The following is a 144,179-nucleotide window of genomic DNA, read 5'->3' on the forward strand; positions in this document are numbered from 1 at the left end:
GGTGCTAATAATCGATCGAGCTAGATAATTGAGAAAGGTGAGAGCAAGTTGTAATAGCATAAGATAATCGTAGGTTTATTGCTCGGAAATCATGTATGTAAAATAGACAAGACTAAGCCATTTTATAGGCATTTACAACAAGAATGTAACGTTTATGGAATAATTGCTCATAATTAGATAATAAATACGTAATGAAGGTCGGCTTCATCAAAGGTTTGTAACGTCCGTTTTGAGCCCAGCAGTTGGGAATACCGTTCGAATAATGCCACCTTGCGCCCTGCTGGCAGCCACGTAAGCAATGCTTGCCAGGTATGCCCACGTCACCAAGAGGGTATTTTTCCCCCTAACAATACCCCTAAGAGAAATCTTCAGCCTCCATAAGGACGATAAAAAGTGGAAGCTACCAGACAAGCTCAGAACCAACCCCCTTCGTAGAAACAAGAACAAGTGGACGTGAGTTCCACGATGACTTCGGCCATACCACCGAGGAGTGCAACTCGGTGAAGGACAACATCGAGGACCTCATCCGCCGAGGCTACCTAAAGAAATACTTGCTCGACCGAAGAACGGAGAGGGAAGAAAAAGAAAAAGCAACTTCTGGAAAACTACAAGAGCAGGCCCAGAGAAGAGTCCATGAGACCGAAGGGCAAAAGAAAAAATCAATTCTCGTGGTGTTCGGAGGACAAAGATCCGGCCACGCCAGCAAGCAGCACTTGAGGGCTCTCTCCCACCGAGTCAATTTCAGCACTGTAGGGGAGAACCAGCCTACACCCCCGAACATGACTTTTACTGCTGATGATTGCCTCGGAACCCAGTACAAACACGACGACCCGTTGGTAATTGAAATGGATCTCAACAACCACAACGTTCACAGAGTACTGGTCGATGGAGGAAGCGCCGTCAACATCATCTTCAGAAACTGCTTCGAGCAACTCATCCTCAAGGAAGGAGAGGAGTCACTGACTAAGGTCAGTTACCCGCTGATCGGCTTCAACGGATCCGCAGCAATTCCACGAGGAAAAATCACCCTCCCCGTTACCATTGGCCAAGGCCTAGCGGCGAGAAACGTCCGAGAAGAGTTCTTAGTGATGGATTGCGATTCGGTATATAACGTCATCATGGGACGAACCATGATTCACAAGATACAGGCAATCCCATCCACGTACCACCAGATGATGATGTACGTCTCGGACGCAGGTTTCGCCGAACGAATAAAGGGTGACCAGGAGGTGGCAAGATCAACCTGTCACACTGCCATCCGAAAGCCGAAGCTAGGAGACAGTCCCAAAGATGATGATGAGAAAAGTTACCTCCCGAAAGAGGAAAATGATGCAAAGAAGAGAAAGGCAGGACCGAGCAGTCTGATAAAGCCCGCAGAGGTTGATGCTCGGCCTGAGACCCTTTCCCCCGAGCCAGACCAAGAAATGGAAGACATCCCCCTGGAGGATGATTCAGACAGAAGTGTCAGAATAGGCAGAGGCCTAAGCTCGGGACTCCGAATCGATCTAATCCAGTTGCTGAGAGATCACAAAGATATTTTTGCATGGTCGGCAGCCGATATGCCAGGGATAGATCCGGAGATGATCTGTCACAAGCTGGATGTGAATGCCGAGGCCCGACCAATCAAACAGAAAAAAGGAATTACTCCTCGGAGAAGAACAAAGCTATCGCCGAAGAGGTGAAGAAACTGCAAGAAGCAGGTTTCATTGAACCATGCATGTACCCCAAGTGGCTAGCCAACGTGGTCATGGTCAAGAAAGCAAACGGCTCATGGCGCATGTGCGTTGACTTCACGGATCTGAATCGAGCTTGCCCGAAAGAATGCTATCCCCTCCCGAGGATAGATCAGCTAGTAGACTCCACCAGTGGCCATGCATTGCTTAGCTTCATGGACGCCTTTTCAGGGTACCATCAAATATTCATGCACCCCGACGATAGAGCAAAAACCGCATTCATCACAAGCGCGGGAGTGTTAAATTATAGAATGATGCCCTTCGGATTGAAAAATGCCGGGGCCACCTACCAAAGGTTAGTTAATCACGTCTTCGCCGATCAAAAAGGAAGGAACGTCGAGGTTTATGTGGACGATTCCATAGTAAAAAGTTTGAAGGAGGAGGATCACATTAAAGATTTGGCCAAAACCTTTGCCAACCTGAGGAAGTACAAAATGAAGCTGAACCCGAAGAAGTGTGTCTTCGGGGTAAGAGCGGGAAAGTTCATCGGATTCATGGTGAGCGAAAGGGGAATTGATGCCAACCCGGACAAGGTCCAGGCTGCACTAGACCTACCCGAGCCAAAGACAAAAAGAGACGTGCAAAGGCTAACATGCAGGTTAGCCGCACTTTCGAGATTCATATCGAAAGCTTCGGACAAGGGGGCACCCTTCTTCAAAGCTCTCAAACCAAAAACCCTCCCAGGAGGAGAAGCAGAGCCTGTCAAAAAGAAAGGCGTCCCGAGGAAAGTGGACCTCGAGCTAACGTGGGAACAAGAGCAGAAGGATGCATTCCAACAGCTCAGGGCTCACCTGGACCAACTGCCGACACTAGCCAGGCCAAAGGAAGGCGAAACCCTATACTTATACGTCGCAGTCAGTCCCGGGACAGTAAGCGCAGTACTCCTTCAGGAAGAAGAGAAAAAGCAACAGCCAATCTACTTCACCAGCCGAACCCTAACAGATGCCGAGACTCGGTACCCACTCATCGAGAAAGTAGCATACGCAGTGGTGGTGGCAGCCCGAAAGCTTAGACCCTATTTCGATTCCCATCAAGTAGTGGTGCTAACTGACCAACCACTGGAGAAAGTGCTAGACAAGATAGAGAGGTCGGGAAGATTGGCTGCATGGGCTTTCGAGCTATCTGAGTTCGGAATCAAGTATTAGCCGAGGACAACCATTAAAGCACAAGCACTCGCTGACTTCTTGGCCGAATGTTCATATCAGGAAATGTTGGATGACACCAAAAGAACATGGGAAGTCTACACTGACGGATCTTCCACAGTGAACGGCTCGGGAGTCGGAGTAGTGCTGATACCTCCAGTAGGAAAAAGCATTGAATATGCCCTGAAGTTCGGTTTTAAAGCAACCAACAATGAGGCCGAATATGAGGCCGCGATCGCAGGGATAGAGCTATGCTTATCTATGGAGGCCGAACATGTTTGTCTCAAGACTGATTTTCAGCTCGTAGCCAACCAAATCCGAGGGGAGTATGAGGCCAAATGGCCAAGTATGACAGCTTACCTAGCAAAAATTAAATCTTTAACGTCAAAGTTAAGATCCTTTGAAGTCATCCTCATTCCCCGAGGTCAGAACACACAAGCGGATGCATTGTCCAAACTTGCAAGCTCAACGCTCATCGACCTAAACAGGTCGGTCCATGTGGAAGTACACCAAGAGAGAAGCATTGACATGCCACCCCCACAGTCTGCAATCTACGTCCCGAACCAAGCTGGATGAACGCGGTCATTGCATACAAGGAAAGGGGAGAACTTCCCGAAGACAAGCTGCAAGCAAGAAAGTTAAAAAGATTCAACCAAAGGTTCGTCATGGACGCCCACGGAGAACTCATGAGGAGGTCATTCTCAGCCCCACTGCTGAAATGTGTCGGCCCAACTGATGCCGATTACATCCTAAGGGAAATCCACCTCGGCAAATGTGGAAATTGAAGGAAATAATGCCCTTGGTCCAAGTATGCATTCAATGTTAAGTCTAATAAATGCGGTTCAGTATTAATTAACAAGTTAATAATTCAGTGAGATCAAGTGAGCTGAATGCCTAGCTAGAGGCCGCTTCAGTTCAAGTGGAATTAATGATATTAATCCACAGCTTACTCTTGACTGAACCCGTAGGGTCACACAAATAGTACGTAAACGGATCAAGTATTTAATGGCATTAAATACTCCATCTATGGATATTCGGAATCGACGGATCTTGGTTTCAGTGGGAGCTAAGATCGTCACAGGCAAGAAATGAATACTCCGGAAACGATGATATTGCCGGAAACGGAAATATGGATCGTATCGGAAATATAAATATTATCCAAGTCGTAGATGTTGTCGGAAACGGAAACATGGTACGTATCGGAAAATATTATCGGAAATGGAAATATTACCGGAATCGGAAATATTGCCGAAAACGGAAATATTTTTTTTTTTTGGCAAATAATATATTATTATTACCAAAGAGGAAGCTAGCAAACTAGCTTACAAACAGTACAAGCTCCAAAACCAACTGAGCCACTGAGAGCAACAGAAAGCACAATGGCCAAAACAACAACACCCACAGCAAGCCAAAAGGCCTAAACTGAAACTAAGCTACAAGTTTACATCAAGAGCAAGTTTCTTTGCTGATCAGTGGCTCTACAGGCCACTCGATATTTGATATCTCTAAGCAGATCAAGGGGACTTCTGCAGGAATGAGTGTAGACTTTTTCATTTCTTTGCAGCCATATTCCATAAAGACATTCAGCAAAGAACATCAGAAGCAACTTGAATCTGTCACCAGTTCTTTTGGCAGCTCTTGTCATCAACACCACTTCATTATCAAGCTGAGAAACAGGTCTGTGAAACTGTAAACAAGCAAGAACTGAAGACCAGATAGCAGCAGAGTAGCTACACTCAAAAAACAGATGTTGAGTAGACTCTGGCATACAAGAACATAAAGGACACACATTAGAGTCCACAATTTTCCACTTGAGAAGTCTATCCAGTGTAGGCAATCTTCCCAAAACAGCAAGCCAAGAGACAAAAATACTTTTTGGGGAAGCTTTATTATGGAAAATGATTCTCCTCCAGCTGACTTTATCACATGGCCCCATCAGCAGATGATACATGATTTGAATGGAAAAGACACCTCCCTTACTCACTGCACTCCACCCTCCAATGCTATCTATTAAACTTTGAGAGTTCAGAATTTTCCTCAAAGGCCAAGACATGTTAACAGGCCATTGAGTGCTCCCAACATCCCTCCCCTTTATGTAGTAAGCATGAACCCATTTACACCAAAGTCTATCCTTCTTGTAAGTTATAGCCCAGAGGAGTTTAGCAACAGCTGCTTTGTTCCACCAGCACATATCTTTCAGATTCAAACCACCAGCAACTTTGGGCAAGCAAAGCTTGTGCCAAGCAACCAGAGCTTTTTTTGAAGGGTCAGTGTTGCCTGTCTACAGGAACACCCTGCAATACCCTTGAATTTCTTTGATCGCTTTCTTTGGCAAGATGAAAATCTGACACCAAAAGGATTGTAAACTCAGCAATATTGTTTGAACCAACTGGAGCCTACCTGCATAAGATAGATGCTTGACAGTCCACACTTTAGCTCTAGCTAACACCTTCTCAATTAAGGGTCTACATTGAGTATACTTCAGCTTCTTAGTTGAGAGGGGAACTCCCAAATATCTGAAGGGAAAGGAACCTTCAGGAGTAGAAACTGCATTGAGAATATCAGCTTTATCTTGACCATAAACACCCCCAACATAAATGTTACTTTTATCCATATTAGCCTCCAAACCAGAAGCTAGAGAAAACTTTTTAAAAGAAGCCAACATCATGTCAATAGAGATTAGATCTGCCCTACAGAATAGAAGCAAATCATCAGCAAACATTAGATGAGTAAGAGCCAGTTTAGCACATCTTGGGTGAAAGTTAAAATCAGGCTTGGTCTGCAACTGATGGAGATGTCTAGACAAGTATTCCATGCCAATAGCAAATAAAAAAGGAGACAAGGGATCTCCCTGTCTTAGCCCTTTTTTAGCTTTGAAAGGTGTACAAGGTTTCCCATTAATGAGCACACTGTAAGAGACAGTGGAAATGCATGTGTACACCCATTGCACAAATCTATGAGAGAAGCCAAGAGCATCCATAACACTGATTAAGAAAGGCCATTCAATTGAATCATAGGCTTTCTTTAAGTCAATCTTGAGCATACATCTGGGTGAAAGATGGGCTCTAGTGTAGCCCTTAATGAGCTCAGTAGCAAGCAGAATGTTGTCAGAAATTTGCCTCTCAGGAATAAACCCAGATTGACATTCACTAACAACCTGTCCAATCACCCCTTGCATTCTTGTAGTTAGAATTTTTGAAACAATTTTGTACACCACATTACAGCATGCAATTGGTCTGTACTCTTTAACTCTTGTAGGATTAGGAACTTTTGGAATGAGAGTAATAGATGTACAGTTGTACTGGGGAAGCATGGAATTGGTAACAAACACATCCTTCACTGCTCTATAAATATCCTGTTTGATGACAGGCCAAGCCTTTTTGAAAAAGACTGCATTTAAACCATCTAGACCAGGAGCCTTATCATTGCCAATCCCATGTAGTGCCAAATCAATCTCATCATCAGTGACATCCCTGCACAGATCCTGTCTAGCATCATTATTTAGCCTAGAGCCATGTCTCACTGTTGGAATGTGAATAGAGGGAAGAGTGTTTGCAGAAGTGCCAAGCAGCTTTTTGTAGAAACTCAGAATTTCTGCTTGAATTAGATCAGGATCAACCAATTTAGTGCCATTATCATCATATAGGATGGCAATGCTATTGAATCTAACTCTTTCTTTCACAGTGGAAAAGAAAAAGTGGTTGTTAGAATCACCTAGTTTTAGCCATTGGATCCTAGATTTTTGTCTCAATGCTATCTCATCAATTCTCAACCAATGCCTAAGCTGTTTAATGCACACCACCTCTTGGTTGAGAAGAGCAGGAGATCTACCAGTTTGCAAACTCTGTTGAACCTTATCAAGCTCACTTCTAGCAATGGTAATCTTCTCAGTAATACCAGAGAAGTCTTCTCTATGTAACTTCTTGAGTTCAGCCTTGACTTTTTTCATCTTACACCAAAGCTTAAACATAGGAGTGCCATGGCATACTTCAGTAAAAGCTGCCTGAATAATAGCAGAAAAACTACTATGATCACCCAAATAATTGAGAAATCTGAAAGGTCTACCCCCTCCACCTTGTCTGGCAGACAGTTTATCAGTAAAGGGGAGTGGTCAGAGATGGAAGGGTTTAGGTATTCAACCTGAACATTACTGAATTTATGAATCCATTCATCATTTCCCAAACACCAATCAATCCTGCTAGCAATTTTACCTTCACCAGTGCCTTTGTGCCAAGAGAAATAATGTCCTACACTCTTTACAGGACACAGCCCATTACTTGTAATAAACTCATCAAAATCCTTGGTTTCTGTTGCTGAAACAGGAGTACCATTGATTCTATCATCTGCATACAGGGGAGAATTAAAATCACCAGTAATGACCCAAGGACAGCTACCTACACTTGAGGCAAGAGTAGTAAGAGAGTTCCACAAATTCTTCCTAGTGTCAATGGAGTGAAGACCATACACCAGAGTAACATACAATTCCACCACTCCATACCTATCCCTAATTTCACAGTGAATAAATTGTTCATGCACCTGTAATACATGGATATCAACTTCTTGATAAAGCCAGCCTACCCAAATTCTACCTCTGGGGTTTGCAATGTAATTATTTTCCCATTTCCAATTTCTCCCAAACTTATTGACTACTCTAGAGAAATTGCTTTCCTTAACTCTAGTTTCTAGCAAAGCAACAACATGAATATTATGGGTATGAATAAGGTGTTTTACCTCTGGGACCTTAATAGGATCATTAAGTCCCCTCACATTCCAGCTGCAAAGATTAACCTTCTTCATCAGGGGGTTCAGTAGTATTTTGCATCTCCATATCACCTCCTGTTAATTCTTTGAAACCCAATTCTGCAGGCAACACAGTAAATGGGTTGCTAGGGCTCAAAGTCCTCATTCTAGACAATCCCTTAGTCCTTCTTGTCACAATTTTCCATGGAGTAGGATCAGATACATTGTTAACAGGCATCTCAGGAGTGTGCACAGCATTAGGTTGCTCCTGTTGTTCTGACACTGGATGTGCTTGTTGGACAGCTTTAGGAACCCACACCTTTTTGGCTACAGGTTTTGGTACTGGTGGTTTAGTCTTTTTAGTACAATCATGGCCTGCAGTATAGCAAACTTTACAATATTGTGGCAACCAGTCGTAAGTAACAGCTTGCTTGAACATCCCTTCCTTTGAATCCTCTATCCAGACACAATCAGGCAATGGGCTAGTGATATCCATTTCTATCAACACTCGAGCAAAAGATACTCTATCTTGCCTAGTAGTGCATTCATCAGCAAAGAGTGGCACCCCTAACAGACTACCAATCCTGCTTAGTGAATCACACCCCCAACAATTGAGTGGCAGATTAGGAAATCTCACCCACAAAGGGATAACCCTAAGTACTTCTTCATAGAAATTAAAGTTTGCTGTCCAGGGTTTAATGATAACTGGTTTCCCATAAAATGTATAAGGTCCTCCTGCAATAATCTGGTTTCTGTCCTTCATGTTCACAAACTTGATGATGAAGTAACCATCATCCGGGTAAAACACCTGAGGCTGAGCAACAGAATTCCACATCCCTTCCATATATCTTTTCACAGAAGCTATAGTAGGGGAATCCCCTACCACATACATCACCATAGATGATTTCCATTTCTCAGTGAGTTCATTCATTTCATCCTCCTGCAATTGAGCAATTTTCTTCCCATCCTGCAGCACAGGTGTAACAAATGATAGGGACGCCCCTTTTGAAGCCATTTTAGATCCAGTGAACAGATTTTTCCATGGTTCTTTAACAATCGGAGGTTCAACTACCCCAGGTTCAGTGTTATTTCCCCCAATATCCCCAATATCAACAGATTCTCCATTCCCCTGAGGGTTAGTTCCACCCACAGTATTATTACAACCAACCCCCAAATTCTGATCCAATAACAAAATAGTATCATGAAGTTTGCGTGGAATCATACCAGCCGAAGGGTGGACTAGAGGAGAATGCATCAGCTCCTCGCCATCTGAGTCAAAAACCAGAGCATCTGGGTTTGCATTTTGGGCATCATTTTGAGTAGTACTGGTGCCTGACGTGTGAGAACTTACTGAGGGAGACTTCGCTGCAACTTTCGTCGTAGAAATATTCAGTATTGCTTTCTTCTTCCTCGCCATCAATGGAGTTGGTGTACGTTAGTAGTATCCCTTAACGTGCGCCCAGCTCGAGAGAGAGGAGAGAGAAATATTGATTCCGGCGGATTACAATATTTTATTTTGAAAACGGAAATATTCTCAGAATCGGAAATATTATCGGAATCGGAAAATAATTCCGGAAACGGAAATATTAAATATTTGTTCGAAACGGAAATTAATTCCGGAATCGGAAATATTAAATATTGTTCGTATCGGAAATGAATTCCGGAATCGAGAATTTAATCGGAAGCGTATCGTACGAATTAGCATCGGACGAGGCCTGCCAGACGAAGGCCCAGCACGAAGCCGGGCCATCGCCCAGCAAGCCAAGCGCAACAACCACACGCCAAGCATACGACCAGGCCCAGCGCAAAAGCCAGGCCCAGCCGAAGCTTGGGCGCGCGCGCGGACAAGGCTGCGACAGTGGGCCTTGCGCTGTGCGCTCGGCGTGGGCCGCAAGGCCTGCGTGCGGGCGTGCGGTGCTTGTGCGCCACTCGTGTGTGTTACTCGGAATCCTAAGGCTACCGGGATTCGTAATATGATTAAATCTAATCCTAATAGATAAACTTTGTTTAATTAGAATCCTAGTAGGGTTATAATTAAATAGATTTGTATTCTAATAGGATTATAATTCCTTTCCATAAACTCTATAAATAAGTGCCTAGGGTCACATATTTACAGCGAGTTTTCAAGTATTCAAAGTGAGTTTTTGAGAGAAAAATTCAGTCACACATTTGCCTAAAAGTGCCGAAAATAATAGTACCTTAAGGGCGATTCTAGTTGGTCAATCTTAAGGCGGATCCGGACGTGCTGTGGACTATCTACGGAGGGACGACACTTGGAGTCCTAAAGACTTGTTCTTGTTCGGTTCAGGCGCAGCTAGGGAAGGCACGCAACAAAGAGTATGCATCTAAACTATGCTAAATGATTATGTGTAAATAATATGTATTCCTAGCTTAATGGTTTTTTCCGCATGATTTATGAATTGTCATATGTATCATAACCTAACAGAAATCACATCGGAGGCAGGGCATTGGCACACAAGGCACTAAGGGCCGGGTTCTGGTGGCCCACCATGGTTTTCGAGGCAAAAGCGCTGACAAGAAAGTGCGATAAATGCCAGAAGTTCGCACCAGCAATCCATCAACCAGCTCAGACCCTACAATCAACACTCTACCCCTTGCCATTTGCACAATGGGGCTTAGACATCATCGGTCCATTCCCCTCAGCTGTGAACCAGAAGAAATGGTTGATTGTAGGAGTCGATTATTTCAGCAAATGGATTGAAGCCGAAGCAGTTTCATCCATCACTGAGCCACAAGTCCGCAAATTCATTTGGCAAAACATCATCACAAGGTTTGGTATACCGAGGCTAATGGTCTTCGACCATGGAAAGCAATTTGACAACACACCACTACAGAAGTGGTGCAAACAGTTCGGTATCCACCTCGCCTACTCGGCGGTATGCCATCCTCAGAGAAACGGCCAAGCCGAAGCCGCGAACAAGCTCATACTCAACGCACTCAAGAAAAGAGTCGAGGACGAAAAGAGTAAGTGGCTAGAAGAGCTCCCTGGAACACTCTGGTCCCTTCGGACCACCGAGAAAGAAGCCACGGGACAGACGCCTTTCCACTTGGTATACAGTTCCGAAGCTGTCATCCCTGTAGAGATCGGAATAGAAAGTTTGAGGGTCCAAGCATACAACAAGTATGATGCAACCCACGGACAAAGCAATGATCAACTCCTGTCCGAAGCCCTAGATCTACTAGATGAAGCTCGGAACGAAGCCAGAACTCTCAACACAGCTTACCAGCAGAGGGTTAGCAAACACTACAACTGAAGAGTCAATGCCAGGCCTCTAAAGGTCGGCGACCTAGTGCTAAGAAACGCTGCCGCAGTTCAGAAAGGAAAGATCCATGGAAAGCTCTCGGCAACGTGGGAAGGGCCATACATCCTCCACTCTGAAAAGAGAACTGGCACCTTTATGCTTAAACAGTTAGACGGAACAATCTTGAAGAACCATTGGAATGCCGATGTTCTCAATAAATACTTTGTATGACCTCACCCCCTTTGTAATCCAAGTAAGTTGTTTAATGAGAAGAGGAAAGCCACTGGCACCATGTGTTTCATTTAACATATCTCTATGTCTTTTGTTCTATCGCTATTTTTATATATACATGCATGCAACTTCGGATCTGATCAATCTGAAGCTAAAATCAACCCGAGACAGCTATTCCTTGGAGCTAAAACCCAAGAAATCAACCCGCAAGGTATCGTCCAGAATCTCCGGATTCGCGATACCCAGGGAAAATCCGTTCGCAACAAAGTCTTTCGAATAGTTATGGAGAGTTCGGCTCAGATCCACGGATCCCTAAAACTCATAACTAAGAGAGACTCGTGCCTTCTTGCCTAGGTTTCCGAACCACAAGAAGTCGGAAGAACGGAAACAAACGTTAAAGAGCTCAAAAGCAGACTCTTAACAGATCCACAGATCTGAAGAGCTCAAAAGCAGACTCTAAACACGTCTACAAACTTTAAAGAGCTCAAAAGAAGACTCAACAGATCCACGGATCTGAAGAGCTCAGAAGCAGACTCTAAACAGATCTACAGATCTAGCAAAGCTCAGAAGGGCTCAAAAGCGAAACGAGTCTCTTAGCAAATCCACGGATTTGAAGAGCTCGCAAACAAAGAAAGGCCTTAGCAAAATCTACGGATTTAAAGGCAAAAGAACTAGATACTTCGGAGGTACAGAAAATTAGAATGAAGCAGCCAAAACGAAAAAGCAAAGCCATTTCTTCATTCAATATTTGGAGGAATAAGTACAATCATACCAACTACAGCTCGACACAGCGAGAAATCCTCAAAGATTGAAAGAAAAATGACCTAAAAGTTAAATCGGCAACCATCAACAGACAAATATCGGCCTACCGAAGTACTAAGAAAAGCAAAAAGAAATTATTAAAGTACGACGCAGCACCGAGGCAAAAGGGGAGAAAGTCAAGCACAAGTTTGGAGGCCCTCAACTAGAACCAACCGACTCTGAAGAAGACGACTGCCCGAGTTCCTAAGGGACATCACCAGCAGGTTCCTGAGGAGTTGCTCTCGGAGAAGCATCTTTATTCCTGAGGAGTTTCCCTCGGAGAAGCGCCCGCAGTGGTGTCACCTTCCGAGGCAACCTTTCGAGCTTGTTGCTCCTTGTCAGCTTCTTCACGCGCCTTGGCAGCGTCATCCCTATCAGCTTGACACTCCACCAAGTTGTCCCAGCCTCGAGCCACTTGGGCACATGCTCAGCCCACTTGAAGTCAGGCATATGCTTGGCGAACATCCTGCGAGCGCCGAGGATCCCCTCCCAGTACATATCCTGGCACTGATTGGCAGTGTACATCTGAGCCTTCTGCTCCTCAAGCTCCCAAACCTGCTCCTTAAGACGATTGACTTCATCTTCGAGAACGGGGACTCGGTCAACAGAGGTCTGGAGAAGAGTATTACTCTCCCAAAGACCCACGATGGTCTTCTCCTTAGCCAGAAGCTTGGCCTCAAAGTCAGTTTTCTCTTCGGCACTCTTCTTCTCCAAAGCCTTGTGCTTAAGGGCATCCTCTTCCATTTGGAAGGTCAGAATGCCAACCTCCCTACCGATCTCCACCAGAGCAGCACCCCCTTCCTTGGTGAATTCGGTGACCTCTTTCCTCGCCTTCGCAAGCTCGGCCACAAGGAAGCTGAACTTCTGGTCAAGGTTGGGGATGTCCCGAGCATAGAGCTCCTCGAACCTCCGAAGCCTTCTCTCGTCGTGGAGTTGGCATACGGCAGCAAAGGAACTCCAATAGGCAGCCTAAGGAAGGGAAGCAAAATTAGTTGAAAACAAAAGAGCAACGAACAAAACAAACAAAAACTCCCAATACATTACCTCATTCAGATGGTACTGGGCCATCTTAGTTGGATGGTTCGCCACCTCCCCAGGAACACGGAACTGCGGGACCCCGCGTAGCAAGTTCTCATGGACAGCCTCGGGACCGATCATGGAGCCCACGTGAGCTGATGGATCCTCGCCCAGTACAGTAGGGCGAGCGTAACGAGCCATGGTTTCCCGAACCTCCAACGGGATCCCCTTCAAAGGAACATCAGCTCAAGGGTCACCATGGACCAGCCCCTCCAACACCGAGGTTGAGGTTGAACCCAGGGTCTCACGAGACCTCTTCGTACCACGCCCTTCAGGAGCTCCACCTTCAGAAAGCAGTAGAGTCGAAGGCTGTTCAGCGCCTCCTGCAGCCGAAGGTTGACCATCCGCAGCCTCCGAGTCAGAAAGATCCACCACTACTTTGGGAGGAGTTTTGGGATCCTCCCCCAAACCATCTGCAGCAGCTTCCTCAAAGACAGGAACCTCGGCGGAAATCATTGGAACGTCCACCTCCGCCTGCTCCACTTCGAGAGTAATGTCTTGCACAGTCACTCCCACCGGAGTCAGCGGCTTCAGCGGCGAAGGAATGGCAACCTCCTCGGCCAAAGGTTGATCCACATGATCATTGGGCACCAACACGGCCACACTCTTCAGCTTCTGGCCAGGGATAGGAATAAAGCGACGCAAGTTCTTAGGAGGACCCATCTCCTTTTGTTGCCGAGCAAGGTATCGCTCCCCGGCCTCAGCAAGACTCGGATCTGCAGCAACAACCTGTTGAACCCTCTCCTCTGTCAAATAAGGCCGACGGCTCAAAAACTCGAGATCCTCGGGACGAGGGGTTACCTTGGAAAAGAACGAAGACTTCTTCTTCATCTTCGGAGACCTCTCCCCCAAAACCGACTTTCCCTTCCGAGAAGCTTCTTCTTCCGAAGATTTTCGCTTCTTTAACCTCCGCGACTCCTAGAGAGGATAAGAGTGAGAAAGCGAGTGGAAAAGAACGAAGAAAAAGAAAAATAGAAGAATGCTTACCTCAGGAATAGCAAAAGAGGGAGGAGACGAAGCAGATGAAATGACCGGGGCAGTAACTGTCACCTCGGGACCCTGCATTAAAGGAAAAGAATAAATCTCCACACCGGGAAAGGCGAAGTACTTCATATCCGAACAGACGGAACGAGAAGGTTACCGGATCAGAAGTAGTTACCAGTTCAGGCAGAACAGTCTGTCTCGGAACCGCTTCTCCAGGACGATCAGCAGACCAAGGGTCAGCTCGGACGTCGTCAAGATGAGCCAAGGCGTGATCCGAAAACTTATAACTCTCTAGCCTCGGCTGCCGAGGATTACTCGCCTTGAAATCGTAAGGAGGGCAGCTAACGAGAATCTCCCCACCTTCCAACTTGTACCCCAACTTCTCGGGGTCGATAGCGGCCTCACCAAACGCTGCACAAAAAAGAAAAAGAAAAGTCAGATACAAACAAAACCAAGGAGAGGCGAACACCTCAGCCGAAGCACGATCTCAGCACGAGAAATCTCACCCCTATCGTAGATCCTACTGAGACCGGCAGCAGCGAGGAGAGCCTCCTGAGTGATATAATGGAAGTTAGGAAGCCAGTGCAAAGGCTCCCTAGTCGTCTTCGCTCGGAACCACTCCAGCAGAGCAACATGATCCGGATTCCCCGGATCAACTGGACCAACCCTAGACATCTCCGGATCACCTTTACGAACCACTTCGGTGGTGCGTAGTAATAGGGATGCTTCGGATGCACGGGCACCCGCACAAGAAGCCACTGCTTCTTCCAATTATGAACCGAAGAAACGTAAGGAAACGCAGTCAGGTACTGCGATTCACCCTTCCGAAGCCGCTTGTTGGTAATGGTCCACCAACCATGTTGCGCATTCTGATTCCTCCCAAGCTCGTGTATCTCCTTGAAATCCTCGAGAGATGGGGGGTAACCTAGGAAATCGCACGTCCAGCGGTAGGCGATTATATGACGCATTGACTTCGGCGTCAACTGGGCCAAGAAAATGTTATACTCCTCCAACACGCGGGAGACAAACGGATCCAAAGGAATCCGAAGCCCGTAGTCGAAATGATGGAGGTACAATGCAATGAAACCTGGGGCCGGCTTCGTCACCCGAGCATGCTTCTGAAGTGGAAGCTCACACCAATAACCCAAGGCATACTGAATGCCATAAAGATCCTCGGCAAGCCGATGATAACGCTCCCGACGGGCTTCAACCAACCACTCCCCATCAACGGCCGTGCCGTCAGGACCGGCAATCTCGCTCGGATCGTTGAACAAGGCAGCAAGCCTGCCCTCGGGATCCGCTTCCTCCCACCGCCTCGGAAAGAAAGGACGAACGACAAAGCGACCAGTAGCGCCAGTTTTATGTCTCGGCCCAGCATGAGCCCCACTCCCCGAGCGCTCCTCAGCCTCGGAAGAGACTTTCGTCGATCTTTCCTCGGAACCACTGGATGACGACACCACGCCGGACTTCTTTTTCCACCTTCCCCCAACCATGGCAAAACTCCAAAAAATAGAGTGCCGAAGTGCAAAGAACTGAAGGATAAAGAGAAGAATAGGAAACAAATTACCTTCCTCGGAGCGGAAACTGCCGATGAATCGAATAGAACAAACCCCCGAAGCTGATTCCTGACGAATTCACGAAGATCTAAAGAAGACTCAAAAGAGAAACCACCGGAATTCTGGGAAAGCTTAAGAAAGATTTTGGTGAATAAAGTTTCAAATGATGATTGGGGTCAAGTATTTATAGGCTTCAACTCAGTGAACTGCCTAACTTCCACTTTATCTTGGGACGTTCGATCGACGCCACATCTGGAGAATCCTTTGGACACCTGTCCCACTAGTGCATGGTTCCAATGTCCCTTTTTGAAAAAAGAGAGGGAAAACTTTCCAACTTCTGATATATGGAAACCCGCCCATTTATTTCTAAATGGACCGGGTCTGGGGGCATGTTGTTTGGGCTCCCAGTTGGCTACCAATTGGGCCCTTAAAGTCCAAAGCCCAATGGCTCAATGCAACAACATCAAACCCACAAACACTCCAAAATAAGGTTGTCCAGCCAACAAGGCCCAAGGCTCACCAAACAATAAATGACCTATGTGGACATTTATTATACAAACACTATAAATAGGCCGCCAAGGCTCACACCTCAAGGTACGTCCAATTTATTGCCTTAAGACTACTCTCTAGAGAACCTCTCTCTCTCTAGAATCCAAGCATTGTTCTTACTTAGGCATCGGAGGGGCTTTCCTCGAAAACACCCCCGAAGCTAGTAACATTGTCTTTGTGCAGATGAATTCGGACACTACTCACTCAAGCTAGCAATATCTTCAACACACTCAAAAAGGGCCTTCATTCGAAGCCCATTGTTCTATCCGCTTCAACACCGGAACAGTATATATGCAAGTTAACTAGTATTTAGAAAAAACGTGTGGTTCCTCGAAGGAGTGGCTACTTGTTGGAGCTTCAGCCTTCAACCAAACACTACCAGTCAATTCTTCTATGGGGCCATCCTTTATTCTTCCTGTACGACACTTTTATTTTTGCAATTAATTAATTAATCCTAATCCTAACACTTATAAAGCTTCACACTTTAATTACAATTCACACCACTAGTGGAAAAAGGGTCATTTGCATCGCACTTTTAAGCATATTTGCGTCGCACATCGTGCGTGGAAAAAGCTCTCGACGCAAATGACCCTTATTTGCGTCGCACAATTAGCAAATGTGCGTGGCAAATAACTTTTCAGGCACCATGTTGAAAAGTCATTTGCCACGCACATTAGCTAAATGTGCGACGCAAATAAGAGTCATTTGCGTCGCACATTAAGCTAATGTGCGTGGCAAATGACTTTTCAGGCACCATGTTGAAAAGTCATTTGCCACGCACATTAGCTAAATGTGCGACGCAAATGACTTTTAGGCGCCAAAAAAAAAGTCATTTGCCACGCACATTAGCTTAATGTGCGACGCAAATGACAATTGTAGCGCCAAAAAATTAAGTCATTTGCCTCGCACATTGAGCTAACGTGCGTTGCAAATGACTTATTTTTTTAAAAAAAAAAATTCGTTTTTTAATATTTTAGTTGGAAATTCCGACATGATCGTCTTTGAAATTAGACGCTTCATTCCCAATACCGGGAATACATTTATAAATAATACCTGTCACAAAAGTTTACAACGTAATTAACGTTCCCAATAAAAGGCAATTAAATTCGTCATAGATCAACCAACATGTTACAACAAACATAAAATTATTACAACAAAGGTACGTAGCTAGCTAGAGATCAAGTTCATATTACAAATTAAGCTAAAAATTCGACATTGTTCATGAAGTAATCTGCCCAAAAATCTTTCACCTCATTAATCTCCTCCGGTGAATAAGGCAATGTTCTTGAAAAATCCTAAAAAAGTGTAAATAATTCAATTTATCAACGATTGATCAATATAATAGTTTTGTGTACTTCAATTTATTATATAAAGTACGTAGTTTATGAGAACATACCTTAGTAAGATCTTGACTATTACCATGATTCATTATTATGTCGTACATAAAACGCATGACGTAGTCGCCACAATCTAGTGATCCCGGTTGTTGAGCACACTAAATGCATTAAAATAAATAACACAAGTAAAATTTCTATCACATTGTATGTTATAATTTTGAAAAACTTGCTTCTTAGGTAAATAATAAACTAATTATACCTGTGCTGGAATCCATGTTAATTTAGTTCCCTTAGATTGTCCACCTAGTCTCTTGTAACTCCGAAAAGCACTACACATTCGATAAAATATGCAATTATATTCGATAAGAACCTAAGGAATGTTTTCAAACTTATTACACGTCTCATATGCATAGTCATAACTTTCTAAGGCTCTTTACAATCTATTATTTCACATTTAAGGCTAATTGGGTCGTTCTAGGTCATTTTTAGGCAAAAATGATGTTTTCGAACCCAACTTTGAACCAAAGAACCTAAGGAATGTTTTCAAACTTATTCTACGTTTAATATGCTTATTTACAACTTTCTAAGGCTCTTTACAATCTATTATTTCACATTTAAGGCTAATTGGGTCGTTCTAGGTCATTTTTAGGCAAAAATAGAATGATGTTTTCGAACCCAACTTTGAACCAAATAACCTAAGGAATGTTTTCAAACTTATTCTACGTTTAATATGCTTATTTACAACTTTCTAAGGCTCTTTACAATCTATTATTTCACATTTAAGGCTAATTGGGTCGTTCTAGGTCATTTTTAGGCAAAAATGATGTTTTCGAACCCAACTTAGAACTAAAGAACCTAAGGAATGTTTTCAAACTTATTACACGTCTCATATGCATAGTTATAACTTTCTAAGCCTCTTACTAATCTATTATTCCACATTTAAGGGTAATTGAGTCGTTCTAAGTCATTTTTAGGCAAAAATGATATTTTCGAACCCAACTTTGAACTAAAGAACCTAAGGAATGTTTTCAAATTTATTACACGTCTCATATGCATAGTTATAACTTTCTAAGGCTCTTTACAATCTATTATTTCACATTTAAGGCTAATTGGGTCGTTCTAGGTCATTTTTAGGCAAAAATAATGTTTTCGAACCCAACTTTGAACCAAAGAACCTAAGGAATGTTTTCAAACTTATTCTACGTTTAATATGCTTATTTACAACTTTGTAAGGCTCTTTACAATCTATTATTTCACATTTAAGGCTAATTGGGTCGTTCTAGGTCATTTTTAGGCAAAAATGATGTTTTCGAACCCAACTTTGAACCAAAGAACCTAAGGAATGTTTTCAAACTTATTCTACGTTTAATATGCTTATTTACAACTTTCTAAGGCTCTTTACAATCTATTATTTCACATTTAAGGCTAATTGGGTCGTTCTAGGTCATTTTTAGGCAAAAATGATGTTTTCGAACCCAACTTTGAACTAAAGAACCTAAGGAATGTTTTCAAACTTATTACACGTTTATTATGCATATTTACAACTTTCTAAGGCTCTTTACAATCTATTATTTCACATTTAAGGCTAATTGGGTCGTTCTAGGACATTTTTAGGCAAAAATGACGTTTTCGAACCCAACTTTGAATTAAAGAACCAAAGGAATGTTTTCAAACTTATTACATGTTTAATATGCATATTTACAACTTTCTAAGGCTCTTTACAATCTATTATTTCACATTTAAGGCTAATTTGGTCGTTCTAAGTCATTTTTAGGCAAAAATGAATTTTTCGAACCCAACTTTGAACTAAAGAACCTAAGGAATGTTTTCAAACTTATTACACATTTAATATGCATATTTACAACTTTCTAAGGCTCTTTACAATCTATTATTTCACATTTAAGGGTAATTGGGTCGTTCTAGGACATTTTTAGGCAAAAATGACGTTTTCGAACCCAACTTTGAACTAAAGAAACTAAGTAATGTTTTCAAACTTATTACACGTTTAATATGCATATTTACAACTTTCTAAGGCTCTTTACAATCTATTATTTCACATTTAAGGGTAATTGGGTCGTTCTAGGACATTTTTAGGCAAAAATGACGTTTTCGAACCCAACTTTGAACTAAAGAACCTAAGGAATGTTTTCAAACTTATTACACGTTTAATATGCATATTTACAAATTTCTAAGGCTCTTTACAATCTATTATTTCACATTTAAGGCTAATTGGGTCGTTCTAGGACATTTTTAGGCAAAAATGACGTTTTCGAACCCAACTTTGAACTAAAGAACCTAAGGAATGTTTTCAAACTTATTACACCTTTAATATGCATATTTACAACTTTCTAAAGCTCTTTACAATCTATTATTTCACATTTAAGGCTAATTTGGTCGTTCTAAGTCATTTTTAGGCAAAAATGAAGTTTTCGAACCCAACTTTGAACTAAAGAACCTAAGGAATGTTTTCAAACTTATTACACGTTTAATATGCATATTTACAACTTTCTAAGGCTCTTTACAATCTATTATTTCACATTTAAGGCTAATTGGGTCGTTCTAGGACATTTTTAGGCAAAAATGACGTTTTCGAACCCAACTTTGAACTAAAGAACCTAAGGAATGTTTTCAAACTTATTACACGTTTAATACGCATATTTACAACTTTCTAAGGCTCTTTACAATCTATTATTTCACATTTAAGGGTAATTGGGTCGTTCTAGGACATTTTTAGGCAAAAATGACGTTTTCGAACCCAACTTTGAACTAAAGAAACTAAGTAATGGTTTCAAACTTATTACACGTTTAATATGCATATTTACAACTTTCTAAGGCTCTTTACAATCTATTATTTCACATTAAAGGCTAATTGGGTCGTTCTAGGACATTTTTAGGCAAAAATGACGTTTTCGAACCCAACTTTGAACTAAAGAACCTAAGGAATGTTTTCAAACTTATTACACCTTTAATATGCATATTTACAACTTTCTAAGGCTCTTTACAATCTATTATTTCACATTTAAGGCTAATTTGGTCGTTCTAAGTCATTTTTAGGCAAAAATGAAGTTTTCGAACCCAACTTTGAACTAAAGAACCTAAGGAATGTTTTCAAACTTATTACACGTTTAATATGCATATTTACAACTTTCTAAGGCTCTTTACAATCTATTATTTCACATTTAAGGCTAATTGGGTCGTTCTAGGACATTTTTAGGCAAAAATGACGTTTTCGAACCCAACTTTGAACTAAAGAACCTAAGAAATGTTTTCAAACTTATTACACGTTTAATACGCATATTTACAACTTTCTAAGGCTCTTTACAATCTATTATTTCACATTTAAGGCTAATTTGGTCGTTCTAAGTCATTTTTAGGCAAAAATGAAGTTTTCGAACCCAACTTTGAACTAAAGAACCTAAGGAATGTTTTCAAACTTATTACACGTTTAATATGCATATTTACAACTTTCTAAGGCTCTTTACAATCTATTATTTCACATTTAAGGGTAATTGGGTCGTTCTAGGACATTTTTAGGCAAAAATGACGTTTTCGAACCCAACTTTGAACTAAAGAACCAAAGGAATGTTTTCAAACTTATTACACGTTTAATATGCATATTTACAACTTTCTAAGGCTCTTTACAATCTATTATTTCACATTTAAGGCTAATTTTGGTTGTTCTAAGTCATTTTTAGGCAAAAATGAAGTTTTCGAACCCAACTTTGAACTAAAGAACCTAAGGAATGTTTTCAAACTTATTACACGTTTAATATGCATATTTACAAGTTTCTAAGGCTCTTTACAATCTATTATTTCACATTTAAGGCTAATTTGGTCGTTCTAAGTCATTTTTTGGCAAAAATTTAGGGATATCTTACAGGTTTACAGCTATAATAGATGCATAATAATCGAATTAACAGAAAAGAACAAAAGGATGAGACGATGAGTTCTTACCGGCTGTGGAAAACTGGAGCCCAGAACCAACAGTTCATTGCTAGGACACCATAGATATGCCAAAGGCCATAATACTCATAGTACGTCTTTCGATTATCCGTCAAAGGCAGCTTGTAGTTGACAAGAATGAAGAAAGATATCCAACCATGAAATTGTATAGCAAGATTGAGTGCAGAAAAAGAAACAGAAACAGGTTCCTTGAGAAACAAGTCGAAAATATTTGAACTTGCTAATTGAAGGACAAATAAAGTTAATACTACTGCAAAATAATCTAACATATTGCAACAAACAGGAACACATAAGAACCTGAATTCCATAAACACGACGAAAAGGCCATCTTCCGTGATACTTGACAGGCTTCTCGCCGAGCTTTGTTCTTTCCTCCTCCCTTGCAAGCATACAATAGTAGCGGCAATCACTGTGGCAATCCCATTGTTTCCATTTCAGATAGAGAGGTTCTTGGAGGTACCACCGACCATAAGAAATGTTACCATCAGCGGTGAATATGCAATGCTGAAAGCATTGTTGACTTCCAACACAACCCGTCTCCTGACAATTCTCCACACAACCCCTGGAGACATGAAGATATAAACAGTTGAAGATTTCTACCCAGTCAAGCATTATTGGAGATAATGACAAGCAACAGAATGGTTGAAAAGTGCAAATAAAGTTCATCAAAGCAATGGAGTACACAACATCAAACACGGCTAATAATAAAGCCAAAACATTCACTGGAATCATTTCTAACACCAGCACTTTACTCCACTGAATTTGCTGATAAGTTACACTTTTAAGATATATGCTAAGCCTAGGAGAACAGCCCCTCAAGAACATATGGCAGAAAAAAAAGTCCATCAACGCAAAGAGACATAAATATATAAGCACAGGAAAATTCCACATTGCTACAAGTCCAGTAATCCACTCCTATTACCAATTAATTTGCTCTTTCAAATGGGATGTCACTTGGATCGTAACTCGTAAGTGTTAATACTGACCATCATTGTCTATTAAGTCAATTTTCTCAATCTCATTCTGAAATCTTTCTTCTTCCATTACTTTTTCAATATCTCTTCTGCTAAATGGAGACTGATTCTTAATCTAACAGCAATTATCTTTCAAAAACGCTTAGTTCTTTTTTCATTGCTTATCATCCTGGCATGGTTTCACCCACAAATTGAGGAATTCCAATTATCTACGCATATTGCTCTCTTCACTTAAAACAAATCAGCTACATTGTCACACACACACACCTCATTGACCACAAATACCTGAGATCTAGTGAGTCAAGCATGAGTATGGAGGTCGAACAACCAATCACCGAAAAACTCAGGGTACGATGACAGAACACCATCTGAAATCTATAAGAACTAGAATAGAATCAATCAATCAGTGAACTTGATGTAACCATCAAACCTTTAATTTCTATAATCCCGTCATTTTCCGAATTTCAATTATAATGTCCACAATTAAAATTAAAATACACAATTAAAATTCAATAAATATCAAAACTATTCAATACCTAAGAGAGGAGAGACGACAATGAACGAGGGCGGCTGAGTGGGTGGCGGCGTGGGCGACGGCGTGGGAGGCGACCCTAAAAACGGAGCAGTGAGGGGAAGCAGTGAAGCGCGCAGCAGTGAGGGGAAGCTGAATTGTTCGCGCGCAGCAGTGAGGGGAAGCAGTGAACGCCGGCGCGGCAACGATGGAAGGCGGCGAAGCAACGACGGCAGTGCCGCCGGTGAGAACAAAGCAGCTAGTGTTGGTGTTGGTGGTGGTTTCGTTGGGGAGGGCGCTAGTGTTGGTGTTAATTTGTCGAGAAATAACCTAAGTCAGATGAATATTCGTTTTGCAATTAAGGGTGAGCGCGAATTCGAAAAAAAAAATTTAGTCATTTGCATCGCAGATTTATAATTCTGCGTGGCAAATGACTCTAGGAGCATCCTAGAGTCATTTGCCACGCAGAATTATAAATCTGCGATGCACTTAATTGAGTAATTTGCGTCGCAGATTTATAATTCTGCGTGGCAAATGACTCTAGGGTGCTCCTAGAGTCATTTGCCACGCAGAATTATAAATCTGCGATGCAAATGACTAAATTTTATGCTAAAATTTGTTATTTGCTTCGCATGTTCAGAATGGCGTGGCAAATGCGGGGATGTAAATAAGCCTTTTTCCACTAGTGCACAATAGTGAATTACCTGTATTGCCCTCAATTTCCTTCATATTAATTTTTTTGTCTTTTCCTTAAGAATAGTGTACTTACGTTTATAACCTTTGGCTTAATGTTGACACGTTTTTTTCTTTCTTTGGGATGACTAGATGAGATCTTCACCTACGCAACCCCTTTCATTTTCGAACCAAGCTCTCGTCTATTGCATTTCACAAATTATAATTTTCTTTTTTCTAAAAAAATTCTAGGGGTAACAACATAAACTGTGTTTATCATATTTGACTTTTCTAAAATGTTTTAAGACTTTAAGAAAACATGATTATAGAGTGTGGCTACGATTTGTAGGCTTGGTTCTTTGTTTGGCTCAGGTCTCAGGATATGTTTATGGCATGGACTCATTATCAAATTTCAGAAAACATTTTTTTTAGAATTTACCATAATTTTGTAAATATCGATCTTTTACGCAATGTTTGGGGGATCGTGCGCGCTAGCGCACGGTCCAACAACTACTGAGTAAAAAAGACTCTTTGGTACACCTAAAGGGGGTTCGGATCCTCTGGAGTTATTAGATAACTCTATATTATAGATTTGGTAAAATCTCAACCATCCAATATAGTGAATGGCTAGATTACATTCCACATCATTAAAGTTTGGGAAAAACACACAAAACATCAAACTACTCCGTATGTTTTAGCTAAATACTATTTTTTTTTTAAAGCACCACCATGGCAACATCCTGCATTCATGCGTCAAATTACCATTGTAGATTTGTCGGCTGATCGACACATTCCCACCCCCAACAACTACAGACTACAAAAATACTCTCCATTACGCGTTAGGATCCTCTAGAGTTGGAGAGAACTCTAACTTGTAGAGTTGAACGAATCTTGGCCTTCTACCAGAATTAATGGCTAAGATTGTCCCACTAACTCAATTTAATTAAAAAAAACAGCATTCTCCTTCCCCGGCCTGATTCACATAATTAATTAATCATTCATTCTTCATCATCATAGATCACCTTGCTGGAAACTCATTTCATTACTCAAATACAAATTCCATGTTTCTTCCTCTCTCAGACCTCCACCATTTCCCATTACCAGGCGATGTAATCGCCGGCCACCTCTCCTCCCTCACCACCCAATTGACTTTTCCTCAGTAACTCAATAATTAATCACACCCTCCTCTCTCGGAACACATCGCCACCAGTATTCAAATTGGATGAATCTTTAAAAATATTCCCCCAAACCCCCCTTTATTTTCCATTAATTCAACAGGACAGTCACCATTAATAAAGTCGTCGTCTGTCATATCACTCATATATGGATGAACTGTGGTGGTGCTAGAGGAGGGAAAGAGAGTAATTGGAAATTAGAAGGGGACGGTAATGGAGGGGTTCGGATCCTCTGGAGTTATGAGATAACTCTATATTATAGATTTGGTAAAATCTCAACCATCCAATATAGTGAATGGCTAGATTACATTCCACATCATTAAAGTTTGGGAAAAACACACAAAACATCAAACTACTCCGTATGTTTTAGCTAAATACTATTTTTTTTTAAAAGCACCACCATGGCAACATCCTGCATTCATGCGTCAAATTACCATTGTAGATTTGTCGGCTGATCGACACATTCCCACCCCCAACAACTACAGACTACAAAAATACTCTCCATTACCGTCCCCTTCTAATTTCCAATTACTCTCTTTCCCTCCTCTAGCACCACCACAGTTCATCCATATATGAGTGATATGACAGACGACGACTTTATTAATGGTGACTGTCCTGTTGAATTAATGGAAAATAAAGGGGGGTTTGGGGGAATATTTTTAAAGATTCATCCAATTTGAATACTGGTGGCGATGTGTTCCGAGAGAGGAGGGTGTGATTAATTATTGAGTTACTGAGGAAAAGTCAATTGGGTGGTGAGGGAGGAGAGGTGGCCGGCGATTACATCGCCTGGTAATGGAAAATGGTGGAGGTCTGAGAGAGGAAGAAACATGGAATTTGTATTTGAGTAATGAAATGAGTTTCCAGCAAGGTGATCTATGATGATGAAGAATGAATGATTAATTAATTATGTGAATCGGGCCGGGGAAGGAGAATGCTGTTTTTTTTTAATTAAATTGAGTTAGTGGCACTAGTGGAAAAAGGGTCATTTGCATCGCACTTTTAAGCACATTTGCGTCGCACATCGTGCGTGGCAAAAGCTCTCGACGCAAATGACTAAAAGTCATTTGCGTCGCACATTTGTGCGACGCAAATGAACCTTATTTGCGTCGCACATTTAGCAAATGTGCGTTGCAAATGACTTTTCAGCACCATGCCTGAAAAGTCATTTGCAACGCACATTAGCTAAATGTGCGACGCAAATGACTTTTCAGCACCATGCCTAAAAAGTCATTTGCAACGCACATTAGCTAAATGTGCGACGCAAATGACTTTTAGGCGAAAAAAAAAAAGTCATTTGCCACGCACATTAGCTAAATGTGCGTTGCAAATGACTTTTTTTTTTAAAAAAAAAATCGTTTTTTAATATTTTAGTTACAACCCAATAAAAGGCAAATTCACCATAGATCACCCAACATGTTGATAACCTAACTACACTTTTAACATAAAAGTTTAAGTGAACCATAAACGAATGAGGCCCAAGATATCATTCAAGCAGATGAAAAAAACTCCATTGTCAGACCAAAATCAAACAAATTACAGCGTTCGTGCGACACTAAGACAAACAGGGAGGACTTCTCCTGGACGCTTCAAAATTTCAATTACCAAATCAATTTGAGAGTTGAGATCATGCTTGGATAAGCAACTTCCCATGACACACGTAGCACGCAGCGTCAGCGTCAGCGTATTCAAAGACAAATGAGGGAACCATTCAAGAGTCCCAAGAGCAAGATCAAAGGCGACAATTCTCACAAGTTTAGCGGATTGAAGAGCAATTGTTACCGAGTTTGTTTCCCTTTCTCAAGTTTTAACTTTTCAGTTCTCCTACAATAAAAATTTAGAAATTCATTAATTATCTGAACAGCTTGTTTTCAGTCTCAAGAAATGATTCAAACCTACCCAGATCAACAAAAAAACTAACATTAGGTTCATATTTCTCACTAACTGCGCCACCTTTTTGTTTCTGGAATTGGATGTACCGCAATGTGCTTGCAAAGAAAGCTTCAGCAGCAGAATCTGTTGCCGCATTATCACTTTGCATCTCTGTAGTAATTAATTCCATTAGATCCTGGATTGTATTGACGGTGATTTGGTTGTTTCCCTTCTCAAAAACAGTTAACATCTGCAAAGAGCACATATTCACAGCATAAAAAGCCTTCCATTAGTATTGTATATTCTTCTTCCATTCTTTATTACAGCAACATAATCTCCAAGAGACGTAAGTTCAAAATTACAACTTACGCTTTAGTCCAACTCTGAATCTACATAGATTCAGATTTTAGGATTGGTTATCCAAGTCACATAAAAAGACAAGTCCCATACCAATTTAGTATGTAGTCTCCCGACTCTAAGAAATAGATCGATTCAGTGGCAGCTAACATCTAAGAAGAAGTACCACAAACTCTTACAAGCAACATACCAAAGTGAATGCCATAAATTTTGAATCAAATCCCATACTTGCATCAGATTTCCAAGAACATCAATATATGAAAGAGCTACTGCAAACTACAACAAAGCCTCATAGGAACGCTGAACAAACAAACTCAGACCCTAACTTTCCAAAGAAAAACCCATCCAAATTCTACTAGTAAACCAATTAAAAAGAATAGTTGAAAGCTAACCATCAAAAGAACTTATATTACTAAGAATTGGACATGGAAAACAATTGAAAAAGTCTTACTTATTTCAAAAAGTAACAAAGAATGTTACAGAGTTCACTACTGGACACTGGGACAGTCCGCAATTATGCATATTTGTACTAGTGTTTGTTAGCCTTGAAATTTTGGATTATATGACGAGGATAGAAGACAAATTCAGTACATATTAGCAAAGGTGTACCTGAATATCATAGGCAGGTTCAGGGCGGAAGGTTCAGGGCAATGAACCGGCAAAAACCAATAAGACTTGAGTATGTGTTAGGGTCCCTGATGAGTTTTCTCCAAACCATGATCAGTATCAGCCTTGTCATGACGCTAGCAGGAGGCATGTTTCAGCTTCTTATCATGTGCACGAGGTCCCATAAACTGTCACGAAACAGAGAAGCATTATGTTACCATTAGTTTTTGAGTAACAAACATACAAAGACATGTTCAGGATTCAGAAAAATAGCAACATTAGTGGATATTATATAGAGCAACAGACGATGAACTAACTTGCTGCACTAAACACAAAACTTCAGCACAATTTTGAGAATATATAGAGCAGCGTCAGGTGACCTGAATCCATGGCAGCAGTACTATTGGTACTCAGAAACAGCAGCTAAGAACAACAGACAACCAAATACAATAAAGGATCACCCCAACTCTGAACAAGTATCTTAAAATACTACCCGTTTCCTCTCCACAAAAGAGTTACAAAGAACGAGCTAACTCGGGTTCTTTGATTATCAACACATGTATACACTTGAATTATAGGCCAATGTTACAGTAGAACACATAGAAGTACACTCAAGTAAACGATTAGGCAAATTAAGTCCAATGACTCCGTAGATATAATTGGCGGGGGGGGGGGGGTGGCTTACTTGCTCTCTGTGAACCTAGGGCTAGGGCGTAAGCACTTCAGGTAGCCATCCCAAGGAACCTTTTTCAGGCCTGCTCTATGAGAGATCATGTCTCTGACCCTGCAAAAAGAAATAGATACAATAGGCAACAAATTGATCCGGTATCCAACATAACATGTCTATAAAAATGTACCAGAGAGAGAAATATTCATTCACCTCTCGGCAAATTCGATGGGAGTCTCTCCAGGTTTTATTGTTTGGGGCTCTAGATACCAAACATCACAAACAACGGCCCAAGATGTCATTAGCTGAAGCAGGTGTGTATTAAATGACTCCCTGCATATACATAGTTCAGAATTTCCCCAAGATAACCAGACATTCAAAAGAGCAAAGCTATCAAAGATTACCAAACAAATTTTCAGCATGAATTTTTATGTTATCCAATCCACACAACGAGAAACTATTTTATTATATGCTCTGGATAATCAAATAAACAAATTAAACAGAAGACTAGTGAATACATGTATTCCATGATAAATCTGTAGAGTAGAAAATTAGAATATGTAATTAATCTCTTTTAATTAAATGTAAAATTAACAAATCTAGCAATTCAACAGCAATATAAAAAAAAAGGTCACAGTACATCAAATTCAATTCAACACTTAATTTATCATCAAATTCAAATCAATCACTTAATTTATCATCAAATGCACAGGCGCACAACGAAACTCATATAAAAAATTGAAAAAAAATACTTGAATTCACAAACTAACCAACATAACTAAACCACAAATTCATATTAAAAAAATTCAGAGCAAATTAATTAAACATGGAAATCAAGATAGGACATAGAATATACCTGAGCATCAAGGTAGCCAAGGACGGGCGACGAGTTAAACTAGAGCTCCAACACCAACAATTCGTGATCCAGTAGTGTGGTGTGTTTCACAACCTTAAAAAACTAAGCCTTTCTGCTTCAGGATGTAACCTTTCTCCCCGCGCCGAAACCTAGGGTTTCGCCCCTCTTCCCATTTTCGCAGAGCTCGAATTTTCAGAATAAATAGAAAGGGGCGGCTTGGTGAGAGAAGACTTCGAATGGATAAGGTTGATTCTGAATTTTTGAAGGTGAGATGGGAGGTGTTGGAGTTCTGGCAATGGAGATTTGGAAAGGAGGAGGAGAGAGAAGGAGAGGAGGCGAAAAATTTGTTCGACCTGGATCTATGCGAGAAAATAAATGAAAAAATATAAAAGGGTCACTTGCGTTGTTCAATTATACGCGTGTGTCATTTGCATCGCAGATTTGTAAATCTGCGTGGCAAATGACTCTAGGATGCTCCTAGAGTCATTTGCCACGCAGATTTGTAAATCTGCGACGCACTTGATTGAGTCATTTGCCTCGCAGCTTTGTTAATCTGCGATGCAAATGACTCTGGGGGGCATCCTAGAGTCATTTGCCTCGCAGTTTAACAAAGCTGCGACGCAAATGAGTAAATTTTATGCTAAAATTTGTTATTTGCATCACATGTTCAGAATGGCGTGGCAAATGCGGGGATGCAAATAAGCCTTTTTCCACTAGTGTGGGACAATCTTAGCCATTAATTCTGGTAGAAGGCCAAGATTCGTTCAACTCTACAAGTTAGAGTTCTCTCCAACTCTAGAGGATCCTAACGCAACTAAAGGTAGGTGTGCTCACTCGATCAGCTAATATTTCGTCTATTTTAAAAGGTACATTTGTAACAAATTAACTTTTACGCTTGTAATGTATGAGTTTTTTCATTAATATCAAATTTTGATATTTACAAAATTTATATTTTGTATAGAACTATTTGAATTTAATTTTGAATTTAATAGTCTAAAAATCACTATAAACTTTTGTATCTTTAACGACAACCTAATAACGACGGTTCAAAAATTCCGTCACAAAAGCCTTTTGCGACGGGACTGATAACCAAACGAATACGGGAACAACCGTCGCAAATGTCTTTTACGACGTGTTAACGACGAATTTTTTTTTATTAATGACGACTCCTGTTTATGACGGGTTTGCGACAGGAAATCTCGTCGTTAATCAACAATTATTGACTTTTAATGACGGGATTTTCCGTCGTTAATCAACTACTTAGTTTGTACTATGCTTTGACTTTATATTTTGGATAAATCCTCCCACTAACCAAACACGGACTCGGTCTACATGGTTGATTTTCCTTTTAATATCTATATAGTCCTATAGATACCGAAGATAGTTATCGGAGAGATGAAGCTATATGTTGATTTAAAGGGAACGGAAATGATAAAGGTCGCAACATGCGACCTTTAAGCCGTGTCACAATGATGACATGGCATGCTTATGTGTCATCATTTAAATAAGAAACTAAAATATTTAACTTATATATTCTATTATACATGTTTTAAAATAAGGTAGGAAAATCTTAATATTCCAATATGTTTTCTTCTTATGTGATTTAAAGGGAATTGTTAGGAAATAAACACAACTTAGTTAAGTTGACAAAAATCCGAAACGGACTTGTTTGATTTAATATCTTGTTTCCTAGTTTAATTAGAATTGTAATTAGGAAAGTAGATATATTTTAGTATGTAACAATCTCTAGAATTATTTGGACTTGGGGAGCCAGCATAATTCTAGTAGACGTGGGTTTCTAGTTTAGCCTATAAAAGGGGGTTTAGGCCTAGCTAGAAAATAAGAGAGGAAAAATACATTGGTGAGAGAAATCATCAATGGAGGGGTTATTGTGTTATTTTGCAGGAACTTAATAATACGATAATATTTGAGGGGAGGAAATCTAAAGTTCCTCATAAACATTGCAGGGTTTGTTCCTAATCGTTCTTGGCAGACGTTTGGTTATAACAGAAACGAAAATGATAAAGGTCGCAACATGCGACCTTTAACCCGTGTCACAATGATGACATGGCATGTTTATGTGTCATCATTTAAATAAGAAACTAAAATATTTAACTTATATAACCTATTATACATGTTTCAGAAAAAAGGAAGGAAAATCTTAATATTCTAATTTGTTTCCTTCTTTATATTGATTACCTTATTTACATATTTTCATAGTAAAAATATTGCATTGATAGTAAAAATATTCTGATGACGCATAATTTATGTGGCGCCTATATATACCAATTAAACTGCGACACGTAAGATTGCGACAACTAAATATTGTCGCAACTTGCGACCTCTATCATCACCCTAATCTATATAGTCCTATAGATACCGAAGATAGTTATCGGAGATATGAAGCTATATGTGATTTAAAGGGAATGTTCGGTTTATTGCACTATGTTCGCAACCAAATGCACATTCACGCACTTGCTCTAACACTATAATTAAGCAATTCCTTATGATAATGGTAATATATTAAGGCCCTGTTCTGTTCACCTTATTTCCATTTGTTTCAGGAAAAATAAGTTCAGATAAGTTCAGATAAGATAAGTTCAAGAAAAATAAAGGTTGGCCAAATATAATTTATAACTAAAATAAGTTTTGATAAGTTCTAATAAGTTCAGATAAGATAAGTTCAGTTAAGTTCAGTTAAGTTCAGATAAAATAAGTTTAGAAAAAATAAGTGGAAATCAGGTAAATAGAACGCAACCTTAAAATGCAAACACCTTGTGATTAATTTACGTATTGGCTTGACACATCAAGCTTTCAAATGAATGACTTTTTATTTTGGGCCTGGCCGTGCAAAACAAGAGAAGTTATACACTTTGAACCTAAAAGTAGAATATATTGCAAAACTAATTAGTGATGGAAGAAGTAGCTCCCAAGCTTATAAGTTGGTTATTATCTTCATTCTCCTTTGATATGAGATAACTCAACGTTTGAATATTTTCGTATCTGGTCTCAACACAAACTGCTTCTAATTAATTTGAAAATCATTAAATAGTTAGCTATAATATTTGGGCTACATGTTTGCTTCTGATTTGAAACTCATTAAATAATTAGCTATAATATTTAGGCTATATAGTTTAACAACATTGATTGAAGCGGGGTCAAACTGATAAATTGACTGAAATTGAAAAGGGAGTAGCGGAAAATGATAAGGTGATGACACTAAAAAAAGTAACCGATGAAATGAGTTGTTTGGTAAATTTTATTATTTGAGGAGCTTTATTTTTTAAAATTAACAATAAAAATTGTTGAATCACGTGCGGTCCACATGTGAGTTGTCCCACGTTAGAGAAAGATGAGAGAAAATTTCATCTTATGAGCTTGTGGAGTCACTCACACTATTACCAATTGGTTTTAGTGTGGAACCGAATCTCCTCTTCCATATTAGGTTGTCCATGCTCATTTCATATTTCTCTAAAATTTAACAAAACATGGTATGGATATATTAAATGGAAAATCTAATGGTCTTTAAATTGAGATATATATTTTGGTGCAAATGAGCCATTTAAATTGCGCATGAATTCTTAGGGTTGAAGTTAGTCTTGACCTAATTCAACTAGCTAATTGTAGACGAGAAGCTGAAATAGATGTGAAACCGTATATATAGATCTCCATCAATATACCAACTTGCATATTGGAGTAGAATACGAAAATGCCTAAAACCTAACATATGGATAAATTTGCCCCTATAAGTACCACTACAAAAATTTGTATCTTTTATGACAACCTAATAACGAGGGGTAAAAATCCCGTCGTAAAAAGGCTTTTGCGGCGGGGATAACAACCCAATAAAGACGGGAACAACCGTCGTAAATGTCTTTTACGATGGGTTAATGACGGGATTTTTCATTAACGACGGCCCCCTTTTATGACGGGTTCGCGACGGAAAATTCCGTCGTTAATCAACAATTATTGGCCTTTAGCAACGGGATTTCCCGTCGTTAATAGTACAATTTCTTGTAGTGTACATAGGTAGACAAACTAATTAGAGAAACTTTTGTGTAAGACCGTCTTACGGTAAGACCGCCTTGTTGGCAGCCATGTTGGCAGCCATGTTGGCGCATGTGTGACATCATGCTGACGTCAGCATATATATTTTTTTTAAAAAAAATTTAAAAAAAAATTCCAAATTTTTTTTTCCAAATTTTTTTTTTTCAAAAACTTTTTTTATTTTTTTTTCAGGCTTAACTAATTGGACTTCAGACTTAACTAATGGGATTTCAAGCTTAACTAATTGGATTTCATGCTTAACTAATTGGATTTCAGGCTTAAATTATTATTTTTCCGAAAACAAAATTTTGAATTTTTTTTATTCGAAAATTAAAATTTTCAATTTTTTGGTACTAACTAAACTAGTGTAAAACATAACTAAAAGTAATAATATCATCACTAATTGAATAACAAAATAGTTAAACTTATGAGTCGAATAGTTATTATTTTAAAACAAACTTATTATTAACTAAAACTCATAAAATCTTAACTAATCGATTATATTGCTTAACTAATTGATTATGTTGCTTAACTAATTGGTTTCAGTGCTTAACTAATTGATTTCGTTGCATAACTAATTGTTTTCATTGCATAACTAATTAAATTTCAGGCTTAACTAATTGATTTCGTTGCTTAACTAATTGGTTACAATGCGTAACTAATTTGTTACATTGCTTAACTAATTAGATTGCTTAATTAATTGAAATTCGTTGTCTGAAACTCAGGATTACGTAAATAAAACTTTAAAAATCTTAACTAGAACTCCTGAAATCATAACTAAAACTCGAAAAATCTTAACTAATACTTATAAAGTGTTAACTAAAACTCATAAAATCTTAACTTAAACTCATAAAGTCTAAAATATAACTCATAACTCGTAACTAAAACCAATAAAATTTTAACTAAAACCCTAAATTAAGACTCAAAAGTACGTAACTAAACCTAAAAAATCTTCACTAAAACCTAAAAAATCTTGACTAAAACGTAAAAAATCGTAACTAAAACATAGAAAATCTTAACTAAAGCTCTGAAATTATTTTCATGAAATTCGTAAATACGTAACTAAAACTCAAAAAATCTTAACTAAAACCACGAAAATCGTAACTAAAACTAGGAAATGTTAACTAAAACTCAAAAAATCACTAAATATAACAAAAATATAATTAAACTAAAAATTGACTTGAATGCAAACAGATATAAATAAAAAAATTTATTTATCAACTAAACCGAAATTATTCATTACTAAAACAAAATTGACCAAAACTATTGCATAGTGATCATTAACTAATTCCTAGAGTGAAGCAACGATCTTGCAATCAACTGCTCCATTATGAACTATCGGAACCCCATCTTCTTCGGATAAATCGTCGATCACTTCAACCATCTCCTACGCAATCAGTTGCTCCATCAACTGAACTATTGGAACCCATTCTTCTCCAGATAAGTCGTCGATCACTTCAGCCACCAGTCGCAGCATTGCGAAGAGCCAACAACAGCCTCGTTTCTTCGCAGACACCAAGCAGACCTGTACAACAGACCTGTACAACAAAAACTAATCGAATTCAATCTAATTGACATAAAAACCTAATTAAATTCAATCTAATTGACATAAAACCTAATTAAATTCAATCTAATTGACATAAAAACCTAATCGAATTCAATCTAATTGACATAAAAACCTAATCAAATTCAAACCGAAAAACCTAATCGAAATCATCACCAGATCAGGCCAAACTAGCATCAACAGATCGGGGTGAATAGATCTCCGACAAGTCAATCGACGAATCAAAAGTAGGTCCAACAACAAAATCGGCAACCGAACCTAGCTTCAACCATCAAAATCGACAACAATAAAAAAACGAATTACATACCTTGAAGATTTAGTTAGAGCGAGAGAGAAGCCGGAAATTTATAGGTTGCCGAAGGAGATTAGATTTCCGACAACCTTCGATGGCGACGGCGGCAACGTCGGATTCTCCTTACTCTCTTTCCTTCGCCACTCTGGTTCTCGCTTCCCCATCCCGCCGGCCACCAGGATCTGCCGCTGCATAACACCGCAATCGACTTCGCTGGTCGCCGTCGCCTCATTCACGTCCCCAACCACCACCTCGAGCCACACAATAAACCACTAGATCTCGTTTCACCACTGCGCGCCTCCTTGCACGGTGCCAGTAGCTCGTAGCCGATCACCGCCATTGCATCCCCTTCGTGGACCACCTCTTGGTGGTGGTGGCCATGGAATTAGTTTTGAGTTTCGAGGAGAGAGAAAGAGGGCAGGTGTTTTGAGGAGAGATAGAGACACAGAGAGTTTTGAGGAGAGAGAGAGAAACCGAGGGTTGTGAGGAGAGAGAAATTAGAATTGGTATTATATATTTTCAGAAAATAAAATTAAAACAAAGTTGATATTATGCTGACATCAGTAATGACATGGCAATAAGGTGACAACAAGGCGGTCTTTCCTGTAAGACCGCCATTCCATCCTATTTTAATTAAAGTTAGAGATCATGGGGACAACGTAGATAATTACCATTGTCTACGTGCACAAATAATATACAAGTACTACGTACTATTCTAATAAGTAAAGATCGTATAAAGTTCTAAGAGTAGTGGAGGTCCATAATACACCAGTTAAATAATTACCATCTAATTAATGTTAATATAATTCCACCCTGGAAAATGATCGTTACATTTATTTCCAATAACATAAATTTTAAAAGACGAATTGAATTTAACCCAACAAACAGGCTATAAGAGACGTTTTTGGTAAGTCTTTGTCACGTTTTAAGGGACTAAAAAATGAGTCAACTTGAAATTGTGTGTCTCATGCTGTCAATCCATGCATGGCCTCCCACTAAGTTTCCCTCTTCTTTTCTTTTTCCCTCCACCATCCAAATTTGGCACCCTATTCTTTACCCCCCTCAAAACCATAATTTCTCCAAAATTTTCTCTCTCTTCCTCAAATCCAATCATCCAAAAAAAAAAACTTTTCTCAAACTTATTGTTTCCCAAATCAAGAATCTATATCAAAAAACACCATAATTTCCTTGGTTGTCTTTGATTTAATGCTTGATGCATTTACAATAGAAATCTAAGGGAGATTCTCCTAGAGGTTTTCGTGTGTAACGTACAAGCTTAATACGTTATTAGCCCTTTTTCAATTTTAAGGTACGTACGCCACTGTGAAAGCCACAATGCCGAGCAAATTGAGAAGGGCAATCGCGGCCATGAAGGACCAAACGAGCATTAGCTTGGCCAAGGTTGGAGGAGCGGAGTCCTCAACGCTCGAAGTAGCAATTCTAAAGGCTACAACTCACGACGAGATACCAGTGGATGAGAGATATATAACGGAAATCCTCCGTATTGTGTGCTCAAATAGATCCTATGCGGGGTCTTGTGCACGAGCTTTAGGACGCCGCATAGGCAGGACCCGAAATTGGGTCGTGGCGTTAAAGTCACTCATGATAGTCCTTCGGGTCTTTCAAGATGGGGACCCACATTTTCCAAAGGAAATCCTCCATGCTATGAAACGAGGGTACAAGATCCTTAATCTTAACTCTTTCCGTGATGACTCCTCTACTTCTTGCCCTTGGGATTTCACGGCCTTTGTCCGCACCTTCGCCCTTTACCTTGATGAGCGTCTCGATTGCTTCCTCACCGGAAAGCTTCAACGGCGTAAATCCTACAGTGAATCTGGCCGTAGCAAGGGTTATTCAAGGAAAAATGAGCCTATTGTCCGTGACATGAAGCCGAGTGTGCTCCTTGACAGGTATATCATTATCTCCAAATTATTTTCCGTTAAAAAAAAAAAAAAAAAAACAGATTTTATATCTTGTTAAATTGTACGTAGTACTCCGTAATATTTTGTGGACGACTCGACGTACGTGTTGTTTGCATGAGTTGACATTATACCTTTATAGGGTGTTTGGAAAATCTAATTTGAAATATTATTTGATCATCCTTAAATTAAACACATTTGCAGAGATAATTGGTTAATGTTGGTAGAATTTGCAATGAAATGCACAATAGGGAAATTAATTATCAGCAATATGTTTTGAAAAATTAGTGCACCATAACTTGTATCTTTTCCGAGTAATTCCTTTTTTTTTTGGCTAATAAGGTAGAGTTGGCTGTTGAGCAAAAAAGTGGTAATGGGTTGGGCCGTGTATCATGCCGAGCCAACGTGTCCTGAGTCTAAACCGATCGATCCGGCTCATACCAAGCCCACTTGTTTCGTGACAGGTCAAATCAGATTGAAATTTTAAAAAGTCGGTTAAGACCCATCCGAAGCCCGCGTGCCCTAGGGTTGTGTCTTCTGCCTAAACCTAATTTCACTAAAATTAACATGATTTGTCATGTCGTGGCATGTCTTTTTATGTTTCTTCCAGAAATATGTGACACCCACCGAACTCATGGCCCACGACTTTGTACTCGTGTCGGGCCATTTTTACCCTTGTCTCGGGCCGGCTCAGTGCCATCTAAGCCTTTGCAAATGTTGCTTTAGGGCGAGTGAAATGGTTAGAAACTCATTGTTTAGTAAAACTAATTTGAGATTGGATATACTTGTACTTGTTCTCACGTTAGGATCATATTAAATTAATTAAAACTATCCCATTATTCTCATAGATTATGCAATGGTGTTTGAAATTCACACAGGATCTTACACTGGCAGAAGCTACTAGACCGTGCAATCGCCACCCAACCCACAGGTGCAGCTCGAACCAACCAAGTAGTCCTAACAAGCCTCTACGCAATAGTCCAGGAAACATTCGACCACTATCGCGACATCTCCGACGGTCTAGCCTTATTACTAGACAGTTTCTTCCATTTACAGTACAACAATTGTGTAAGCGCATTCCAAACTTGTGTTAAAGCCTCTAAGCAATTCGGCGAACTCTCCACCTTCTACGACTTATGTAAGAGCATAGGAGTTGGTAGAACTTCAGAGTACCCTAGTGTTCAAAAAGTGTCCCAAGAATTGCTAGAAACTTTACAGGAGTTTCTTAAGGATCAGTCTTCCTTCCCTGGGACCAATGGTCGTAGGACACCTGGAGGGAGTGGGCATTACCTTCCCTCATCACTTAGCCCGAACTCCGAGTTGCAGTCTGAGTATGGTGAGTCGCAGTGTACGTCGCTTGAGGATCTCATTGGTGGGAATCATGGGTTTAGCCCGGAGAGGTTTTCGGATCCGGGTCGGGAGAAACCACCACAACTAGAAGAATCTTCTAGTACAAATGACAACGACAATGACAATGACAATGACAATGCTTCTGTGAGATCTGAACCAATTGATCATCGAGGGATTGGCACAGTGTTGGATCTTTTGTCGTTAGACACCCTGTCTCCTATAACCGAAAATCAAGTACACGAGTCTAATAATAAAGGACTAAATTCGATATCGGGAAAAGGTTGGGAGTTGGTTTTATTTGAAACAACAACAACAACAACAACAACAACAACAACAACAACAAATCAACCTGAGACACAAGGTACTAATGATAATGGCAATGGGTTCGAGGTGGATTTTTTCGACGATTTTAATGCTCCTAGTACCTCATCTTTGCCCAACGACAACAACTATAACCCGTTTTTACAAGATACAGTTGATTTAAATGATCCGTTTCAAGCTCAAAATAACCAAGTTGCCAACAATCTCTTTGATAGCTTCTCATCACATAACGGCTTACCGACTGATATGGTTGTTTTCGAGGGTGGAAATTCAGGCACTTTTTACTCCGAATTTCACAACGGAAGCACAGATAAGAATCTCGATTTGTACGACGACTTTGGTAGTAGAGGTAGTAATTTCAGTTCCAACACCAACATTTTGGTTACAACTCATCATAATGTAGGTAACAGCGAGCACAATCGAAGTCTTTCAACATCTGTTCTTGACAATTTTGGACAACATAATCAAAATCTTTCTGGTACGCCGCCTACTTTCAACCATGCCAATAATGTAGTACCCACGCCACATCATGCTCGGTTCGCGAGTGCTGATTTTAGCGCCTCGTCAAATGCAACTTACCTTGCTCATGGTTATGTAAGTAAACCAACAGTTCATCATGATAGATTCGGGAGTAATCTAAGTATGGCTTCATCAACTTTTTCAGATAGTTTCGATTGTTTTAACGGATATACAGGGGATGGAAATGGAAATGGAAATGGAAATCCAACAAACGCAATTGTTCCGTTTGGTCAAGTAGCGGGAAATGACGACTTCTTCTCTTCGTCGTCATCAGGTCCCAAGCTTCAAGCTACCCCTACATTTCGTGCCTCAAGTTTTGATATCGATCAAGATCAACAAAGTAGTTTGTGGAATGAGAACGATCCGTTTGAGTCGTTTCCAGCTACCACCGGGAATGCTAATGATCATCAGCAAAATATGAATGGGTCTTTAGATGAACAGGAACTGATACAGCAACAGCAATTGTGGTTACAAAATCAGAATAAGATTATGGCTAGACATTTAACATGATCATTTCAGATTTTCAGCCCATTTTATGTTGATCACATTGTATTTTGTTTTAAGTCTTTGTAACTAATTGTAGCTAGTTTGTTCTCTTTCTTGGTATATTGCCTTGTTGTAACTTGTAAATACTCACCTTAATTAGCCCCTTGTACTCCACCTGTTAATGTTCCTAACTTTGATGCCCCTGCTAAAAGTATGTTGAAGTTTTGCTATCAATTTGTAACCCAGTGCTAAAAGCTACTCGTAGAAGACCATTCTTATTTAAAGTTTGTGTACAATAAATATTCTACATTGAAATAAAAGTTGGAGTAAGTCAAAATGTTTAAAAGTTACCCTAGTGTAATGTAAAAGTTATTTTATTTTATTTTTGTGGTAAAATTTCTCGCTTTAATAAAATTTATGTATTCAAAATTACTAGGGCTGTCAATTCTCAACCCGAACCGTTGAACCCGCTGGGTTAATCCGTATCGTTAAGAACCCGAACCGTTAATAACCCGTTAATTGGAACCCGAAACTAAACCGAACCGATAATATTTAACCCGAACCCGAACCGTCTCGAAAACATTAACCCGATTAAGACCCGATACCCGATAACAAACCGCCACGCGTCAACCCGAACCGTTCCTACCCGAACCGAATGGACCCGAAAACCGTTAATGACCCGATTTATTTCAACCCGAACCGTTTCGACCCGGGAAAAACCCGTTCACAACCCGAACTGTATCAACCCGAACCGTTTACAACCCGAACTGTTTCAACCCGAACCGTTTACAACCCGAACTTTTTCAACCCGAACCGTTTACAACCCGTAACCCGTTTACTACCCGTTTAATTCAAACCGTTTATAACCCGCCTCGAAAATAAGTTTTAACTTGAAATGTTTTCCGCCATACCAAACAGAGCCGAAATGCTAAGATATCAAATGAATTAAACGAATTCATCAGCCAATTACTCCGTATTATGAAGTCCTAATTACGAGTTTTGTCACCAACTTGCAAGCTCTTTATTGTGTTGCTGCACTTGGAATGAATATTTATGTCTTAATTCCTAATGCGAGATAATTATATTAATAAAATCAACTAAATTAAAAATCAAGGAAAAAATAAAATTATGATGATTGGAATTAAAAGATTACAGTTTACAAATTTCTTTTACGTGTTATAATAAAATTATTAGATTTTGTTTCTTTTACGTGTTATAATAAAATTATTAGATTTTGTTTGAACGGTTGTTAATCAAACGAGTAACTGAACATATATTTCCAATGCTCAAGTCAAAAACTAAAGCTACCCACCATATGCTTTTATAATTTGGTTTCACTCTTAGCATTGCTATGTTTTCAATGTGGGACTCCATGTTTTGTTTAAGTCATCCTACATATTTCGTATGTTTTTATAACTTGGTTTCCCTCTTAGCATTGGCTAAAATTTCGATGTGGGACTCCATGTTTGTTTAAGAGAAAAATTCACCCTACATATTCTTATATAACTTGGTTTCAATCTTAATTTCACTGAAGTTACAATGTGGGACTTCATGTTTATTTAAAAAAATTCAAACAATGAAAGGAAATATTATTATAACAACAAGACTCTAAGTGCATTTAAATAATAAATTATTAATTAGTTTAATTCAAGAATAATCAAATATTTTAAAATATACTTCATTCCTTTTGTGAAGAAAATAGAGTACAAGAGTTTTTTCCAACCAATGTGGTACAAAATCAAACTCTATGCTGAGGGGAGGAGTAGTAGCTATTTATAAAGAAAATAAGATTGGTGCTTGTTTTCTTAACCAATGTGGGACTTTAGTGTGTAGTGGAGTATTATTTAAGGCCCAAGTTGGATTACAAACCGAATCAACCCCCTCCGAGCCAAGCTTTGACCAAGCCAAATCCGAATAGTTTGCGAGCCGTACTGGCTCGTTAGCACCCCTAACTGTATAGTTATAGTCTTGTACAATTAAATAGATGTAAACGGATCTATAGTCTCATAAAGTTATTTATATATTCACATAGTTATATAATTACTGTCATACATAGTTATATACTTGTAAACTTATAATCTCATAAATATATAGAATTAATTAGATAGTTCTAAACTAATAATCTCACAAAGTTATATACTTATATAAGTACACTATATCGTTACAGATTTATATCCTTACATAGTTATATCCTTACATAGTTATAGTTCTGTGGACTTTTAGTTCAAAATAATTATAATCATCAATTCATCAGTTATTAGCTTATTAGAGTAATAAAATATAGAATGTTATATTCCTTAATTCTTGACAATGTTATAAAAGTATAAAACTCATGAATTTGTATTGTTTTATTAGTCTTACACTCTTTTATTGACTCGTATTCAACTGACTAATCGTCTAATCGATCATTAAACTATATTGATCTAATTCAATACCAGCTTATAACCCGAGAACTAATCAAAAAGGTATGTTGTTTTAATTGAATCGACTTAATTCATTAACAATTGAACTTGTTTGTCTCGTTCCGTTGTTGAACATGTTAGGCTCGTTGCTGTTTAAACCAATATGCATGAATGTATGACAAACTTGTATTTACAAAATTTACAAATTCATTACGTATTAATTCATCATTGTCCATTATTAATTACTACGTTATTAGTATTTAGTTCATCAATACATGTTTCATAATACTCTTACATGGTAGGGGAGGGCATAGATTATTTTGATTCCATTTGAATAATATGATTGGTAAATACTACAGGACGTAGTAAAAGACATCGACTGACTTTTCTTAATTAAGTTTATGAAATTAATTGGATAGTGAACATTACTACATTAGCTGTTCGTCAAAAAAAAAATAACATTAGTTATAAATCACGTAATCAAATTGTATGGGCTCTTTTACCTTTTCACTTTGCTTCAATAATGTAGATATTATAATATAAGCGCATTGAAAATTGTGATTTTAATAATAACCCGACATTTTTTGTAATTTGTATCCGAATTGATCTGACTAAACACGAACCCAACCCGATATAAACCCGACCCGATATGAACCCGACCCGATTACAATCCAGCTAAACCCGTTAACGAACCGAACCGAACCGAATTGACCCAACCCGACTACAATCCGACCCGATCTGACCCGATCCGATATGAACCCGACCCGATATGAACCCGACCCGATTATAACCTGAACCGATATGAAACCGACTTAACCCGTTTTTTACCCGACCAAATATGACCCGACCCGATATGAAACCGACCCGGCATGAAACCGACCCAATATGAATCCGACCCGGTATGAACCCGACCCGATATGAACCCGCACTACATAACCCGAACCCGAACCGAACCGTTTAATTTTCAACCCGACCCGAACCGAACCGATAGTAAAATGAACCGGTTTCAACCCGAACCGATGAGCCCGAACCGAAACCGAACCGATGACCCGATTTGACACCCCTAAAAATTACTCAAAATGTATCAAATAACCATGTAACTCTTTGAAATGTTATCCATAAATAATAAAATATAAAGTTAATTAAATTACCAGAAACAAAGTAAAAGTTACCCTTATATATAATAAATTTATTTTACACCCAGTGCTTGCAAAACCTTTTGAACCTAGAATATGTGAATGTCATTGTGTCAACTAATTAAGCTGCAAGATCTGGGATATATGGTACCCGAGATCCAGGATCATTGGCTTTGTCTCTCTATCTTTATCTAAAAAGACTAATGCTCTAAAAGATTTTACTTTACGATTGTAAAAACCCACGTCTTTTTTTTAGGGAAAAGTTAGGCCTTGTATTTTATATCATATCAAGGTCCGCCAAAGTCTTAATACTCTGAGGGAAAGAATTCATACAAATTAACTTTGTACTACCATGAGTATCCCACCGTGCTATATGGTGAGCTACTGTATTGCCTACCCTTTTCACATGAGAAATAACAAAAGCTTCAAAAGACTTAGCTAACTTGCTTATAAAGACGTATGTTTGGCGTGAATGTCATTTTGAAATGGAGGTAGTATCATATATACAAAGTATATAGCTAGTTGGTAAAGTGTTGAGGTGTGGTACCTAAAACCTAAAATCGAATTTCGTCTACACCATAAATTACCTGATGTACCCTAAATTTATTGTATATCTAGACATCTAGTGTGTACAACACTTTTTGATATGTATTATATTGTACAGTACTCCCTCCGTCCCGGAATACTCGACTCGGTTTGACCGGCACTGAGTTTAAGGGACTTGAATTGACTTATTTATTTTAATAGGTAGTAGTTGATAGTGGGGTATTATTTTAATGTAGTTAGTGGGAGGTGGGTTAAGAGGTGGGGTTGGGAGAGAGTAGGGTTGAATTTTTAATTATTTTTTGTATGGAGTAGGGGTAGGTGGGTTAATAGGGGTGGAGTGAGAAATAATATAATATTGTTAGAATATTTCCATTTTTAGAAACAGGTCAAGTATTAACGGACGACCCGATAAGGAAAACAGGTCAAGTATTCCGGGACGGAGGGAGTAGTATGCAACAAGTATTACTCGTATCAACCAACTAGAACTACAGAAGACTACCTAGTGGGTTTGGATTGTAAGAAGTATTCTTGCATGCGTGTTTGGGGACTTGGGGTGACCAAACATGTAAGACCAACTCATGGACGCACAATACAACTATGGTGATTGGTGACTAATGAAGTAATGAGTCAATTATATTTGCAGCTCAACAACCGCTTCACAGCAAATGCAAACAGAATTAGTCTGACAAATTAACAGCTAATTATATTAATTAGCACCCAACTTATAAGCTGGCAATTTGACATTCCACAAAGAGTAACACCCACGTCCACCACTACAACATAGAAATTACGAGTACTAATGAATACAGTTCCTTAAAAAGAATTATAACAATAATCCATCTAATTAACAAGATGTTTAATTATCTCAGTTTCTTTCTGATTCCTTTTACTAAAAATTGGTTTATAAGAATAAATCTCTACAATTAACTATGAATCTGAACAGGGTACCTGTCAATACAATCCAACCAAGGACTCTTAGGCGAAGGTTTAACATTCCTCAACGCTTTCCAGACAGCACTGTTACACTTAAACCCAGACCCAAATGCAATCTGCCATACCCTTTGCCCTTTCTTCATCCTCCCTTTAGCCTCAATGTACCCAAGCTCGTACCAAATCGAGCTCGAAGAAGTGTTCCCGAACCTATGAAGCGTCATCCTAGACGCCTCAACATGGACCGGACTTAGCTGCAGATTCTTCTCTAACTCATCGATCACCGCTCTTCCTCCAGCATGAATACAGAAATGCTCGAATGCAAGTTTAAAGTCAGGGATGTACGGCTTGATCTTGACATTGAAAAACTTCCTCGCAACAAGTGTGAAAAAGAACAATAATTGTTCACTTATAGGAAGAACAAGTGGACCAAGGGTTGTGATATTTGTTTTGAGTGCATCCCCGGCTATAGCCATTAAATCCTTAGAAAGTGAAACTCCAGTTTTACCAATGTCGTCTTGTTCTTGATACACACACTTAAACGCCTTATCATCCGCCCCACGATGGGTTCGGACTGTATGAACAAGGCGGTACTTGGCTCGGCTTTTGTCCCTTGGTTTGTTAGACAACAACACAGCGGAACCCCCAACACGAAACAAACAGTTGGGTATAAGCATTGATTTCTTATTCCCAAAGTACCAGTTTTGTGTAATGTTCTCAGTACTAACCACAACTGCACAAGTATTTCTGTGGATTTGTAAGAGATCTTTTGCAAGATCGATTGCGATAACTCCTGCAGAACAACCCATTCCTCCTAAATTAAAGCTCCTAATATTGCCACGCAGCTTAAACTTGTTAATTATCATTGCGGATAATGATGGAGTTGGGTTAAACAAGCTGCAGTTAACAACAAGTATACCAATATCCTTTGCTTTGACACCCGTTAAAGCAAAGAGGTTTTCCAATGCACCAAACATTACTTCCTCTGCCTCCTCACGCGCCGCCTGCATAGACGGGCGTGGGGGGATTGAATGCATTGCTTCTGGCACCACCGTGTCTTCGCCGAGTCCGGAACGTTCGAGAATCTTCCGTTGGAATTCGAGGGAGGAATCGTCGAAATCTCCGGTTAACCGGGAATGCTCGACGAAATCCTTGTATGTAACCCTTAAGCGGCTAGGTGGGTGGTACAGTGAGAAGTCAACTAAGTAAACGGATCTGGGTCGGGTCATGAAGTATAAAGTGGATCCGAATACAATAACAGTAGAGCAAATAATGACACTAATAAGGTTGTACTTGAGGTGGAGCCAGAGGTGGTAAACGTCGTCGTATTGCATTTGTGAAGCTTGGATTAAAATAATTGACATTAATGGGATTAAACAAAGAGTAAGCATATGACTGACAAGGTAGTGGTACCCGAGTTTGACGTACTTGAGATTCACGCTTTGAAGAAAGTCCGGTAACCGCCGTATCTGGTGGATCTGGATTCCGTTTGACGGCGGAGATTGGGTGTTTTCCGGCATGTTTTGGTGGGGTTGTTGGTGGACTTTTGGACAATGAGGTACTTACAAAAACAGAGAAGGGAGAAAATGAGGGATTTATCAAGAGGGGAAGATTTGAGGGGATGGAAATGGGAGAAAGGGGGAGGTGGGAAATGTGATTAAGATGGTTAATTAGAGTGGGTTAGTGTTAATTTTTGGACATTCTCACTAATTTTGCGGAGGTATATAAATTATGGGAAGAACAGAAAAAACAAAGGAGAGAGAAAAAGCGTGAGGGTGAAGATCTGAAGGTACTGGAAATAGCTGACGAAGCGAAGTGGTTAAGGTTTAGAAATGGCAGTTACAACAAATAGCCAAATTATACCACACTGCTTAATAAAAATGGATTGAAAAATTCAGTGTGTTACAAATTGGTATCTTCGGATTTATTTCTGTAACTAATTTATGGGGAAATAGAATATTAATGGTGCAGGGATTTAAAGATTTTGGAAGGTTTACCTTTTTGTTTTGCTGGTAAATTGAAGTTTCAATGAGTCAATGGCAAATGCTGATGCAAACGCCTACTTCCAGTACAATTTCTCTGTTAGTTTTCTGCTTGGTTTCTGAGTTCTGTGGGGGAGGACAGAGAAAAAGGGAGGAATGATTGTATGAATGATTGGGTTTTAATAATAGTGGTCATCAGGGTTTAATTGACTACTCCGTATTTGTTTCGTATTTATTTTGATGAAATTTGTTTCGTATTTTTTGATTACAAACTTTTAGGAAGACCGTCTAACGGTTATACCATTTTGTTGTCATCTAATGAAACCGATTAGTTAATCACTGAACCAATTAGTTAAACAATGAAATTGATTAATTAAGCAATGAAATCAATTAGTTAAAATCTTATGAGTTATAATTAATAATACGTTTGTTCAAAAACAATAACTATTTGACTCATAAATTTAACTATTTGTCTTTATACCTTAACTATTTTGTTATTCCATTAGTTACGATTTTTAGATTTTATTACTTTTAGTTAGGCGATCTTACACAAATGCTTTTGTCTGTATTTTGATTGGCATTGAGTTTTAGGATTTTTGAGTTGAATTTAAAAATTAAGTGGGGTAGTGTCCGTAGTGGACTAGTTGGTTAATTATTTAAGGGGAAATTTAATAGTGGGGAATTTTTTATTTGTTGGAAAAAATATCGTGTGAGTAAGACCTTGTTCTTTTGAGCCGAATTTTACTCAATTGAACTTATAGAGAAATTAATATAGGGAGTTGGGATAATCAGGTAAGTAAGAAATTATAAAAGTAAGAGAAATGAAACAAAAAATAGAAAATGTAAATCGTATTAAAATAGGTCGGATTTTAAAAAGTGTAACTCATATAGGGATGGAAATGGGTGGGATTTGGATCGGGTGGAGCATCACCCGCATCCATCACCCGCTTTCATCCGCTTCACCCGGTCCATCCGTCACCCGCTTTACTCATCACCCGCATTCCGTCCATCCATCACCCGCGGGTGAACCGGGTGGGTCGGGTGATATTTGGGTGAAAACTATTAATCACTACAAATTCACCACCTAAGAATATGCATAATAATTAACCAAAAAAAAATTCGTATATACCTACATTTACTACCGAAACATATAATTGTTTCTCATCATGCATAACTTGTAACCCAAAAAAAATTAAACAAACACTAACTTTAATAAATAATGGATTTACTAACACATTTTTATGTTTAAAACAAAAAGAAAAATAATATATATATAATAAATGGTTGATGGATCGGGTGATAAACGGGTGATGGGTCGGGTGATGGATGAAAAAACATCACCCGCATCCATCACCCGCTTCACCCATCACCCGCTTTTCATCCATTTATTTCGGGTTTTCATCCGTTTAATTAGAGCGGGTGACCGGGTTATTGCACCATCCACTGGATATTTTCATCCCTAAACTCATACCTACATTGACATAAATATTTCTTTCGATGTTATTTAAGATTATCTCTATTATATAAGTCAAGAGCTAAGGTCTTTTTGGTAATCACGCTTTTGGTGTCCCCCATGTAAAATACCAAAATACCCTTCAGCTCTGATATTCTTCAATTCTCCAATTCAATTGTGATTAATATTCAGTAACAATAAACATTATTTCTTATTAAAAAGAAAGCATAAGAAATTAATCTTCTCAAAATAAGTCATCAACCTCTCATCTTCTATGCACTCCTTATAAATAAATCTACTAACAACCATTTTCGTTATATCTTACACAATCAACTCTATAAAAATAATACTTTAGTTCTTACTGAAAGTTATGCTTTAATATGTGATTAGCCAAGTACATTGCGAGAAAAAAATATGTGATTGCGTAAGAAACCGTAAATCAATTGAGCATAAAATATGTGATTAGCCAAGTATATTGCGAGAAAAAAAGAAAAGTGAAACACACTATTTATATATTAATTTTCTTTACTGTAATACTACAATTTAGATTTTTCGTCATATAATAGGTGTATTACATCTATTACATTATACCAAAAGAGACACCAGGAATGACACATGTCATTTCCTGGTGAAAAGTTTTCCCGCCAAAAAGTTGTTTCCTAAAAACAACATATCTTCTTTATTTTTATTTTATTTAATTCCCATTTGTATAAATTGTTTTCATATGGAAAAAAATATAGGATTATAGAATATGACTATATACAATTTTGGTAGTCAGATCGTCGTATCAATAATAGAAAATATTCTTACTCAATGTTTAGGTGAAATTAACATATTAATCATATCAAATATTTTGGTCAAATCATCATACTAAACATATAAATTATATAAAGCGTAGTAGTACGGAAATTGCATATAAGATGAAAAAATGAGTAAGTTCGAAATTTATTAATTATACATTAGATTTAGTGGATAAATATTTAATTAAAATATTTAATGAAAAAGATGGCCAAATCCGTGCATGCACGGGCCATAATCTAGTTGTTTCACTATGTAAATGCTTTTAGCTAGAGATTATATCTAATTTTTCTTCCTATGAACTTTTTAAACAATTTTTCTAGCATACTCCTACTCCCTCCGTCCCATAATTATCTTCCTGTTTGACCAAAAACACGGATTTTAAGAAAAGTGGGATATAGTACATGAAAAAGTGGAATAAAGTACAAATAATGATTGAGTTGTATGGAAAAGTGGAATAAAGTACATGTGAAAGAGAATATAGTACATGGAAAAAGTGGAATATAGTACATGGGTGGGGTTTTCAATTCAATTTTAATTAATATAGTACATGAGAAAGTGGAGATCTTAGTAGCCAAAATTAGAAACAGGAAGATAATTTTGGGACGTTCGTTTAGGAAAGGAGGAAGATAATTTTGGGACGGAGGGAGTATTATTTATTACGATTAGTTGTCATAACGTAATTTTTAGTTTTTATAATCTCGCACAGATAGCGTGTATGTAAGACTAGTTTTATTAAGAACGCAAGAGTTTTAGTACAATCTTTTTTCATTTATTTTTTTAACGTAACTACGGAGATTGCATTATAAAATTATTTATTACTCCGTACAACATTACATAATGAAATACAGCTACCACTTCCGTGTTTAAAAACCTAAAGTGCAGGGTATTTCGCACACCAAAAAACAACCGAGAGTTTTAGCACGATCAACCTTTGAACTTTAAAAGTAAAGTGTCCCAAATCACATTTTTAATTCATTACTATATTTGTCAAACTTTATTATCTACCTTAATTAAATTTTCTTGACTTGTGTAAGTTTTTACCTCCATTTGTTGAAGTCGACTCACAGAGAGCTACTTTTTAAAGTGATCTTTTACCTCTATTGTTTTGCAATATATTTGTACGGATTATTTTGTCCAAGACTTCAAAGGTATTCATGAAATTGTGTCATGTGCTAATAGCGCAAGCAATTGAAGAAAATGAACGTTTGATTGGGAGTTAGGTTTTGGGTTGATGATAAAGGTTGCAAGTTGCGACAACATTTAGTTGTCGCAATCTTACGTGTCAGAGTTTAATTTGTACATATAGGCGCCACGTAGGGTATGCGTCATCGTAATATTTTACTATCAATGCAATATTTTTACTATGAAAATATGTAAATAAAATAGTCGATCTAAAAAAGGAAAGAAATTAGAATATTAAGATTTTCATGTTTTTTTTGTAACATGTATAATAGGTTATATAAGTTAAATATTTAAGTTTCCAATTTAAATCATGACACATAAGCATGCCATGTCATCATTGTGACACGGCTTAAAGGTCGCATGTTGCGACCTTTATCATTTTCAATTCGTAGGTTTTGTTTTAACCTGAATTTGACTGAAATCGAGTTAGGTTTTGTTTTACCTTGAATTTGACTGAAATTAATTTATTTTAACTTATTTTAGCTGGAAAAAAAAACTTACTCGTATTTTATCGGAACGAACATTTTTGTGTACCAAATTGTCTGGGAAAAGTTTATTTTTTCTAAACTTAATTGAACTTATCTGAACTTATATTTGATGAAACAAACAAACACTTAGTCATATTAGCTTTTTTAAGAGATGTTTTACTGTTTTAGTGGTGAAATAATTAGTACTCTGTACTCATTTATCCCATGTGGTATTGTTAGTAAAATGGAAAAATTGCGAACAACTACCTTTAATTTAGCAACTTTCCAAACTACCTTTAATTTGTTTTTTTTTTGTAAACAACCACCTTGAACAATGTTTTTTAGTTGAAAATATTACCACTTTACGACAGGGGCGGATCCAGGAATTTACAAATGGGGGTCCAGATTTTTTTTTTAATTTGCTTAATAATTTCTCTTATTTTCTCATTTTAGGGAGTTAACGTTGAAAGGTAAGTAGTTAAAATATTATAAACGGTATAGTAAAATATGTGGAAGATTTAGGAACTTTTATTTTTGGGTTTCATAACAATAAAAATCAACACCTAATCCAAATTACAAGGTTAGCTTGGTGCGATTTCAAATAAAATGGAAAAAAAAGAGTGTATATGACAAGTTTTCATACTTTAAAGGAGATTTTTTATTACAATTGTCGCCGAACAAATTGCACAAAACGACACTAATAAAAAAATAGGATTATCATTTTCAATTTATGGGGTATTACGATATTATATAATTAGGCCTCTTAAAAGTTCAAAAAAACATGCAACTATAAGTCTATAAAAATAGGGTATATAATAAATTACTTATATATCCTATGTCAATTACAAAATCATTTTGAAGAAAAAAGTAACACTACTAATATTTTGTATTTTTGTAAAAGCAAAATCATGAATCATATAAAATAATAAATGAATAAAGGAGAATGATGAAGAAAAAACGACCAATAAAGGGTGAAAATAACATGAAGAATTTAGAGGATCAATAAAAGGACAAGTAAAAGGCAGAAAATGAAAAAAAAAAAATGTTCAACATTCTTTCTTTGTAAAATTTGAACCTGGGTATCCCTTGCAACATGGTAATCAAGCAACCACTAAGCTACAAATACATTTCATTATTTACACTATAAGTTAATTATTAATATACAGAATTAAATATTCAAGTTCAATTAATTACCTCAATATCAATTTAATAGTTTTTTTTTTTTTCAAATAATGGGGGTCCCTATGGACCCCTCCAGGGCCATATAGGTCCGCTCATGCTTTACGAACTTCTCATTTTAATTAAGTTATATCTTTCGTTTCGTAATCGTTTAAAATAATTTAAAAGACATTTCTTTCCTTCATGTGTACGGATTTCATAGACTTGTTCAATGTTTAATCAAGTCTAATCTTAAACTTTTAACATTTTCTTTTGAAAAAAAATGACAAATGTAAGGTGATCTTATTTTAGTACTCGTGGTTGTAATTGACCAATTGATGTAGGATTGTAGGGTAGGGAGAATCGCAAATGTGATTTGTTGTCTACACTCAACAGTCAACACTTAACACTAACAACAATCTCAATGTAGCGAATGCATATACAACGAAGTTTGTGGTTTTAAGGTCTACTTGGATATGTGAATTGTAAGGAGTAAGGGCCATTTCCTAATAAACAAACAAAGTAAAGAATATTTCGAGTTTTGGACTGTATATCTTAAAATAGGTCAACCACATATAATAAAATTTCTAGTCACTACAACGTTAGAATCATGGGCTAAGTGCCTAAGAGTACGGGGTATTGTGGGTTTAGCTTAAATCTCATTTTGCAATGGTGGGATTTTACATTATTTTTGATGAAACGGAGCAAATAGATTAAACTTGGGAGGCAACAAAGGTACTGGCCTCCCTCAAAAGTACAGTTGTAACATAGGTTGAGGACATAATCTCATTAGTCTAGGCAGCACCTGAATGAACGAAGTAAGCGTCAACAAAATAATCGTTAATATAGACCCAAAAACGGGTGTTAAAATTACATCTACTACACAAGTATTGGTGTTCCAAATAATTTCCAACCAACAACACCAAACTCAATTTTCTTAGAGTTTCTTGCTTTGCTCAACTCTCCTGCTTTGTTACTTTTTGAATCTCATATATTGAGAGTTCATACTTCATGCGTTCCTTAAATGCCGTACCATGATTGACTTTTACTCCTCTAACCCATTACTTTGACTCTTAATATCTTAAATTGTGTGTAAGTAAAAATAGTTAAAAAATTGATATTTAGAAAACTTATATCGATAAGAATTTAAGATGACTGCAGATGACTACAATTTTTTTACGTATGAATCACAAAAAATAGTCAAAGTCGTAGTGTGAATAGTGTAAAAACTAAATAATGTGATATTTACGGAACAGAGAAAGCATATGTTTTAAGAGTTTTGGAGATACATGTTTATCTTATCCATATTTTCTTGGAAAATTTGTAATTATTAATCCAACCTTTGCCCGGTTTTCTTTAATTAAGCCTATCTATGCGATATTTCTAAATAATCCAACCTTTATGACCCAACTACTATTATTAAGCCTAACAAGTTACTAACCTATATATGAGGGGATTACACAAGGCTACAAGACACGTAGATTATTTCCTAACAAAATCCATCAAATTAGATCATTGACACATGTGCATGATGTTCAAATCCGAAAAATAGTGTCCAGTGTGAATTACGGGCTTATTTTTTTGATAAGAAAATAAAACTAGGTAGACTACCTAGCTCACCATTTCGAATGAAATACATAGACTCCTAAATAAGAAATGAAATTGAAGAGAACATGGAAATTACGCTCTAACCTCAGCTTATGATAGGCCTATCAGATAAGATAATACTCCGTATACACGTTGTCCAATACAAGATTGATAGGCCCAACCCATAGTTTAGGTTTAAAAAAAGGTTTCAAATTTAGCCCACAAAATAGCCCATAAGTGACATGACGTAGTGAGTGTTTCATCACTTTCATAGTTTCAGACTTTCAGGTAGAGAAAGAGAGAGAAAGTTTGGGTACTGAAAATCTGAAGCTTTGAGTTTCTAAGCTGTCAACCCATTCTCCTTCTCGACTTCATAAGTATATTGCTTAAGGTAATCCTTAATTTGTTTATACTTTTGATTTTATTGTAATCTAAATTTCTTGCTAATTTGTGGGTTATTGTTTAGTTGAACCTAATTGTGTGATTATATTAGTCAAATCGAGCATTTCTTTAATTATGTGTGCATTTTGTTGGGTAAAGATTGCATCTTTTTGTTTCTGGGTTTCTCAATTGAACATTTTATTGTGGATCATAGTTTTATTAGGAGGGTTTCTTGTTAATTTTGCAGTTTTATTTAGTGGCCAATGATAAATTTAATTGCTTTGCGATCCTCTTGTTTCTGATTATATAATAAGGTGTCGTTTCAGGGGATAAAGTGTTAATGTTCTCCTTTTGATTAATTAAGTTACCTCGAGGTTGAACAACTCAAATTTTTATGAACTTAGCTGTGAGTATCTAATCTCAATTGATCATTAGTATAATTAACCTAACAAGATTAGAATGTGAGCTCAATTCATCCACCTATCCGAATTTAGACTCGAGTGCTAGGAATCGGTATGAGCTCCCTATGTTCAGACCTTTTTTTTTAACTGTTTGTGGTGGTGTAATTTGGACAAAGTGCTATGGTTCTCCTTGTGATTAATTAAGTTACCTCAAATCTGAGGTTGAACAACTCATTTTTTTATGAACTTAGCTGTGAGCCTGTGAGTATCTAATTTCAATTGATCATTAGTATAAATAACCTAAGAAGATTAGAATGTGAGCTCAATTTATCCATCTATCCGAAATTCCGGATCTAGACTCGAGTGCTAGGAATCGTATGAGCTCCCTATGTTCAAACCTCTTTTTAACTGTTGGTGGTGGTGGAATTTGGAGAGTGCAACTTTTCAAAGGTTAAATTTGTGTCCGAGTGAGACATTTTAGGTTCAATGTTTGTTATGCCGGATTGCGATTTAGAGGGCGGAATAGGAGTGAGGAGTTGATCAAAAGCTGAGGGGAGTCGAGAGAAGGGGGAAACATTTACCACTTCTTTGGATACCTCAAGTGAGGGGATGAAAAATGGAGAAGTGTATTTCAAAAGTTTGCGATTTCGTTTTGAGGGGCGGTCCTCCAGGGTAGTTGAAGCGTGTATTTCAAAAGTTTGCGATTTCAAATAGCCAAAACATGGTGAGGCGAGGGATCCCTGCCTCACCCCCCCCCCCCCCCCCCCCCCCATTTTGAAAAAAAAAAAACGTTTGTACCTTATATTTATTAGAAAAAGTAAATTAATACGGACTAACATGTCGACACCCCATTTCAAAAATGTCGACACCCCTATTCAAAAATTCGGGCTCCGCCACTGGTGGGGATATGAAGGAAACTCTTCTCCTTATCTTTGTGAATTAAATAGTCAAAATATGATGAGGCGGGGGATCCCTTCAATTCAAACACTATGAGTGTCTAGGTTCTTATGAATTATCCTTCCAATAACTTGATAGAAGTATCAATCTACTCTTCTTCACTTGGAGTTTGCCTCAATTCTTGTTCGCTCTTCTCCTTAACTCAGAACCTGTAGGACTGTAGCTACCATTTTATGCCATCTGAACAAGATTCGTGTATCCTACATTCCTACTCTGAGCTTTGATTACAGTTTCTTTGATCCAGGTACAAATTCATAGAGTTCAGTTAGAGGAGTCACAAAGAAAGTGTCCAAATGGATCCTCGATGTGTGAAGTGCGGTCGTAGGATTGAAAAGCTCTACGTTCAATATTCGCCAGGAAATATCCGGCTTTTAAAGTGCGGCAACTGCAAGTCAGTTGCCGATGAGTACATAGAATGCGAGCTCTTGATTCTCGTCATTGATTTGGTCCTTCACAAGCCTCAAGCTTACAGGCACTTGCTCTTCAACGTGCTCCATCACAATAATTCAGATTTTGACACCTTATTGTTCAAAGCATCCTTCTTTTACCTCTTTCTTGATGCTTACAAGTTATGGATTTTGAATGAGACCTCAAAAGAGTTGTCGGTTTTGAGATTGGGATTGAAAACTTTGGGATGTTCCCTTATAGGGAATCTGGTGTTCTTTTGTGTTCTTTTTGTGTTTTCAAGGAGAATTTTTACTTTTATAGAGGGTTTTTCCGGGTACAAAGATGTGTTGCTCACCGTGGTTGTTTCAAGTTACTTGAAGATTTATACGCTGTCCATGTTGGTCTGGGAATTCCCTGCTTCAATGGTTTATATCATTGATTTGTTTGTTATGTCATCTAATCTGGTAGCTCTACGGGTGATATCTGAATCCTCTTTTACTAAATGTGTCGGGTTGTGCCTCGGTGCTCATGCCATGAAGTTCTTTGTAAACTGGATGCTAAAATAGTGATGATGTTGCTGTTGAATTTTGGGTCATTAAACACTCATTCATTTACAGGATTCCATACTTTTATACTCGGTTATCGAGATATAGTGAATTGGGTGCTTTAAGATCTATTCGCGGTTATTGAACATGTTTAGAGAGAACACTCGTTTTTTATTTTGACTGAATGAATTATCTGGTTTCCTTGATCTAGAATAAAATGTGTTTATTATGTTGCACTTTGAGCACAATTTTTTTAGTAGCAGGTTGGTAACATCTAACATGGATTCTCAGAAGAATCCAGCTGAAACTAAATCATCTGCTACTGCACCAACTCCAGCAATTGCTTCATGTCGGAGGAAGAAGAAAGATGACGCGACTTTCCTAGAGGATTTAAAGGGCCATATTGATGAGTTTATCGATGCTTCCATGGATGAACATAAGTCATGCTTCACAAAAACCATTCAAAAGGTATGTTTTTTCGATTTCTATTAACCACATTTAGTGATATGATGTTTTAAATATTTTGTACTTAATTAATGCGCAAAACTCTTGTGTGAAGGGCAGATGTTTTCAATATCGAAGATAGTGGCACAACGGAATTCTGAGCAGCGGGAAGTAGAGAGTGTTCTACCACTTCAGACTACAGTCTCAAAGTAGACCATCTGAAAATACCCCTCTTTTTTTACCCCTGTTTATGTTAATAACGTATATTTATGATATTCTATCATCTAGGATAACTACGTCATCTTCAACAATATACTTGTGACTTATATTGTTCTTTCAGTATGTAATCTGGAATCAAATACTGATATTCACTTACAGCAATGTTTACTTCTTTGCAAATATGCTTCCTTTGTATCCTGTGCTTTAAAAATCTGTCTAAATTCTGAGGATATTCTAATTTATTGTTGGTATGCTTTGCATTTATGCTCTAAATTGGAGGAGATATCGGCCAGTTTTTCAATCTACCTATACACACACACTCTCGTTCTTTTTTATGTCACAAGCAACTTCTTACTTCTTTTTTTGGGGTCATTAACTAATTATCTGATCTAATATTCTAATGTTTAACAGTAAGTGTGAGATAGAGATGGCCTTACACTAAGACTTGCTCAAACTAATACTCCCTATGTCCCTTAATACTCGCACCGTTTTGATTTTTTTGCACTATTTCACATAATTCACTTTGACCCTATTGTATTTCTAGTATATATAAAAACAAATGTTAGTATATAATATATTGTTGGCTTCATCTTAATATATATTTTCAAAATATTTTTATAAGTTTTTATAATATGTAGTTAACGATATCGGTGGTCAAAGTTGTGCATTGACAAATGTGTCCAGTCAAAACGTTGCGAGTATTAAGCGACGGAGAGAGTATGATTCTTTATCGCTTATTCACCGGAATATTTTTTTTATTTCTCCGACAATGCTTAAATCATTACGAGTTTTGCTTATGGGTGAAATCTGAAATGTAGCAAACCACTCAAACAAATTCAAAATTTCATGCTTAGAGGACATACTAATAAACGAACTTAATCAAGTGCAAATTCATAAGAATCTAACTGCCTTTTCTTATTCTTATGTGATGAAAGCTAGATGCATAGGGCATAGGGGTGTTTAAAATCCGATCCGGTTCGGTCATCTGAAAAGTAGACCGAAAGCGGACCGAAATCCTTTAAATTTGGTTTCCCGATTTCCGGTCCGAACCGATTGACCTGTTTTCTATTTAAGTTATTTTCTATTATTTTCCTACTCTTTAGTCTTCTATATCCATTCCTACTCCCTTCAAAATGGAGAATGAAGTTTTAAAAGATTTTCTAACTATATTTTTTTTAGAAATAAATAACATCTAAAATTGTATGGAGGCAGTTTCAATAATTTCGGTCCAATTCAGTCTAAATCCAGGCCGGACCGGAATAACCGTTCCAAACCGGAATTTTTTCGGTCCGATCTTCAGTCTACATATTTTCTTGATTCCGGTTTGGGTCCGGTCCAGTCCAGTTTCGGACCTCATCTGAACCCTTTTCAAACATAAAAAGACGATGAAAAACAAAAGTTTCTGCTATTTGATTTAAGGTACACAACAAAGACAGACTGCCGGTGTCAAAAAAAAAAAACAACAAGTAGAGCAGAGTTAGGACGGAATTAGATGACAAGACATGAATCATTAGTTCAGATATTCAACAGAAAACTACAGCCAGATCATCAACTCCGTACTTGTTTTCTTTTTGGTGCGAATGGGTCACACCTCACAAGTCACAAGGGCAATATCTCAACATACAGTAGAGCATCAAAATGTACAATTTACCAAACACATGGACAAAAGATGAAGGTGAAGTTGTACTGTTTTTGGTGCATGAATTGTTTTTGTCAGATTTATCACCTGATTTCCTGCAGGTAACATAACAGCAGATCAACTGATTCAACTCTGTTACAATTGGACTGGGTCTGAATGCAGATTTTTTACAGCTTTGTTTCAGTAATTTAACTGCCTCCCAGTTTATAATCAGCTTTAGCCTCTCAAGTCCCCAAACCATGTTTTTCCCCCCCACCTGCAACAAAAGAAGGGTAAGTTATGGACGAATCCGAAACCAGGAAAAACAACAACAGCAATGAATTATGAACATGAATTTCATCAACTTGATTGTTATGGAAAGACATGGACTACGTAGCCATCACAAATTATATTCCCAAGGAGAATTATTCGTACGATTGCGAAAAGAGAGAAAAAAAAACAAAAGATAATTAGCAAGGGGGGTTTAAAATGTTGAAGATTTTCCCCAGGAAAAATATGAAACAGGACTTTAAAGTTTAAAGGAAAAGATAGTATGCCTAAATTAACACTTTTATTATGAGAGTGACTGCACAAATGAGAGGTGCAACAAGAATCCATGCCCCACAGCAACTCATTTTTGTCTAGCTAAATTTAGCATCAAAAATTAATTGTCTACCCTACTCTTTTGTGGGTATTATTCAGATAATGATGGAATAATCGTGTACTTAATGTCCTGATCTCATCTTAAGCTTTAGAAATGACAAGCAGTAAAGCTAAAATATAGTAAAATTTAAGCAATCGGATAACACTAGCTTTAGTACTGCAGTTGTAATGGAAGAAGCACCATTTGTCACTGATAGCTTAGAAGTTACCAATCAGAGTGCCACCTTCTGAAATTCGGAGAATATTATCACCTAAAACCTCCAAACACAAAAATCTAGTCACTTTTCATGGAATCAATGCGAAAGTATGAGCAAAATCATATACTACATACGCTCCAAATATCGCTTCAACTTTATTGACGGAGTAAAACACTTGCATCAGCAGATATTTGATGTACAGAGTCCTTTATACTTATCAAATGTAGTGTGTTTAAGAAGAGTACGGAGTACTATATAATTATTCAACTCTTTTTATTCAACTCAATCCACTAATCAAGATGTAGCATCCAAAATTCCTTTCTGAGATTCGTGTCAATGATATCAGCATTTCATCCTTGTGCCATTGAAGAGCCACATTGAGTGGAAGTTTTCTGTAAAGTTCAGGTTCCTGGGACCCTTATCTCAAATAGAAAAGGGTGGCCATAATCTGGTAGAATATGCACTAATCTCACTGTTCTGTAATTCATCTAATTAACTAGGGATGTGGGTAGATACTAGCCACATTTGTCTATATGAGACGAAGCATATATAAGTATATATAAACAAAAATGTTAAGGTAAGCCATCTAATTAACTAGGGCTGTAGGCAGATACTAGCCAAGAGCATAGTAAGGAATCCATAATTCCATATACATTAGCTTCTAGATGAAATGGACTGGATGATAAGGATTCCCTCCCACCTTGAAAAGATGCATTTTGGTGCTGCAATAAGAGATACCTAGAAAATTGCAGGAAATGATGGACTTTCAACAATCTCTGATTTCTAGCAACTAGCCAACTCTGATACAATGAGATCCAAAGTTTGCGACTATAACTCATTAGCTTCTAACTAATCATAAATTAAATGAACTGGTAGACATTCCCTTCTTATATATGAGTGTCTAATATCCAAGGAGCAGAGTAGAAGACTTGTTAGATCCATTAGTACTTATTTGGTTGAACGAAATATGATCATACCATGTCATTTGGGCAAGAGAAGTCTCACCCCCAGAAACAACTTCACCCAATTCCCCATTTTTGTTTATTTCAGCAGCGTAGCTGTTACCCCTACATGGCTACATAGCCTACAGACTTTGAAGTTTCGACAACAGCATGACATTTATTTGTTAAACCTTACCCATGAAGAACTGTATTCAAGGGAATTAGGCCATTCATACATCCTAACCCTATGAATCATCATCCATTTCAAATCCTCCAACTTGCAGTTCCCTGAGTACATATCCTCATTCTAAATGTAATGAAAAGGTTTTGGTGAAGTCTAGTTGGCATATTATTCCAACAGTACCACAGGTTTGTGCTCAAGCAACTTGCAAGATGACTTCAAACTCCCTCATTACCAGTCTTCCCTCATCTGGTATCCTTTCCATTCCCACCTCTCATATCAATGTGGATGGTCCCTTTATTCGATTTGAGCTGAAATATTCGATGATCAAAACAATTCACTCTTAAGAACTGACAACCATTGTCCACAATTTATCTAGTTGCTAATGATTCAATTTCTAATCAACTCTGTTTACTAAATCTGCTCAAGTTGAAGCCTAGTGTGTATCTGTGAATAGCATTTTTAGGTCGCCCAAGATCATGAGGAACAAGAATAAGATTGCTTATAAATAATTTGAAAGTACTCCAGTCATCACTACTTCACTAGCACAGTGATTTTTAACATCCTACATATAAAACCAATATTTTAAGCCAGATATTACATTTAAGATGATGCACAATTAGTATTTAGTTAAGTCTCACGTAACTGTCTCCTGCATAGTTTGCCAAGAAAACCTGCAAAAATATTTTGTTATGGAAAGTAATTGCCAGTCATAGATGTCATGGTGGATATTATCACTATCATTATCTACCCTAATCTGAAACGATTTAGCAAAATGTCCACTATTAATAGAGAAATCATAACAAAATCCGTGAAAATAATTCAAGTGGACTAAAAGAACTGCCACATACTTGCATAAGGTCTTATGAGAGATTCCATTAGGTATTCGTATGTACCATCAGGTAGCCCATGGCTATAGCAGTAGCTGTTAGGATATGAATACACATGATTATGGAGTTCAATCAGCACAACCTAGTTAGAGGTAAAAGACATGGTGATGGGCAAAGCCACATTAAACTTTATGCTGAGCTAAAAGAGGTTCTATTCTGAATCATTTTTCATTATAGAAGGGGAATGACTATAAATGGTTAAAAGAAGCTATAAATTAGAACTTACCAGCAACTAACCTGAATACAAGTTGGGAAAGCACAACTGGCTTCAATTATCCACTCTATAGCGACAGCTAACGACAAAGAAAATTGATTTAGCAACAGCTTAAATTATTGCAAAATAAACAATAAAAAGGTAACAGTAATTTGTGCTTTCAGACTGTTTTAACAACAAAGTATTGGATAAAATATCAATTCATGGTCCGTGCACCAAAAGAGTTAGTTAATGATGCGCTTGTGGACAAAAACCAGATTGGTGAACAAAATCCCTGAACAATCATATCCCTACAATGTGTTTCCGGTATGGGGAATTGACTTGCATGATATGAAGGGCAAGGGAAATTTAAGGATGAAGAATAGTCATGGTACGAGTGCCAGACTTCAGAATCCGCTTAGCTTTGGAAGTGCATTTATGTGTTAAGATGTTAAATCTGAAACCTTTGTGGGATAACAACAAAAGGCTTAAGTCTTAACATATTTTGGCTACCACAGTCAGACAATTTGGGGAGAGGGGTGGGGGGGGGGGGGGGGGGGGGGGGGGGGGGGTGGGGGGGGCTGATTAGTGTTGACAGTACACATTGTCATCCCATCCCAAAAATCCAATAAAATTTAGTTATCGCGACACTCAATCATATTTGAGGGTTAACATATTAGCTCATTTGCTCGACTTAAATTCAGATAACTAAAAGGACCTCATTATCAACTGAATATTCCAGTCTAATTACCATGAACTAGACTAACACTCTTGGTTAACTAACCACTAACAAAAATAACTGATTGCTCAACCTAAATACTAAAGGGGTAGGTAACTCTAGCTTGATGACATCATGTAACCATCTATGATGTGAAGTAAAGGATTCCTAAAGAAATGAGTGTACGGACTAATCTGGTTAGCTAGACAGCTTGAAATGTTGTTCAGGACAAAGTACAATAAAAGAGATCACTTGCGATAAGGAGGATTGAAAAAGATTTTCTACACAACAGCTCCTTTGACAATAGAAATAGTAAGCATATGATTAACTAGCCTGTGGTGTGGCTCACTTATGAAGGTGGAATGATTGTGAATCTTGCCAGGCCCACGCAATAAAACAGGAAAGCACCCTTGCATAAAAGTCCTGAAACATAGGCCGGAATGCATGCTCAGAGAAAGCTACATCTTATATCACCTACTTATCCCATTAAACCCTCCCTAAATAAAAATGACCGTTAATTAAAGACATTGGTGAATGCCATAAACCAAACGCACATTCTTCTGCTGCTTCCCATGGGACATCGTGAATATATTTGAGACAACGTAAGTCTTGGGTTTTCTTAAAAAGACATAATGTCTCTGGTTTGGTTAGCTATTATATTCTTAAGTCAAAGAAAATGGACTTTTGTTGTACTTAAAAATAAACAAAGACACATTATTCTATAACCGTTTGAAGGGTTAATAATTGTAGAGATCTGACTAGTAATTTACGGGCAAACGTACTACTCGTTAGGATCTTAACGCGGTAAGCAGAACGTGAAAGAAAACAAGAAGATTAGCAATAAGCCAATAAGAGATACTGATTCTTCTACCTGGGCAATAGTTTTTCCCTCTTCCTACAGCATATTCCTGTGGTTCCTAGGGAAGCAAATCACTGAAATACATTTTTTTGAAGACCTTTTGAAAAATAACTTTGCCCAACTGGCATTACCCCACATTTACCTCTACACCACTATAAAGAGCAGGCATTGCAACCTCTAGCTCATACCATATCATCAACTTATTTTTACTGCTTATCATTCCCAAAGTGCTATTCTTCCTTCTCCAAAACATCTACAAAAACGGAGTTTGGAGCATTCTCATTAGGCTCATTTAATTATCCCTCCAAAAACAACTTCTTTAACCTAACAAATGGCATCAGGCTCAATGTCCACTCGTGGAAACGGATCCTCTTGGACTCCACAGCAAAACAAGGCCTTTGAAAGGGCCTTAGCTGTCTACGACAGAGATACTCCCGACCGCTGGCACAATATAGCCAGAGCAGTTGGTGGGAAAACTGCTGAAGAGGTAAAGAGGCATTATGATGACCTCTTGGAGGACATCAAAAACATTGAGGCCGGCCAAGTGCCCTTTCCTAACTACAGAAATGTTGGGAATTGACGAATTGAGACTTGAGTCTGAGTAACAAAGGTATAATATAATCTTAATCCTAGTCTCCCCATTGTATTTTAGACAAATCACAGTTCGTTCTCTGTTTGATTTCAGGTTTTTTTTTCATCTTTGACTTTTACGTTTATGAACCAAATTTGTTTCCACAATTAGCAACAAAAAGATACTTCTATGAACCTAAACAAATAGCACACACAAAAAGTGACTGAAAAGTTAGTATTAACTCATTGTCAAAATCAAAATAGACCTACCAAGAAGACTTATAAACTTCAAATAGGATTTGAAAGTAACCCAATTTAGGTTGCCTAACTTAACAAATAACAACTAATCGCAAAATCCGAACTTGTTAAGACCTGCTAACCTACTTGCCCACTAGACTTTCTTCAAAAAATGGTTCTACTTACATAGCAACATTCACCAATAATAACACTAAATTGATACATAACATCAGAAAGTCAGAAACTACCTAGAAGGTTACCATAATTACTGTTCGAACCGAAACGTACCAATAAGCCTCGATTAAAGTATCCTAATCAGGGTTTTGCCCCCCTATTATGGAAAGGCATCTTACAGACCCAATTATGCAACCATTATCATCGGGTATCTAAAAAACATTAGATTAATCCGCAAGCAACGTATAATGACAACATATACTACTTAGATACCCACAATAATTTATTAAGTTATAACAACTAATCCCACTAGTATTCCCATAATAGTAAGTAACAATCTTGTTTCTAACGTTAATTGTTGTCTTATGCAGGATTAAGAGTCTAGTTGCGCCGCGCTGTTGTTGAAGATAGATCTCATTGAATAAAACAATTAGTCAGTCAATTAATTAAATTAACTGATCCAATTAGCTAGCTAGCCCTTAGTAAATTACAGTTTACTACTGGTTTTAATTTCCTAATTAATGTGTTCTGTGTAGCATTTTATCGAACACTTAATCTGCAATCCTCTTTATTCCTAATTTGTAAGAGATTATCAGATTGAATATGAATTTCGGCATTATATTGAGTAGAATTATCCATGTTTTTAACAATTAGCAAATAATCATGCTTAATTATAGAAATTACGAAATTTAATAATTGATCAAAAAAAGCTAGGGTTTGAAGAAATCTCACCGACTAACTCCAGTTTGAATTCCAACTGCAAGCTGATTTGAATTAGATGTTGACCGGATTTGATTAAAGTCTTTAGAAATGCTAAGATTTTATTGCGAGGGAGCGAAAAAGAGTTAAAGAGATAGAAACGGCGGGAAGTTTGAAATGGGGGTGTGGGATGTTGAAACTCCAATTCCTTTTGTCAATCTTTTCTAGTTAACGTTTATAATTGACAACTGAGATCAACAAAAAAAAAAGTTGATAAATTAGAGTGAGTGATAATGACTTAGCAAGCCACAATAAGCTTGTTTATTGATAAATACGAACTAACCGAGAGTGATGGATAGCTCAGTTGGTTAGAGCTTTCATCTCGGTTCCAGGTGATTCTGGGATCGATTCCCATCGCCGCCCTTGTGGCTCATTTGCGCACACACCAAAAAAAAAAATACGAACTAACCTATTGGTCAAAGATATATCCCGTAAGTATCCGAAAAAATAATCGGATTAGCTTCAAGTAGCTCAATATTAGAGCTATTCATACTCGAGTACTAAATTACTGATACTACTCCCTCCGTCCCTTAATATTCGCACCAGTTTGACCTGTGCGGAGTTTAATACATTTGAATTGACTTATTAATTTAATTGGTGTTAGTTGAATGTTGATAGTGGGTTTTTTTTTTAATATAGTTAGTGGGAAATGTGTAAGGCGTGGAAAGTGGTGAGTGGAGATGTGAATTTTTAAATAATATTTTGTAGAGAGTAGGGGTAGTAGGTAAGTGTGAGAAATAATATAATGTTGGTAAAGATTTTCATTTATAGAAGCGGTACAAGTATTAAGGGACGACCCGAAAAGGAAATCGGTGGAGTATTAAAGGACGGAGGGAGTAGTTAGGAACTTTATTAATCCAAACTATTAACTTGGTACTTATTTTACGTGGGGTGGTAAATGTTTACTTGCAGTAAAATATATATTCGCACGTACGAATAACTAATTAACAACATGTACTTTGTACCTAAGAGCATCAATACTAGCTCACTCTTAAGTCTTAACCCCTTCTTAAAAAGAGAGGAAATTTAAGAGTTAGCTCTTAATAAAAAAACCTAACTCTTATTTAGAGGTTGATTAAGACATACTCTAAATAAAAGGTATCTCTTAGAAATAAGGGTGGAGTGAAATGGATGATTGTGGGGATATTGCGCATGTTTTTGACATTTTTGTTTAAAAAAAACATGTAAAAGGTGTTTAAGAGGTAGTAAATAAGAGATAGTTATTTCTTGGATTTTTTATAGATAACTCTTATTAAGAGAATGTTATGAGCTGGATGAAGAGAGAGATTAAGAATGGGTAAATAAGAGTGGCCATTACAATTGAGAGGAAGTAAAAACCTCGGTCTGTTATATCAAAAAAATTCAATGAAATGGTACATGTTTTAATCGAAATGGTACATATTTTAATCGAGGTACTTTGTTTTTAATGAAATAATATTCTTTTTAACGAAATGATACATGTTTTTATCAAAATGGTACTCTATTTAACGAAATGATACTTTTTGTTTAATGAATGGTACTTTTTTTAAAAGAAATGGTGCATATTTGGCTGTGATGTGTTTGTTCAGCATGCCGCATCTCCGCCCTCTTACAATTGATGCTCTAAGAATAAATTTCTCTAAATCACGAGTAATGTAAGCACGTACTCCGCATTCCGTACCATAGTGTGCAACACTTATCCCCCTAACAAAATGTTTACTCCTACTGTCCTACCATGCACAACTTTTAGCAGTTCACCAACAAACAATAAGGAGTAAAAAAAACTACAGTACATACAAGTGTAAAGAACGTGATGTACTGATGTCCATGTCCATGTCCATCGCCAGATAATAGAGGACAAATGAGAGGCTATTCATCTTCTTTTCACCTAATTTTTACCACTTTTGGCTATGTTCTTTAATTTGGGCCTAACATGCTTCCTACCCATTTGTACAGTGCGATTTTTGCTAATAATAAGCCCGAACAACTCGTTCAAAACTTGACTACTTCTCCGTATCCAAATTAGTTGATTTAGAATCAGTTATAACCACTTTTGTAGCTTACACAAATTTAAAAAATATTTTCATCAAATCATCAATTAGTTAGGAAAATATATATTTGGTTGACCCTAAGGGTTGACAACTCCTAAGATACATACTTCCTCCGAGCCTAAATGTTATTCCCGTTTGTCATTTTACGCGGTTATTAAGGAAAAAGAAACATTATAACATTAACTATTATTGATGTAGTTTTATGGGGAATTGTTGCTTTTTTATTCAATTTTCACAAAAACAAAATAGTTGAACCAATAGAATTTAAGGAATAAAAATGCTATTAATCCATCCAAACTTAAACCTTATTTTGGGACACTAAAAAAGGAAACGGGCATAACATTTAGATTCGGAGGGAGTATAAGCATAAAATAATATATAAGCATAATATAACATTTAGATTCCAATCAAAATTCAATATTGAAAGAGTTACTAACCCTTAGGGTCACTCTATCATTGTCCAGTTAGTTACCCAGAACAATTACTCCCTCCGTTTTTTTTTAAAATACAATTCTCTAATTTCCACAAAAAATAAATTCGAGTTTTCCATAATGAGTAAATAAATTCAGGAAAAAGTATAATTTATAACTAAAATAAGTTGAATTTTAATGAGTTCAGAAAATGATAATACTAAAATTTAAATAAATTAGAAAATAATGATACGAATCAGAATCAACTAATTAAAACAAAAAACTGCTGAAACTGAAGGAATCCAAGAAGCACTGCTAAATTATCTCACTTAATTTTAAATTAGTTTGATTCCACATTATTACAATTAATTATTCTTAAGATAACAATTTAAGCCAATTAAAATTCATGTGCATTGTTCATCCGAATTGAAAGGTTAGAACTAGGTGGTTCTTATTTTGTATTTTGAAGGCTTTGGCTTGTAAAGTTATCGACAAATTAGACCAAATTAAGCGAATCAAGAGCAAATCACTAAGATTCCTAGAATAATTTAAGCATTTTAATAACAGGAAAAATAAAATGAGACAGAAATATTTCAACAAAGGAAAAATGGATTTTGGTAATCAATCCTTTTCATTACTTCCAAGGTTGAAACTATCGTTCTAATTACAAACTAACAGTAACACCCTCAATCAAAAGTAACCGATCAAAATCAAGTACCCAAAACAGTAACATGGAAACAACCAAACAGTAACAATGACGGCAAAAGTAACATAAATCTAGCTTTTGTTTAACCCGAAAGTAAAAAGCTTGTGGATAAAAACAACCATCACAAATCAACCCTAATTCCTCCAGTTTCCACCAGTGTCACCACGGGAGGAGTATCGGTCACCACCACCGCCGTAACCTCCACCTCCGTAGCCACCCTCACGACGGCCACCACCGTAGCCACCTTCACCTCCATATCCACCACCACCACCACCTCCGTATCCACCACGGCTGTATCCTCCTTCACGGCGACCACCACCGCCGTTGTAGCCTCCACCGCCACCTCCGCCGCGGTATCCACCTCCACCACCACCTCCGCCGCTGCGAGATTGGGCCTCGTTAACAGTAATTTGACGGCCGTCGAGATCAGATCCGTTCATTGCTTGGATCGCAGCGTCAAGTTCATCTTTGCTTGAGAAAGTCACAAATCCAAATCCTCTAGATCTGCCAGTTTCTCTGTCATTAATCACCTGAGATTCGATCGATAACGTCAGATCACATAAAAAATCAATCAAAATTCGATCGAAAATCCAATCACATAAAACAAAAATTGATCGTTCCGTCTTCCAATAGACATACCGTTTCCGGATATCATCATCATAAAAGAACAGATCAAGTAACAATAGTAACAACAGTAACAGATCAAAGTAACAGAATTTTCAGATTAATCAAAGTAACAGAATCATCGAATTTCTTTTTTTTCTATTTTTTCAATCAAAGTAACAAGAAACCTTCGAATCAGTAACTTGGCCGAACTGAGAGAAAGCTCTGTTAAGAGCTTCGTCATCGGTGGCCCATGCAAGGCCGCCGACGAAACATCTGAATTCACCGTCACCGGACATTTTGAGGAACTAGAAAAATATGAAACCCTAGAAATTAATTGAGGAAGAAGAGGGGAATAGAGAGCACGATGAATTGAGGAGGATGGAGTGGTGTTTATATAGGACGAGGGGGGTAGGGTTTGAGGCTACGCTAGACCGTTTTAAGGTTGCCTAGGGTTAAGATGTGACGCAACGCAAGTTGGATTAATCTTGGTTTAAGAAGATATTTTTAGATTTAAAAAAAAAATATCTTGTGGTCTTATCATAGCTTTGGCTTTACGCTCGTGAATCGTTATCGTGATCTTTAGTGATGCAATTTGACTATTTCTCCACCTGAAAAAGATAAGGAGTACTCCCTTCCACAATAAATTATCTCCTACTTTTTGGTTTCAAAATATAATTCTCATCGATATTACATTTGATAAATTAGTCGGTCGCATTTGCATTAATTGATGAATTATAATTCTCGACTTTGGAATTTTTTTTATTTTTTTTAATTATGGATTTAAATTTATTTTGTCCGTAAAGCAACACGAATAACAAAATTAATGTGACGGATAAATAAATTGGTCTATATTTTCTTTTCATATTATAATTATTATATTTAGGACTTGGGTGTGAGGGATTGATCGTGAAATTTTTAAAGTAAAACATGCATGTGTAATCAATATGACATCTTTATATTTGTGAAGTGTATTCATTATTAAACTCAATTTATTTAGGGGGCGTTTGATTCGCACACTGGTATGTGATTGGTATCATACATAATATCTAGGTGATACGAATTTGAACTTGATCCTTAATACCATGTGTTTGATTCAGTTCAGGGTTGAGCTTTTCCTATTTGATACCTGGATTAAATGTATAAGCCAATTACCTACCTCCTCCCCTAGATTTCTAAATCTCATATTTCATGGAGTATGGTTTTAAGCTCTTAAATTTTCCAAACAAACACATAAAAGGGGTTTAAAGTTTTAGACCATCCTAAACAAAAAGGGTTCATAAAAGATATAGAGAGAAATGTTGAACAAGAGAATAAAACATGCAAGCTACATACGACAAATAATGTACTCGTGAAGAAAATATTGTTAAACCGCAGACCAAACCCAACAAACACATTTTATTGTGGGATAGTTTGATCCATTTGCGCATGTAATGGTGCGATTAGGTTTGGGTTTCGTACCAACATAAAACTGGACAGTGTTCATCCATATCCATCAAATATTAAAAAAAAAAAAAAAACAAAACAAAACAAAACTTGATTGACTCGTTAAGAAGAACCCTACGAACACTTAGGACTTTATCTCTCAGGCTCAACCCTAAATTTCAAACTCCGCCACATCATCTTCTGAGAATCTGAGATGAGCCTTGAATTTTAAAATCAACCTCTAGACTTCCAGCAGTCTTTTAAGTTTTAACACATTGTGACAAAAGTCTGGATAAACACTCCACCCCAGACTAGGGATAATTTTACCTTTATTTGAATGAATGAAATATAAGTTGTTGTCCAAAGCTCAAAACCCCTACAGATTGCTTCTAATTTTGATTGTTATGTGTTCATTCATCAAAATAGATTTGAATCATTAAAAATTATGGATTGAACAACACATTGAAGATCCAACTAGTTAAATTCCATCATGTAAAAAAATTCCACTAGATCAAATGGAATGGATTCGGTTCGTGTGCTAAAAAACCTAAACCAAAAGGGGCCTTAGAATCTAATTTTGAAGCATGAGGATTGAGGACTGATGGTTAAGCCGCAATTGTACATGTTTGAATTCGATAAAGACCCATCGGTCCAATCTAGTTTTTCAGCCTGGCCGAATCTCGAACTTATATGCTCAAATCAATAAATCTTCAGGCTTGATAACAATTTTTGCTATCAAACTAGACCTGACCCGTATCGGACATTGGATAACCCAAAATGGGCAATACTCGAATCATGATAACGAAGTAGATCCGCCCTGTACCGGACATTGGATGACCCAAAATGGGCCCTGAATTTTTCCGGGCATAATGAAATGTTGTTGAATTAGATTAATTTTCGATAGGGCATAAGTTATCCCGATAAGAATTAACTCAGCCCAACTTGTACCTGACTTAAGATTAGCCAACCCAAAATTGACTCGTACTCGAATGGACCAACCCAACCGTACCAGACCTAAGATTCTCCTACCCGAAAATCAAAAATTGACCCATGCCCAAATGAATCAGACGAATATCTCTTCATCCACATATCTCTCGAAATGAATAGACTTAACTCGTAAGCTACACAAACGACTGGTTTACCACCTATTAGGCTAATCAATATGCATTGTGACACTTCCTCCGTTCTGTTTTAGTTTCAGCTTTTACTGTTCAACCAATGATAATTAGTAAATTACTTTAATGCCCCCATTTTTAGATATAATTAGTGGAAAGGATAGGTTATTGAATATTGAATATTGAATATTGAATATTGAATATGGAATACGGATAAGAGTAGTTTGGTAAAATGAAATAGATAAAGTTTTCAAAAAAAAAAAAGGTTATATAAAAAAAAGGATACGGTCCAAAATTAAATATTGTAACTAAAAAAGAATGGATGAAGTAGGATTAGGGCTAAATATGAGTTTGATGTCCAAGCAGACCGAGTTGAGTTTGACAAAAATGGGCTACGCCTACGTCGAGTTAGATATGCTTATTTAAGCCTAGTTTAGAATATCCCTAATTGCTATACCCAGGTACAGCCAAGATGGCTGTACCCCCTGCCCAAAACGACGCGCAGCGTCGTTTGGGTAAAATACCCAGGTACAGCCAACTTGGCTGTACCCCCTGCCATTGTTAGGCGCGTGAATCCCACGCGCGGGTAGTTAATTTTGAAAAAAAAAAATGGCACGTGAGGGTAATAATTTCGCGCAGGAATGGCCTATAAATACAAAAAAAAAAGAGGAAAATCATTTCGAAAACCGTTCAAATTCTCAACACGCAAAAAATTTTCTCTCTCCTCTGCCCACTCTTCTACTTCGTTGTTTTCTCTCTCTTAAAACCGCCATTAAACTTCCTGCAACCACCTCAATCAACTTTCTCTCTCTTCAAACCGCTACTAATCTTCATTATTAAAGCTGAATTTCCACAAAATATCAAGAGAAGAAATCTGTGACTTCTTTTTACTGAAAAAAAAGAGAAAAATGGATGTTCGTGACGAAATTGACATGAACAAGCTTCAAAATCCACCGAAAAGCAAAAAGTAAGTAATTACAATTGATTCTGATGTTTCGATTTTATTTTCGAACTAAAATGAAATCTAATTTTGCTTATTTTCGTTCTATTTCAGAAAAACGAAGATGCCGAAAGAAAAAAAGGAAACGTATGTAATTTAATTTCAGATTTCCAACATGCAACTGTTTTATTACTTAAATATTTGTTTAATTCAGTTATTTTCAGTATTTTTCTTTATAATGTTCAAGTAATTTCATTATAATGGTCAATTTTTTGGTTTATGATGTTAGCAAACCCTAACTTCTGATTTTTTGGCTATAGGACTGGAAGATCTAGTGAAGAGCAAAAAATCGGGAATGCAAAGCAACTAGACATGAAGGAGTAAGTTATTTTAAGTTTTCGTAGATAAATTCATTTTAATTTACATATGTTCAATCAATTTTATGTTAATGTTCAATCGTTTTTAATTTAATGTTCATTTTCGTTGCGTGATGATTTAACCAAACCCTAACTATTGGTTTTTTGATCACAGAACTGGAAAATACGAAATTGAGAAGGAAATTGAAGCTGAAAAGCAAATAGACACATTCCAGTAAGTAATTTTTATGTTTTTGAATATCTATTTCTATTTAATTAGCGAATGTGCCGTTTTTGACATTTGATACAATACAAATACAAATTAATGATACATTGTTCATATTCATAGAGATTTAACAATAATCTTATTGATGATTAAAATTTGGATTGGGAATGTCAATTAATTTAAATATTATTATAATAATGTAAATGTGATGAACTTTTGTCGAGTTTTTCTAATCTTATGTTAGACGTTCAATTTATGTGTAAAATGTTCATATTGTTTAAGCTAGATATTCATTTTGGTCCACTGAGTTTTGTTCATTCCTCTGTAAAATAAATTAAGTCTTTAGAACTCATGATAACTATCTTATGAAAAATGTTCAATTGATTATAGCAGAATATTCAATATCTTTTTGGAAAATGATCATATATTCCAAACTGGATATCCTTTTTGGTCTACTGAGATTTTCTTTAGGAATACTGAATTATTTCGAATGTTATATATATAATTAAAATAATTTGAACATTTGTTCATTCATATGTCCAAAAACTAAATCCAGAAATCATGGTAACTGTCTGTCTCCAAAATGTTCAATATATTTTGATAAAATATTCATTTTCTTTTTATAAAATATTCAATATATTTTGATAGTTCATTTTCTTTTTATAAAATGTTCAATTTTTTTTCTGGAATATATTTTGTTACAGAGTTTTGTTTTGGAATATACTATGAATTATTTCTAGTATTATATTCATAATGGAAATGTTCTTTGTACTAATATTCAATTTTTCTACAGTAAAATTTTAAATCTACACTCATCTGCGAAAAATGTTCAATTTATTTTGCTAAAATATTCAATTCCTTTTTATAAAATGTTCGTTTACTCTGATATACTAAGTTGGTTTAGAAATCTTCAATTATTTCAACTACTATATTCATAATTTCAATGTTTGAACTTTTGTTCATTTCTTCAGTCCTTTTTATTATTAAAACTCATGATAACTGTTTTTATGTTAAATGTTCATTTTGTTTTCATAAAATATTCATTTCTTCAAACTGAATTTTGCTCTGGACACTCATTAGTTATACATTTATAAAATCTAGAGAACAACCACAAAGGTTAATAGTCAAATTTAAGCGAAGACCAACTAAATCCCAGCCAGAGGTTCAGAAAGTATTAAGGTATAAGATAATATCAATTTTTTATTAAATTTGAATGATTTTTAATATTATATAATATAATGTGTGCATTAACATCATATTAATAAAAAATACAGTGAAGGAGATGGGAAGGCATGTACAACTTCTGAGACAGAAGTTCAAAAACCATTGAGGTATAATATAATGTCCATTTTTTACTACATTATGCATGTAATATAAATGTTCTTTTTCTTAAAGTTATTTGTTCAATTGTGTATGGCTTAATATTCATTCATAAATTGAAAGTTTATCTCATCTGCGTTTATGAATTATGTTCAAAAAATTTCCTCCTTGTGTTCAAAGTTTTTATGAATTATGATCAAAAAATTTACTTATTATGTTTAAAGCTTCTCCTATATGTTCAAAGCTTTTCTCCATTGTTCGTTCAAATTTTTTAACCTTTATGTTCTAAGTTTTTAGTCATATGTTCAAAGCCTTTCTTTCTGTTTATATCTCAGTCAAACTATTTGGTTATAATAAAAGCTTTTCTCCATTTTGTTCAAAGTTTTTAACCTTTATGCTCAAAGTTTTTAGTCAAATGTTCAAATTTACCTATTATGTTTAAAACTTTTCTCCATTTTGTTCAAAGTTTATTACCTTTATGTTCAAAGTTTTTACCCTAATGTTCAAGTTTTTAGTCATGGGTTCAAATTTCACAGTATAATATAATGTCCATTTTTAGCTTTTTAAATAATTTTTTATTAATTTTATATAAAATGACTTGTACGTTTACACCTTACTATTCAAATTACAGTGAAGGAGATAAGAAATCTTCGTCAAAATCACAGCCTGAAGTTCAAAAAACATCAAGGTAAAAATTAATATGAATTTTCAATTTAGTTGAATCGTTCATAATTTTTATATAAAATAGCATGTATATTAAAAATATATTATTCAAATAACAGTGAAGAAGATCAAGAAGAGTCTTCAAAATCTTTGGTACAAAGAAAGATTGCTACAAAAAATAGGTAGAATTTGGCATTTTTTTACAATTCATTTTCTTCTGCATATTTGTTCATAATGGTTTCATTGTTTGTTCATTCATTTGGAATTGTTTGTTCTTTATTTTATATGGTTTATTCTTTATTATTGAACGACTCTTTCTTTCTTCTTTATTTGTAACTTTATATATAAATGATATTTTACATACGTTTTCATATATATGATCACACATTTGTCGTTTTAATTTATTGAATTTTTTTTGTTCTTTGTTTATCAGGGGCAACAACTTACTGAAACAACTTTTAGCAAAGAGCATAAAGCAGAACAACAAAAAAAAGGCTGCACAAATGGTAGCTGCAGCTGCTGCTGCTGCAATGGCCAGCAAAGAAGCTGACAAAAGGATAGATACAGCTGCCGTTGCAGCACAAATAGAAGCTGAGAAAATGGCACCTGCAGCTGATGCAGAAGACAAAAGAGTCGCTCAGGAAAAGGCGTCTGCAGCTGAGAAAGAAGCCAAAAGAGTGGCTGAGGAAAAGGCATCTGCAGCTGATGCAGAAGCGAAAAAACTGGATGAGGAGAAGGCGTCTGCAGCTGATGCCCAAAGAGAAGCTGAGCTGAAAGAAGCTGAAAACAAGAGGATCGAGGCTAATAAGAAGAAGGAAGAAGAAGATAAAGCTGAAGCAATGAAGAAGGATTTAGAGGAAAGAAAGAAAGAATATGAAGAAAAAATGAGCCAGCTTATGGCTAAAAACAACAAAGAGTTGATAGAGGAAGCGGAAAGGAAAGAAGCTGAGAGAAAGAAAAGAGAAGATGAGAGAAAGAAAAAAGAAGACGATGATGCCACAAAAGCAATTGCCATGGTGGTTGAAAATGTAAATGCTTCAGAGAGTGAAGCTCAAACCATTGGTGGTAAAGGCACAAAAAGAGGAAAGAAGACAACAGCTACCAAGAAGAACACCATTCTAAGTATTACTATGGATGAAGAACTACAAAAGAAGTTGCACAACATATCAGATTCATACAATCCGAGAAGAAGTACAAGATCAATGGTGAAAGTGCAACAAAATGTTGGTGCTGAAGTAGTTAGCAAAGAAGAATTTGAAGGCAAAGGTAACTATTTACATTGTTCAATCTTATTTCAATAAATATTCAAAATATATTATTATGTAAGTTGTACTTAGTATTTGTTAATAATGTAGATGTTTCTGGAGTTACTTCCAAAGTAACAAATACTCCAAAGAAAAGGAAAGCGGCTGAGAAAGAAGATGAGGATGAGCCTTTGAATGTTGAGATAATAAAAATAAAAAAACAAAAAGGTAAACATATTTACAAAAAAACAGTGTTAAAAAATAATTTAAGATAATTGATAAAATGTTAATATGTTAAATACATTGTAATTTTTTTTACAGGAGTTGAAAAAAAAGCACCTGTTAAGGGAAGAATTCTTCCTCTTAGGAGTGCATTGAAAAGAAATAAGAAAAATGATATTGAAGAAGTGAAAGAAGAACAGAAAACAGGTATTACATTTAACATTGTTCAAAGTTTTTTCAAAGAACGTTCATTTGGTTATCATAAAATGTTATTTTTGTTTGGATAAAAATTCTTTCTGTTTTTATCTCACAGTTATTCAAACTATTTGGTTATATGTTCAAAGTTTTTCTCCATCATGTTCAAAAGTTTTCTATATTAAGTTCAAAGTTTTCTCCATTATATTCAAAGCTTTACTATTTCGTTCAAAGTTTTTGGGTAATATGTTCAAACATTTTTACTATTTTGTTCTGTTCACAGAACTTGCAAAAGTCAATGTTAAAGGAAAAAGGAAAATGAAAAAAAGAAAGGAAGAAGAAGAAGAGGTTCAAGAAGAAGAGGAGTTAGAGGGAAATGATGAAGAAGAGCAAGAAGAGGAGGAAGAACAAAATGAGGAAGAAGAGGAAGAAGAGGAAGAAGATGAGGAAAATGAGGAAGATGAAGAATGGGAAGAAGAAGAAGAAAAAGAACAAAACAAGATGCCAAAAGGTATATTTAGTATACTAAAATATTAAACATTGTATTACATGTTTATCAAAACTTCTTAATTGTATGTTCTTCTCCAACAGAGAAAACAGTACCGGTGAAAGAGAGGTTGGTTCAGTTTGAAAAACAAAGACAAAAAATAGGTAAAATTAAAATTTATTTGTTCTCCATAAAATTAAAAATTCTACAATTGTTATTAAAACTTACTTATACGTGTTCCTTTTCCAGCATCAAAAAGAACAGCAGCAAAAGCAAACCTACCTGCTGAAAGAAAAACAAAAAGGAAAATAACTGATGAAGAATATGAAGTGAAGGAAGAAAATATAGAAAAAGGTAAAATAAACTCTTCCTTTCAACAGTTCCATATGTAAGTATAATAATTGATGTTATTTAAAATGTTCATTTTGTTTATATAAAATGATCAATTTTCTTAAAAAGAATGTTCAATAGTAAAACAAGTAATGTTTAATATATTTAAATAGAATGTTCATAATTACAATACATAATGTTCAAAATTTTGAAATACAATATTCATTATTGAAATAATTAATGTTCTACAAAATTTTGAAATACAATATGCATCATTAATTTTTGGTTTTGTTAATCAGCTTTAATTGTGGAACGGGAGGTTTCCCCTTTGGCGATGATTACCAAAGAAGTTCCTGCAAAAAAGAAACCAAAGAAATCAATTGCTGTTTACAAGGAAAAAGTAGCAGAAGAAGAGGAAGAAAAAACTGGAGTTAGAGGAGGACATGGAAAATTCATCAGTTTCATTTCCATGATGAATGAACAGAAGAAGGAGGCCGTTCGGAATATCGGTCTAGGAGCATTGCTAGATTTCCAGCTACCTACTTCATCCCAACAATTTGTTACATGGCTATGTAACAACTTTGAGGAAAACAGCCAATATCTTTATCTGCCGAAGAATGAGAAAATCCTGATAGAATTTGAGGACGTGAAAAAGATATATGGCCTTCCTAGCGGTGAAGTAGACATAGTTGAGGCAAAGTCTGACAAGGCTAGTGAAGAGTTTTCTGCATTCATGGCAAGGTAAATGATCTTAAATCTATACTTATATTTTCAATATATTATAGACTTCAAAAATCTAACTGCATTATGCATGTACTACAAATGTTCTTTTTCTTAAAGTTATTTGTTCAATTGTGTATGGCTTAATATACATTCAGAATTTGAAAGTTTTACTACAATTATAATGAGAAAAAGTTTTTTCTGTGTTTCTCATAGAATTATTCATAGTTTTTCCTTCTTATGTTCAAAGTTTTTATCAATTATGTTCAAAAAATTTCCCTAATATGTTTAAAGCTTCTCCAATATGTTCAAACCTTTTCTCCATTATGTTCAAAGTTTTTTTCCTTTATGTTCAAAGTTTTTAGTCTTATGTTCAAAATGTTTTCCTTAATTAAATTTTGTTCATTAACAAAAACAGATGGAAGAAGACAGTAATACATGAAAAGTGGAAACCTAAATAAATTTTGTTCATATTTATTAAATTTTGTTTTTCTTAATTAAATTTTGTTCATATGTCTATGCTTGTTCTTTTTCTATAACCCTGATTCATATAATTGTTCATAATTGTTCATAGTTGTTGTTGAGTTTGTTCTTTCTTTTTATATTGGTTGTTCTTTCTGTTTGGGAATGTTTATCTTAATTAAATTTTGCTCATTTAAATAAACAGTTGGAAAAAGATCTTTGGGAATAAGGTCCCATCAGTTCAGAAAATTTTAAATTACTACAGTCAAGAAGACCAAATTGAGGCTGGACCGGATGCAAATTTCATTACAAGCTTCTTGGTGGTCACTGTCAACACGTTGATCAAGAGCACGTTGTCAAACCAAGCATACTTCAAATTTTTGTTCTCAATGATGAATCATGAGCAGATCCGGAACTTGAATTGGTGCAAGTATGTGTGGGAGGCACTGCTCTCAACTACTGCACAGTATAAGAAAAACCTGAAACAAAAGGACAAAGCAACATTTTTCACAGGACCATTGCCGTTATTGACGGTATAACTTCATTTACACCTTCTAAATTGATGATTTTAATGTACTTGATCAATCTTAGGGATTTTCTAACACTTATACTTTGTATGTCAGATTTTCTATTTTGACAGAGTTCAAAGAATGAACTTTTTTCCTCCAAGACGAATTCCACTTGTGTCCTGCTGGACAAAGGAAATAGGACACAAACGGAATAAATTGGAGGAAAGTGGCTTTGGATTGGGGAAGGTGTTACCCAAAATCAATATTGAAGAAAAACAAACTCGCAAGGTATTATTAAATACATCAAATTCTAATAGATTAAATTTAATTCTTCTGCCAAATATAAATATGGGTAATATTAATTTTATGTTCCTTCCTTTAATATGTTAAATAATATTTTTAGAACATATATAAATAAATGCTCATAACCCTTTGCTTAAATGTTCTTTATTTTTGCATATAATGTTCATACCTCTCTAAGACATATCATAACATAACATAATGAAGAATTTGTGCAATATATAAAGATAAAATGTTCAAACTTCTTTAGTTATTTATTCAAACTGTATCAATAAATGATAAAAAATAAGTGTTCAAGCCTATTTATTTATATATTGTATATGTGCACAAGTGTCATTCAGTATATATAGTTGTTCATACTTCTACTTTTAAATGTTCAAACTGAAACACCTAAAAGTTTACTATTCCCTAATATATGTCAATGGGTTTTAAAACACAGGAGTTTATGGATGAGTTTGTCGGTATAATTCAAGCTGTTGGTGACAATTTGTCAAAGCTTTCTGATTCACTGAAGAAGGCGCAAGAATTCTTCCCAGGAAATGAGTTGGTATCTAAAGTGGAAGAGTTCTTGTCAAAAATGGCAAAAGAACCATCATTAAGCCAAGATGAGTGGTCTGATGACTTCATTAAGGCTCTGTTGGAAAAAGAAAAGGAGTTGTTGGATGCAATTGAGCTGGAGAAAAACAAAGCAAAAAAGGATAAGCAGAGATATGAGTATGATATCAAGAATGCATTCGACTTGGGACTTTCACCATCACCGATAATAGATGATGACAAGTTGAAACGTGAGAAAGCTGGTACATCCACCTCTACGCCAAATTTGTCACTTGAAGAAATAGATGAATCTTTGGCTTCTGCTATGCTGAATCTAAAACAAAGAAGGGAGGAAGAGAAAAAAGAAAATGAAATTGCAAAAGCTAAGAAAATGATGCAAGCAGAATCAGAAGTGAGTGAACCAGCTTCAGAAAAACCAAAAACAACAGTGGAGGAGATTGTTGTACAAGAAGAGAAGATTGTGAGCTCGGATGAAGCTACAGTGGAGCCTGAGTTGCATGTATCAGAAATGATGCCTGTAACTAATGTAATTGAAGAGGAGCCTGCACCAGAAGTGAGAAATGAAGAGGTTTCTGCACCACAAGTGATTGAGAAGAAGGTTACACCAGATGGGGTCGAGGAGCAGCCTGCAAAAAATAAGAAAAATGAAAGTGCTAAACCACAAGTGGTTGAGAACACGGTTGCACAACAAATGGTTGAGGAGCCAGCAGAACCTCATACTCCTACACAGTCGCAGGTGCAACAACCAGTGGAAGCTGAACTATCTGTTGGTGCAGAACAATCTTCTCTTCCTTCACCAAAAACTCCATTGAATGAAGTCTCAATATCAACATTAATTTCAAGCACAAAAACAGATTTGAAATTGGACGAAATTTTTGAAGACAAAGGAGAAAAAGAAGATGAAGGAGAAGGGTAAATTTTAACTGTATTAAAACTGAATTAGTTTTTGTGAAACTTTGGTTATATTATGAAAACTATTTTAAAGACATAATAATGTTTTGGTTATTTAAAATGTCATAATAATATGTCATACTCTTCTAGTTTTTGTTCTATCCTTTTCAAACCTGTTAAATTTTTTTGGATCATTCTTTTTGAATGTTATGTTCTTTCTTTTTGTACCTTTTGTTCATTCTTTTTACTTTATATGTTCATACTCTTAATCTTATATGTTCATACTCTTAATCTTATATGTTCATTTTATAATTATGTTGATTTTTTGTTAAATTTTTGGTACTCTTAATCTTATATGTTCATATTATTAATCTTATATGTTCAATTTATAATTATGTTGATTTTTTGTTAATTTTTTTGTATATACAGAAATGAGAAAGGTGACAAAGGAAAAAGACCTCAAAGGATTCACAAACTACCGGCTGCCTTCTCTTCTCCATATTTGGTCAAGTATCGAGACTTGTTCAAAAATCTGGACACAATGCATCAAAGCCTAGCAGATTATGTCTTAAGTGGTCAGGACAACAGGTATTTTCTTTAATTTCACGTAAAAATAATTTAAAATTTAAATTCTTATACTTCCTCCTAATTTACTTCCTGTTTGTAGTGAGGTTCTTTATTTTGATGGATACAACTACATCAATAGAGAGGACATGAAAACACTGGTTGATGAAGTGGAAGTGGTTGACTGTGTGATTGATTCATGGTCAAAGTATCTAAATGCAAAGGGCCATAAAGATAAACTCTTCCTTTCAACAGTTCCATATGTAAGTATAATAATTGATGTTATTTAAAATGTTCATTTTGTTTATATAAAATGATCAATTTTCTTAAAAAGAATGTTCAATATTAAAACAAGTAATGTTTAATATATTTAAATAGAATGTTCATAATTACAATACATAATGTTCAAAATTTTGAAATACAATATTCATTATTGAAATAATTAATGTTCTACAAAATTAAGATAAAAATTACAAATGATTAAATTGAAATTTTCATTATCATTGTAACTAATTTTACATATATTTATAATTGAATGTTGATTATGTTTAAATGCAGCATATTATGTGTACAAACAAGGTGTGTCCAGCAGGATCCTCCTACGAAAAAAGGCTTGAGGATTTTAACAGAAGGGTTAACGAAGAACTGGTTAACTATAATTTCAAAAACATTCATCAATTTAAACAGGTAAACCTATATAACTACTAACCCATTCTTCAAACTTTAATGTTCATTTTAATGTTTGTAATTTGTTCATTGTTTTTAAGTTAAATAATTACCTCTTTTTCAGATATTCATCCCTGTTCTTGCTGCAAAACACTTCTATCTCCTAGTCATCAACCATTACAATGCAACTGTGGATGTAATTGACAACAGGCCTCTACCAAGAAATGTAAAATTTGAGGATAAATATGAGGGACACCCAGAAGTTGTGGTAAGAAATAAATCATTCATAAAATGTATATTTGAAACATCGTAGATAATTATCTTACATTTATGAACATAAATTCCAGTTGGATGCTTTTGCAAAATATATGGGCACATTTGGATATGAGGTAGAACCAATGCAAAAGTATGAAATGAATTTGGTCAAGATGAAATGGAGAAGCATGAAAGACTATACAAACTGCGGTGTGTATGTCATGAAGCACATGGAGACCTATACTGGTGATCCAGAACATGAATGGATATGTGACTTGAAGGCAAATGATGTAAGTTGAATTTTGTTCATTCTTCTTTTGTATTTTGTTCATTTATTTTTATTGTTTTGGTCTTTTCTGTTTTATTGTTCTGCCTGTTGAATTTCTTTTATATTCCTCAAATTTATAATTTAATATTTGGATTTTATAAAACATTTTTAATTTTTTTATTTTTATTTTTGATATACAGACAAATCAAATAAGGAAGCTTCGTGTCACTTTCTGTGGTCTCCTAATGCTTTCAAAGCAAAATGAAATGCATGAGTCAAACATAAATGAAGCATGGAGGAGTTAATGAAAAATTAAGCAGATAGTATTTCAAGGTTAACAAACAATAGATAGATTTTTAGTACAATGTAAAGACAATATTTTGGTATTTTGGTGGTTTGTTCAAAAACATATAACTTGGTGTTCATTTCCTTTATGTTTAATATTCAGTTTCCTTTGCTGTAGAAAATCCAATGCACAAACAAATACTCCAAATCAATAATGCATACAAAATAAATGTTTTTTAACTGCTTGATTGATGAAAGTTACATATAATGATTAATATCGTTAAACAATGTTCATTGTAAAAATAGGTAATAATCAATATGATTCATACAACGTTCAATTATAAATTTACTGATATTTATTGTATTTCAATAAAATGTTCATTATTAAAATACTTAATGCTCAAAATTTTCATATAGAATATTCACTTTGAAATACGTATTGTTCAAAACCTTTAAAGAAAACACATTAACAAATACGTATTGTTCAAAATCAAGTGAACAAAAGTAGATAATGTTGAATATATTTGATTAAAATGTTCATAAATTTCAGAAGGATGCCTTAAAAAAAAAAAAAAAAATTCAAACATAAAATATTATGAAAAAAGGTGATGTTCAAAATGTTTGACCTCAATGTTCATTCTATTAAAACTAAATGATCAAACAGAAAAAGAGCACGTACTACTTGAACTAAATGTTCATTCTATTAAAACTATATGTTCAAAATGTTTGAACTCAATGTTCATTCTATTAAAACTAAATGTTCAACTCAATAATCAACAGTTACTAAATCATTGACTTTTAATGGCTTCTTCAGCAGCCATTGATTCATCAAAAAGAGCTAAGAAAGCATCATACTTAAATTTCAAATAAGCTTGATCATTAGCAGATTGATGAGATCCTTTAATACCCAACGGAGGTTTAGTAACCAATGAAACTTGAGGTCCTTGAACCTTAGATCCAACTTGAGTAATTTTTTCAGCCTGAATAGATCCGTGAACTGTAGGTACTACTTGAATAATTTCTGAAGCATGCATAGGTCGTTGAACTTTAGCTTCAGTACAAGATGGAGCTTTAGTAACAGATGAAACTTTAGTAAGCATCGGTGTTGGTGAAAGTCCCAAGTCAAATGCACTCTTGATATTATACTCAAATCTCTGCTGATCCTTTTTTGCTTTAGTGGCTGATGTTCCTTTAGTAGCCAATGGTGCTTTATTAACCGATGGTGCTTTAGTAGCCGATGGTGCTTTATTAACCGATGGTGCTTTAGTAGCCGATGGTGCTTTAGTAGCCGATGGTGCTTTAGTAGCCAATGGTGCTTTAACTTTTGTACATGCATCGGTTTTAGTACTTCCATGAACATATGAATCATTTGATGTTTCATTTGTTGAATTGTTTTCCTAAAATTGACACAAAATGTAAAGACATTCAAAAACAGAAATTTAAATATTCACTTTAAAGAATTAAATATTAATATCTACCTTGTCCGATGATTCTACATTTTTATCAACAGCTGCACCTCTTCTAAAATATTTTGGAGGTGGCTTTGGAAAAGAAGCATCAACCTGAAATAATATAGTGATCATTTATCAAGTAAATGTTACTATATTTATAACTAAATGTTCAAACTTCGCAAGAAAAAAAACCTGAAATAGTGATGGATCTAGTACAACTAGATCAGATGAGTCACTAAGAGAATTAGAAAAAATCACAGGAGCACCAACTTCATCCAACTCCTGCAAAAACCAAGCAAAAAAAAAAAAAAAAAAAACAAAAATGTTCAATTAGTTATAAGCAAATGATCAGTTTATAAAACATATATGTTCAATATTAATAAATATTTACCATGACTGCAGATTGAGCCTTAAACCTTGTTGCATCTGTAAATTTTGCTTTCCTCCTCCTCCAATTCCCTTTAGCTTTATTGTAGATTTTCTCAACTGTACCCTTCAATCTGTCATTCCTCTCACCTTTTTTCCTTAAATTCTGTGGGTTTTTTACTAACGGCACAAAGATATCTTCACCCTCTTTAGGATCAGAAAAATCAATAGTACCCCTAATACTCTCCACTTTTTCTTTTAAAAGACCAAAGGCAGAATCAACCTCAGCCCTAGCTTGAAGAGAATCTTGACTAGACATAACAAGCTTAACAAAATTCCTAAGGGTTTGTGCCCTCCAAACAGAAGCCGCAACTATATTAGACTTTTCCCCATCATCTTCAACCAAATGACTGCACATAGCCGCTTTTGTCCACCTCTTCAATATATAAAGATTGGGAATCTCTGGGACACAATGCACATGATAAACACGAAGCGCATGAGAACATAAAAAACCCATTTCAGTAAAGTACTGACAAGTACAATCCACTGCAAAAGTCTCTTGGTTAAACCGAACTTCATGTTTAATCAAGTCTTTTTTAGGCCTCCACACATAATAACTTTTCTCTATAGCTGTGTTTCCACGTATTTCTTCTTGAGAACATGCCATCCCTTTAAGAAATTGTTCTTCAAACAAAACATATGCTTCTATAGTGTAAATCTTTCTCGCATGAAGAAGAATTCCGCAATTTGCAGCTGCAACTTCTGGTCTACCTTTCCAATTTCTGTAGTCATGACCATTCTCTTTGCTCCTCCAATCAGAAATAACATCCAAAAAAACATGATAAAAATCACATAACCCTTGTGTCTTATCAAGTCGATGGGAAACTGACTTGTTGGTAGTTTCACATCGCTGTGATGATAACACACCACCAGACCAATAATTCTTAGAATAAGCAGGACACCACATCTCTCTAATTGTATATAAATTCTTCAACCATGGATTTTCAACGCATTTATAGTGAGTCAACATTCTGAAAAACAAAATGTTCAATATAAAAATCAAATTTGTTCATCGGAATATACCTATTTGATCAAAGTCGATCAGAAAGCATATAACTTAGTAATAACATGAAATTCCTAAATGTTCATTTGTTTGTAAGTAGATGTTCATAAGGTTACAAGTACATATTATTTATTAATTAAAAGTAAATAAGTAATCCAAATTAATTACCTTGGCCAATGATATTCAAACTCAGCAGCAGTTTCACAATACTTCAGAAGATAATTGAATATGTCAGAAAAACCATCTAAAGCTCTATACTGCCCAATATGCTTCTTTGAATTTTCCCCAATATGCCACGTACATAATCTATGTCTAGCATCTGGAAAAACATTCCTTATCCCAGCAGCAATGGATGGAGCTTGGTCTGTCATAATGGTTATTGGGGGATTTCCACCCATGGATGTAAGGAAAGTTTGAAAAAGCCAATTAAAAGATTCGGTTTTTTCATTGATAACAAAACCCATTCCAAACATAACATTATTAGAATGATGGTTCATACCAACAAAAGGAGCACAAATCATATCATATTTATTGGTCCTATAAGTAGTATCAAAAACCAATAAATCCCCAAAATAATCATAATCTCTCTTCATCCGACCATCACGCCAAAAGAAACTTAAAAGTCCCTCTTCTTCACTAAGCTCAAAGTCATAATAAAAACCTTCTTCACTAGAATTTCTCTGAGCAAAATACTTGATTAACTGATGACAGTCATGACCTTCAAGTTTATTAGCTTTTGCACGTGATAAAGCATTATAAGCATCACTAGCTGTAAAACCGACCATAGGTGATCCGCCTACTTCTTTCCTCAAAACCCTCAAGGTATCAGACACTTTAACACCACTAGCTTTTAAAGTAGACATAAAGTAAAGAGCCTCCTTACTAACCTTCCTTTGTGATCTTATCAAATGCCTCTTATTTAGAGGAACCATAGCATGATTATGAATCATATTATGATTCACAACCGTCCATACACCATCTTTACCAATAGAAAACTGAACAAAAGCAGTACACCCAGTACGCGTATCCAATCTAGCATAAGACCTTGTTCTCTTCCTTTTTTCATCTTTAACCCCTTCACAGCTACACAAGAACCGTTTCATAGTATAAAATTCACTGTTTTGACGCTTCCGACCTTTCCCAACCCTAATACCAAAACCTTTACTAAAAGCATATTCATTATACAAATCATAAGCTTCGTCTTCATTTTTAACTTCCTTCATCATTAACATAGATTCTGACCCTTCAACAAAAACACTTACTTCCTTATTCACTGCGAAAGGAAGAAATGTTCAATGTTAAACTAGTGATTGTTCAATGTTAAAATAGTGAATGATCAATTTCAATAATAACTAACAATGGAAAATTGAAATGTTCAATATCCTTAAATAAAATATTCAATATTAAAATAGTAATGTTAAAAATAGAATGTCCATTGCTTAATTAGGTGTTGTTCAATGTACTTAAATAAAATGGTAATTACGAACATAGGTAATATTCAAAATCATTAAATAAAATGTTCATTATAAATTATAAATAATGATAAAATACTTGAATTAAATGTTCATTGTAACATAGGTAATGATCAATAACTCTTAATAGAAAGTTCAATATAATACAATACAATGTTCATTATCTAAATAAAAAATATTCAATATATTTTAATGCAATGTTCATTACTAATATACGTAACATTCAAAGTCATTCAATAAAATGTTCATTATTGTTGTAGACAATGTTCAATTTCCTTGAACTGAATATTCATATATTTGTTAAGAATGTTATAAGTAAACAATGACGATATTTTCTTTTGGGACAGAACAATTCAAAAATTCATAACATAATATGTATTTTATCAAAATATATAATGTTCATAAGATCTGAGGTAAAAATTCATTAACATTATATACATTGATAATAAATAAAATTATGAATAAAAATCGAACAAAAAATAACGTACAATTGCAAAAAAATAAGAAAATCTGCAGAAAACAAAAACAAAGAAACAAATCAAAATCGAAATATCCAGCGAAAACACGAAAAATAACAAAATTCTAAACACATTTTATCCAAAATCAAAATATAAAATCGAAAACAATCAAAACCAAAAACATTGAAATCAAAACAAATAAATGAAAATAATAAAAATATAAACTTACGTTCTGACATCAATGTACTTAAAATTCCAGAATTAGATTCGAAAAGAGCTTCAGAATTTTCCATAACTGCGAGATCCATGGAAACAGAGGAGAGAGAAAATAGGAGAGAAAAAATCGAAATAAACCCTAAGAACAAGATATATCGCAACTTGAAGAAGAAGAAACAAAAAATTAAAGAGTTGTCTAACTTAGGAAACTCAGGAAGGGGATAAAAATACGCTGAACGACGTCGTTTTCGGGGGGGTACAGCCAGCGCTGGCTGTACCCGCATCACACGACGTCGTTTGATTAGGGGTACAGCCAGCTTGGCTGTACCCGAGGGCAGCCAAAAAATTGCGTAGTTTAGATATTGGCTTTTGGGCCACTTGTTTTGATTCTCACGCGGCAGTATATGTACGTTTAAGTCTTAAGGGACATGTGAAAGTCGATGATTTAAAATTTGCATGAAAATACATTAATAAGTTACCATATGATAATCCTAAGGAAAATTTGTAATTATTAATCCAACCTTTGCCCGGTTTTCTTTAATTAAGCCTATCTATGCGATATTTTTAAATAATCCAACATTTATGACCTAACTACTATTATTAAGCCTGGATGACCGGTTACCTGCTACAAAGTCAAGGAAAAATTGTAATTATTAATCCAACCTTTGCCCGATTTTCTTTAATTAAGCCTACCTATGCAATATTTCTAAATAATCCAACCTTTATGACCCAACTACTATTATTAAGCCTGGATGACCGATTACCTGCTACAAAGTCAACGTTAAAAACGTTGACAACCTAAAGTTGGTTTCCCTGCTAAAATATTGGACACGTCATCATCACTTGCCACCTAAACAAGGATTTCATTTTTTTTTCTTCAAAAAACCCTTAACCCTTCTCTTCTTTGTACCGTGTTTCAATTCCTCTCTCCTCCATTACTGCTGCTTCAACCACAATTGTACTGTTTCATGACATCATCAGCGATTTTCTTGTGGAAATAGGTGATTTCATCCACGCGCATTCAAATTTCGTCTCCAAAATCGTACAATTGAAGTTGAACTTACGAACCTTAGCGTTTTTGTTCCTGTTTTGGTAAATTTTGAATTTTGGGTTTCCTTGATGGTCAGTTCGTAAAAACCCGAGCTGTTGCAATAATATATATATTTTTTTATGTTGTGGGATGTTGGTTATTGTGGTCTTGTTGAAAATTTAGAAAGAAAAAAACCTTGAATTTGAAGAAGATCCAGATCCAACAGGCAATTGCTTTACCCCAGCCATAACAATTGCTGATTATTTTTGATGAACTTCGAATGGAGAGGTATGAGGGATCGACAATGGTGGAGAAGAGGTAGAAGAGAAATAATGGAGAGGAGTTTAGAGATGAAGCAGAAAATCGCAGAGGAGAGAGGAACGAAAATTAAAATAGCAATTAAAGAAAATAAGGGGGGGAAAATTATAATTGTTATATGCCACGTACGGGTGAATACCGCCTATAGCAGGTTAGTAATTTGTTAGGCTTAATAATAGTAGTTGGGTCATAAAGGTTTGATTATTTAGAAATATCGCATAGGTAGGCTTAATTAAAAAAAATCGGGCAAAGGTTGGATTAATAATTACAAATTTTCCTAATCCTAAAGCGCTTAGAGCTTTTAATTTGAGGGAAAGACATAAATAATTTTAAAGATCACTTGAGGTTAGCATGAGTGGTTAAGAGTTTCTTGCTCATTAATCAAGGTTTCGGGTTCGAGCGTTTGGTATGGAAAAAAACTTCAACTGAGAGGGATTTTCGCATTCTGCCCATCGAATTATCCATGCAAACTCCCGCAAGAGATTAGGCCACTCGCCGAAGGCGGTGAAAATTACTCGTTGTAGAACAAAAAAAAAAGTTAATAATCCTAGATCACTTGATCTTAATTATGGGGATAGGGAGAAAATAAATTCTTTCTTTTTTGTAATGCTAGATTGGGGTAGGAAGAAAATTAAATTCTTTCTTTTTTGTTGTGGGAATGGATGATTAAGGGTTGTTATGGATGGGAGGGAATACACAAATTATTGACCATTATGCCAATACCTTGTAAGCACTTGTCTTTTCATTGGAAAGTGCAGAAAATGCTTATGATTGGCCGTGATTTAGGGCCAAATCCTAATTGTGATGTTGAGTGCTTTGTAATAAGGATTTAAGGATCGAGTAGTAATTTAGTACCTGGTATAACCTTTATAATTTTCAGAGATCTTTATATACACTTGTAATCCTTTGGGAAGTGACATGTGACACAGTAATATCATATAAAGGGCGTAACATTCATCGTATTGGGTATAAAAATGGAATACCGTAATTAAGCGGGAGTAGGGGTGTTAATGGTTAAGGAGTCGAGTCGAAACCGAGCTTTTAGAGGTTCAGCTCGAGCTCAAAGCTCATAAGCTCAGGCTCGGCTCGAGCTTGAAGCTCGTCGAGTTTGGAAAATTAAGCTCGAGCTCAAAACATTAAAACATAGCTCGGTTCGGCTCGATAGGCTCGTTTGAGGTTGATCATCAATTTTAATTTACAAACATGTTTATCAAATTTTGCATATTTTATATACTGAAATAAAATGCAAAATAATATTTATAAAAAATACATGTATTAGAAAGAACTCAAGCTTGTTCACGAGTTTTCGAGCCGAACCATTTATAGCTCAAATAGCTCGTTAAAAACCTCCAAGTACACCTCAAAAAAAAAAAAAAAAAAACCTTCAAGTAACAAAATATAACCAGATTGTAGCAAACTGGTCAGTTAACTTCATCATAAATTGCATGACCATCTTCTTTTGCTGCCTCTGAAAGATCTTCTTGTTGACATTACAGGTACAATTGTTGCACGTACGACATGGCAGTGGATGATCGAGCTTCTTCAATTGCATCCCAGATTGATTTAATTTCAGTAAAAAAATTCAGATACAGATTTGTCTCCTTTACTCAACTCAGCCACCTTTTGTTCAAGTGAGTAGATCTGAGCCATTGATGTAAAGCCAAATCTCTCTCTTCTATATCAGTTTAAACATCTCTAGCAGATTTCAGAAACATCACTCTTAGCAATCACCTCATCCAGATTGCACAAGATTAATGAACAAAACAAATCGTTGCATCTTCCCAACCTTTACATTCGGGTGTTCCAGGATTTGGCTTGGTAATGATTCCGTCAACAAAACCTATTTTGTTCTTCGCCGATAGAACAAACAACATTGATCTTCCAGCTAGTAAAACCTTCACCATTGAATTTGAAGAACACAAGAGCAGAACTGAGTTTGCATCCGAAGGATGAATGTAGTGAATGCTTGAAAGATCTTGTTCTGGAGGAAGAACTTCTTTGTTTCAGCGTCCTCAGCAACCATTATAAAACTTTAGATCAACGATTTTAAGAATCTGATCAACAAATTTTAAGAATACGAAGCTCAAAACAAGAATTGTCAACTAGATTTCAGATCGATTAATAAAAAAAACAAGAACAATTTACTTGTTCAGCAGAATTCAAAAGCAATTTTGTTAGAAATGAGCCAAGATATGGCTTCGTAATAAAGTGATGTGACATTTGCAGCTTGCATGAGATGTCTAACAGAACCTGAGCTCGAGTCAAGCCTGCTCGAGCCGTGCTTTGACCAAGCTTGATCGAGCCTGGTGGCGGATCTTGAAACAGTTTTACAAGGGATCCCCGTAAAAATAATTAAGCAATATACTATATAATTGTACAATTATACACAAATTTTAGAAGAGCCGTAACTAAAAATACACTATAAAATTTCCCAGACGGGTGACGGTCCCACCCCAGTACCAACTAAGATCCACACCTGGTCGAGTCGAGCATCAAATTGCCCACGAGCAGACTCGGCTCATTAATACCCCTAGTTGGCATCGTGTTTTGAGTCCAACCCACATGCCTTGGGGGATTAGGTACAGCTCGTCAGTTCATACCAGTCCCCTAAGTTTTGCATGCCTTGTCAAAAGTTCCCAAAAGGACCTAGGCCCAGCCCAAGTCGTGCTTGGGCCTAAGATTAACACGAAATACTCGGTCATAATTACAGAATATACAAGAGTGAAATCAATAAATTCAATAACGAGGTAATCTACAATATTCGATTTCAGGTTTGTATACTCTCCTAAAAATTGAATCTAATCGCTCATTTAACACCGACAAACATATTAACACTTCAAATCATTTTCAACTTTCGACAAGAGTAAATTGCAAATAAATGGGTTGTCATTCTTATAAAAAGAAGGGAATCCTGGATACTTATCGCACGAACAGAACTTTAACCGGAATACGGAGTAATACTGTGACTGGAGAAAAGTTCACGCCCTTTCATCAGTCGAAATTAAACCAAACAAATCTTTTTAACAGCGATTACTTTAACACAGAATATTTGGCATTCGATCATTTTTTTTCATTACTTTCAAGGCTGACACTATCCATTTAATTACAAACTAACAGCAACATCCTCACTACAAAGTAATACAATCAACCATAACACCCTTTAATTAAGGATCCATCACATTAAAGTAACTCAGAATCCGGTATCACCTAATGATAACCATCTACGGAGTATCAGTAAAACAGAACCTTTTTTTTAACTGAAAAACGATAACATAGATGATAGTGATGCGAAGGTCAGGTAAAAAAACCTAACTCCTCCAGCTTCCACCACCTTCACCGCCACGGGAGTAACCACCACCACCACCTCCACCTTCACGACGGCCTCCTCCTCCTCCATACCCACCACCTCCTCCGTAACCTCCACCACCGCCTTCACGACGGCCTCCTCCTCCATAACCTCCACCTCCTCCGTAACCGCCGCCTCCACCTTCCCGACGACCGCCTCCTCCGTAACCACCACCTCCTCCACCGCTGCGGAAGCCACCACCGCCTCCACCACCACTGCGAGACTGAGCCTCGTTGACAGTGATCTGACGGTCGTCAAGTGTCTGACCGTTCATTCCTTCAATTGCAGCGTCAAGAGCATCTTTGGTCTCGAAAGTCACAAATCCAAATCCTCTAGATCTGCCGGTTTCTCTGTCGTTAATTACCTGAACATCAATACACATAAATCAGAACCAGATCTACACAAATCAACCTCCAAAATATATCCAAAAAAAAAGGATAAAATGATCGTTCGTCTTTCGAAGAACATACCGTTTCCGGATAATCATCATAAAAAGAACAGATCAAGTAACAATAGTAACAACAGTAACAGATTCAAAGTAGCAGAAATTTGCAGATCAATCAAAGTAACAATAGTAGTAGTCAACAGTTTTCATTTTTTTTTTTCATGAGATTAACAAGAAACCTTCGAATCAACGACCGGACCGAATTTATTGAAAGCAGTCTCCAAAGCTTGATCATCGGTGGCCCATGCAAGGCCGCCGACGAAACATCTGTGTTCAGCGCCGTCAGACATTTTTGAGGAAGAGGATAGAAAATTCGAAACCCTAAATTTGATCGTAAGAAGAGAAGGAAATAGGAAGCGATGGAATTTGTGATGTTGAAATGAGGGATTTTATAGGACTGGAGTAAGGTTTGGGGCGAGTGTGGGTTTAGTGAGGATTGGGATAATTAACCATGGTTAAGGGTAGGTGAGTTAGCTTAACCATGGGTTAAAGAGGATATTCTGGGATAGTGGGATGTGGAAAATATCTTGTGATGTTATCTTGTTTGGTAGTGCCTAGTTGGCTAGACGCTCGTGATTTGAGTACTGAGAGTCGTGAAATTGGGCTTTTTATATTTTATTTTTGGGTGGGAGATCGTGGGCTTTAGTGATTGATGATTTGTCGATTTGCTCACTGTCGAGATATTTTTTTGGAGGAAAGTGGACTGAGTCACTGAATCGGTCAGGGTGATCTTTGTTTACAGTATTTCACAATTTTATACGAAGTATTTTATACTGCGTAGTATCAGTAGATCCGTTCGTGGAAAGGGCAGTCACCTTTAAGTAAGGGGCGGAGCTAAAGATGGCCGTGGGTCGGTCGGATCGGGTTGGGTTAAGGGTAGTCGGCCTGATCGATCCGGGTACATAGTAGGCCCACATTGTATTATGCCGGGCTGGGATGGACTGAAAAGTTCAAAACAAGGCTCAGGCCAGTCTGAAATCACGTGTTTTCGTGCCGAGTCGGCCCTGCCCGTCGTGCATAAGGATAATTTAACTAAATTTAGTGTGTTTTATCGTGCGGTGTCTTGTCGTGGTTTTTCCAAATAATTAAGGCCCAGCTCACGGCTCACGACTCCGTGCCCTTGTCGGGCTGGGCTTTTTTCGTGCTTTGAACGGAACAGGCTTTTTTTGTACCAGTTCGGGCCATGCTCTGGGTTGGCCCGGCCCATAGCGATCTTTAGGTGGAGCCGTGGAGGGGTGATAATCGTTAATCGAGTCCTTCAGTTTAGATATCGGTATAAATTAGATACGGGCTGCGCAAGTTTTGATCTTTTCCAAGGGAAATATAGCCCATTATTTGAGATTAGGCTCGGTTGTCCATACGAAGAGTACTCCCTTCGACCTTCGTCTCTAAATATTTTTCACGTTTTTAAGGTCTTTTGAAATGATCTTCTCGTTTATTTTCTTCCTCTTTTTATCAACAAAATTCCTTATAATCTCATTGGTGAAAATATTTACGGTGAAGTTTCATTGGTGAAAATATCAACAAAATTCCTTATAATCTCGTTTATTGAATGTACATTGACAAATGATTTGTTTGATTATACTTATTTGATTATACTTATTTTCTTCTCAAAGTTTGAAGAATTTATTTACAAATTACAATAACACAGAGTTTACGATTATATAGAGTAGTGGTTACTGGTTAGGGATACAATCATATTCGCTAATTACAATCACTATTACCCTTTAGGTATTGGTAAGAAATCCAGGGTCAATTTGAGTTGGATGATTTTAAGATCATTTATTTTTGAGTTTGGATTGGTTACTCTATGCCATTTTCACATACATTAAAAAAAAAACTTAGAATATAATTTGCATAAGGTATGAACCCATATCTTGTGTCTAAACAAACCCATAACTTGTTTAAACACTAATAAGACATCACCGGGCCGCAAAACTAGTTTTTGTATTATAATGTGGACGTGGTTAAGATGATTTAGCCAAGCCAGAGAGCTCAATCTACTCCGTAAAAAGTGCGATCCATACCAGAAAATTTTCGCAATTTATAAATCAAACCACGGAAATTTCCATGAATTGTTCTCCGTAATAGAATACAAAAAGGACAAAGGGATCTGAGCAATTTACAGACTTGAATACGGAGTACATTTTAAATTTGAAAAAATCAAGGGGATGCTTTTTGAGATAAGAAAATTCCACTAGATGCATTTTAAAATAGAAAATTCCACAAGATGCATTTTTAAATTGAAAAGGCGAAGAGATGCATTCTTGTGAAGTTCATGCGACAATTTACTTGATCATTATAGTTCTTTCAATTTAATCAAATCGAAAAAACAATAGAGTAAAAGAGGAGCAATAGATTTTGGCATTCAAACTTTTCATTAATTCCAAGGCTGCAACTATCGTTTAATTACAAAAGTAACATCCTCACTCAACAGTAACCCAGCTTCCAGAACACCTAATTAACCAACGATCAAAATTAGCACCCATAATACTAATACTAAGCCGATAAAACCACTAATTTCGAGATAATCAAACACTAACAGTCACCTAGAACCCTAGATCTAGGACTTTTAGACAGAATGAAACCATGGTTGGAAGTTACTTGACGATATAACGCATTAATTCCTCCAGCTACCGCCGTCAGAATCACGTCCTCCACCGTAACCACCTCCTCCGCCTTCACGACGACCACCTCCACCGTAACCACCACCACCTCCTCCGTAACCTCCTCCTCCGCCTTCACGACGACCACCTCCACCGTAACCACCTCCTCCTCCGTAGCCGCCACCTCCACCTTCACGACGACCTCCGTAACCACCTCCTCCACCACTGCGGAATCCACCACCGCCTCCTCCACCACCACTGCGAGATTGAGCCTCGTTAACAGTGATCTGACGTTCGTCAAGAGTCTGACCGTTCATTCCTTCAATTGCAGCGTCAAGCTCTTCTTTGCTTCCGAAGGTCACAAAGCCAAATCCCCTGGATCTGCCAGTTTCTCTGTCTTGAATCACCTGGAAATTTCCAAATAAAATCAACTTCAATTTCCAGATCTACGAAAATTAGTCTAAAAATAAAGAAAATAAAAATGATCGTTCGTCTTTCGAGGAACATACCGTTTCCGGATAATCATCATAAAAACAACAGATCAAGTAACAGAATAGTAGCAATAGTAACAGATCAAAGTAGCAGAAATTTTCAGGTCAGAGTAACAGAATCATCGAAATCGTTAATTTTTTTCTTTTTAATTTTTAGGAAATTTAGTAACACGAAACCTTCGAATCAGTAACTTGGCCGAACTGAGAGAAAGCCCTGCTCAAAGCTTCGTCATCGGTGGCCCATGCAAGACCTCCGACGAAACATCTGTGCTCGGCGTCAGACATCTTAGACGAGGAGAAAAGGTAAATAAGATACTCTAAATTTTGTGATTGAAATGAAGAAAATGTAGAGCACGATGAAAGTGTGAAGAAGAAGTGAGGATTAAATAGGGTGGGAAGTAGGGTTTAGGGGGAGCGTGGTTAGCCGTTTGCGCCGGTGTGAGGATTGACTAGAGTTAAAATGAGTCCAAGTTGTGTATAACCATGGTTATAGAAGATATTTGTTTCCTTGGATTTCAAAATTAAAATATCTACCCCTCTCCTTTTCTTTGGTTTTGACGGAAATAGCATCGGTGAGATCAACGCTCTATTAAATGAGTAATTGACTATTTTACCCCTTGGGAATATCCGAATATATTATTTTTTTTTGAAATCTCCGAGAAAATATAGGTATACATGTAGTCTTTTCCAAATTATTTATTTGCCTCAATCTCTTGCTCCTTTATTTAAGTAGCGTAATTCTTATGGGAAAATAAAAAACAATGTTGAAAGACGCATGGTGAAAAAAGGAACGAGTATGATCTTTCTCACAAATTAAAGTTAACAAATTGGTGAACAATCGTTCATCAAACCATTATTTTTGAATCGTTGACCAAAACATTAAACCAAATCCATTGACTTCTTCAACGTCTTTGTTATTCAGTTATGCTATAAATACAAGCTGAAGAAAAAATAACGAAAAAAAACATTCGAAAACACGAGAAAAAGAGTGAGAACAGTACAATTAGTTTATTCTAACATATTTGCAAAAACGTGGATATCCTTGCAGTGAAAGATGGGAAAATATTTAAATAGTTGTTGATGGATCTTTAAAGAGGAATGTGGGTAAGAACAACGTGAAGTATCTTTTGTTCAAAATATATATCATGGTGAATATCAAAGACAGAGAAAATGTGGATGAGTTAGGATGACGAGGGGTATTTGTATAGACTTTTAATTGGTGTGTGCAAACTACAAAACCAAAAAAATGGATTATTGTGGAAAAAATGGTTGCATCAAACTTACAGGTCTATTTTATTATTGTAGATGTCGTATGACTGATTATTAATTATATAATTTTTACCATCAAAAAAACAAAGAACAAAATATGATTGTTATGCTCTTTGTATTGAATCTTGATTATTTGGTGTTGAGGCAATAATTTGTGATGATCAACCATCATACGGAGTATATTATATCTGCTAACTAGTTTAGGCCCGTGCAACGCACGACTACTACTAAAATAATTTATTATTTTAATAGTAACTAAAAGACTTGTGATATTAGGAAAACATGAAAGTAAAAAGGATATATCAAAAAGTATAAATTCAAAGTTGTGTAGAAAATATTCAATTGAACCAAATTTGCATATTACTATACAAAGTTAAAAATTATAGTCGCTTACTTGTATGTAGAATGATCTAACAACGTTAACCAAACCCGAATGGCTCAAGACTAATTTTCGAAAAGACCCGAACATAACCGAGTTAGTCAAATACAACATATTTTGAATTGAGTAAAATCTTGATAAATAAACTTATAGGTTAGTCTACTTACCATATATTATTATTTTAATTAACATTCTTACTTACCAGTTACCAACTTACCATGTATTATATTATTAATAGTAGACTAACATTAGAAGTTCATTTATCAATATTTTTTATATTTCTTATCAGATTAAAAAGTTATAAATTATATCATAAAGGAAAAAATAATATTGATTTAGCTTTCCTCCAATAATATATTATGCAGTACACATATATGGTAATTAAAATATATTTTTATCTTAGTTTCCTAAAAAAATGTAATGTAATTTATTTATTTTAAAGTACAAAAAAATAAAAAATAAACATTTTGGCGGGAAAAAATCGCACCAGGAAATGACACGTGTCATTCCTGGTGTCTCTTTTAGTATATAGTAATAGATGATGAGTTGTCGAGGTACAAGTGAATGGATTTGTGAAACCTAATGAAAAATACCCTATTATAATTTGCACAAAAAACCGTTGCAAAAGCTGATTTTATACGCGATGTAAATAACATTGTTTGTACTAGAGTTATTTATGTAGTAGTTGAGTATGCAAATAAGAATTTACTAAAAAAAATTGACCTCGATAAATATGAAGTATAACTTTATTTCATGGTACTTACAAAGATGGTAAATTTGCTAAATACAACCTAATAAAGTTCACTATTTGTCAATTATAACCTTAAATTTCTAATTTTTTCAATTACAACCATAAACTTGTACATCTATTTTAAATTACAACCCGAAACCATTTTCCGGCAAAAATCACCGGAAGATGATGTCATAACGTTATTAAAAAAAACACTTACGAAGTACAAAATATCTATAAAAAAAAAAAAAAAAATCAATTATTTTATTTTTTTTGTTTTAATTCTTATTTATCGTTTTTTTTATATAGAAATTATGTAATTATTTTTTTTAATAACATTATGACATCATTTTTCGGTGATTTTTGCCGGAAAATAACTTCGGGTTGTAATTTAAAATGGATGTATAAGTTTAAGGTTGTAATTGACAAAAATAAAAATATAAGGTTGTAATTGACAAATAGAAAACTTTATGAGGTTGTATTTAGCAAATTTTCCTAAAAAGATCTATCGATCTATATCCATATTATGAGTTCGTTTTTCAAATTAAGAGTATACAAAGGAAGCTAACATCTATCTATACCTAGTATTTAAAAACACATACCATAAACACAACAATGCCACATGTCATTCTCCTTCCATATTTTTTGGTTTAAACTTAAAAGAATTAAATAATTAAATACGGAGTAAATCAAGCCATAATCACTTTTTGCCAAGGAAACGTCAATCTGCTCGACTTCCACAACTCACCCCCTTCATCTTCAATCTTTTATACTCTGTATATAATTTCCTTAAACTTCACCATTGGTAATCAATTAAAAGCCTTTATTGATACTTTAAAAGAGGAGGAATTTCAAAATGTTAGAATTTACAGGTTCAATAACGTACGACGGAGTATTAATTCATAATTCCTTTATTAATTGATTTGTTGATTTGCCAATAAATTGCAGCTATGTATATAATACATGCACCATGCTACTCTCACTTCCATCGATGTGGCATTTACCAACTGGAATTGTTTTCCAACTTACTATAACCCGGCATCCGAAAAGCGAGGCATAACATACGACCCGGAGGCACCACAATCACCCTCAAAAGAGTGTCAGTCTGAATCCACGTCTTTCGGTAGATGGAAGTCTAATGGAGTTGGTATCACTCTGAAGCTCCCGTCAAGATAATATGCTTGACCTGAGATTATGCTATTTTAAAATAATTAAAAAATCATGTTACTAAAATAGTGTTCTTTTTGCTTAGTTTATGTGCCGAAGCAACTATGTTGCTAAATTAACCGCGATGATGTTTATCATTATACCATGGGGAAAATCATATTGTAGCATTACGTATATTCTTTATGTATTAAGATGTTTCTATCAATATTGCATCTTTTAATTATTTTTTATGTGTGTGTTTCATTTTTATATTTGAAATTCTGCTTGACTTGGGTCTGTGAATAGAGAAAAAAAAAAAAAACTTACGCTAACTTAAATAAAACCTTCTTTAAATAAATTAGAATGATTCACCACATTTACTATATAAACCATTAATCTATTAATTTTGAGCTACTCCGATATAAGGAGAGAAATCTCAAACTGTTAGAATTTGAGTTGTTCATGTACGATGTATTCAAATTATTTATAAAAAGCTACTCATACATCATACAACTTTTATTCGATATTTATCCGAACTTTTTCTCACTTCATTCTCTATTTAGTGGGAATTTTGCTCTTTTTTATGGGGTGAGTATTCACTACGGAGTAATAGTTTTTACTTCATGATCAATTTGGAGGAACGCATTTTAATTACCATCTATATCAATGTAAGTGTGGTAATTGATTTTTTTTTTACTAGCTACCAGGCGTAATAAAATTATTACTCCGTATAATTATGTAGTACTCCGTATAATACTTTATATAAGTATTTACTATCTGTACTTTTAGTTATTTTCCTAAAAAAAAGCCCGTGCGTAGAACGGGCCAAAAACCTAGTTTATACTTAATACTTCAATCAAGATTATTCATTGAAGTGGCACTACTTAATACTTCAATCAAGATTATTCATTGAAGTGGCACTACTTAGATTATTTTATTCATTTCGTATTTTTTTGAGGTAAAGTGGCAAATAATTCGGACACAGAGATCAACTTTGGATCAATCAGATGTGTGTACACCATCCAAATTTACCACATGGGCTGCAACAATGGGCTTTAAAACATCTTATTTGCTGCTTGAAACCATTTGGGCCAAGGCCTATATTTTGCAGCATGTTTGATGGACTGATGATTCAGTTTTGTAACATCATTTAAGTCGTGTTTCAAGAGTATATACGGGATTTGTTACAAACTCTATTATACGAGTTTTAAGATTAAGACTTTGGTTGTTGTTGTTGAGTCTTATGAAGTTGGGAACAACTCATATACAAGAGTCCACCCCCATCACACCTAAATTTAACTTTGTGTCTAAAACTTACTGCACACAAAATTGTATTATGAATAAAGTAATAAACAATACTTTACATATAATAGTTGAGAATATCCTTTATAATTATGAGATAAAAAGGTTGTACCGAAATATTCACGTTGATGGCAGCGGCGGAGTCAGGATTTTGAATTGGGGTGTAGGAGTATCGATATATTTGAATTGAGGTGTCGACGTGCTAGTAAAACATTTATTTAGTCCATATTAATTTACTTTTTCTAATAAATATAAGGTATAAATGTTTTTTTTTCAAAACTAGTTGTTGGCCCGTGCGCTAGCGCGCACGGTCCCCCAAGTTATCGAAAAATAAATACGGAAACACAAATCAAATCCCGACCCTAATTAGTAAATGGAAAAAGTTTAGAAAAATGTTTGATTGGAAACTAAATTTGAATAATACTTGAACTAATGAATACTACCTACAAAGGCAAAGTTGAATACAAAGCAGTCCATGATAATGTAAATGCAGAGTAATTGAATACAACAGTGAAGCAAAACACATGTCCTTCAAGTTGTCAATAAGTTGAATGCTCAAGAATCAGTAAGACAGAAGAAGCAGTAATACAGAAGTGGTAGCAAAAGCCACCTTTCTGAAGGATAACACAGTGGTCCCCCAAGTTATATATATCTATCTTCCAAGATATTATGCAAATCAGGAGCCTAATTATGGAATGAAAATAATCGGAGACATCCATCGAGTTTTCTAAAGTACAAGTGACCCAAAAGGAGTAATGGGTAGTTTAAGTTCTAAAACAGTGTTACATAATAAGGACTTCTTCCAAAAGTGTAGATGCATATTGCCATGATACATAACTTCGTCACTTATTAACTTTCACGCATTTGTAGCGTGGATGAGCATTCTCGGCAAAAGGAAGACGTCTGTGAAAGAGATCACTCCTCAAATGTAACCTCCAAAGCCTCCTCAGTGTTGTCCTCTAACGCCGCCTAATCCAACTCCACTTGCTTAGGCACCACTATAGGGCATTAATCACGGAGAGAGTTGTTGCTGGTCGACTATGTGTTGCCTCTTTATCAGCCTGAAATATAAACATGTTATGTGAGGTTCATGGTTTGTATATCACAACTCATTGGCTAGTAATAAAAATAGGTATTTAGTCCTCCAAGGTTTTAGTATGCACATGTAGATGCTTATTGAAATAATAGAAGAACATGATGCTCTTTGCTGTTCTACGGATTCAGGGTCATAAAACTGAATTGTTTTCTTCCGTTTGAAGAATCTATATCATAAACTACCAACACAGGCAGAGCAGTCAAAAAGGGTGGGTTAACAAATATCCCAAGACCATTGATAGTGTTTGTGTGGTGTGAGCCTAGTCCATAGCGCTCCCACCGCCTCAATTCTCCTCCATTTTTCATCACATATAAATTTTCTTTTAAAAAAGAAAACCAAACCAAGGTTAGGAAAATATCAGAGAAAAGCGAAAAATAAATATCATAATATAAAAACAAGTTCCTTTAAAAAAATGATTGGCACCCCTTATTAAAACAAACCTAAAAAAGTAATTCGACTTAAGGTGTCAGATTACGCATGACATAAATCAAGAAATAGAAATTGAGAAAGACGAACATGATCCAGAAAGTTTCATCGTACTGAACAACCTATCAATTATATAAAAAAGAACTATACTTCCTTAAGACACCCGTACTCTTATGTTAATCCAGTACTAAAATTTGTCTTTATCAGGTAAAGCGCATAACATCGGTGTAGTTAGGCAAAGTAACGCGAACTGTTTTACAAGGGGAAAAAAGCACAGCATGCAACACAAACATCGAATAGATAAGCGTGTAAATTATAATCTCGAGTAGTCGGGTGTGTCATAACAAAGAGATACACACTTCAGACATTCATCCTTAATCCTTGTTCAAAAGGCTAAAAAATCCAAAATAAAAATAAAATTGAGGTAGTTGATTCCAACTTCATAAGGAGAACACAAACCTCACTAACTGAATGCCTGAATTAGAAAGAGACCTCCTGCTCTCTCAGGGAAATGAATGACATCCATACATCTAGGTCGGTAGAGAAAAGTGTTAGGTTATGATACATATGACATTACATAGATCATGCGGAAACAACCATTAACCCAGGACAACATATTATTTACACATAATCATATAGCATAATTTAGATGCATACTCTTTGTTGCGTGCCCTCCCTAGCTGCGCCCGAACCGAACAAGAACAAGCCTTTTAGGACTCCAAGTGTCGTCCCTCCGTAGATAGTCCACAGCACGTCCGGATCCGCCTTAAGATTGACCAACTAGAATCGCCCTTAAGGTACTAGAAAATTCGGCACTTTTATGAGCAAGATGTGTTTTAATTTTCTCTCAAAAAACTCACTTTTGAATACTTTGAAACTTGTGTATAAATTATGACCCCTAGGCCTTTATTTATAGAGTTATGGAAAAGGAATCGTAATCCTAGTAGGATGCGAATTAATTGGAATTAGAATCCTACATGAATTCTATTTAATTAATTTATCCAATTAGGAATAGAAACTTAATCATACACTGACTCTTGCATATTCAGGAATCACGCATGAGCACAAACTCACACACACATGGCAGCCACAAGGGCTGCCCATGCGCGTGCGAGCAGCAGCCCGCGCAGCACGGCCCACGCAGCCGTGGCCCTTGGTGCGCGCTGGGCCTGCCTTGCGGTAGGCCTGGCCGCTGCCTTGGCTGGGCTTGTGGCGCGCATGCTTGCTGGGCGATGGCCCCGGCTTCGTGCTGGGCCTTCGTCCGGCAAGCCTCGTCCGATGCTAATTCGTACGATACGCTTCCGATTAAATTTCCATTTCCGGAATCTATTTCCGATACGAACAATATTTAACATTTCCGATTCCGGAATTAATTTCCGTTTCGAACAAATATTTAATATTTCCGTTTCCGGAATTATTTTCCGATTCCGGCAATATTTCCGATTCTGACAATATTTCCGTTTCCGGTAATATTTCCGATTCTGGTAATATTTCCATTTCCAATAATATTTTCCGATACGTACCATGTTTCCGTTTCCGGCAACATCTACGACTTGGATAATATTCATATTTCCGATACGATCCATATTTCCATTTCTGGCAATATCATCGTTTCCGGAGTATTCATTTCTTGCCTGTGACGATCTTAGCTCCCCCTGAAACCAAGATCCGTCGGTTCCGAATATTCATAGATGGAGTATTTAATGCCATTAAATACTTGATCCGTTTACGTACTATTTGTGTGACCCTACGGGTTCAGTCAAGAGTAAGCTGTGGATTAATATCATTAATTCCACTTGAACTGAAGCGGCCTCTAGCTAGGCATTCAGCTCACTTGATCTCACTGAATTATTAACTTGTTAATTAATACTGAACCGCATTTATTAGACTTAACATAGAATGCATACTTGGACCAAGGGCATTATTTCCTTCAGTCTCCCACTTGTCCTTAGGGACAAGTGTGCATTTCCTAATTCCTTTGTCGCTCGATGCTTGCTCTTGAACATAAGGTAAGAGTTGTCATCCTTATTATGTCCAGAGGTGTTCCTCGGTTTCAGAGTTCAACTGATCAAATAAACAGATAATCATAGCCTATGATTCATCCGAGCACGGCCATGCATTTCACAGTTTCTAGCTCTCCGAGTGGCCTTGTACAACTTTTAAGCATCTCATCCCGATTTATGGGAGGACAATCCCAATCTTGCGATCTTGAGATTAGACTTCGTTTGATAGGTGATTACCTGAGCGTTGCCTTTATAGCCTCCTTTTACGGTGCGACGGTTGGTCAACGTCAAAGCAACCAGTTCTCAAACAAGTAATCTCAAATCACTCAGGTATTGAGGATTTAGTGTCTAATAATTTAATGAAATTTACTTATGACAGACTTTCATCTCTTACAGTAAAGTTTCATAGGTTTTGTCCGATACTAGTCTTCCCAAAGTAAGTATCTATGCAAATGATTATGACATTGCCATGTCCACATAGTTCAAGAAACAGAACTACTAGTCATCTTGCACTCTAATCGTCTAACGTTTTCTATGCGTCCAATTTTATAGAAAACTCCAATTAGGGACCATTTTCAACCTTTGACATTCAAGTTCACTTGATAGACATTTCTTAGTCACAGGACTGGTCCTGACAGTCTATCTTGAATATATTGTCAAGTTGAAGGGACTCATCATTTAATAAACCACAAATTAAATGAAAAAATGAATTTCTTTCATTTATTGTGAATGATTAACCAATAATGTTTTACAAAGATTTAAACTCTAAAACTTTAAAACATCAAACAGAGACATCAAAGCCATTCTCCAATATGCTTGATTCCCATAGCTGCAGTGTGCGAGTTGTGCTTCGCTTGCGGCAGAGGTTTAGTTAATGGATCTGATATGTTGTCATCAGTTCCAATTTTGCTTATCTCGACTTCTTTTCTTTCAACGAACTCTCGTAGAAGGTGAAATCTACGAAGTACATGCTTGACTCTCTGGTGGTGTCTAGGCTCTTTTGCCTGTGCAATAGCTCCGTTATTATCACAATACAGGGCTATTGGTCCTTTAATGGAGGGGACTACACCAAGTTCTCCTATGAACTTCCTTAGCCATATAGCTTCCTTTGCTGCTTCATGTGCAGCAATGTACTCCGCTTCAGTTGTAGAATCCGCAATGGTGCTTTGCTTAGCACTTTTCCAGCTTACTGCTCCTCCGTTGAGGCAGAAGACAAACCCAGACTGTGATCTGAAATCATCTTTGTCGGTTTGGAAACTTGCGTCCGTATAGCCTTTAACAATTAATTCATCATCTCCACCATAGACCAGGAAGTCATCTTTGTGCCTTTTCAGGTACTTCAGAATGTTCTTGGCAGCAGTCCAATGCGCCTCTCCTGGGTCTGACTGGTATCTGCTCGTAGCACTGAGTGCGTACGCAACATCCGGGCGTGTACATATCATAGCATACATTATTGAACCAATCAATGATGCATATGGAATCCCATTCATTCGTCTACGCTCATCAAGTGTTTTTGGGCACTGAGTCTTGCTTAGAGTCATTCCATGAGACATGGGTAGGTAGCCTCGCTTGGAGTCCGCCATCTTGAACCTATCAAGCACCTTATTGATATAAGTGCTTTGACTAAGTCCAATCATCTTTTTAGATCTATCTCTGTAAATCTTGATGCCCAATATGTACTGTGCTTCACCTAGATCCTTCATCGAAAAACATTTCCCAAGCCAAATCTTGACAGAGTTCAACATAGGAATGTCATTTCCGATAAGCAATATGTCGTCGACATATAATACTAGGAAAGCAATTTTGCTCCCACTGACCTTCTTGTATACACAAGATTCGTCCGCGTTCTTGATGAAACCAAAGTCACTGACTGCTTCATCAAAACGTATATTCCAGCTCCTGGATGCCTGCTTCAATCCGTAGATTGACTTCTTTAGCTTGCATACCTTTTTAGCATTCTTTGGATCCTCAAAACCTTCAGGCTGTGTCATAAACACAGTTTCTGTTAAAACGCCGTTTAAGAAAGCAGTTTTGACATCCATCTGCCATATTTCGTAATCGTAATATGCAGCGATTGCTAACATTATTCGAATAGACTTTAGCATTGCAACTGGTGAAAAGGTTTCATCGTAATCCACACCGTGGACTTGCCTGTAACCTTTTGCAACCAATCTAGCTTTGAAAACTTCAAGTTTCCCATCCTTGTCCTTTTTCAGTTTGAAAACCCATTTGCTTCCAATGGCTTGGTAGCCATCTGGCAAATCGACCAAATCCCATACTTGGTTTTCAGACATGGAGTCTAATTCAGATTGCATGGCTTCTTGCCATTGCTTGGAGCTAGGGCTCGTCATAGCTTGCTTGTAAGTCGCAGGTTCATCACTTTCAAGTAATAGAACGTCATAGCTCTCGTTCGTCAAAATACCCAAGTACCTTTCCGGTTGAGATCTATATCTTTGCGATCTACGCGGGGTAACATTTCTAGATTGACCATGATTCTCACCAGATTCTTCTAAAGATCTCTGAGTTTCATCCTGAATGTCATCTTGAGCATTCTCTAGAGTTTGTTGTTCGACTCGAATTTCTTCGAGGTCTACTTTTCTCCCACTTGTCATTTTGGAAATGTGATCCTTCTCCAAAAAGACACCATCTCGAGCAACAAACACTTTGTTCTCAGATGTATTGTAGAAGTAATACCCCTTTGTTTCCTTTGGATAGCCCACAAGGATACATTTGTCAGATTTTGGATGAAGTTTGTCTGAAATTAATCGTTTGACGTATACTTCACATCCCCAAATCTTAAGAAAAGACACATTTGGAGGTTTTCCAAACCATAATTCGTATGGAGTCTTTTCGACAGCTTTAGACGGAGCTCTATTTATAGTGAGTGCAGCTGTATTTAGTGCATGTCCCCAAAATTCTAATGGAAGTTCGGCCTGACCCATCATTGACCTGACCATGTCTAGCAAGGTTCTGTTCCTCCGTTCTGACACACCGTTCCATTGTGGTGTTCCAGGAGGAGTCAATTCTGATAGAATTCCACATTCTTTCAGATGGTCATCAAATTCATAGCTCAGATATTCACCGCCTCTATCAGACCGCAGTGCCTTAATCTTCTTGCCTAATTGATTCTCTACTTCACTCTGAAATTCCTTGAATTTGTCAAAGGATTCAGACTTATGCTTCATTAGGTAGACATAACCATACCTGCTGAAGTCATCAGTGAAAGTGATAAAGTAGCTGAAACCACCTCTAGCATTTGTACTCATTGGTCCACATACATCTGTATGGATTAAACCCAATAGTTCATTTGCTCTTTCTCCAACTTTAGAGAAAGGTTGCTTTGTCATTTTGCCAAGTAAACATGATTCGCATTTACCATAATCCTCTAAGTCAAATGGTTCTAGAATTCCTTCCCTTTGAAGTCTTTCCAAGCGTTTCAAGTTTATATGGCCTAATCGACAATGCCACAGATAGGTGAGATCTGAATCATCCTTTTTGGCCTTTTTGGTATTTATGTTATATACTTGTTTGTCGTGATCTAATAAATAAAGTCCATTGACTAATCTAGCAGATCCATAAAACATCTCTTTAAAATAAAACGAACAACTATTGTCTTTTATTATAAAGGAAAATCCCTTAGCATCTAAGCAAGAAACTGAAATGATGTTTTTAGTAAGACTTGGAACATGGAAACATTCTTCCAGTTCCAAAACTAGCCCGGAGGGCAACGACAAATAGTAAGTTCCTACAGCTAATGCAGCAATCCGTGCTCCATTTCCCACTCGTAGGTCGACTTCACCCTTGCTTAACTTTCTACTTCTTCTTAGTCCCTGTGGATTGGAACATAAGTGTGAGCCACAACCTGTATCTAATACCCAAGAAGTTGAATTAGCAAGTATACAGTCTATAACGAAAATACCTGAAGATGGAACGACTGTTCCGTTCTTCTGATCTTCCTTTAGCTTCAAGCAATCTCTCTTCCAATGCCCCTTCTTCTTGCAGTAGAAGCATTCGGATTCAGAAGTGGGTTGACTGACCTTCCTCTTTGCAGATTTGGCGCCAGTTTGCTTAGTTGGGCTGGCCTTGTTGCCACCTTTCTTAGCATTCCTCTTCTTTCCAGATTTCTTGAACTTGCCCCCACGCACCATAAGCACATCCTGCTTATCACTTTTGAGCGTCTTTTCAGCGGTCTTCAGCATACCGTGAAGCTCAGTGAGCGTTTTGTCCAGACTATTCATACTGTAGTTCAGTTTGAACTGATCATACCCGCTATGAAGAGAATGGAGGATGGTGTCTATAGCCATTTCCTGAGAAAATTGCTGATCCAGCCGACTCATATTCTCAATGAGTCCAATCATTTTGAGAACATGTGGACTTACGGGCTCGCCTTTCTTAAGCTTGGTCTCAAGAATTTGCCTATGAGTCTCGAATCTTTCGACTCGAGCCAGATCTTGGAATATGTTCTTCAACTCACTGATGATTGTGAAAGCATCTGAGTTGATGAACGTTTTCTGCAGATCCGCACTCATGGTGGCGAGCATTAGACATTTCACATCCTTGTTGGCATCAATCCAACGATTGAGGGCAGCCTGAGTGACCCCGTCGCCAGGAGCTTCGGGCATCGCCTCATCTAGGACATACTCCTTTTCTTCCTGCATAAGAACTATTTGCAAGTTCCTTTGCCAGTCAAGGAAGTTTTTCCCGTTCAACTTCTCCTTTTCGAGAATTGATCGAATGTTGAATGAATTGTTGTTTGCCATATTAAAACTACAATTGAAAAGAATAAACAAATAAATAACCATTCACAGTTTCTCTTAATAAACTTAAATTCTAGCATACATGCATAATTCAATGTTTATTAAGCATTTTATTCAAGTTATGTGTTCCGGCAGGTGTGAATAAAATGATTCCAAGATCCTAAAATCATTGAAGAACTAAGCACAGTTTGTCGACTTAATCCTAGAACATCTTAGGTAAGCAAAAGCCTTTTGCTAATAGTCTAGAAACTATTCTTGGTTGATAGGTACGTCTAAGAACTTATTAGGTAAACCTATCGAATTTGCCACGACATAAAAGGACTCCTTACTTATATCGTTGAGTTTCACCAAAACTAACATGTACTCACAATTATTTGTGTACCTTGCCCCTTTAGGACCAATAAGTAACACCTCGCTGAGCGAAAACTATTACTAGATTGATGTAAAGGATATCCAAGCAAGTGTATATTTTGGCATGGCACCTTTTAACTCAATTTTTAAGTTTGGAACTTAAGGCTCTTACTATGTTGGTTAGATTTTAAGTGAACTAAAATCCTTAATCATGCAACATAATCAAGCTTTTGATCTCATGCATTTTAAGACATATTTAAAATAATAAATAACTTAAAACATGCATAAGATATTTGTGATCTAGTATGGCCCGACTTCATCTTGAAGCTTTGACTTCAAAGTCCGTCTTGAAAATCTCCGTGGGAGGCACCATTTTCTTCAAATAGGATAAGCTATAACTAATTACAACTATTTGATGGTACGCAGACCATTTTGAATTGAAAAATAACTTTGGTGCTTTAGACCAATTACATTCAAATTAATGGTACGCAGACCATATTTTCTATCCTATTTGGGCCATACTAGTCACTTCATAACCTGCAAAACAGTACATATACAATATATACCATTCACCCATTCATTATCATGAATGGCCCACATAGCTGGTTAGTAAAACACATTATGCATCACGTAAACATTTGCAGCAATTAATCAAGGGCACCAATAATCTACCAATTATTCAGTCATTATTAATTCTAATCGAGTTGTTTTAACCTTAAGGATTTGTAGACCTAATCAAGAGTTTATGACTAAAAAGCTCTCCCACTCAAACCAATAAATTCATATGCTTTACTAATTTTAAACATAAAATTGTATTTCTAGTCTAACCGGAAACATACAAATTTAATTAAAATTTAAAGCTCATATAAATTTATAATTGAATCCAAAAATTTAATTTAATTTCAGTCGCATTTAAATTAATTCATGATTTTAATTTTAGTAAAATAATTAGAATAAATTCCATTTATTATAATTATAATATTCAAAATTAAAATCCAAGAAATTAATTCAAATTATTAATTTTAAAATTAATTAAAATTACGTGAACTGAAATTTTCAAATTAAACATTCAAAACGATCTAATCGTAACGCAAACACCCTACGCGTTGCACGCACATGGGCCGTACGCACACAGCCATTGCTGGCCATGTGCGCGCAGCCCATGCGCTCGTCGCATAGCTGCTGCTGTCCTATCGCAAGCCCCCGCACAGCGCCCCATCGCACGCGAGCCATTGCTGGCCATGTGCGCGCGAGCCATCGCTCGCTGGGGCGCGACATCGCTCGCTGGGCGAGCGACATCGCGCGCTGCGCGCGCGAGCCATCGTGCGCGCGAGCCATCGCTCGCTGGGGCGCGACATCGCTCGCTGGGCGAGCGACATCGCGCGCTGCGCGCGCGAGCCATCGCTCGCTGGGGCGCGACATCGCTCGCTGGGCGAGCGACATCGCGCGCTGCGCGCGCGAGCAGTGCTGGGCGCAGCGCTCGTGGCACGCGAGCTTGCGCTCGCTGCGCGCGAGGCTGCGCGCACTTGTGCGAGGCAGCGCGCGTTGTGGCGCAGCTCGCTTGCTGCCCACACGCGACTGCCTTGGCTCGCCCTTCGCCCATGCCCATTCGTTCATTGCTCGTGGCACACGACACGAGGCAGGGCTGCTGCCTTGTGCTCGTGCACTACGCCCTTGCTCATTGCATTCGTGCCGCACGGGCGACGAGCTCCCTTGCTCGTCGTCGCATGCCCGCATTATACAACACCCCTTAAGGGTAACACGAAGCGTCCATTGCTTCGTGCGTGCAAGTTATTTGAACGAATCGCATAAAATTTAAAATTTATATTTAAAATTAATGACAAATTAATAAATATTATTAATTTCATAATTTTAGGGCGAAAAATCGAAAATTTATTATCCAATTGATTTCCGATTGTTATGGATTCAAGTCTAGGTCATAAAAATTTAAAATTTATCGTAAATTTACAATTTTTATGGTGGTTTTTAATCATAGGTTTCTAATTAAATTACAATTAATTATGAAAATCAAATTAATTCTAAATTATTCTAATTTTCAACAAATTAATCATAATTACAAATTAGATTGCATAATTAACAAGACTAGGCATTCAAACTTGTTAAACATATGCAGTAGGTCAATCAAAAATTCAAGATTTATCAACAGGAATCGCAAATATTTAATTTAACATCTTAAATTTACGAAATTTTGCATTCGAAAAACTAAAACCTTCGAAAAGTCATAGCTAGGCTTCGAATTTGAGAATTCTGGGTTCGGCAGAAAAATACTATTTTTGTCAAAATTTTAGAATGCCTTTTACATGCGGAATTGACACAAAAATCACTCAATTCGGATGAGTAATGAAGAAACTGCCGAAAAACTGCGTACATATAATTAAATAAACGCAATTTGCAATTAATTAACAATTACGAAAATTAATCACCCCTTTTAATTCTTGCAAATTTGTAATATTTAACCATGTTCATGCAATTTAGATTATGAAAATAATAAGGGGCTCGTGATACCACTGTTAGGTTATGATACATATGACATTACATAGATCATGCGGAAACAACCATTAACCCAGGACAACATATTATTTACACATAATCATATAGCATAATTTAGATGCATACTCTTTGTTGCGTGCCCTCCCTAGCTGCGCCCGAACCGAACAAGAACAAGCCTTTTAGGACTCCAAGTGTCGTCCCTCCGTAGATAGTCCACAGCACGTCCGGATCCGCCTTAAGATTGACCAACTAGAATCGCCCTTAAGGTACTAGAAAATTCGGCACTTTTATGAGCAAGATGTGTTTTAATTTTCTCTCAAAAAACTCACTTTTGAATACTTTGAAACTTGTGTATAAATTATGACCCCTAGGCCTTTATTTATAGAGTTATGGAAAAGGAATCGTAATCCTAGTAGGATGCGAATTAATTGGAATTAGAATCCTACATGAATTCTATTTAATTAATTTATCCAATTAGGAATAGAAACTTAATCATACACTGACTCTTGCATATTCAGGAATCACGCATGAGCACAAACTCACACACACATGGCAGCCACAAGGGCTGCCCATGCGCGTGCGAGCAGCAGCCCGCGCAGCACGGCCCACGCAGCCGTGGCCCTTGGTGCGCGCTGGGCCTGCCTTGCGGTAGGCCTGGCCGCTGCCTTGGCTGGGCTTGTGGCGCGCATGCTTGCTGGGCGATGGCCCCGGCTTCGTGCTGGGCCTTCGTCCGGCAAGCCTCGTCCGATGCTAATTCGTACGATACGCTTCCGATTAAATTTCCATTTCCGGAATCTATTTCCGATACGAACAATATTTAACATTTCCGATTCCGGAATTAATTTCCGTTTCGAACAAATATTTAATATTTCCGTTTCCGGAATTATTTTCCGATTCCGGCAATATTTCCGATTCTGACAATATTTCCGTTTCCGGTAATATTTCCGATTCTGGTAATATTTCCATTTCCAATAATATTTTCCGATACGTACCATGTTTCCGTTTCCGGCAACATCTACGACTTGGATAATATTCATATTTCCGATACGATCCATATTTCCATTTCTGGCAATATCATCGTTTCCGGAGTATTCATTTCTTGCCTGTGACGATCTTAGCTCCCACTGAAACCAAGATCCGTCGGTTCCGAATATTCATAGATGGAGTATTTAATGCCATTAAATACTTGATCCGTTTACGTACTATTTGTGTGACCCTACGGGTTCAGTCAAGAGTAAGCTGTGGATTAATATCATTAATTCCACTTGAACTGAAGCGGCCTCTAGCTAGGCATTCAGCTCACTTGATCTCACTGAATTATTAACTTGTTAATTAATACTGAACCGCATTTATTAGACTTAACATAGAATGCATACTTGGACCAAGGGCATTATTTCCTTCAAAAAGAAGGTGGCAGTTAATACAAAATGTGTGACCAAAGGAAATGTGCAAATCTGATTACATCATGAACAGGAAATCCAACACCCATTATGATGAAAGAGATACGGAGTAACACGAATTCCATTGTGATCAACGGAGCTAAAGCTCATTGCACCATGAAATGGGTAATCTAAAACTCATAATACCAAACGAGAGAACACCTGCTGCACCTAGTATGAACACAAAGTTAATAGTACCCATCAAGTCGAAACTTGATACACTTGAAATTAACCAACTACCTAACCCCCATAGAGTTAAAACTCAATATGCACTTTATTTAGAGTCAAAACTCATTACACTACCTCTTAAGATAAACCGAACATCATCCTTGAATACTACCTAGAATGCAACAGATTATTCGAATATTGAACCGTTGCCTACGCCAAACACCTCCACACCACAAGAGAAGAACATTCATTTCAAACAACCCCGTCTTGACAGAACGTTCATTTCAAAAAACTCCATCCAGCTATGAGGCCCGTCCCTGAGCCAGCAACTCTAATGATAACCCTAATCAATCTTATTAGAACCATATAGAAAAGGATAATACGATTTGCCAATATTTAAAAATTCATTTGAAACAAACCAAATCAATTAACTATAAGAAAGAAACAATCGCAATAGAATCGTAAAAAAAAACAAGAAACCATGTATTCAAAGATCAATTAAAATGAGATAATCAATCCAAGTTTTAAGGGTCAACAAATGCAAAAATTTAAACCATTAATTTACTCAAAACGACAAACAAAAACCATTAAAATTAAAGACAATGTATGATAATTAATCTGTTATGTGCTAAAACGATAATAATTAGAGAAAAAATATGGCGCCTTACCCATTTTTTGTTGCGGGGACGGCAATGAATTGGGAACCCTAAAACCTAGACATAATGGATCGATGGAGACGTTTCATTTTTGTTTAGTGATTTCTTCATCGTGATTTGTTGCTGCTCCAACTCTGCCGATCTGCTGTGGAAAGGGAAGTAGATGGTGAGGATCCGGAAGGAGAGCAGTAACAAGACAAATATTTTATATATTATCTTCATCAATCAAGCTACGAGTATGAAAAAAGGAAGAGAGAAGTACCCCAAGATTTTTCATGACATCATCGGCAGTAGGGCAAGCTTTACCGCTTAAAGCATCCAAAAAGTAAGCGGCAACAATCATCTCTGCAACACAAATTAATCTTCCCTCATTAACACTTGACTTGAGTTGTCTAAGCTCTGAAGCTCATTAGTGAGACAATTGAGTTCCTTGCATTGCTGCTCGAGTCTGTCATTGACTAATACTCCTGAAGTGATGTGGATGGAGAAGGGTGTAACATATTCTCCATTATGATGCAATGATTTTTCTGATTATCTCCTCCAGTAAGTTGAAGATTTTTCAACTCAAGAATCTGATTCATGATTGCATTGTTTTGTAGCCGTTGATGATTGTTAAGTTTCTGCATAACAAATGATCTAATATAAGTGTTGATTCAATTCATATAAAATTTATGTTTGTTTCATAATCAGAAATTTCCACTTTTAACCGAGTTTTAGATGGTTTGAACCTGCTGCAATACTAAACTTAGCATTAGCATGAAAATGGGAATCTTTCGTCCCCGTTTTGCATATCGAAATGCCTACAAGGCTACAAGGGAGTAAGTTCAACCCAGTTATATGATTCATAACAACAAACGACTCCACAATACTTGTATGTGTATCTATAAGACAAAAAAAACCGAAATCATCATCAGGAAAAAGAGATTCTGACAAAAACCTGAGAATTGCTACTGTCAAAACCCAGAAGTTAAGAATGCTTAGTGACGACTAACAGAAGACCGTTTCACAAAGTCTTGAGTTAGAATAATAGGGTCCCTCATTCCAAAGAAGATGGATGCAGTGTGCACAGGATATGATTTCGAAAATCCATGCCAACATGATCTTTAAGTGTTCTTATTGTGTGTTTGCATTAAATCATCTCCAACTACTTGGTATGCAAATTTGACAGGACCCAAGCAAACTGGTAAAGATAAATAGATGGATAGGTGTCAGAACATTTGGTAGATTTTCAGCATGAGGACGACAAAAATGACGTATTCATAGGGAAAAAAAAAAACCAAATACGCCAAGGTTATACCAAATTAGAGTTCGGATTTTAGTTTTATTAATCATCTAATCAGCACAAGGCAGAGCATATGAAGAAAGAAAGGAACCTGGATCCTGATCCATTCTTAAAACCCCTGGACAACTACACAGCCACTCCTTCCAAATCCAAGCTTGATATTGCTTTCATATCACCCATGCCCTGTAAAACCAAATATTTAACCACAATTAGAAGTTTAATGAGATCAGCTGCATGTAACAAATTAACAACTACAGAAAATCTTCCCGAACACAAATCATAACCTCGGCTAAATAATCATATAGAGTATGATTTGTACTTTCCTCGGGTCCTCTCTCAACTAATCCTGTAAAAGCACCCCCGCCCACCCAAACCAAAAACACGCAAGATGTTGAGAGAGAAAGAGGAAAAGAGAGACCCTTCTAATTTCCCAGACATATACATAGATATTCTCACTCATTTAACCAAATTGACACGGTGAAAATATGTCTGCTACATATGAAGTTTAAACAGAAGAATTGGTAAAGGGCATATTCCCTAGGAAAAAGTTCCCTAAAACAACCGTCGTCTTCTAAAATTTACAAGACTTTCAATCCAACACATTAGTCAATTACAACTTCAAGGACTAAGAAACAGATAGCTGGAAATCTGGCAGTTTTAAGGCAAATGTACAAGACTGGCCTTCGTGAAAAGGAGAGAATCTGTTAGATTTAAGACCTTCATGTTACCTTTTACTCTTTTGCAAAACATTCAGAAACATCACTTAGTAAATTAGTCCATCCCTTGTCCAGTTAGAGCAAGTAGAATATATCCAAACCTTTCCTTGGCACACAGAGCATATTTACAGCTACTGGGCATCCAAGAAAAATGCATATTTATTACCCACCAAGGAGATCAATTTAAACAAGGTAAACAAGCATAAGAACTATTAATCAGAAGACAAGGTAAACAAGCATAAGAACTATTAATCAGAAGACAACAATATATTACAGAGAAAAATCACAAGAATGTTTCATAAAATTTTTGAAAAGTTGTGCAGTAACGAATATCAATTATGTCATGTTTGCATAGACCACCACAATGTTCTTATTACACTTGAACTCAACCTTCTAAATAAAATAAGGTGAAAATTCATCCCAATACCGAAGGACAACTTGTCCCAAATCGATCATTTTCACCTTAAATTAAGGGTGTACAATGGAATCCGGCATCATTACTCCATAATCTAAATCAAATTTATAACGAGGATGGAATAAAAAGTACTCCATAGCAGTAGAGTGACAAAGGTATTTCCCAACTTCTAACTAATTTAAAATCTTAAACAGAAGTGCATACTATGGTGGCATTTATATATTGAACTAATGATGACCTTCTAATACCACATACTCTCCAGATTAGAACCCCTTACAAAAATAATACACAGATTTCAGCGTAATAGCATAAATATTAGTTTATTGTACATAAAACTCAAACTACTATACTGAGTTGAGGTTTGCTCTCAGCATCTTCAAATAATCCAATAAGAGCACACATCAAACAAAAGCAACATACAGGGACAATTTAGACTCCATAATTCTGCACCCAACATCTCAACCATGATCTACTCCATACTAAACCGTTTAGTACTATATTAAATTCAGAGATAGTGTAATGTATTATAACTTCAAAATCGAATGGGAGGCGACAACAAGTTAAATAAGGAACCAGAAATTCACTTGTAAGGATGAACTACTCCACTAATCAAAGAACATCATCACTTTATCATGCTTCCTATATTCAATGAAGTTCAATAGAATCAAATCATCATGAAGACTGACATTTAAAGTAGGAATATTGCATACTGAAAAAAAGTTATTGGAAAAATCAGGAATAATTAAAACACAGTAACAAACCCTAGTTCCAAATTCTATCAGATTCCAGGAGAAGAAAGGCGAATCAAAAAGTTCAACAAAAGAGCATAATTCTACAAACTCGAATAAAAATAAAAACCCAAATTATTCATCCAAAATCAATAAATGGGGAACATAATTCAGCAAAATCATCAAGTGGGGTCAAAATTGAAAGCCCTAGCCTCAACAAAATTCACAAGAAATCCCCACCAAGACATCGTCAACAATTAAAACTTCAAAAATTATTGAATCAGGTACTAAATTCAGCCATGTCAGAAGCAACCTCTCTTTGAAAATCCAACCAATAGCTGTCAACATTGACCCTCTTTTTATTTCACCTCATTTTCTAAAAACATCTTACTCCACCCAAAATCCTCTGATTAAAGATGGTGAGATTACCCATACAGTTGATGATATTGAGGGAAATTCAGCACATCGCCCCCGAATTTAGGATATGGTCAAGTCAAACATTAAAGAAAATTGACTACCCCACCAAAAGTCTCCTGGTTGCAATACCCACAATTCAGGATATTGGTTGTGACTCTTGATTGCAATACACAAAATAGTAGTTCAATGATTAATCTACCAAAAGTATCCTACTTTATTAAAAACAAGAAAATTAAGACCGACAAAGAAACTTACATATTTTGCTGCAGTGGCGAGATTCCAATCAATTATTTTTTCTAAGTCAATTGAAGTAAATCAATTATTAAATGCCTTCTTCCCTTTTAGAAGTTGGTTCATCCCAGCATAGAAAACATCGTCGTGCATCTGCACGGTTCAAATTGAGGAATAAACATGTTCTTCTCCCTATTGAGCTCATGCGCACTGGATATGATTTCAAAAAACACAAAATAAAGTCAAAGAACCAAACTTTAGCAGCCCAAAGAAACAAATTGAGAGGATATAAAGCTTCTAGAATGTAATACAAGAGATATCAAGCCTGAAAGACCAGGCACTGATATCTTCAAATATATAAACAACGTGTGAAAAGAAGAGGGCTAACCATGGCAAACCTAACAATCAATATGAAAACTGAAACGACACGCACTCAAAAAACGTTATGAGAAAGATTTTAAACATCAGTGAAGGAAAGTGAGGAAATATTTGGCCTTTTCTTGACAATCACAAATCAAATGCGAGAGAAATGATTCTACATAAATGATAAAAGTGAAATCAAATTCTCTGAAAGCAGCACAAACCAAAGGTATCAAAAGGCGTACTTTCTTAAACATTTGACTTCCTCATCATTGTTTTCATCTAATTTAATTCTGGTTGGTTTAACCATATTTTCCTCAGAGGATATTATACCTGACACCATGTTCCATTTACATGCGACTCTAATGTAAGAGCATGCATGATTGAATCATAGGATTGAAGATCTCGAGGGATGATTTTAAGTGAGTAGCATCCAACTTGGTATTTCTCTTTCTGTTGGTTTTGACCTCTAATAATCTTTTTTCACCCAGCTATTCAGATTATTAGTAAATCTTTATGACCTCTAATAATCGGTATCATTCTCTATTTTAAGCATAAATGATAATTACAATATGAAACCAACAAAGCAAGAATATGGCAAAGCCCACTTACTCTGGAACTACATCAGTAGAAGCACCGGTTGTTGATCGGCAGAATAGTCAGTTCTTTCACTCAATCCATTTGGGTTAATTTTCTGTTCGATTTCTCCAATTTCCCACAACCCGTTTGTATAATCTACCAGAAATATGGTGAGATCTCGATCGCCATAAACCAATGATATCCTATTCTAACTGATTTCAGGAAACCTTATCTCGAGATTCTCAACCCTATTCTAAATGCAGGAACCCCATTTGTCTAATCTACCAGAAATAGGGTGAGATAATGATCGCCATATTAATTGTTATAAATAGAATAAATGAATCCTTCTTAATAGACTATAAAGGTATCATCACATAGCATACACAGTCACACCAATTATACTAGAAAAGCATTACCACATAAGCAGGCTGTTGAAATTCTAAATATCTCTGCAAATTAGCGAGAACTTCTTCAGCCATGGATTCCAAACAAAATCATGAAGCCCCAACACCATTACCCTTTCATCTTCTCTTAAACACCAAAGCCAAATTGAATCATAATTCGTAAATCAAAGTTCCAGCAGAATCATGCAAGATAAGAAACCAAATCACAATACAACACCCTGAATTAAGCATCTAATATCACTTAAATACTATCTTCAATAACAAACAAATTAAATGTAACCCAATTAAAATAACTCACCAAACACAACAACCAATCTATTAAAATCCAAAAAAACACACCAATGGAGATTTACCTTTGAAGACGACAGCAAAATATAAAAGCCAACATGAACCTGCAAAACGAAAGAAGGAAAAGGAGATGAACCTGGAGTTATTTCTCAAAGATAACACACAGTAATCCATACAATAGAGTCTAAGAGCATTTACCACATTAAGGACTAATTATACTGTGGTTATTCCGGTGCTATACAAATTAAGCCCTAAGATCATATTAGTTTAGTAAATATATAATTAAGTCATAAGAATATCTCCTCGATTTATAAATAGTCATACATACCAACCTGATTACTTTATTTTCTTGTGTGCGTTCGGAAAGAGAAATCTGCATGAAATCGAAGAATACATATATCAATATTCAGGCAGGAAGTTGCATCAGATGCAGTGGAATAGAAATAGAAGAAGAAGAAGAAGAAGAAGAAGAAGAAGAAAACTGGAAAATGATAATCCACAAGACTTTAATACTGATCTAATCGAAATCTAACCTCGCCAACGTCGGTGGGGACGAGCAGATGGTATGAGGAAACACCATCGACATCTGCTGCCAATTCACTAAAAAAAATGAAGTTACGAATTTTGAGCACAATTATAGAAATTAGGGTTTCGATTTGATTTGAATTACTTTCATCATCGTGTTTGCTTGATTCCACTCGTCAATACTAACCATTAATTGAAAGAATTCGAATTAACAATCAAGCAACCAAAGTACCACAAATCTACTAACAAGCAAACGCTAAAAACTGGCCTAAACAGAAAAATCAAGAACAAAACCAACGAAAATGAACCAATTAGGCTGAATTAGCATGATCAAATCAGATAAACGAAGAGTAAATTTTCACCTTGCGATTGTATCCACAGTTCCATACTCAGGCTCCTTCTCATAATCCTTGAATTTGAACCTTCGATCGCCATAACCAACATAATCTTGAAACGTTCTGAAAGTAGCAGAGAAGCAGAGAGAAGGTGAGAGAAAACATATTGGTAGGAATATCAACAGCCAGGTTCATTTATTGGTGAGAAGATTGATATAGCAGGGCATAAAAATGAAGGAAAGAGAAAGAAGAACGGGGAGGAGAGAGAAAATGGGGGCGGATGAGTGGGGGTGAAACTGTGAAAGAAAGAAGAAGGGAAGTACTGAAGCAGGGATGACGGAACGTGTCATGTTCTCCAAGGGCAAACCAGTAGTAAGGAGTGAGGGATGGGGGTAATACGGTCACAACACTATTGTAGGAATAGTAACTTCAAGTTTGCTCTTTTAGAAGTGTTAGGATTGGGTAGTCAACGGCTCACCCTTTACAGAGCAAATAAAAATCATGGTTACGAAAAAATAATGAGGATTTTTTTTTTGTTGATAAATTGCTTGTTTTATTATATTATGTGGCAGAATGCCAAAGACAAGTACAATAAAACAGTAGCATGTAGCAAACATATTTAAAGTCAGGCTAAGAATTCATCGTTCCTCGTTAGACCTTGCTTTGCCATGGAGTCGGCCACCATATTGGATTCTCTACTTCTGTACACAATGCTGATGCTTGGACCTTTTGCAAGAGCTCCCCTGATGGAATTGATTGTGAAGGTAAGGTTCCAAGGCCCTTTGATCACACCATTGCACCATTTGACCGCATTAGAGGAGTCGGATTCAATGATGATGCTTGAGTGTTTCGTACGTTCCGACTTACGGGTTATGTTTATTGCTCAGTGGATTGCTAGTGTTTCTGCGTGGTTGATCTCCATGAGTGGGATAGGGCTCGAAAAGAGGCACATGAATTTTCCAGAGTGATCCCTTAAAACACCTCTAATTGAAGACTTTGAGATAGCAGGGTTAAGGGATGCATCAACATTCCACTTTAAGAGTTCTTGCGGTGGAGGAGTCCATGTTTGCGCTTGTTTGCTTAGAGTTTTCCTCATCCCTGTTGTGGAGTTTGCTGACCATTTGAGGCACATAGGGTTTCGCAGGACTTCATTGGGGGAGTACGGGAACTTATCACCCAGCCATTGATCCACCAAGCGAGACGGTGTAGGACAAGGTCTCGCAGTTGGTCTAGGGTGCTGGGTTTGTCTTCAAAGCATCGGGCATTTCTCTCTTTCCAGATTGTCCAAATGATTACAAAAAAACTTGCAGCCCATACCTTTTCGAAGAGAGGGCCTTTGAGTGGTGGTATCCATTGATCGAAAGCAGCTTTTAAGGACATTGGGGTAGACCAGCTTAGTTCCCATAAGTTTAACCACCAAGCCCATATATTCCATGTAAAGGAGAAGTGGAGAAATAAATGGTTGATGCATTCCGGATGTTGGCCGCATAGCACACACATAGACTCATCATGGGTAATTAATCAGCCCGATTTTTGCCAGTTTAGTTTTGGTATGCAGTTTACCAAGTAGTGCTAGCCACGAGAACCATTCAATTCTATGTGGGACGAGGCTTCTCCATAAGCCTTTGATCACCTCGAAAGGAGGATGTGATTCGGTCTTTAATTTGCAAGCTCTAGAACAAGAGACTTGACAGAGAAGTCGCCGGTCTTGTGGGGGGTCCATATATGGTGATCAATGTCATGGGGAGAGATGAAGGTTGAGTGGATTGTTTGGAGCAGAGTTTTGAGCTCTAAAATATCCCGCGGTCGAAGTCCACGCTTCCAAGAGAAGCTCCACTTCCACGTCCAGTCATCCCAAAAACCATGAGAGGCTACACTTGCATTGCTGGAGGTACTTATCAAGTAGAGTCTTGGAAAAATCGTTTTTAGAGGGGTATTGCCAACCCATGTATCGTGTCAGAATAGCGTAGAGTTCCCGTTGCCCAACTTCATTCTTATCTTTGTAAAAATTGCATCCCTTGTTTGTGGGTGGCGAAGAAGAGAGGAGCATATTGCCTTCCACGGCCCCCCATGAGTTGGGATTTTAATATCTTGGGCAGTAGTACAGTGGTTGTATTTGTACTTGACTTGGATTATGCTTCTCCACAAAGAATCTGGTTCTGTGAGGTATCTCCACACCCATTTGAAAAGGAGGCCAAGATTCTTGTGAAGGGGGTTTCCTGTGTTAGGTTATGATACATATGACAATTCATAAATCATGCGGAAAAACCATAAACCCAGGAAAACATATTATTTACACATAATCATTTAGCATAGATTAGATGCATACTCTTTGTTGCGTGCCTTCCCTAGCTGCGCCCGAACCGAACAAGAACAAGTCTTTAGGACTCCAAGTGTCGTCCCTCCGTAGATAGTCCACAGCACGTCCGGATCCGCCTTAAGATTGACCAACTAGAATCGCCCTTAAGGTACTATTATTTTCGGCACTTTATAGGCAAATGTGTGACTGAATTTTTCTCTCAAAAACTCACTTTGAATACTTTGAAACTTGTGTTATAAATTGTGAGCCCTAGCCTCATATTTATAGCGGTATGGAAAGGGAATCGAAATCCTATTCAGATACAAATTAATTAAACCTAGAATCCTATAAGAACTCTAATTTAATTAATTTATCAAATAGAATTAGGAATTTAATCATTAACCGAACTCTGCATGTTTTAGGAAACGTGCACGAACACAAACACTTGCACACACACGCACGGCAGCCACGATGGGCCCCATGCGTGCGCGCGAGCAGCAGCCCACTCAGCGCCCGCGCGCGCTGCGCGCTGCGCGTGCTGTGCGCGCTGTGCGCGCTGTGTGCTGCGCGTGCTGTGCGCGCTGTGCGCGCTGCGCGCTGCGCGCAGCCTGCTGGGCCTGGCCTTGCGCTGGGCCTGGCGTGGCTGTTTGTGCGGCGCGCTTGGCTTGCTGGGCGATGGCCTGGCTTCGTGCTGGGCCTCGTCCGGCAGGCCTCGTTCGATGCTTATTCGTACGATGCGCTTCCGATTAAATTTTCCGATTCCGGAATTCATTTCCGATACGAACAATATTTAATATTTCCGATTCCGGAATTAATTTCCGTTTCGAACAAATATTTAATATTTCCGTTTCCAGAATTATTTTCCGATTCCGGTAATATTTCCGATTCTGACAATATTTCCGTTTCCGGCAATATTTCCGATTCTGGCAATATTTCCATTTCCGATAATATTTTCCGACACGTACCATGTTTCCGTTTCCGGCAACATCTACGACTTGGATAATATTTATATTTCCGATACGATCCATATTTCCGTTTCCGGCAATATCATCGTTTCCGGAGTATTCATTCCTTGCCTGTGACGATCTTAGCTCCTCCTGAAACCAAGATCCGTCGGTTCCGAATATTCATAGATGGAGTATTTAATGCTATTAAATACTTGATCCGTTTACGTACTATTTGTGTGACCCTACGGGTTCAGTCAAGAGTAAGCTGTGGATTAATATCATTAATTCCACTTGAACTGAAGCGGCCTCTAGCTAGGCATTCAGCTCACTTGATCTCACTGAATTATTAACTTGTTAATTAATACTGAACCGCATTTATTAGACTTAACATAGAATGCATACTTGGACCAAGGGCATTATTTCCTTCAGTCTCCCACTTGTCCTTAGGGACAAGTGTGCATTTCCTAATTCCTTTGTCGCTCGATGCTTGCTCTTGAACATAAGGTAAGAGTTGTCATCCTTATTATGTCCAGAGGTGTTCCTCGGTTTCAGAGTTCAACTGATCAAATAAACAGATAATCATAGCCTATGATTCATCCGAGCACGGCCATGCATTTCACAGTTTCTAGCTCTCCGAGTGGCCTTGTACAACTTTTAAGCATCTCATCCCGATTTATGGGAGGACAATCCCAATCTTGCGATCTTGAGATTAGACTTCGTTTGATAGGTGATTACCTGAGCGTTGCCTTTATAGCCTCCTTTTACGGTGCGACGGTTGGTCAACGTCAAAGCAACCAGTTCTCAAACAAGTAATCTTCAAATCACTCAGGTATTGAGGATTTAGTGTCTAATAATTTAATGAAATTTACTTATGACAGACTTTCATCTCTTACAGTAAAGTTTCATAGGTCTCGTCCGATACTAGTCTTCCCAAAGTAAGTATCTATGCAAATGATTATGACATTGCCATGTCCACATAGTTCAAGAAACAGAACTACTAGTCATCTTGCATTCTAATCGTCTAACGTTTTCTATGCGTCCAATTTTATAGAAAACTCCGATTAGGGACCATTTTCAACCTTTGACATTCAAGTTCACTTGATAGACATTTCTTAGTCACAGGACTGGTCCTGACAGTCTATCTTGAATATATCGTCAAATTTGAAGGGACTCATCATTTAATACTAAACCAAGATTAAATGGAATATGAAAATACATTTCATATATGATAAATGTTCAACCCCAATGTTTTATAACCATGGGCCTCAAACCCATCTTCTAAAACAATTCATGGAATTCAAAGCTATGCTTGATTTCCAGTGCTACAACGTGAGTGTTGCTTCTCACTTGTTGCATAGGTTTAGTTATCATGCTTTGCCAATCTTAATATCCTTTTCATCGAATGTTCTTTGAGATATGATGATAAGATCTTTTGAGTTTGTTTATTATGTGATCTAGTCTTTCTTACTTCGATAGTGGTTCTACGCATTTTGCAATGAAGAGCCATCAAGTTAGCAGACATGTGATCCACCAAAGTTCAATGAAGAACTCATTAATATAAACAACTCTGTTTTATTGCTTCTTAGGCAATAAGTACTTTTACTTCAACTGTTTAGGTTGCTAGTGATGCTTTGTTTGGATTTACTTATCCAAGCAGTTCACAGACATGTGGAAGACTTTCCAGCTGTATCTTAGAACATAGAAATTAATATTTTAATTTCCCACGCAACAACTCATGGTCTCCAACCCATGTTGCCATTTCAAAACACGATGCTCTATAGCTCGTCCTTATCAATGGTTAACTCCAAAGGGTCTTGCTTGATCCTTTGCCAGTGTTTATGCGTGTAGCATCAATATTTAGCATATCTTTATTTCCTTGAATCAAGAACTATTCCTATGTACCTTTTCAAGTACCATAAGTATTCTTGATCTCAATCTAGTTGATCTTCACTTAGATCAATAGAGATTGGTATATGTTCGTCATGCCTAAAGTCATACGATACGTTTTTGGCGATCCTCATATTATATCATACATGATAAATTCTTTTGCAGAATAATTCCCAATTGAATTCTATTCATGTAACTTTAGCTTATCTCGTTTCAGTAGATACTAAATTCAGCTAAATTCTTTGACATATAATATAGGTTAAGAATCTCATTTAGACTCTTTGATGTTTAACTTAGTAAATGCTTATACATAGTTCAAACATCCTTTACTTAGATTTATTCACATGGGTCGAATATCTCCAATGGAGACTTTCGTGTTTGATTTAGTAAATGCCATTACTTAATCCAAAACAATATCATAAGATCTTTGTAAATAGATCTTAATACCCAGTATGTACTAAGTTTCGCCATGGTCCATCATTGATGAATAATTTCAAATCTAAGTCATTAGCATTTGAATGTTATATTACAATAGAGAGATATGTGTGTGATACACATAGGACCAATTAAGTTTTAAGTACTCCCACTAAACTTCTTATATATCTATAAGAATTATGTACATTTTATGAAACTAAAATACTTATTAGCTTCATTAAAATATAATTCCAATCCCCAATTGCTTGCTTAAATCTGTACTTAGATTTTATAAGCTAGCTTTCTCTTTCAAGCATTTATTTGGATCCACAAATCCTATGACATACCATGTACATAGTTTCTTCCAACATTTGACTGAGGAAGATGTTTTGTCATCCAATTGCCATATGTACCAATATGCAATCATTGCTTGAATTATAGACTTAAGCATTACGATTTTTCATGAGGTTTCAACACAATCCACATCGTGAATTTGCTTGTAACCTTTAGCAACTAATCTAGCTTTGTGTGTGAACACAATTTCATGTTTGATGGTTTATATCCTTAAAACAAACTTGCAACCAATAGGTGTGAACCTATTCTTGCAAATCAACAAAATTTCAATTTTGTCATCAAAACATTGAGTATGTTTTATGGCCTCTAACCATTTAAAACATTTGAGTCTATATATGGCCTCTAACCATTTTAGGGAATTTGGGTTTCGTCATAGCTTTCTTACAAGTCACAAACTCATTAATCTACATGATAATAGTTTGACTGCAAGTTGTAGGTTTCTTCACTATTTAATAGAAGAATCTCATAGTTTCATTGACCTGATCTCTATGTTTCTTTACTATCTAATAGAAGAATCTCATAGTTTCAGTGACTTGAATTCTATGCCTACTTGGGTATAGAACATCAATAGAATATCAATAGCCACTTGAAAGTCCTTTGAATATTCTGTTCTCCTTGAAGCACTTGTAAAGTCTTCTAAGAGATGTCTATTCTTTAAAGCCACTTCTAAAGTCCTTAAAGAATAAGTTCGGATTTTCTGAAGCACTTCGAAAAGCCTCCGGAATGTCCGTTTATGTTTGTTGTTCGCCTCGAAAACTTTCGAGGTCTATTTTCTCCCACTTGTCATTTTGGAAACGAATCTCCAAAAGGACATTATTTCGAGCAAACAAACATTATGTTCTCAAAAATTTGTGGTAGAAACAATACCCTTGTGTCTCATTTGAATAAATCACAATGAAACATATATCTATACTTGGGCCTTAGTTTGTCGAATGACAAACACTAAGCTCCCACTGAGTTTTGCAACTCTCTAGATATTTTATGAAAAGTTATTCTGAAATTACTTTTCAATAGCTTTGACGAATTTGGTTTAGTTTGGTGGTAGTTGAGCATTTTGTTTTAGAAATTATAGGAAAAGTCTTTATGATCCATCATTGATCGAATCAAGTACTAATTGACTTTGATTATGCCATATCTTATGGACCTAGATTGTGAAATTACAACACACAATCATTGATGATCATATTTGGTCTCAAGTAATCATCAACATGATCTAACCTAGATCTTTATGATTTCTTGCCAAGTGGATTTTATACTTCTGAATCTTTGAACTAGCCAAACAGATTCAACTTATATCACATTTGAGTAAATAAACCTATATTCACTCAAATCCATGTGAAATAATAAAGTCATAAAATCTTTCTTTAGCTTTGAACTCTATTGTCTAGGCGTTCTAACAATAGTTCATATTCTTTGTTACTTTCAACAAGTAAGACTAGCTTGTCTTAAGTTGATCTAGAAATCAACCAACTTTCAAAAGGTCCATCAAAATAGAGCTTATGAATGTTAACTTGTTGATATGGTCTAAGCAACAATGCCAAAGATTTGTGGAACTCAAATCAAGGGGTTGATTTGAACCTAGTAAAGTTCTTTAAAGAGTTGTTTGTTTTAATCAAGCATATTGACTCAACCTGTAATTGACCATTTCATTCAAATAAACAAACAAACATTGTTTTTGTTTTTCTTTGAATGTGAGTCTTTCTGTGTTTGAAGCAGAAATTTAGGTATGCTGATTATGGAACAAAATAGCCATTAAGTTCCAGCCTTTGAAAGGACTTAAAACAAACTTAGATGACCCTACAATTAATGTAGCATTGCCATGCTTCATTTCCCACTTGTAGGTCATTAGTGTATCCTAGCTTCCATTGTTTGAGTTATTACCGAAGTAAGAACCTCAAGCGGTATATGATACCAAGGAAGTTTGATTACTAGGTCACTCCTCTTTAAACATAAACTTATAGGTAGAAACGGAATCGTAAATTCCTTTCATATGTTCCTTTGTTTTCCTATTTCTTGTACCCTTTCTTATAGTCTTAAGAATTGAATTCTTTAGTGTTGTCTTTTATACTTTGTTAGACATGTCCAATGTCACCAACAAGGTTCTTTTCCATTTTAATTTATGTTGAATATTTTGTTTCAACTAGATGATCTTACCAGAAGCTTCTAAAGTTCTCTAAGTATCGATCTATTCGAATGTCTAGTGACTAGACTCATTCGAGAATTAAATGGACAAAGATATTAGGTTGTTAACCATTGGTAAGGCTGAGCGTATTAAACTCAATGCTTTATGATCTCAAAACTACATTGTATTTTGAATTCACAAGCACCAATTGGTTTGCCATTCGATTTTGATATTCGAAAACAACCATAAAAGTCGCTATAAGAAACGTACATTTTAAATTGCTCACTTTCTCTCATTTCCGTGAATCGTTCTTGGATTCACTACCAATCGAGGAAATTTACTGTTACCTTTCTAAAAGGATTTATTGCAGTGCAAGATATTTAATTATAAACAATAATTAAAACATACATTGAAGCATGCAAAGTCTAAACATTTATCATGAATAATAACTTGAAAATCAAAGCAATCATGCAATTTCAACAAGTTATTAGCATTTTATTCGAATTTATTGTTCCGGCAGGTGTGAATAAAATGATTCCAAGATCCTAAAATCATTGAAGAACTAAGCACAGTTTGTCGACTTAATCCTAGAACATCTTAGGTAAGCAAAAGCCTTTTGCTAATAGTCTAGAAACTATTCTTGGTTGATAGGTACGTCTAAGAACTTATTAGGTAAACCTATCGAATTTGCCACGACATAAAAGGACTCCTTACTTATATCGTTGAGTTTCACCAAAACTAACATGTACTCACAATTATTTGTGTACCTTGCCCCTTTAGGACCAATAAGTAACACCTCGCTGAGCGAAAACTATTACTAGATTGATGTAAAGGATATCCAAGCAAGTGTATATTTTGGCATGGCACCTTTTAACTCAATTTTTAAGTTTGGAACTTAAGGCTCTTACTATGTTGGTTAGATTTTAAGTGAACTAAAATCCTTAATCATGCAACATAATCAAGCTTTTGATCTCATGCATTTTAAGACATATTTAAAACAATAAATAACTTAAAACATGCATAAGATATTTGTGATCTAGTATGGCCCGACTTCATCTTGAAGCTTTGACTTCAAAGTCCGTCTTGAAAATCTCCGTGGGAGGCACCATTTTCTTCAAATAGGATAAGCTATAACTAATTACAACTATTTGATGGTTCGCAGACCATATTTGAATTGAAAAATAACTTTGGTACTTTAGACCAATTACATTCAAATTAATGGTACGCAGACCATATTTTCTATCCTATTTGGGCCATACTAGTCACTTCATAACCTGCAAAACAGTACATATACAATATATACCATTCACCCATTCATTATCATGAATGGCCCACATAGCTGGTTAGTAAAACACATTATGCATCACGTAAACATTTGCAGCAATTAATCAAGGGCACCAATAATCTACCAATTATTCAGTCCTTATTAATTCTAATCAAGTTGTTTTAACCTTAAGGATTTGTAGACCTAATCAAGAGTTTATGACTAAAAGCGCTCCCACTTAAACCAATAAATTCATATGCTTTACCAATTTTAAACGTAAAAATGTATTTCTAGTCTAACCGGAAACATACAAATTTAATTAAAATTTAAAGCTCATATAAATTTATAATTGAATCCAAAAAATTTAATTTAATTTCAGTCGCATTTAAATTAATTCATGATTTTAATTTTAGTAAAATAATTAGAATAAATAACATTTATTATAATTATAATATTCAAAATTAAAATCCAAGAAAATAATTTAAATTATTAATTTTAATATTAATTAAAATTACGTGAACTGAAATTTTCAAATTAAACATTCAGAACGATCTAATCGTAACGCAAACACCCTACGCGTTGCACGCCCATGGGCCGCACGCACACAGCCATTGCTGGCCATGTGCGCGCAGCCCATGCGCTCGTCGCATAGCTGCTGCATCCCTATCGCAAGCCTCCGCACGCATTGGTGCTCGCTGCGCGCGCCAGCGCTCATCGCACGCGGGCTATCGCTCGCAGTGCGCGCGCGACATCGCTCGCTGGGCGCGCGACATCGCTCGCTGGGCGCGCGAGCCATCGCTCGCTGGGCGCGCGACATCGCTCGCTGGGCGGGCGACATCGCTCGCTGTGCGCGCGAGCAATGCTAGGCGCAGCGCTCATGGCACGCGAGCTTGCGCTCGCTGCGCGCGAGGCTGCGCGCTCTTGTGCGAGGCAGCGCGCGTTGTGGCGCAGCTCGCTTGCTGCCCACACGCGACTGCCTTGGCTCGCCCTACGCCCATGCCCATTCGTCCATTGGTCGTGGCACACGACACAAGGCAGGGCTGCTGCCTTGTGCTCGTGCACTACGCCCTTGCTCATTGCATTCGTGCCGCATGGGCGACGAGCTCCCTTGCTCGTCGTCGCATGCCCGCATTATACAACACCCCTTAAGGGTCACACGAAGCGTCCATTGCTTCGTGCGTGCAAGTTATATGAACGAATCGCATAAAAATTTAAAATTTATATTTAAAATTAATGACAAATTAATAAATAATATTAATTTCATAATTTTAGGGCGAAAAAATCGAAAATTTATTATCCAATTGATTTCCGATTGTTATGGATTCAAGTCTAGGTCATAAAAATTTAAAAATTATCGTAAATTTACAATTTTTATGGTGGTTTTTAATCATAGGTTTCTAATTAAATTACAATTAATTATGAAAATCAAATTAATTCTAAATTATTCTAATTTTCAACAAATTAATCATAATTACAAATTAGATTGCATAATTAACAAGACTAGGCATTCAAACTTGTTAAACATATGCAGTAGGTCAATCAAAAATTCAAGATTTATCAACAAGAATCGCAAATATTTAATTTAACATCTTAAATTTACGAAATTTTGCATTCGAAAAACTAAAACCTTCGAAAAGTCATAGTTAGGCTTCGAATTTGAGAAATCTGGGTTCGGCAGAAAAATACTATTTTTTGTCAAAATTTTAGAATGCCTTTTACATGCGGAATTGACACAAAAATCACTCAATTCGGATGAGTAACGAAGAAACTGCCGAAAAACTGCGTACGTATAATTAAATAAACGCAATTTGCAATTAATTAACAATTACGAAAATTAATCACCCCTTTTAATTCTTGCAAATTTGTAATATTTAACCATGTTCTTGCAATTTAGATTATGAAAATAATAAGGGGCTCGTGATACCACTGTTAGGTTATGATACATATGACAATTCATAAATCATGCGGAAAAACCATAAACCCAGGAAAACATATTATTTACACATAATCATTTAGCATAGATTAGATGCATACTCTTTGTTGCGTGCCTTCCCTAGCTGCGCCCGAACCGAACAAGAACAATTCTTTAGGACTCCAAGTGTCGTCCCTCCGTAGATAGTCCACAGCACGTCCGGATCCGCCTTAAGATTGACCAACTAGAATCGCCCTTAAGGTACTATTATTTTCGGCACTTTATAGGCAAATGTGTGACTGAATTTTTCTCTCAAAAACTCACTTTGAATACTTTGAAACTTGTGTTATAAATTGTGAGCCCTAGCCTCATATTTATAGCGGTATGGAAAGGGAATCGAAATCCTATTCAGATACAAATTAATTAAACCTAGAATCCTATAAGAACTCTAATTTAATTAATTTATCAAATAGAATTAGGAATTTAATCATTAACCGAACTCTGCATGTTTTAGGAAACGTGCACGAACACAAACACTTGCACACACACGCACGGCAGCCACGATGGGCCCCATGCGTGCGCGCGAGCAGCAGCCCACTCAGCGCCCGCGCGCGCTGCGCGCTGCGCGTGCTGTGCGCGCTGTGCGCGCTGTGTGCTGCGCGTGCTGTGCGCGCTGTGCGCGCTGCGCGCTGCGCGCAGCCTGCTGGGCCTGGCCTTGCGCTGGGCCTGGCGTGGCTGTTTGTGCGGCGCGCTTGGCTTGCTGGGCGATGGCCTGGCTTCGTGCTGGGCCTCGTCCGGCAGGCCTCGTCCGATGCTTATTCGTACGATGCGCTTCCGATTAAATTTTCCGATTCCGGAATTCATTTCCGATACGAACAATATTTAATATTTCCGATTCCGGAATTAATTTCCGTTTCGAACAAATATTTAATATTTCCGTTTCCGGAATTATTTTCCGATTCCGGTAATATTTCCGATTCTGACAATATTTCCGTTTCCGGCAATATTTCCGATTCTGGCAATATTTCCATTTCCGATAATATTTTCCGACACGTACCATGTTTCCGTTTCCGGCAACATCTACGACTTGGATAATATTTATATTTCCGATACGATCCATATTTCCGTTTCCGGCAATATCATCGTTTCCGGAGTATTCATTCCTTGCCTGTGACGATCTTAGCTCCTCTTGAAACCAAGATCCGTCGGTTCCGAATATTCATAGATGGAGTATTTAATGCTATTAAATACTTGATCCGTTTACGTACTATTTGTGTGACCCTACGGGTTCAGTCAAGAGTAAGCTGTGGATTAATATCATTAATTCCACTTGAACTGAAGCGGCCTCTAGCTAGGCATTCAGCTCACTTGATCTCACTGAATTATTAACTTGTTAATTAATACTGAACCGCATTTATTAGACTTAACATAGAATGCATACTTGGACCAAGGGCATTATTTCCTTCATCCTGTGTTTACACCCCCATGTGAGTGTGGCAGTTGGATGCGGTTCCATGCTACTGGTGCCATGGTTTTTTTCCCAAGGGAGCCACTCCATAAAAATTATCGCTGAATCTTTGTTAATTCTTCGATAATTCGGGCTGGAACCGGACATGTAGTATAGAGGAAGGTTTGAGAGTGAGGCTTTGATAAGGGTCAGTCTACCACCTATAGAGAGGAGATTCCCTTTCCATGTTGATTATTTTTTCCTTATTCGGTCAATGACCGGGTCCCAGTGAGAAAGACGAGAGAAATTTCCCCCGATTGGGAGACCTAGGTACGTGAATGGCAGGGAACCAATTTTGCACCGAAGTTTGAGTGCCGTTGATTGCAACCACTACTCATTGGTGTTCAGCCCTATGATGGAGCTTTTGTGGAAGTTGACCTGTAATCCGGAGGCGAGTTGGAACAGGATGAGTGCTCTCTTTGAAGGAAATAATGCCCTTGGTCCAAGTATGCATTCTATGTTAAGTCTAATAAATGCGGTTCAGTATTAATTAACAAGTTAATAATTCAGTGAGATCAAGTGAGCTGAATTCCTAGCTAGAGGCCGCTTCAGTTCAAGTGGAATTAATGATATTAATCCACAGCTTACTCTTGACTGAACCCGTAGGGTCACACAAATAGTACGTAAACGGATCAAGTATTTAATGGCATTAAATACTCTATCTATGGATATTCGGAATCGACGGATCTTGGTTTCAGTGGGAGCTGAGATCGTCACAGGCAAGAAATGAATACTCCGGAAACGATGATATTACCGGAAACGGAAATATGGATCGTATCGGAAATATAAATATTATCCAAGTTGTAGATGTTGCCGGAAACGGAAACATGGTACGTATCGGAAAATATTATCGGAAATGGAAATATTGCCAGAATCGGAAATATTGCCGGAAACGGAAATATTGTCAGAATCGGAAATATTACCGGAATCGGAAAATAATTCCGGAAACGGAAATATTAGATATTTGTTCGAAACGGAAATTAATTCCGGAATCGGAAATATTAAATATTGTTCGTATCGGAAATGAATTCCGGAATCGGAAAATTTAATCGGAAGCGCATCGTACGAATAAGCATCGGACGAGGCCTGCCGGACGAGGCCCAGCACGAAGCCAGGCCATCGCCCAGCAAGCCAAGCGCGCCGCACAAACAGCCACGCTAGGCCCAGCAGGCTGCGCAGCGCGCACAGCACGCGCAGCGCGCAGCGCGCGCGGGCGCTGCGTGGGCTGCTGCTCGCGCGCACGCATGGGGCCCATCGTGGCTGCCGTGCGTGTGTGTGCAAGTGTTTGTGTTCGTGCACGTTTCCTAAAACATGCAGAGTTCGGTTAATGATTAAATTCCTAATTCTATTTGATAAATTAATTAAATTAGAGTTCTTGTAGGATTCTAGGTTTAATTAATTTGTATCTGAATAGGATTTCGATTCCCTTTCCATACCCCTATAAATATGAGGCTAGGGCTCACAATTTATAACGAGTTTCAAAGTATTCAAAGTTAGTTTTTGAGAGAAAAATTCAGCCACACATCTTGCTCAAAAGTGCCGAAAATTCTAGTACCTTAAGGGCGATTCTAGTTGGTCAATCTTAAGGCGGATCCGGACGTGCTGTGGACTATCTACGGAGGGACGACACTTGGAGTCCTAAAGACTTGTTCTTGCTCGGTTCGGGCGCAGCTAGGGAGGGCACGCAACAAAGAGTATGCATCTAAATTATGCTATATGATTATGTGTAAATAATATGTAATCCTGGGTTAATGGTTGTTTCCGCATGATTTATGTAATATCATATGTATCATAACCTAACACTCTTGATGTTCATTAGGTGTGATTGATTTGGGAGGCAAAACATGATTGTGTCATCTGCATATTGTAAGTGGGTGAGTTTTGGGCCGTGTTTGCATACTTCAATGCCATCCCATAGACCCATACTCGTCGACTTGGTGATTATGAGGTGAAGGGTTTCAACTGCAAGGTCAAATAGGAAGGGAGAGAGAGGGTCTCCTTGACGGAGGCCTCTTCGGAGTTTGAACGGGGGTGTAGGTGACCCATTTAGAAGTATTGAGGCTGTGGATGACATTACACAAGATTGTATCCATCTCCTCCATTTGCTTGGAAATTGCATCTGTTCCATTACCCAGTCCAGGAAATTCCATGAGACATTATCGAAAGCTTTATGGAAGTCAAGCTTTAGTATTGTGGCTTTAGTGTTGCTCCTCTTGCAAGATTCAATCAACTCTCCCGCTATTAGGGCACCATCAAGAATTTGTCTCCCTCTAATGAAACCCGATTGTTGAGGTCCAATGATGGAGCTCATTACATGTTGCAATCGTCGGGCAAGCAACTTTGTCACGATTTTATATAGGCAACCAACCATGCTTATTGGTCTGAAGTCCTTTAAGGATGTCGCATTGTCAACTTTTGGTATAAGGGAAATGTAGGCTGTATTAAATCCTTGCGGGAGACGACCAGTTCTCTCAAAATCTTTTACCATGGCATAAAATCTTTTACCATGGAATAAAAGTCCTTTAAGGGGTTTTTTACAAAGGCAAAATTGAATCCGTCCGGGCCGGGGGCTTACGAAGAGTCACAGGAAGCCACAACCATGTCTATTTCTTCATGGGAAAAATCGGCAGTGAGCATTCGTGTGTGTTCTTCTGATACTATTTTGAAGCCGAGGTTAGCGAACTGAGGTCGATTGGGGAAATCCTCCTTGAAGATGTTTTTGAAGTATTTATTTGCCTCATTTCTGATTACACCTGGTTCAAAAGAGGGAGCCCCATTGATTAGCAGCTTGTCAATACAGTTTTTCCTCTTCCTGATGGAGGCTATTGTGTGGAAGTATCTGGTATTTCTATCCCCTTCTTTGAGCCACTTGGATCGAGATTGTTGGGCCCAATACATCTCCTTGCGTTTCATCCAGTTCTAGTTGTAGAGTTTTATTTTCAGCCAACTCTTGCTCATTGAGGTTCCTTTCATTCGCAGTATTGTCAAGGCATAATAGTTTGTTTTCCAGTACTTCAATATTTTTGTCAATCTACCCAAATTGGTTAGTGTTCCATGCTTTCAAGGACTGCTTGACTACTTTCAGCTTTTCATTTTATCGACAAATTGTGGGCCTTGGCCCATGATTAATTGATAGTTTTCATACATCCTGGATGTGTAAGCCAACAGTTGAGGAATCAGAAAGGTTTCGGTCCCCAATTTTGATTAAGAGTGGTCACGAGAAGGGGGCAGTGGTCCGATATATTTCGTTTGAGGAGCGACAGCTTGAGTCCTGGGTAGAGTTCTATCCATTTTGGGGAAATAAAGAGACGATCCAGCTTGCTTTTGGAACTTCCTCTAAACCACGTGAAATAGCCGTTTGAGGAGGGGATTTCGAGTATTTGGAGGTCCTGTATGAAGGAGTGGAAAGCATTTGATCCAGAGCTTGAAATGGTGTTGCTTCCCCTTTCATTAGCTTCAAGTATTTCATTGAAATCTCCTATTATGAGGCAAGGTAAGTTGTGGGTGAGTTGGAGTTCAGTAATAGCAGCCCATGTTTGAGCTCTTTCGTCTTCACTACACGAGTTGTAGATATTGATGAGGGAGCATTTCAGGTTGATGGAGGGGATTGTGCCAATTAGGGAAATCTAGTTTCTCTCGCCCACAAATGATTCGAGTTTGAAGAAGTCCTCTTGCCATAGGGATAGAAGTCCTCCTGAGTTACCGGTGGATGGGCTTGCGGTCCATTGGATCTTGTTATCACCACAAAGAGAACAGATGATTTTGTGGTTGAATTTTTCGGTTTTTGTTTCCTGGATGAAAACCAGATTCGGTTTGTGGCGGTTTATCATGTTTCTCAAAGTGCTTTTCTTCACTCTTGCCCCCAGGCCTCTAATATTCCATGAGAGTACTATCATTAAAAGGGAATGGATTGAGAGAGTTGGGGTTGGTTTTATGGTTGGGCTGCTTCCCAATCACGTTTTTGCTGGTCCAAGATGGACTCCATTCGTGAGTGAAGGGTGGACTTAGGCCCATTGAATGTCAGTTCCAATTTATCCGCCAATGCCAGGGTGTCTAGAGGGGTGATAGGGTTTTGGTTGGGTTCTGGTGATGGGGAGTTTGATTCGCTTGAGGGGGTATGGGCTTGGATTGACTGATTGGGCTTCCTTCTTTTTGCTCTTTTTTCTCTTTTTCTTTCATGGATGGTTTTGATGCTGATTGGGATGGATTCCTCAAATTCAGGAGGGAAAGTTGGCCCAGAGGCCGATGATGAAGACGAGGATGGGTGTTTGGGCCTCAGGATTGGCCCAAATTTATTGGATGTGTGGAGTGCAAGAGTCATGTCGGGTTGGGCCGTGATTGGATTTGAGGTAGTTTTTTTGTCAGATAGGGTCGAGATGATAATAGGTGGAGAAGGGTCTTTGGCGGGCTGGGTAGTTTGGCTGGAATGGGGAGTGTCATTTTTGGGAATGATTTGATCTTTAATGGGGGAGGTGTACTTGGTTGGGGAATTGGGATGATCATTAGTGGGACTTGATTTGCAATAATGGGGGGTTTCTTGGGAAGTGTTTTGGTTTGGTGGGTTCAATGAATCTACGTCATCCTTGTCGGAGTTAATTAGAGTTTTCCGACATTGAGTGGCTGTCAATTTTCCGGCTAATCTCGTTCATCTCCGGCTGCAGAGATTCTGAGACAAAATTTTGTGGGGTTTTTCCTAGATGTAAATGGCCAATTGGCAATTGATCGAGAATAGGCAACCAATGAGGATGAGGACATATGCACAATCAAAGTTTGAGTAATCCACCGAAAGCACCCGGCCAAAGATGCATCCGATTTTGTAGAAATTTTCATAGCCCCAACCCGCAAGGGGTAATCCATGAATCCTAATCCAAGTTTTTCTCCATAAAGGGGCACATGTGTTGTTTACATTGCGTAGATCGAGGAACCATCTGTCTAGCCATTTGCTGTCAATCATAGCTTGTTTATCATCAGTTGAATCAAATGAGATCAAGTGTAGCATTCCTCCCATTGGTTTTATAGTTAAGCAGGTCACTCCTTTAGCCAAAATGTGGTCTAGTATTTGCGATGATGAGAGGGAAGAGGCGGCCATTGCAATCACACTCCTATCGAACAATTCTTTGTGGTCATTGCATATTGAGCCTTTGATTGTTATCAGTTCTTCTCCATCAAGGTCCTTCACCTCTAAATCATCTCAGGTGTTTTCTGTGGCTTCCCCAAGTGCCCTCGAGCTCATCTTGCGGGCTTGGGTTGGGACAAACTTAAAGCAGTCTGGTTGGGGTTCTGGTTCCAGACCTGGGAGGAGATGGAGGTTTTTGGATTTGGGTGACAACAACAGGGGATTTTCTTATTGCATCGCATCTTTATAGGTGCGGTGATCGCGGGGGCGGGGGGGAAGCTGGGCGGTGGGTTGGTCGGGGGGGCGGTGGTTTTCTAGTTTGATTGGTTTTGGATGATCGGGGTGCAACGGGGAGGGGGAGCGACTCTTTTTTGGCCAGGTGAATTCGGATTCAGAATCGGCCCAGAAGTCTTCCGTTCTCCTCCCTGATGGCGGTGGCTAGGCAATCGAAATTTTTGTATTTGATGAAAGCGAACCGATGATGTCGGCGGTGTTCTTGGATTGGGGGGATGAATATGCACTCTACGACACCGTGCTTTTCGAATAGGGTGGCGAGGTCTTTCTTGGTGGTATCTAGTAGTAGGTAGTTTATGAAGAGGGTTCGGCGGGGTGGGGTGGCCATGGTTTTGGGTTTCTCCGACGGACTGTTATCCAGGGGTTGGGGTTTCTCTCTCTAGGGTCTCTCTCTCTCATTATTTGAGGTTACTAAATCAATGAGGAATTATAAATCCGTTTCCAATAAGGATTTAAATCCTCAGGCAATTCATGCGCGGATTCAAATTCAATTTGAAGAAGGACAAAAGTCATAGACAATTCAAAAGAGAATCTAAGATCCGGTTGCGTAACAAAATAAAATTCTTGTGTCATAAAAATGTCCAGTCCAGTTTATAGTTACATATGTAACCAATAAGGAATGTAAAACGAATTACATCCAAAGTTATAGAACGTCGTAGTTGTTCGAATTCGCAACTCCTTGTGATCAGTAAAGTATTAAAATTCGGTTCCAATAAGGAATCAAATCCTTAGGCGATTCCAACAATTTAACTTGAAACAATAGCATAGATACAAATGATAAACTTAGTACAAAAAGGAATAGGATTAGTACTTGAACAAGGCCACCAACAGCAGTGAAAACTAATAAAAAGAGTATGAGGGGTCAAACTAAGACCATAAGCATTTATGTGCCATTGGAACGATCATAAAATCGAAGCAAGCACAAGTGATATGTATAGCTAAGCACCAGATACCTAGAAATAACAACCTTGAACCACAACCCCAAAAATTCCATTTACTATAATTATATACTTCAAAAGGAAAAGAACAGTATTGAGCTTGAAACACACAAGTCATATTGCACAATTATATCCCCGTTCACTTGGGGCGTATGCATTGGGGGATCTCTCAAAAAATTCGCCCTATTGACAATCTAACATCCTTATATTCGATAAATAATCCACTTTTTCTTTCAACTAACTTTTAATTATGTTGGCATAAGATTAACGAATTATTAAAATTGATTGTATTAGCTATAATACTAATATTTTTTTAAAATGACATACATAATTAGGATTTGGTGAGTATTCTCAAATCTAACCAATTCAAACTCGCTCCATCACCAAGGTGAATACATGCTATCCTTATATCCACACCACCAATAAATCTGCGTCCACCAACAACAAATCTTTATGCGTTAGTTAACTTTAGTCAATCATCTACGTTTATATTTGTCTACATCCCAATCTAAAATCTAAACCCGCCCAATCATCAAGTATGATGCACCACTTATATATATAAATTTATTTTTTCACGAAATTTTAAAGTGATATTGCAATCATTTACATTAACATATACAACATATTTTGTTGTTCTAAACATATCAATAATAAGGAAACATAATCATCCAAATATTATGATTTTGAAAATAGTTGATTATGATATATTAGTCAAAATTTCAATCAACATGGAAGGAAGACTTCAATAATATGAGCATATACATTATCGTCTATGCTCCGTATAAAAACATTACAATAATGAGAATGTGGCAAAAGTTATTTTTGATATTTAAGATTGAGTATAGGCTAGGACACATCGTAAAAAAGTATATGGTTAAGGATCTCATTTTGTTAGTTAACATTGGACCAATAAAATATTTGAGATAACCTTATTAAATATATTGAATCAAGAGTTAACGTTTATTATGCATATCCGTATTCATTACATGAAAAATATTCTTAAAATGTTGATACTATTATAATTATTTAATTTGCAAATACAAGTTCAACTATTATAAGATTTTCAATACCAGTTATCAGAAATTGAATGCAAATATTTTTCATTGGGTTACATTAAACTATCAAAGGCAATTGTTCGTTATACATATTCGCATGCATCCAGTGTATGACAAAATTTATAAACAAAACTCTGTAGTATATACACATAGTCATTATGTTAAAAGAGAGGCAAATCAGAAAGCGACATTTGTCATCTCCACATCGATTTGTCTCTCCTCTAACATAGTACGGAGTATATAGATATAGATATAGATTTAAATTAAGAAATTTATTGATATAATTAAATAAGCACTTGGTAGTATAATCGATTATTACCATTAGTAATTAGAATGTTTAAGGTAAAGTATATATGAAGTATATTAATTAATTTAGCATAGGTTAATTATTTAGTTTATAAGAGAGGCAAATCAGAGAGCCGCATTTGTCAGCTCCACATCGATCTACCTCTCTTTTAATATAGTACTCAGTATACAAATGTTTGTTAAAAATTAGCTAACATAAAATTAAATGTTTAGCTTAAAATATTTGGAGGAGTTTTTTTAAGTAGAAAAGACTACGTGTTAGATGCGCATCGATTTTCTTGTTTACTAGTTGTTTCATTTTTTTCGGATAAACCACTTTTATTTTCATGGTTGTCAGTAAGCAACATCAAGTATTAATATCTTAAATTATCGATCAATTAGAAAAAATTATTACAAAAAATGGTAGTATTATGTAAGTATTTAGAAAAATCTAACAAAATGCTACGGAGTACATGACTATGTTCATCATAAGATATGAATAATCCCCAAAAACGAAAAAAATAGAAAGATGTGTGAATATAATAGATAGTGTTAAAGTCAAATAGTTGCATCTAAAAAATTCAGGAATTACGCAAGAGCAGATAGATTGATTACGCAAATTTTGCTAATTTTTAAGGAAGTCACATATTTTTTTTAAAGTAGTAGAATATTACTATCAATGACGGTGATAGTTATCGAATTACGTTGCTAAATAAACTACGTAAAAAATATTACATCAATATTCGGCGGTTATAATAATCGAAATTATTTGTTAAAATATTTTAGAGTAATATAGTAATTATTTTATATACTCTTATTCATACTTGTGAATTTCTTTGTAACTTCATTGGAAAATATTTATGTGCTAATTTATTTGTAAAATATTTATGGGGTTTTCTTTGGAAAACATTTATGTGGTAATTTATTTATAAAATATTATGTGTTAATTTATATGTAAAATATTTATGTGCTTATTTATTTGTAAAAGAATATTGTTCTAATTTATTTTTAAAATATTTATGTGCTAATTTATTAGTAAAATGTTTACGGAGTATTCTCTAATTTATTTGTAAAATATTTTTGTTTTAATTTATTTATAAGATATTTATGTGTCTTCTGTGATACATAATACTTGTGAAATATTTATGTGCTAATTTGTGGTATTCTATTGATGTTATTTAGTACAAATCAGTAGACAAGTCTCAATATTATTTTAAAACTCCTACTACGTACTCCGTATAATGGTTTATTATTTTTTTTATAAAAAATATATGGTATTGGTTATATTTATTGCCAAAATATACAAAAGATCATTTATAAAATATTCTCCATGTGTAGAATGAATTTTTATTTTTGAGGAAAATAGAATCAAACATTTTTATGAGGGGAAAGTTAACATAATAATTATAGAATCAACTTTTTTTTTGTATTTATAATTGAGGCAAATCGGAGAGTGACATTTGTTATCTCTACATCTATCCTATCCTTTAGTATAATATATATGCACGCAATATATGTCTCCACACCAGAGAAGAAAAGGAAAATAAAAAATTTAAAAATCAACTTGACTCCAATTTTCATGTTTTACTATTAATTTTGAGTATTTGACTAATTAAAAATGCAATTAATACTATTATTATATGCACGCGATATATGTCTCCACATCAGAGAAGAAAAGGAAAATAAAAAATTTAAAAATCAACTTGGCTCCAATACCCTGATGTCCGTGACAAATTGGTATCCCGGCTAACCTCAACCAGGCCCTAAAGCCCATGACCCATTTTAAGTGGGCTTGATGCGGGTCCATCCCGTTCAGGGCTCGAAGCCCGACCCAACCAACTCACAATCATCTTTACTTGGAGTTGACACTCCTTTATGTAATCGTGGGTGTATATATTTTTTTTTGATTTTATTACGAGGAGTTCCCACCGTTTTCGGCGAAATGACTAATCTCCCGCGGGAGTTTGCATCGGTACCTCGATGGGCATCATCACTCTCAGTTGAGGGTTTATTCATGTCCAAGCCTCGAAACTGAGACCTTAGTTAAGGAACAAGAGACCTTTAACCACTCACGCCAACCCCAATTGATAATCTTAGGTGTATATAAAGCTGAGAGAATTTGAATATTTGTTTGAAGAGTAAGGCCCCGTTGGGTTTACCTTGTTTCTTTTGTCCTGATCTAATTTGATATCGCTGGTTTAGTATGATATTTTTTTTTATTTTTTTTGATAAACAAATTAATTCATTAATAAAAAGTCATACGACATCTACATAAAGATTTAAATCTAACAAATACATAACAATCGAATCAAATAAAAACTTCATTTCACCATAGCAACGATCGTAGTATATCAAACATTCTGTATACCCTCTTTTATATCGATGTGATTTACAGCCTTCATTGACGAGTGGTCTATAGATCTATTGTAGCCGTGACAAATATGATTTCTGTCTGATTCGTCTGATTGTTGTCGAAAGATTGACATCCTCTTCAATCCCGCATAAATCTTTACCAAATAAACAACATTTTTTAACGCATAAACGAAGATTGCTTATATTACATTAGAAAACCTTCCCAGATAACATATTGTTTTTTTGACCTAGCAAAAGCAAAAGCGAGAGCCAGCTATGGATCCGATTAGACCAAAAACCTTCAAATCTAACCATAGCTGGTCGAGTTATCTATGCAAAAGATTAGATGGCACCCTATATTACAACACTACGTGCCATAGACTTCACCTAGTTGGCTTGGACATTCATTTGCAATAAACATTAGATTAGATATAATACAACAAAATACTCCTGTATCCATGAGCAAAGCATCCATTGTGAGGTTAATCCTCCCCTGGTATAGGGATCTCCTGAAGATAAGTCTGTATAACCTTCTTTGGTGGTTGGAAATGATAAGTTCTTTCAGCATCCATATTGCGTCCAATATCAGCAAGATCATGTGCCACACCATTTATATCACGAGTAACATGAAAAATTGTTACATTCCAATTTCTTTTGAGCAGAGCAGACACATCAACCAAGATTGGACCAAGTTTATGATTATGGTAATCCTCTGGTTTGTCAAGCATCTTCTTTAATTCTGCAACATCAATTTCTAGTTCCAAATTTGTAATCTTTCTTCCCCAAGCAATAAGAAGACCTTCTTTGATAGCCAATAGCTCTGCAGAAGCTGGTCCAATTGTCTTAAACTTCATAGAGAAGCCAATTTCCCATTTTCCTTTCTCGCAGCGGATGACACCACCTCCACCTGCATTGTTAATGGAGACCCATGATCCATCTGTGTTCAGCTTGAAGCATCCCTTTTGTGGTGCTGCCCATGCACGTGGTTGATCAATTGTCATTGAAGAACTAGCCACCTCCTTTCCTTTTTCAGACACTGCATCTCTTTATCCATCTGTCCCATATTATTAGTACATTTATAATCCACCCAAAACTTATTGTAAAAAGAAGAGGAATTTCCCATTTTAGAATAAAAAACAGCTTTATTTCTATAGGACCATATATGCCAAATAGCAATACAGAAAATGATCTTCCATTGAGAAGAACCTGAGAGATTGTAGGTAATCCATTCATCCCAGTTTTTAGAGTAGAATAGATTATATTCCAAATCAAAGGATTGTCCCTGGAACTGAAAGATCATGGACCAAAGAGTTGAAGAACTATGGCAGTCTCTAAAGAGATGAAGATGGTTTTCCACTGATTCAAAACA

The 144,179-nt window shown here is 36.8% G+C and overlaps 10 protein-coding genes and 2 long non-coding RNA genes across 20 annotated transcripts in view; 4 read left to right on the plus strand and 8 right to left on the minus strand.

The window, feature by feature from the left end:
- Window positions 1–26,226: 26,226 nt before the first annotated feature.
- On the minus strand, window positions 26,227–27,703 carry LOC130459755 (uncharacterized). Its single transcript, XR_008919352.1, has 3 exons — window positions 27,547–27,703; window positions 26,630–26,830; window positions 26,227–26,532 (listed from the first exon to the last, which is right to left on the minus strand). It is a non-coding gene; the product is annotated as an uncharacterized lncRNA (long non-coding RNA).
- Window positions 27,704–36,038: 8,335 nt separating this feature from the next.
- LOC110787149 (clathrin coat assembly protein AP180) lies at window positions 36,039–39,888 on the plus strand. Its single transcript, XM_021991720.2, has 2 exons — window positions 36,039–36,879; window positions 37,767–39,888. Exons 1-2 carry the CDS (start codon window positions 36,305–36,307, stop codon window positions 39,586–39,588), a joined length of 2,397 nt encoding a protein of 798 aa, XP_021847412.1. The 5' UTR covers window positions 36,039–36,304; the 3' UTR covers window positions 39,589–39,888.
- Window positions 39,889–44,314: 4,426 nt separating this feature from the next.
- On the minus strand, window positions 44,315–46,733 carry LOC110787326 (3-ketoacyl-CoA synthase 4). Its single transcript, XM_021991938.2, has one exon. The coding sequence runs from the start codon at window positions 46,096–46,098 to the stop codon at window positions 44,572–44,574; it is 1,527 nt and encodes a 508-aa protein (XP_021847630.2). The 5' UTR covers window positions 46,099–46,733; the 3' UTR covers window positions 44,315–44,571.
- A 6,722-nt stretch (window positions 46,734–53,455) lies between these two features.
- Window positions 53,456–56,724, plus strand: LOC110787333 (uncharacterized). Of its 6 annotated transcripts, none has more exons than XR_008932132.1 (3): window positions 53,456–53,599; window positions 55,178–56,347; window positions 56,439–56,724. XR_008932132.1 is itself a non-coding variant. In XM_021991959.2 (3 exons), exons 2-3 carry the CDS (start codon window positions 56,159–56,161, stop codon window positions 56,534–56,536), a joined length of 282 nt encoding a protein of 93 aa, XP_021847651.2. In that variant the 5' UTR covers window positions 53,456–53,599; window positions 56,137–56,158; the 3' UTR covers window positions 56,537–56,724. The 6 variants fall into 6 exon arrangements, 4 of the variants coding, with proteins under 4 accessions (XP_021847651.2, XP_021847648.2, XP_021847658.2 ...); XR_008932131.1 differs by having other exon boundaries at window positions 55,192–56,347; XM_021991959.2 differs by having other exon boundaries at window positions 56,137–56,347; window positions 56,444–56,724.
- Window positions 56,725–57,928: 1,204 nt separating this feature from the next.
- On the minus strand, window positions 57,929–64,812 carry LOC110787320 (uncharacterized). Of its 2 annotated transcripts, XM_056842071.1 has the most exons (5): window positions 64,516–64,812; window positions 62,293–62,366; window positions 61,259–61,325; window positions 60,994–61,067; window positions 57,929–58,437 (listed from the first exon to the last, which is right to left on the minus strand). In XM_056842071.1, the coding sequence occupies exons 2-5, from the start codon at window positions 62,357–62,359 to the stop codon at window positions 58,406–58,408; spliced, it is 240 nt and encodes a 79-aa protein (XP_056698049.1). In that variant the 5' UTR covers window positions 62,360–62,366; window positions 64,516–64,812; the 3' UTR covers window positions 57,929–58,405. The 2 variants fall into 2 exon arrangements, with proteins under 2 accessions (XP_056698049.1, XP_056698048.1); XM_056842070.1 differs by lacking the exon at window positions 60,994–61,067 and having other exon boundaries at window positions 61,270–61,325; window positions 64,516–64,805.
- On the plus strand, window positions 62,975–64,414 carry LOC110787313 (protein RADIALIS-like 2). Its single transcript, XM_021991928.2, has 2 exons — window positions 62,975–63,412; window positions 64,155–64,414. The coding sequence occupies exon 1, from the start codon at window positions 63,134–63,136 to the stop codon at window positions 63,380–63,382; it is 249 nt and encodes an 82-aa protein (XP_021847620.1). The 5' UTR covers window positions 62,975–63,133; the 3' UTR covers window positions 63,383–63,412; window positions 64,155–64,414.
- Window positions 64,813–67,573: 2,761 nt separating the features above from the next.
- LOC110787302 (glycine-rich RNA-binding, abscisic acid-inducible protein) lies at window positions 67,574–68,877 on the minus strand. The gene is made up of 2 exons (XM_021991919.2): window positions 68,480–68,877; window positions 67,574–68,218 (listed from the first exon to the last, which is right to left on the minus strand). Exons 1-2 carry the CDS (start codon window positions 68,588–68,590, stop codon window positions 67,823–67,825), a joined length of 507 nt encoding a protein of 168 aa, XP_021847611.1. The 5' UTR covers window positions 68,591–68,877; the 3' UTR covers window positions 67,574–67,822.
- A 2,581-nt stretch (window positions 68,878–71,458) lies between these two features.
- Window positions 71,459–82,535, plus strand: LOC130471773 (uncharacterized). The gene is made up of 23 exons (XM_056842068.1): window positions 71,459–71,798; window positions 71,886–71,918; window positions 72,092–72,151; window positions 72,303–72,362; window positions 73,628–73,684; window positions 74,305–74,361; window positions 74,456–74,518; window positions 74,770–75,602; window positions 75,692–75,808; window positions 75,902–76,009; window positions 76,281–76,508; window positions 76,589–76,648; window positions 76,734–76,838; window positions 77,114–77,555; window positions 78,202–78,529; window positions 78,620–78,793; window positions 79,245–80,272; window positions 80,681–80,839; window positions 80,919–81,078; window positions 81,374–81,502; window positions 81,606–81,749; window positions 81,829–82,026; window positions 82,205–82,535. Exons 1-23 carry the CDS (start codon window positions 71,740–71,742, stop codon window positions 82,307–82,309), a joined length of 4,707 nt encoding a protein of 1,568 aa, XP_056698046.1. The 5' UTR covers window positions 71,459–71,739; the 3' UTR covers window positions 82,310–82,535.
- Window positions 82,536–91,697: 9,162 nt separating this feature from the next.
- On the minus strand, window positions 91,698–93,032 carry LOC110779691 (glycine-rich RNA-binding, abscisic acid-inducible protein). Its single transcript, XM_021984174.2, has 2 exons — window positions 92,634–93,032; window positions 91,698–92,373 (listed from the first exon to the last, which is right to left on the minus strand). The coding sequence occupies exons 1-2, from the start codon at window positions 92,742–92,744 to the stop codon at window positions 91,972–91,974; spliced, it is 513 nt and encodes a 170-aa protein (XP_021839866.1). The 5' UTR covers window positions 92,745–93,032; the 3' UTR covers window positions 91,698–91,971.
- Window positions 93,033–94,813: 1,781 nt separating this feature from the next.
- On the minus strand, window positions 94,814–95,916 carry LOC110779692 (glycine-rich RNA-binding protein-like). Of its 2 annotated transcripts, XM_056842069.1 has the most exons (3): window positions 95,729–95,916; window positions 95,275–95,467; window positions 94,814–95,226 (listed from the first exon to the last, which is right to left on the minus strand). In XM_056842069.1, the coding sequence occupies exons 1-3, from the start codon at window positions 95,834–95,836 to the stop codon at window positions 95,075–95,077; spliced, it is 453 nt and encodes a 150-aa protein (XP_056698047.1). In that variant the 5' UTR covers window positions 95,837–95,916; the 3' UTR covers window positions 94,814–95,074. The 2 variants fall into 2 exon arrangements, with proteins under 2 accessions (XP_056698047.1, XP_021839867.1); XM_021984175.2 differs by having other exon boundaries at window positions 94,814–95,467.
- A 5,000-nt stretch (window positions 95,917–100,916) lies between these two features.
- LOC130459544 (uncharacterized) lies at window positions 100,917–115,252 on the minus strand. Of its 2 annotated transcripts, none has more exons than XR_008919013.1 (4): window positions 115,158–115,252; window positions 114,047–114,404; window positions 113,797–113,926; window positions 100,917–101,438 (listed from the first exon to the last, which is right to left on the minus strand). It is a non-coding gene; the product is annotated as an uncharacterized lncRNA (long non-coding RNA). The 2 variants fall into 2 exon arrangements; XR_008919014.1 differs by having other exon boundaries at window positions 113,797–113,929.
- A 28,555-nt stretch (window positions 115,253–143,807) lies between these two features.
- The window catches only part of LOC130472123 (uncharacterized), an 846-nt gene continuing 474 nt past the window's right edge, over window positions 143,808–144,179 (minus strand). Inside the window, exon 1 of the mRNA XM_056842569.1 lies at window positions 143,808–144,179. This exon is cut by the window's right edge and continues 474 nt beyond it. Within this exon, the coding sequence (XP_056698547.1) occupies window positions 143,808–144,179 (372 nt within the window).

This window comes from Spinacia oleracea, chromosome 4 (assembly GCF_020520425.1).
Source record: "Spinacia oleracea cultivar Varoflay chromosome 4, BTI_SOV_V1, whole genome shotgun sequence".
NCBI classification, from domain to species: domain Eukaryota; kingdom Viridiplantae; phylum Streptophyta; class Magnoliopsida; order Caryophyllales; family Amaranthaceae; genus Spinacia; species Spinacia oleracea.

Coding starts and splice junctions, on each gene's coding strand:
- LOC110787149 (XM_021991720.2), top strand. CDS start 36,305: ATGCCGAGCAAATTGAGAAGGGCAATCGCGGCCATGAAGGACCAAACG. Junction 36,880..37,766: donor CCGAGTGTGCTCCTTGACAG/GTATATCATTAT, acceptor AAATTCACACAG/GATCTTACACTGGCAGAAGC.
- LOC110787326 (XM_021991938.2), bottom strand. CDS start 46,098: ATGCCGGAAAACACCCAATCTCCGCCGTCAAACGGAATCCAGATCCAC.
- LOC110787333 (XM_056842066.1), top strand. CDS start 56,108: ATGTTGCACTTTGAGCACAATTTTTTTAGTAGCAGGTTGGTAACATCT. Junction 56,348..56,443: donor TCACAAAAACCATTCAAAAG/GTATGTTTTTTC, acceptor TGTGAAGGGCAG/ATGTTTTCAATATCGAAGAT.
- LOC110787320 (XM_056842070.1), bottom strand. CDS start 62,359: ATGCAAGGGTGCTTTCCTGTTTTATTGCGTGGGCCTGGCAAGATTCAC. Junction 61,326..62,292: donor CAATCATTCCACCTTCATAA/GTGAGCCACACC, acceptor CTTTGTCGTTAG/CTGTCGCTATAGAGTGGATA. Junction 58,438..61,269: donor CTTTCCCAACTTGTATTCAG/GTTAGTTGCTGG, acceptor CTTTTGTTGCAG/GTGGGGGGGAAAAACATGGT.
- LOC110787313 (XM_021991928.2), top strand. CDS start 63,134: ATGGCATCAGGCTCAATGTCCACTCGTGGAAACGGATCCTCTTGGACT.
- LOC110787302 (XM_021991919.2), bottom strand. CDS start 68,590: ATGTCCGGTGACGGTGAATTCAGATGTTTCGTCGGCGGCCTTGCATGG. Junction 68,219..68,479: donor GCCAAGTTACTGATTCGAAG/GTTTCTTGTTAC, acceptor ATCGAATCTCAG/GTGATTAATGACAGAGAAAC.
- LOC130471773 (XM_056842068.1), top strand. CDS start 71,740: ATGGATGTTCGTGACGAAATTGACATGAACAAGCTTCAAAATCCACCG. Junction 71,919..72,091: donor CCGAAAGAAAAAAAGGAAAC/GTATGTAATTTA, acceptor TTTTGGCTATAG/GACTGGAAGATCTAGTGAAG. Junction 78,530..78,619: donor GACCATTGCCGTTATTGACG/GTATAACTTCAT, acceptor TTTGTATGTCAG/ATTTTCTATTTTGACAGAGT.
- LOC110779691 (XM_021984174.2), bottom strand. CDS start 92,744: ATGTCTGACGGCGCTGAACACAGATGTTTCGTCGGCGGCCTTGCATGG. Junction 92,374..92,633: donor GTCCGGTCGTTGATTCGAAG/GTTTCTTGTTAA, acceptor ATTGATGTTCAG/GTAATTAACGACAGAGAAAC.
- LOC110779692 (XM_021984175.2), bottom strand. CDS start 95,836: ATGTCTGACGCCGAGCACAGATGTTTCGTCGGAGGTCTTGCATGGGCC. Junction 95,468..95,728: donor GCCAAGTTACTGATTCGAAG/GTTTCGTGTTAC, acceptor GGAAATTTCCAG/GTGATTCAAGACAGAGAAAC.